Source organism: Nipponia nippon, unplaced genomic scaffold, assembly GCF_047370975.1.
Source record: "Nipponia nippon isolate SJK-2023a ecotype South Korea unplaced genomic scaffold, ASM4737097v1 scaffold_1, whole genome shotgun sequence".
Classification (NCBI taxonomy): domain Eukaryota; kingdom Metazoa; phylum Chordata; class Aves; order Pelecaniformes; family Threskiornithidae; genus Nipponia; species Nipponia nippon.
Genome location: NW_028262290.1, coordinates 165,331,495 through 165,475,673, shown reverse-complemented (window position 1 = coordinate 165,475,673; position 144,179 = coordinate 165,331,495).

The window sequence follows — 144,179 nt, the reverse complement described above, 5'->3', positions numbered from 1 at the left end:
AGGCAGAATGATAGATCTCATGGCTGAAGATCTTCTGCCAGCAGATGGGAAAACATAATGTTTGTAGGACAGTATTGAACAGATCAACAAATCTCTTTAGACAGAATCTGTACATGCTTCCTCCTCTCCATCACGGCTCCTAAAGAGTAACCTTATGGCCTCTCTGATCAGGGGAGGGAGAGTCCCTGGGTAATTGTTTTTGCCAGGTGAGTTAATTTGAACTGTAACATGAATTCTGTTTCATAAAATATGGATTTTTCATCATTTCACTGGTATAAACCAGTGTTTATACACTGGTTATTTTAAATTGACTTTGCTGGCCTAGGCATGAGAATCTACAGTGTCTCTGCTGAAATGCATAAGCTAACAAACTTAAGTGTGCAAAATGCACTGGGATCTTTCCAAAAAGTTTGCCAGAGCCCCTGTCTCTTCATCATCATGCACAGGAAGCATGGATAATTTTTCACATGATCCACAGCATGGAGAAACATGGGCTGGGCCTCCAGAAGTTCTAGGGTTGCTCACAAGTATGGATGCAGTAAAACAAATGCCATTGCACAATGAAGTTGATCTCATTTGATGAGAATTGTCTTGAGAGAATGAATGTGAATGTAGATAACCCAAGCTTATACTGTAGCATAAGGAGATAATAGGAGATTAAATGTTGTGGCTCTGGTTTTCTCCTTCAAAGGTGATCAAAGAGTATCATGAATCTGACTAAGACCAGTCTGTACACCACAAAGGCTAATTCTCCATGAGGGAATTAACAAATGAGCGTCATCCATTCCTGGGAAAGCACTGAAATGAAGAACTGGAGTTCAGGATCAAAGACACAGAACTGGAGATCAGGATTCATTCAAAGCAGTAGCCCCAAAAGACATTTGCATTCCAGTCCCTTTACGTCAGGATCCCATGAAAACCAGATGCAAAAATATTTCTGGCTTCTAACATCATAAAGAACTGAGTATTTAGCTCCCAGTCCCAAGAGAGTGTTATCAGCAGGGGATATCAGGGAATCAGATGAGGGTTTCATCCCTCAGCAGCAACCTCAGGCACCCGCACTGATGTTGGCGTGACAGGGCAGAACGAATCAGTATGCACAGAGGAATGTGTTTTCCCATCTGCAGAGCAGACACGGGGTTAGGAGAGAGGCAGCGAGTGAAGTGTTCACTCCACTAAATGCCAACTCATGGCTCTGGCAGACCAGCTGACCTCACTGCTTTGAGCCCACCCTTTGAACAATATTGTTTCTGCTGACAGCCCCCTGGCTCCGCTCCATCCCCAGGATCAGATGTCTGGAGGCTTTTATTTGCCACATGGATAGTACGTTGGCCCACAGGATCTTGAAAAGCACAGCATGAGGCTGTAATAAGAGTGAGGAAAGATCAGATGATGTGGGTAGTCTTCCACTTCAAGAAGCGTGAAAGTGACCGAGATCATCACATTCCTTAGACACCTTCTTTCCAGTAAAGAAAAACTAAACCAAGTCTGTGGTGGAAGTTTAATCAGTTCGGGCCAGACCCTCAGGAGGTACAACTCAGCATCATTCCCCTCATACCCATTGGACCATGCTGGCTGCCACTAGCAGAGAGATTGGCTCTGTGGGCTGCAGCGAAGGGTCATAGAATCATAGAATCATTAAGGTTGGAAAAGACCTCTGAGATCATTGAGTCCAACCGTTAACCTAACCGCCTGGTCCACCTCTAAACCATGTCCCTAAGCACCACATCCACATGTTTTTTGAACACTTCCAGGGACTGTGATTGCACCACTTTCCCAGGCAGTCTGTTCCAATGTCTAACCACTCTCTCCGTGAAGAAATTTTTCCTAATATCTAATCTGAACCTCCCCTGGCACAACTTGAGCCCATTTCATCTTGTCCTGTTGCTTGCTACTTGGAAGAAGAGGCCAACTCCCACTTCGCTACAACCTCCTTTCAGGTAGTTGTAGAAAGCGATAAGGTCTCCCCTCAGCCTCCTCTTTTCCAACTAAACAACCCCAGTTCCCTCAGCCGCTCCTCATAAGCCTTGTGCTCCAGACCCTTCACCAGCATCGCTGCCCTTCTCTGGACATGCTCCATCACCTCAATGTCCTTCTTGTAGTGAGGGGCCCAACACTGAACACAGTACTTGAGGTGCGGCCTCATCAGTGCCGAGTACAGGGGGACGATCACCTCCCTGGTCCTGCTGGCCACACTATTCCTGATACAAGCCAGGATGCCATTGGCCCTCTTGGCCACCTGGGTACACTGCTAGCTCATGTTCAGCCAGCTGTCCATCAGCACCCGCTAGGTCCTTTTCTGCCAGGCAGCTCTCCAGCCACTGTTCCCCAAGCCTGTAGCGTTGCATGGGATTGTTGTGACCCAAGTGCAGGACCTGGCACTGAGCCTTGTTGAACCTCACACAGTTGGCCTCGACCCATCGATCCAGCCTGTCCAGGTCCCTCTGCAGGGCCTTCCTACCTTCAGGCAGATCAACACTTCCACTCAACTTGGTGTCATCTGCAAACTATATGAGGGTGCACTCAAACCCCTCGTCAAGATCATCGATAAAGATATTGAACATGCTAACAATTCAAAAGTATAAACTCAGCCATCTTCCAGTGCTTGGGAGTACTCTCTGGCATTTTTAACATTTTATCTGGACGAAGGCTCTGGAGAGGATCGATCAAGGCTGAAGTGACATGATGAATCAATTGTAGGGAAGCAGGGAAGTCATCTGAGTGAAAGACCTGTGTTGGTGTGTTCAGGTACAAACAGTGTAACCTGGTAGTGCAAATGTGACATGGGAGCCATATGCCCATGCAAGCTATGTTTATATTATTGAGTTAAAAATGCCAGAGAGTATTCCCAAGCACTGGAAGATGGCTGAGTTTATATTTTTGAATTGTTAGCATGTTCCCTGGCACAGTTTTGTCCTGTGCCAACTGGCAGACTTCCAAAAAATTTCCTATGCACAATTTCAAGTTAGTATAAGCCAGGGACCACTCCCAATATGCAGTTTCAGATATGTACCACCACCATGTATTTGTAAGAGAGTTTAACTGGAAGGACATGGGCCATTCTCTGCCAGCTGGTATCACTGCCAGAAAATTATTTTTGAGTGCATATCATTATTTAAAAGTATGCTGTCATCTTGGGTAACTTGACTGTAGGTTGGGGATGACATTAGCTGAGGTAGAAATTATGTGGGGAGCCAGACTGGTTCTTCTAGGAACCTCAGTTGTCTACATGTCATCTGTCACTGTCTTCTGAAAGTCAGATCTTTTTTCCCTCCCTGTCGATGAGGAAGAGATGTCCAGAGGGGGTGTATAAAAGTGGGTGCATGCCTAAGAGAGGCACGATACTGTTCTCCATTACTTGTAGAGAGAACATGGGCATCAGTATTAGGAAGTCATCTCCACAAAGTGCCTCAAAGGTAAAGGGAAGAAAAATGGTCCTCCCTCTGTTTCTTCCTTCCTTGGGTTTCCCCCTTCAACCCACTGAAATCTTGGAGCAGATAGTATGATTTCCCAAGGAGTGTGAGCTGAAGTGGGTGACTGACATCTCCCACAGCCAAAGTGCATCCTAAATCTCAAAGTGAAAGTCAGTCAAAACTTATAGATGTTCAGGAGAGTTTATCTAAATTCCTAAAAGTATTTATGTTTGCTCACAAAAAAGCCGGTAGTCATTGGAGAGAGTGCTAAATCCCAGTGTGTTGCAACCTTTGCAGCATTTAACCATGGCAGTGTGACCCGAAGGAATTAAGTAGGGTAATTTATAATTTGAAAAAAATTTTTAGAGGGGCATGAATACTGCCTCCCAGAAATACTGCTAGAAACAACACTTCTGCATGTTAATCCATGTTGTAACTAAATGTGATAAGAGTTAATCTGATAAAATTGAAGTATTTGCATACTTGCAAATAAAATCAAAGAGAGTTTTCAATCGACATGCCATTTGGGTTAGGCACTGATGAGTTATCACATGGAAAACATTTGAAACATGTAGCTCTGTCTTAAAGTTTGGGGTCGCTGGGGAGAAAAAGAAAAAGCTAAAAAATGCTTGTACTTCTGAGGTTTAAACATTGTCTGAAGGCTACAGCTGAAGCATGAGAAAATAATACTAAAGGATAAAGCTTTGAATATCCAGGGAGTTGCAAGATTTCATGGTATTTCTAACTGCAAACAGGTTTCACTTATGCATCCATGTTTGGGAAACTGAGAGTGAAATACAGTAATTCTTGTCTGTATTACTGTTGCTGCAATTATTATTATTTTTACAGTAATGCTTTGAATGCATCATCGTAGAGCAGAACCCAGTCAGGCAAGGTGCTGTAAAAGGACAGAAGCAAGGGAAAGCACTTGCTCCAGAATCAACTTACTCTGTTCATTCAAATACATAACTGTCACGGGGAGAGGTGACATATAAATATAGTGGGGGAAAGAAACTGGGTAAAACTGGGCAAAACATTATGGTTTAGGATGGATAGGTAGACAGACAGACAGACAGAGAGATTCTGACAGATCAAAAGGATTGAGCACTGGGATGAGAAATCAAACATCCTATACATTCACTTCTCCCCTCTTTTGAAGGAGAGAATGAGAGAAATAAAGAAAGGTATGTCAGGAAGAGAGGAAGAGATGAAGGGATAATGAAAGGGTCAAATGCTTATAATGCATCCCCTTCCCCCTCCACTCAAAACACACTGAGGTGCTGGTGAGGCTATATATAATTTCCAGCTGTGTAAAGCCACAAACACTCATATGGTTTACAAATATTTGCCCAAGGAAAATATCATTGCAGGGCTATCCTTGTTTTGCCCTCATATTCAAATGAACTGCTACTTAAAAATAAACTTTTCTGGGACAAATCTTGGGCAGGACTTGTATTCAGAGTGAGCAACGCCCTTGGTCAGTGTTTTCTTCTTTTGCAGCCTGGTCAAGGTTGCTGTAAGTAGAAGATCTGCAGGCAGACGGATACTCAACAGGCAGCCAAGTCAACAACCAGCCCAAAATGACAGCCTTGCCTCTAGCGAGAACACAGGTTACTAACAACCTTCCCAGCCTTTTATCAGAAGATCTGGGGATCAACAGAACCAAAATGTTTCTGTCTGGCTGTTTCTGTAAAGGGATACTCGTGCCATGGAGCTCTTTCTGGGTGTATTCTGCACCCTTTATTGAGACACAACCTCTATGCATTGAAAAGTGCTGGTTGGATGTTTACCCTATGTAAAACCAGGTTGTGTCCACTTGGTTCAGATTAACATCTCTCCAGTGACATCCACAGCTAATGTCCCCAACTGGATGTAAAATAAGGAAGATGCCAGTGTAGATGCCTCATGGCTGGTGCAAGAAAAACATAGCTCTGCTGCAGACTGCTCAAGGAATACATGCTTGATCTCAGGAGGGGTTTATAGATGCCTTCCAGCAGGGCAATAGCTATCCTGAAAGGAGGTGTATACACTCAGAGGTATAAAAGGAACTGTAGGAGAATCCATATGTGGCTGTAACATGCATTTTATTTGTCTTACCCAAGAGTGAACAGAACTGAGACTGGAAAGATGCAATCAAGGCTTGATGGATTTTCATTTGCTTTCTACTCCCAGCCCCTGTCACAGTGAGTGTCTGTGGCAGAGCATGAGAGGAAGGGGAGGGAGGCATTTCTCAGTGCAACAGCTATTACATTAATGAGAGTTAGATGTGTGAATTGCTTTGTCCTCACCAGCAAGAGCTCTGGGTGATAATACTGAAGTGAGTATTAAATGCATTCATGGACAATTGCCATGGGTAGCTAACTGTTCTTGCAGAGTTTAATATCAGGAAAAACAAAAACCCCACCTATCTAGTTAAACTCCACTGGCTCAAGTGACCCTCTGTGCACTTTCTTCAGCCTGAATGAATTTAACAGGTGACAGCACCGGTGAGGGACAGGGATGGTTATGTCACCAGCAAGAGGAGGCTGCGGGACTGGTTTCTTGTGCAGCCTTATGCAGGTCACTTCATCTTCAGGAGTCTTCACTTTCAGAATTCCCTTAGTACCTGTACCAAGAAGTTATCGTCCAGATGGTTTAGGAATCTTCTGGACCTGCCTGTACCAGCTGTGTGGTATTCCCGGTTGACATCTGGTAAGTTGAAGTCCCCCATAAGGACAAGGGCAGATAAGTTAGAAGCATCCCTTAGTTCCTTAAAGAATAACTCATCAATGTCATCATCCTGGCTGGGTGGACTATAGTAGACTCCCACAACGACATCCGCTTTATTTGTCTGTCCCTTAATCCTTACCCAGAGGGTCTCAACTCTGCCATCGCCTACTGCTAGCTCCATGCATTCCAGCCCCTCCACTACATACAATGCCACCCTGCCACCTTGCCTGCCCTGCCTATCCCTCCTGAAGAGCCTGTAACCATCCATCGTGGCACACCAGTCACAGGACTCATCCCACCAGGTTTCACTTATGCCGAAGATGTCATATCTCTGGGACTGGGCAAAGGCTTCTCTTGCTTGTTCCTCATGCTGTGCGCATTTGTGTAGAAACACTTCAAGTGCGGTTCATTGTGCCATTACCTCGTGGAGCAGCCTGAGGAATCTCACTAGCATGCGGCTCCTCAAACTTTGGTGTGCCACCCCACTGCTCATCACTGACTAGCCTGGTATTGTCTCTTTCCCCCTTCCAATCTAGTTTAAAGCGCTATCAATCATCCCTGCTAGCTCCTGAGCAAAAACCCTTTTCCCCTTCTGAAATCTTGCAGGCTTTTCAGTTAGTACGTTGGTGAGATTCATCTGAACCACTTTGGATTTTGCTCCAGGATGAGTTGGTCTGTGTTTGTCATCTATGTTTACTTAGATGAATTCAGTGTTCTTGCCTCCCAGTTCCCCTTTGCTGAGGAAGGGTTGATAATGCTGCCTAATCTGTCAAAGAGAGTCCAGTCTCTCAACTGGTATGGGTAGCAGCAAGTGCTGTGGGAATCTTATTATCTTATTGTAAATAGTAACCCCTATAACATTATTTTGGAAAGCTCTATCTTTGTCAAATTAGGTCTCAAATTCTGATCAGGTTTTTTTGTGTTTACCTTTTTTTTTTTCCCCAGCAAGTCCGCCTGACTAGTCTTTCCAGATATTTATTTTTACATTTTTAAAACATTTCCAGGCAAAAGAAAAGACTGGAGTTTAACTGCACATCAGTAAATTATCCACTGAAAACTTCCACAAAATCAAACTAGGGTAAATTCTTCCCAGCCTTTGTATAAAGTCTTCTGGTATTGTCGATAACTACATTTGTTGAGATGAAACTATATGAGTCTTTCCATTAAATTTGGGATATATAGCACATGCTTTTTTTTATAAACTAAGAGAAGGAAGACATATCTGAAGAACTAGTGTCTGTAAGTAATGCAACTGAGGTCTCTGGGTACAACATTTAATTAACTTGCCTGCTGCATCAGTGATTGTAATGGGCCAAACGCAACACTGCTGCACACTGGGTTGCACAGGGGCCCACTGTTCAACAAGGATTTTTTTCTGATCCCTGAGTTTGACCTTGCAATTCTTTGGCTGCCTAAATGGTCTGTCCTTAAAGCAGCAAACAGGCTGGGCACTGCTTGGTTTGTACAAGAAAGAGCTTGGTTAATCTCGAATTGTCAAGGCCTATTCTTCATTCTATTGTTGGCAATGTGTCCACAAAGCAGGACATGCTGTCACAGAAGGAAATAAAGAGATGGATGAATGTCTTTGTGGAAGAGCCAGATGGTTAAGTGAGACATCTGGCCACAGAAAAACAAAAATTATGGCTAATGATCAAGTCAGGTACCAGCCAGAGTCAACAAAGTCCATACTGGCTAATTCCAAATGTAGTGTCTAAACTTAGCAGGGCACCCTGATGTGCATGTAAACCTCCAAACTCTTCCTCTCCTGGAAAATGTTTTCCCTTCTTTGATTTCATGCAGCAGACATCTACATTTCCAAAAGCAGCATTTGTGACATGTTTGAGAATTTAAATAGCAGAAAAAAAAAGGAGAGTATCTCATCTGATTATTCCAAAGTAATATCAGAAGCTCAAAACTTGTGATGGAGTTTTAGCTTCCATCCATTGTTACTCAACCCCTTTTGTTCATTTGATGGTATCCTTAACTCTTTCTGATAAAGGAGATTGATGCAAACATCCCGCCTCTCTGACAGACACCCAGGAAAGGATGCTTCTGAACTCATGGTTCATCCTGAGGGCAAAAATTTCAGTTGCATAAGGAGGTCGACACTGGAAAAGTTATATTTTTGTAGGCAAAATTGTATTTTTGTAATGGAAGAATGTCTCCTCTGTGTCACAATTTCTTCCTTTTTTTTAATTATAAAGAACATTATTGCATATAATTTTATTCAGAGAGACAGGTTTAGACGCTGTAAATGTTTGGAGAAAACTCTTCGCTCATTTAAATCTGATTTCCTGGCTCATTTAAATCTGATTTCCTCAACAGACACCAGTAAGTCCCATTTCATGACAAAAAGCCAAATCCTCTGTCAGCTGGACTTGACTATTGCTTTTGCTGGGAGAATGACACCCCTTTGCAGTGCAGTGACCTCAAGTGACATTAATGCACCTCATGCCAGTGCAACTTGTTCCCAAGTTTACGGAGATTGATCTCTCCTATTGCATAGTTCCAACCTCTGTCCTCTAATTCTCCATTTTCCTTTCAAGATTAAAAATTTCTTTGCCAGACCCTCCTCCATAAGACTGCATAAACCACCAGAAACTCAAACCCACCAGCAAACATGAGAACCCCAAGCTTGTCCTTTACCCTGCAAATGCACACGTTTTCTTTACCAATACCAGGAATCCCAAGGGTTCCCCCCACACTAATAAAGGTAAGTATGTACATAAACATTGGCAAGGACGGTGGGGGGGGGTGATGAGGTGTTAAGTGGAAATTTCTTTACTTAGCAGTGTTGATTTGTGAGTCTTAGGGGAAATATGCTAGGGGCCTCTGTGAAGAGGCTCTGGATTGATTTTACTCTTATCCCCTTGTGTCAACCAGAGCAGTAATAAATAAATAATAGTAATGATTATATTTTTGCTCTGTTATAGCACTATACATCTAGAGACTTCAGCATCTGTGAAAAGAATCATTGCCATCTCCATTTAAAAAAATTATCTATAGCTTCACAGCAAGCTACTGAGGATAGAGCCTAGGTCTCTGCATCCTGAAACACCGGACTCCAAGCAATGAGGGAGTGATTAAGACGAGGCTGCCTGCATTTAAATAAAACTTATCATGCATACTTCAGCTATTGAAACCCAGGCTGGCTGGAATGCTGGGGTTAGCCAGATTACATTTCATACATGCACGCCTGACAATTTCACTTACCTAATTCCTACATTCAAAGAAAAAAATATTCCAGTGCCTCTTTCGCACAACAAATGGATCCTATTAACTCAGAATAGCTTTGGTTTTAACTTTATAGTTTCAGGCTTCCTCGTAGTGTATTGTAGAGTTTATACCTCTGTTCTTCGTGGTGAAGTAAAAATATATGGCCAGGTTTTAGCTAGGGCATGCTGTTTCCTTTTGGGAAGAGGGTTATGTTTGTGCATTTGAAAAAGTATAAATATTTATGCACGCAGTTTCAGTGATTCAAATTGGCTAGCTCTCTGTTAGGTCAGAAGTTCAATTCAGAAATCATTTGAGGTTCAAGCTTTCATGCCTCGGGATCTGTTTGGTATGAAATAGACTGAAATTTTCCCTACGCTGGTCCCCACCCATATCCTGGTGGGATTGATCTGGTTCAGATGCTTCTCCACTGGCCTGGGTTCTGAACTCCTGAGAACGTGCTTTCATGTTTAGAAAAGATTAGCAAGGAGGTTGACTTGGGTCAAGTTAACAGTGATACAAGATTGTCCCTGTCCAATTCAAAGGCCATCTCAAATTAGTTTGCCCTCCTGGAGCCTGCATCCAGGGATGCAGTTGGAGATGAGTGGAAGTAAATGGAATTTACCCACATTTAATGCCACACAGATATTGTTTCTCTAAATGTCACACCATGGAGGTTGCAAAGGTAGGACAACTCTTCTGACTTCTTCACTTTTCACCTGCAAAGCAAGTGAATTTACTTGCTTTGTTTCACTGAAGAACAGGCTCACCCTGCACTCCTGAGTCAAAACTCTGTGGGGGATGTGGGGTAAAGACCACTGAAAACACAAAGCTAAACCAAGGTTTTCCTGTAGAAGTGATGCCTTTCTTGCCTTGGGATCTTCTCCGCCCTTCTCAGCAGCTCTTGCATTCCGCATTGGTGGGGTGTGCCCTCAGTTTGGGAAACTTTGGTAAGTGAAAGCCATTCACTGAGTTGCTGTGACTCCTGACAGACCAAGTGGGAAAGAATCAGGCCCTGAATCTACACAACCATTATTCAATTCTCTTTAACAAAGTGGAAGGTTAGCTAAACATTAGGATATGGAGGGACCCCAGCTGAGCTACTCCAAAAGGAGCTGATTTTTCAAAATACAGTGAATATCTGAGAAACAGACTTTTTGAAGTCTCTCGTCTTCAGATCCATAAATGGCCTGACAGTCCCAAACTTCTGAGCTACATTTTCTGCCTCATTTTTTTCAAGGTCAGTTACAAAACACTGAATTTGCCTTAAAAATATTGCTTCTATAGGTTGTAACACCCTCTTTTTACCTTCCCAGGATGGAATGCATCCGCACAACTTTTCATTTCCTTTTTTTTTAAGGAGCATATGTCAGATAAAAGCAGCTGAAATTAGAATAAACCATGCCACAAAATTACCTCTCCCTTTTCACCTCCTGCTTTGTTCATAAATTTCATTGCATGGAATGTTTTCAAGTTTCATTGCTTTCCTTCTGTATCAGAATGAAGATGGTTTTTCATAATTAGATAATTCCAAACAAATGGGAAAACGCTTCTTGTCCTGCTCTAGCAGATATTGGTTTCTTCCAAAGCATGGAAAAAGGCTGGATGGGAGGATGAGATGGATCATAAGTCAAAGGTCTGCGGAACAGACTGTGGGATCTCCTCTCTTAGTTCATTAAGCCTCACAAAACAATCTTTTCCTGAAAGCCATCAAGAGTAAAACTCCACCAGTTCCACTGTGGCCAGGCTTCCCCTTTTGATTTCCATGGATAACTCCATTCCTGTGGCTGGTGAGTTCTTCTGAAGAATAACAAATAATGGCTTCATCTGCACTAGTAAACTAAACAGAGCTAAGCTCTGGCTCAGGCATTTCTCTGGCTCTGAAGCCAGCTAAGCATGGTCTGACCACACTGAAATTATTAAACTTCCATCTGAATTGTCTATGGGGAAATGGTCCCTGGACGGTGCTAATTTCTGAAGCATGCCTGCTTGGGAGTGTGCTTGTTAGTCTGGGCCAAAACCATGCTGGGGACTGTTGCAGCAATTTACCTGTCTGAGGGATTGAATTCCAGTGCCTGGGAATGCTCCCTGGTGTTGATCTTTTTTTTTTTTTGTTGGCAAGATGTATCCAAAGTGTCCGCACAGCACAACAATGGGGGAGAAAATTCTTCTGCACCCAGGTTACGCCGCTCTGGTTTATTCTCTCATTTCACAGGTGATCTGTGGATGAACCAAGCAGTGAAGCCATTCAGAGAAAGCAGAAACGACCTGGCTGAGTCCTATCAGCAACTCCTCTCATCTTCTATGGCCAATGCCAACTCCTTTGATCAAAGACAACAAACTTTGCTTGCTAACCAGCTATCTCTGAGGGTTGATTTCTCTTGGACACTGGCTTCTGGGAGCCATGCAGCTCTCCCAGCTCTCTTCTCTGTTGCCCTGTGCCTTGGACTACCTTTTGAGCTGGAGCAAAGCATTTGCAACCCACCTCTGAAGCAGGAAAAGTGAATTGTAATTTTTTTTTTTAAATTATTATTCCCAGAGGAATGTCTGTGTTTTAGTCAGTTTTAGGTGTCAAGGCCAAGATTGGGCTCTGTTATGTTGGAATCTGGAAGACAGGAAGACTGACTTTGTCTGGTAAAGCTGCCTGTCGAAATAGATGGTGCAAAGACAGATGGAAGATTAAAGAAGAAAGGGATCTTCATCCCTTCCCCAAAACTCTTTCACATCCACCCAGCGATTCCTCCGTCTCTGACTTTTAACTGAAGGGCTGATATCAGAGGAACACGTGCTTCTCATTCGATCTGAGTGGAAAACAGAGAAGTAAGAAAAGATCCCAAAAAACCTTGTCCAGCCTGAGCGCTGGCAGGGTGCCAGGGAATGTGGGGAGGACCGGACTGTGGGGTTGGAGGAATGCAGGCCTTCCTATCTCTTTTCCCAAACATTCCCTTCTGCAGCAGACTAAATATTTTCACATGCTGCTGCTGGAACACCCAGGTTCATGGTCAAACAGAGGCGTAGCAAGCAGGAACGGCTTTGCGCTCCCAGGGTGATGGTCCTCATTACAGCCTGGCCGGGGGCCAACTGTCTGGCATGGGGTATCCAACATTTTTCAGGCCTTCATCTCCTTTTGTTTTTTTCCATTGCCCTACTCTATTTTCATTCTGTATGGCTTGGTAGCACTTGATTTCACCCCACTTTCAGTGGGTTTTGTTGTCCTCAGTGCATCTGGTAGGGAAGGAGCCTCTAGGAAGGTCATTGTGTGACCTTAGAAAAGCCTGTGACCCACGTATGCCAGGTTGCTTCATCTGTAACATGTGGCTGACCACAATTATTGCAACTCCAGGAGTTCAAGGTGGGTCACTGTCTGAGAATGGGCAGAATGAAGTTTGTATGGCAGCCCTCTGCCAAAGACTTCTTGACATGGTCCTGGGCAACTCACTTAACAACTCTTACCCACCTTGTGGGATTGAGATGAAAGTGGTTTCCTTATTTTATGGAGGATGTTCTAGGGCATATTTATTTATGACTGTGAAGTGCTTCAGTGTTATATGGAAAGAGGCAGAGAGATGTTGGGGAAGCCTGACTACAGCCTCTCTGTCTCTCTTTAGGCATGTAGGATAATGACCAGGACTGACCCTCAGTGATGATCTTTATCTCCTCATGTGGGATTCAGCTACGGTATTCATCCACATAAAGGCAGCTAGTTATATGTGGGCTGAGTACCTCTGACCTCATCATAATTGGTAGACACCTAGTTAATAAAGTTAAGCTGTACATCTCTCCCTAAAGCGAAGAGCTACATTTTGTCAGCTGAATTTGTCTCTAGACTCTGCTGAATAAATTTACTAGCTTTCCACTATCCATCCAAGATCCATAAGGAGTTTTGGTCTCTAGTGTAAGATCCAGTTGCCCAGACACAGATGTTTGGGACCATTTAAAATACCCTGGGCTATTCCATCTGGACTCCTGGTACTTGCCAGAGGGGAGGAGGTTTCCTAGAGAGCCTCTGTTGTATCTGCAAGCCCCATGTAGATGACTTCACTAATATAAAGTATTTCAAATTACATTAGGTACTAAAGTGTAGGAAACAGCGTCTCATCACTAAGGTATATGTAGTCACTTTCCTGTGGACACATTTAGGTGTATGTGTCTGTACAGTAACTGCAATGCAGTGTTAATAACAGAACCATAATGACCTGGATCTTTTTGGACAATGTATGCTCCATAAGAGTATGACCAAACTGTTTTGGAAATCCTTGGTTTTACATGCAGCATCTTTCAATACTTTGCATACCTTTCTTCAGGAGGCCCAGTAGGATGTGTCTTGGTGCCTAGAACAACTTCAGACACTTGCCTTTATGCAATAAACTGTCATCTGGAGGAAAATGCAGCTCCAGATTAAGACACTTTTATACTTCCACATATCAGTGTCTATGTTTAAACTAGATTTCTGAGCTCCCCTCCCTTTATCCAGTCCCCCAGTGGAGAGGTAGTCTTGTTTTGTTTGGAGGGCTTGGCACTCCTTGCACCTGGAACGGATGGCAGTGCAGTGCTCAGTAGTCCCTTATGACTGAAGATGATTGTTCCCAACTTTCAGCCAGACTTTTCCAAGTCTAGCCTGCCCTTCTCCCTCTCCCCAGGATATGCATTTGTCCCTTAATTTAGTGATGAAGAAAGGTTTCCAGAATCTTTCAGTAAGATATAAATTTTCCTAACACAAGTAACTCACTTCCCATAACAAAACTGAATTCCTGTTAGGAAGTGACCAGGGAATTCAGGTAGAAAGACTTTCCATCTAGTGAAACTTTGTCAACAAAGAGGTGTTACTGTGACTTTACATGTAACCTGGTAACTGTCACCTCTTTCAGGACTGTTGCATTGGCAGATTTCCACTGATTTGCTTCTGGGAAACCAACATATATTCAAAGCTATCCCAAGATATATCTGGATGGTGCTATATTATGCTATATATAACACAATCTGAGGCCATTATATCTTCCTCTGATGCACCAGGCATTGGCCATTCTCAGAGACAGAACATCCCATTAGATGGACTACTAGATAGCCAAATATGTTGATGATATATTTGAAGTCCTGAAGTCCATCGAGGTGGGACAACATCCCATGGTAATCATTGACATATGAGAGGAAAGTTTGAGTTTTAACAGCATGCTTTCTGTAATGGCCAGAGGGGACATTTGAAATCAGGGACATGTAGCACCTTCTTTTTCCACTGCCCTCCTGTGATATTTTCCTAACACTTGTGTATCAGGAAAGGAGACAAGTAAAATAAGAGCACATTTTGGGTTTCCAGGTATTCTTGTCATAGGGTCATTTTTGTTAGGATAGCTTTTTGAGGTGGGTTTCTTTACATTCCTGTAGCCTTTGTTTGTTGTAGCTCTGGAGACTATAAGCCTCAAAGAGACATCTCATTGCACACTAAATAGTCTGAATGATTTTCTCTATATTTCTCACAGCTCAGGAACTCATCCTGAAACTCAGAAAGCTTTGTGTGTGCCTGGCTGGAAACACCAGTACCAAACTAGGAAGGCAAATATTTCTGAATATTGTGAGCTTTGTCTTTGTGGTGCATGTTTGCATACATGCATGATTTATTTTCAGTTTTCCATGGAAAGGAGATCTCTCATACTAACCTTAAAGAAAAAGCAGTGCAGTGGGGTGTGATCATGAGCCGAAACATTTGAATTCTCTGCTTATTCTTATCATAGACATGTTATGAAGTGTTCAGAGAAACCTTAAAGACAAATCTACTTATCAGTTGAAGATGGGTTTGTAACCTAACATAAAGTACCTGTATTAGCTGAATCCAGATGGCACAGGAGGTGGGAGTTATAAGGATATAGTTATTTAAGTTCACACAAGAAAACAGATGACATGTCCAGGAGGGTCTATGTTGTTACGGCTAGCATTACTGTTAGATAAAACCTTTACCTTCTGTGTAACCTTTATAATTGTCCATGGTAACTAGACCCACCAGATTAGAGTCACCATTTGTCAATCTGATGGAGCACTAGTGGCTCCATCAGAAAGCACGTGGACATATAAGACCAAATTTTCCACAGAGGAGAGTCTAAAAATCCTTGAACAATTGTTGGAGCTCAAAAGTTGTCACACGCCATTACGTGCAATTCACCCCACACCCATTTTTCTTTCCACATTCACATTTTTTGCATTTTTTTCCTCCTATTTTCAATCTGTTTGCTATTTCCTCCGTGTTCCCGTTGTCAGAGCTGAGCTCTGGAAAAGGGGAACATTTCCCACTGGTTCTTCCTGTGCTTGCTCAGGACAGAAGCGTTCTGGCTTTGACTTCTCTTGGGAGGATATTTTATCTTAAGCAAATATTGAATTTCTGGGATTAATATATCAGCTGGTTAGGAAACAAAACAAGCCAGTTCCAAGAAGCATTTGCTTACTGATAGCAAGCAAGATAGAGTGTGTTGATTGGGTCTTGATGACTTCTAATTATAGAAGACCAAACTATAAATGTTAGTAATCTGGAAATTTGAAATCAGTACTTTAGCTGGTCCGCTAAGTCAATACAACTATAGTGATTTGCAGTAGCAAATGTCCTAGGCTCAGTCTACAGGGTTATTGAGGTACCTTACGCCTAGCTAACTGCATGGAATATTGAGCATGAGAATTAAAGTCAGGTACAGACACAGGTAGAATTTCATGGCCCTGAATGTGCCATCAAGTTGAACTTAAGTGAAATCCTGATGAAAAGATAACATTTCCGGACTAGGAATAGATGTTCTGTTTATAAAAGCTAAGGTTTTGTTCCTCATATTGCCACAGAGCTTTTTATAGCCTCTAACAAACTGTTTCACCTTTTTGAGAATGGTCTTCCCCATCCATGAAAAGAAGCAAGAAATATCTTCCTACCTTACATATTCATGCCATGAACAGGCTTATCATGACAGTGATCCTTGTATTCTTATTGCTGTTTTTGACCACCCGAATTTTCCTGGCTTCTAGTGTGAGTTAAGCCTGTAAAACTCCCTGGACTTAACAGATAGCAGCCACAATTCTTCTCGAGTTGCCTAATTAAAGTCAAGACGACTGGAAGAGTGTTTTCCTCTACAGCCATAATCTCTCTCACATTTTGTTCTGCTTTGATTGTATTGTACACAAGTGGCCTGTGAAAGTCTGTGCTGGGTCATATGACAGGCGACAGGCTTTGGCTATGGCTGTGGTTAGGGAGTGAACATAACTTGCAGCAGACCGCAGAGGTCCAAAAACCTTGCAAAAAGTCCTCTGCTCCCTTGTTTCAGTAAACCCTGCCTGTAACATCTGGGGAGTAGCTGAAGGGATCTCGTCAGTCAGTTGTGCCTGAACAGTGGGGCCGTGAAGCCCAAGTGAGACCACATCACTGCAGAGGTGGGAAGCACAGGTCTGGTTGAGTTGGGTCATAAAACAGGGACCACTCTGAGAGTCTCATGTGTAACACACAAGTTTTGATGATATTTCTGCACCAAAATGAAAAAAATGATATCTTGCCATGGAAAATCTAAAGCAGCATTATGGATGAGTTGGGATATTAAGCTCTGTGCAGAACTATCCCCTTTAGAAGGCTCAGAGAAGTTCAGAACTTTGCTCCGCCTTCCCCATTATTTTTCAGCATTTCACACCACCTTTACAAAGGTACCAACCTCTTATTAATTTTGTCCAGGTAGTCCCAAGTAGAGTAACTCAGAGGAAAATAATGACTGGACCCCTCTTTATTTTATTACTTTGATTTATTAAAGCAATACCCATTCTTCTTTTTTATGAGGAAATATTTAAATATTTGGAGGAAAAGGCTGGGAAATTGGAAGCTAAGAAGTTGACTGAATATGTGGAGCTTTGTTATAAGACATGATAATTGGTCAGTTTATGTTATCTCATGAATTTCTTTGCTTAGGACCCTCTCAGTTGTATTTAATTTGAGAACAGAAATCAATATTTGGCACATTGCAGCATCTAGACCATGCAGGCAGGCTTGATGTATGGCTGAAAATCTTTGGCACAAAAAGCTCCTCTAAAAATTGTGGATGTCTACAGTGTAATCGCCAAAGGTTGAGATGGTATATCTCATATATCTTGTTGTAGAAAATAGAAATATGTACTTTAGGATAAGGTTAGTTCAACTTCAGATAACAGCTTTAGGAATAGTGCCCTCAGCTGCAAGGACTGAATTGAATAGAACTCCCTTGGCTATAAAGGGAGCTTTGGATGACTGTCTCGGATGGTCATGTCTGCATTGTAGGGTCTCTGAAGTTAAGTGAAAGAAATGCTACTCTGAACTCTGTTTCAGCATTAATTTCCTTCATGCTAAAAGAAGTGTTTGGCATGAAAGCTTCTAAAGTCTTCTAATTTCCAGAAGATTTCCAACCTCAGAGCTGAGAGTGACAGCTAATGAGTGGATGACATTGGGGAAATCATATTCTTCACATTCCTCAACTGGTAAACCCAAACTGTTTCCTGGGCGGTATAAAACCCCGTGGCTGCACTGAAATACTATTCATTACACTAATTGTCACCTGTTAAGATTTTACTTCAAAGTTTCGCAGTGCACTTTGGTGAGCAGCTTCTTTTTGAAGTAAAGGCCTTATATACACAGAAAAGTTGTCATGCCATCATGGAGCAATTCTTCTTATTGGCTGAATGACTATAATTCCTTCCATGAGCTGTAAAGCTACACATATGGCTTTACTGCTTCAGAGTTATTTTAATAAGGATTCCCCTTAGGGCTGTCCAGACAGCAGATGGCATCGTACGTGAAAATTAAACTCCTGAACTGAGGCTCCAAAACTATTATGAGGCTTATAAAATACACCTGGAGGCTTTAGGTGAAGTGGGAAAGCCAGGAGGTTCTCAGTGCAGACAGAGATTGCTGAATGCACAGATAGAAAAGGTCCCTTTTTATTTCCCAGCACTAGTCCAATGACTGACTTGTCTCTGACTTCTTTTCACGAGTCCCAGGACAGAGCTAAACGCTCCCTCATTTCTTGAGCTGCCGGTGCTTTGTGCCATATAAATTTCAAGACAAACCAATCATTTTTTTGTTGTTGCTGCTTCAGTTCTGTTTTAGTTGCTGGAGGGCAGATGTGGAGTTGGTTAATAAACAAAACTTCTGTAGTGATATTGAAAGCTTGTCCTTCCACACAAAACCTAAAGTGTCTGGGAATAAGCAAATAAATACTAATCTGCCTGTATAGTTGTAAGCAGAAGGCGGGTAATCTCCGAGCCCATCAGCAGCAGCAGGTCTGCAATGTCCCACAACATGTTCTCATCCAGAAATCCTTTTCGACCAACCTCCGTGTCCGTCCACTTTTTTGCAGCTCGCTTGGTTGTGGTTTCTGGGTTAAGATAGTGGTTAAGTGTAAAGAGTGGGAGATGGGCAGGAGCAGATATTAGATTATCTGCCCAGGCCTTCAGATAGTTTGCAGTGGCTGTGACAGTAGATTCATGAAATGATCGACAATCAGTTGTTCTTTACATATTGCAGGAATAAACCTTAATATGAACAAAGGATATGTCCCAGAGTGCTGTGCATTGCAGTGAAACTCCTCTGAAAACTGTGAAAAAGAAAAAAGAAAAAAAAAGGGGAAAAAAGAAAGAAAATGCTGAAACCACCTATTACTCATCCTGCCTCCTTTGCATCTCTCATGCAAACCAACAAAACATTCATATGGTGATGGAGATGTAGAACTTAATTTTTGTACCACCATTTTTACAGCCCACTCTGGCCCCAAGTCCTACTACAAATGGTATGATGGAGCTTCTTCTTCAAAGTAACAGAAGTTGCTAATCCAGGGTGGGATTTAGCTCACAGATTAAAATTCCTAAATTGAGATGCCTATACATGAGAAAGTGCAAATCCACAATGTAGTTGCCTACGGCTGAACTCCTCACTAAACTCCTTAGAAGTTACTTTTTGGTTGATGGAAAGAATTAAATACTGTCAGTATGTGCACTAAGTATCTAAACTCTCATGGTACTCAATGGAGATCGAGTCTCAACAGTCAGACATCGCTATTGCTGCAGTATTTCTAGTAACCACAGCACACTGCAGAACATGGTATAACATAACTGCTTTGCAAGATAAGGAACCACTAATAGAGGCAGTAATGTACAGGGGTTCATTCTACCTAATTTTTAGGAGAAGAATTGGGATGTGTTATCCATAATTGCATGGCCATACGTACCTTAGGTTTCTGAGCTCTTCATAAAACCAGTGTTTATCTGGGACACTGGCTATCCATATCCATTGCATATCTATGTCCTTTGTTTAAACACAGAGGTGGCTAGTATCATGTAAGCCTTGCACGATATCCCTCCTGACCTCCATGTTTCCTCACCACAGGGGTGAGGACAGCCTATAAATCCTCTATCAGTCTGCCAGATATGACATCTGTGCGGGTGTCTTGGACCTTCTCAAATGGCATTAGGTGGTTGTATTTAGACAGGTGAATTGAGCCCCTACGTGTGTTTCGCAGTTGGTTGCTAGACTCTGTTGGCTATGTTGACTAGCCCTCCACTGGCTATAATGGGAGCCCAGACTCCAGCTCACTTGCAGACACCTACATGCAAAACCAGTATTTGTCTTGCTCTTTGAAATCAATCCCACACCTGGTGTGCCACACTACTGGAGCTGCTCCTACTCAGGTGAATCGAGCTCTTGCTTAACATCCTTATCAAAATATCTCCTGGAAACACGCGAAATGGAAATTACTCTCTCATAGATTGAATGTCAATTTGCGAAGTGCATAGGGGTACACTGGAAGGAACAATGTTATATAAAGAAAAGGATCACCCACATCCACAAAATTTTATAGTGGTCCTGAGGTGTCAAGACCTGTGCTAGCTGTTGAACAGAAGACGTGCTTTTAAAATGTTCCTGCCTAGTCTTGTGGGCAAGTAAAGATTCTCACTTACAAAAAGTAACTCTCCAAGTATTCAGAGAGCATCCTTTCTACAGGTTTTGTATATATAAGATTCAGCACACTGAGTCTTTGTAATGGATGTGATTTTCATGGAAAGTATTTTTTTCTTTCTTCAAGAGATTATTTCCAAAGACAGCTTCGAGAAGAAGGATAGTCCATTACAAATAGCTAAACAAAACTATCCAAGGTTTTCTTTCTCTCACCTAGTTTTGGGTAACTGCAACATAGTTATCTACCACTGAGCCAGGCACTCTGGGCTCCATTTATAGTCAACAAAGTAACTGCTTTTAGACATGATTCATCAGATCTGTTTTAGACTTCTATTTTAGAAGAGAATGAATCATGACCTCAATTCTATTGAACAGCTCTTCATTTAATCCAAAGGGAGCAAAGTTCAGCTTTCGTGGCTAGTTCAGCTGCAAAAGTCTTCCTGTATATTTGGTTAAATCAGTCCCATTTCCAATGTAGCGGCTTGGCCAGAACAGTCCCACAGTGTAGGTGCTTTTCCCAACATCCCCACAAAAATCTTCAGGACAGAAATTTATCCACTGTTTTGGAGTTCGGGGGGTGTGTGTGGTTTTGTCCACAAATGATTTCCTTCTGTGTGAGTCCAGGTGGATGTCAGTCTTGGAGGGTATCATAGATGTCTTTACTGTTTCCAAAGATAAATTGGGAACTGCAAGAGCTACCTGATGCATAGTACGGATAATAGCTGCAGCACGTGTGTCATGGGTGCAATGGGCATGACTCAGTTGGATGCATTTGAACAAACTAGAGCTCCGTGTGCTTGGCACCAGCTATCTTTACATTAACCTCCTCAGAAACTTATGTAGCTGCTGTGCCCATGTCAAAGAAAATTCACCGTGAATATCAATGAGGACTTAAGAGATGCTGACAGGTAGTCTTCTAGCCATAAATCCCACGGCTCAAGGACATATCTGTCTTTTGGACTAGGACCCATGGATCAGAGGAAATGTTGGCACAGGGCAATTACAGCAACAGTGCATAGTGGGGTGTAATGGCAGGAATGAGAGACCATTTCTTTTCATGGCTATGTTCAGTAATGCAGTGGTACTGACCGCAGAAAAGAGTTTCATAGAAAAAACAAAACCACATATCCATTCTTTTCTCACCATTTCTTCACTGTACAGGGAAATTTTTATTCCCTCTTTTAATTATCTCCAGCACAACCCTCCCAAGTGTACGGCAGTGCATTTGGGGTTTCTTCAATGAATAAACTGAGGTGACACACACAGACCAGATAGGGTAATGAAATCTGAGGGCATAAGATTGCAGTGCAGATATTTCAAAGGATGTGGTTTGCACAGAGACATTCACTCTGTTTTTCTTGGCAACTTTTTGCATTAGTCTTCTCCACACTCACTACAGCTTACTCTTTGTCTTTAATCCTTCAAATATGCCCAGGCTTGACAAGATAAAGGAGAGGTCATGACAAAAGTGCAGATTTCTACTTGAGCATAATTTTGAACTGCAAGTCTCCCAGGTGAAATAACCATATTCTCCCTGTATACATATACACACACACATCAAATATATATGTATATACATATATACATATATAAAATCAATTTTTATTCTACCATCATGGTACTGGATGAATCAACTGATTGACTGATAAATTGACACTGATATGAGCAGGTTCATGCTGTAACTCTGAAGAGGCTACAGTGATCTTACATGGTCCATATGTATCTAAAACTTTAACTGAGGCTAGTCAGTGTCTCCACTGATGTCAATCAAATGGCACATGTTCATAAGGGTTATATTTGGTGATGGGCTTAGTAGGAGTGTGACAATGAGGCCTTAAAATGCAACTGAAGGAAAAGGTTTTTTAAAAAAAAGTTCTCTCCTTGTTCTTTCCCTCTCCAAGCCAGACTACACAGGCTGGAGTTAAATTGATGCCTGCACTCTCTTCCTGGGACAGCTACAAGGGCTGTTGGTGGTTTGACATCCCTGTCCTGGAGAAGATAGGCCATAAACCAAAAAGTGATGAAACAAGTTTTTCCCACTTCACATTTGCCTCACTCATATTTTGGGATTAATGACTCCAGATAGGCTGAAACAGCTCCTGCAGTGAAAGAGTAAAGCCATGGTGTGTATCTCCTCTCCTTTAAAAACTTACCAACAAGGTATTTGTATTGGAAATATTGTCATTTCCTCAGATATATATGTCAATTTTGATCTTAGAAACATTATCATTGTGTTTCTCCAGTGCCACAAATTTACCTTATAATACCTGAAAGGATTGGCTGGGCAGTGTCAAGGTGATGGTGCAGGATGTAGACTCCATTTTCTCATAGGCCCCTGGTACAAGGTGGAGGATATGTCCGGGGAATATGGGATATGTGAGATGATCTGAGGAAAAGTCTGTGCTACAGTGCCACTGCTTTGTGATGCTTGGTTGCCAACTTTTTTCCTTTCTTTCCAATTTCTGTATTTGGTCCTGAATGTTAATAGCAGGGTATCAGGGAATTTATTGTGTTAATAGGAAACAGTGAACATTATACAAACCCACAAAAGCTTATAGCTGGAAACAGGAAAAAGAGAATTGTCTCTCTAGAATGGAAATCGGGTGAAAGGAATCCTCTGAGAGGTCACTTGCATTTTCATTTAAACGAAACCTTCCTTTCAGTTGCCTCCCTCATTAACATCATCTCAGGTGCTGGAAATACGTTTTATCATGTTTTTCTGCTCCTGTGTACTAGTGAAAATCTGCTGTCACTTCTGTGATATTATAGGTCATGCAGCCTATAGAGAGCAGCCCTGCAGAGAAGGACTTGGGGGCGCTGGTGGATGAAAAGCTGGATATGAGCTGGCAATGTGTGCTCACAGCCCAGAAAGCCAACCATATCCTGGGCTGCATCAAGCAGATGCAGGAGATGAGGAGAATTTTTAAAGGTATAAACCCCCACTAATTTAGAGTAAAACAAATATGAGCAAAACATCCATGTCACTTAAAAAAATATAGACCTTAATCTCTGCACCTCATTTTCTCTTTTGGTAAATATGGATAATGACCTCTCCCTAGGTAACAAAGGAATTGCAAAAGGAAGCATATTTAAGACTTAGGAGGTCCTGTGCTGATGAGAGTCAACGAAGCACCTTAGACAGACACAACCTGAATTCCACTTTTCTACTGGGTTTTATTGTCATGTGCAAGCTGTACAATTCCAATTCACTGGAGATATTTGTTTGAGGGCAAATAATGCAAGCACAGTCTATTTTGACTTTCCACTGGCAGAATTCAGAACAGAGATTTTTCCTTGACACATTTGCAGGACTTGCCAGGAGAAATTCCAATCCCCGGCATATTTTATGCAGCTAAATAAATACCATAACATGAATAAACATCATTAGTAATTGCTGATTGAGTTCAAGCCCCTCCAGTTTTGTAGGGGAAACGTTTTATTATAAACTTCTGTGAAGTCTAACCTCAGACTTGGTGACTGACTTGAAAAAGAGAGAATATTTTTTGGCAATGAAAATTGCTAACAAGTAAATACTTTTCCATCTTCTTTCCTAAGTATACCAAGACTTCACCAATAAAACATGGCTGCTGCTGGAGTGAAAAAACAGTAGCAACTCAGTAGCATTCTGCATTTTTATAGTGCCAACCACCTAATGGACCCAACATGAACAGAGCCTAGTCCTGTGCATCGTTCACCCTGCTGGAAGGGTTTTGCTGTCTTAGCTGTGCTGTAATGAATTTCCCTGTCCTTTATAGATTTGAGATGGCAAAAATGACTCCACTCTGCATGAAATGCAGGTCTTGTAAAGTCTTCCTTTTTAAAAGGGAAAGGATAAGAAAAGAAATATCTCAACATATAGTAGCCCAATAGTTAAGTATATGAAGTTGAACTATGAGACATCAAAACCTTCCTTTGTTTTTATTGAATTGAAACGGTCTTCCACATTTCAGATATGTACTCTAACCACCACACTGCTAGCTGGTTTTTATTGTGTCTTTTCCCCTTTATTTTTGAATATAAATTCCAGCCTAAAGCACTGTGACCTTTCCCAAGAAAGGCTCTGGCGAAACTGGCACACTAGAATCATAAAGAGCTGTTTGGAGTTCTGTTAAGTGGTGGGACATTGCCTTTCCAGAATTTATTAATCCGAATATTAAAACAGAAAGTGGCTCTTCCGCTAGTGTAAATGTTATGAACACTGGAAATTTAATTTCCATCCTATGGGAAATTTGGATATTTTAATATTTACAGCCCTTTAAAACAGGAATGAAAAATCCAAAGGATCAAAGCTTTAATAGAACACAGTTCTAAAAATTTAGGCTGACGATTTTGAGGCCAGATGAGCAGGGTCCTGTCACCTCCCTGAACTGCTGCAATGCCTCATGAGAGCTGAAGTTTCCTTGCTCCACTGTGAGCAGTAGCGTCTCTAGCTTCCAAAATACACCTTAGCTGCTGTTTGCCATTTTATTTCATGTCATCCTGAGCTACATGAAAGATTTATTTCTGAGAAAATAATGCTGAGCTAGATCCTTTCCCCCCCCCTTTTTTTTTTGGGTGAAAAAAAAAAACTAAACCAAACCAAACCAAACCAGGAAGCAAACATAATGTTACAACCAAATCCATTTCTGTAGCCATGATTTCTTTGGGAACATTTAGCTTTCCTAGTAAATCCCATATGTATTCTTGTGACCATGGACTTAATTATCTACATGTATATAAGCCAGTCTTCAACTGGTATATTTTGTTTGTCTCAGCCTTTTCTCAATGTTCCCTTCGTCTTTTGTTTTTAATTTTATGTGGTGTAAGAGAGAACATCATCTTGTCACATGAACAGTGCCTGTTTTACCCACAAGCTTAACCTAACCACAGATAAACTTATGCCATGTTGTAAAAGCTGCTGAAGTCCAATTCAAAGTCAGGCTCGGAGAAGAGGGGCCATCACAATTTTTCATAAACCATCATGTTACTTCATAGGTTTGTATTCATATGTCCTGTATGGAAAAAAAGTAGTTATTTATAGAGAGGTAGAATCAACTACCTCATTGCAAACTCCACTGCTACCATCAATGAAGCTATGCTGGAAAATTGCAGAACAAGGAGCAGTATTTAGAGGATTCCTCTTTACTCTGCTAAACCTCTCTGCCTCGTGCCTGTTGTCAAAGCCCCTTTGTCCCACAAATGCTTACACATGAGAAACACAGTGTCTATTCCCAACATGCTCTTCAAATTGTTGGCCACAGCCACCAAGGTGAAAGCAGCAGAGAGTCTGGAGTTCATCACTCTGACCTCAGTACAGAAGACAAGAAGAAGTGAGGACCATCCTCCTAATCTCTTAATTTCAGAAGCCCCTGTCGCCTCCAGGACCACTTGCAGAAGACATACCTTCTGAATTACAGCAGGCTAGCCCACATGCAATTGTACCATTAGGGAATGAATGCTCAAAGCCCTCAAAGAAAAATCTTTCTGTGTTGCCTCCCAGTTTGTTCCATGACCATTATAAACTCTGTGTTCCCGCTCATTGTGCCCCCACTTCAGGAGGCTCAGTACTTCCCAACGTGAAGAGAGGCATTTCAAAACTAATAGTGTAACTACTTTTCTTGACAGATTTTGCAGGCAGCAGTTGGTAAGCCTGCCAACACTGGACTAGCAATTGAACCAGAGCAACACTCTTATGTGTTCAGAAATGAATACGATGTGACATCTAGACTTGTTTTTCTTCTAGGGGTATCATGACAAATTATTCTGCTCTTGTTTATCTCAGCACAGCCTGCAAAGCCATGAAGATTATTCAAGTCATTCTGGATTTGCTGTGGGACAAAGAACGCAGGATGTGGCTAGACCCAGTGAACATATTTTTCAATCAGATTTCCATAAAATCTCCCCCCATCCCAGACACAGAGAAAGAAAATAATCATAATATTGAAATAGAGCTGGTTGTGAAACTTCCTTTTGTCCTGTGAGAACTTCAGGTTTCAAAAGTTTTCATGTCAAAACTTGACAATTTTTGCAGTCCAGTAATCTGTGAAAAATTCAGGATGGGTCATTTGAGATATTTTTGGTCTTTTAGATCCCTTTAAAAAATAAAATAAAAATAGAATAATAAGAATGTTAAAGCAAGAGCCATTTCAAAGCAAAATTAAAACATTTTCTTCAAAGAAGCTCAAAACTGTATACAACTTTCAACCCCCTTTTTTTCTTTTCTATTTTTTAATGGCAATTTTTTTAACAACCTGAAGGCTGCAGCTTGGTGAATTGGGGCTCTTTCTAGGAAAAAAGTCTTAGCAGAAAATTCTCAGCCAATTCTAATCCACAATTTCCGTCGTTCCTCATTTCCTGAACAAGCAAGTGTGAGGAGGAGGAAAGAGAGAGAAAAATGCACCAAGGGTTGCCAATGAAATGAAAAGTGCCAGTTTTAGGCTCTTTCTTTTTTTCTCCAGTGACCTAGTCTGCCCCTGAGAGCCCCTCACCCCACTCCCAGCTGCTTTGCAAGGGAAGGGGAATGGGAGATGCAAGGAGGGACTTTACATGTGGGACAGAAGCAGGTCTACTTGGGCATCTTATTGAGGAGGAGTTGTGGAACAGGGAATTAGTGACTCCCTGATCTACAAGAATTTAACAGGGACTTGAACCTCACCTGGCATCTGGATTATTGGCCAGAGCACAAGAGCAGCCATCCTCTGCATTTGCTGTTCACTCACCGATCATGTTTCTGGGATAGCATTATTTATATTGGAAACTGGTTGCCTCCCTTTTCCCCTCCTTGTTTTTACACATTTGTCCTATTCATAGCCAAATCTATTTAAAATGTCATCCCAAAACAGAGTAGAAACTTTATTATTAAACAGCTTTTGAGAAAATGTGAGACATATTGAAAAATCCAATTTCAGTGAATTTTCTCTAAAATACAGGTAAGATATCAGCTATTAAGGAAGCTGGATTCCTTCATAAAACTGTTAGGTTTCCACTCCTCAGGACCCCATCATGTATTCTGTCCCAGAATGGGGAACACAGGATTTCCAGACCACTTAGACACACTGTGGTGAAGATGGTTGTCTGTATCCTGGGAACTCGATCACAGTGAGAACTTTGTTACCCCAGCTGTCAATATTTCTGGATCCTTTTGCAAAATAGAGAGAATTTTCTCCAGTTAATCAAAGGCTCTTTAGGTGTCCAAACTATGTGTTCAACGCAGGAGCAGGCTGCCCATCCCATGGAGGTGGCTCAAGGTGCAACATGAGGAATCAGGAAGGAAATGACTCCACTGGCGGTGGGAGGGAACCCAGCCCACACACCGTCCAACAGAAGTTCAATTTTTCCAGGTTTCTTTCCCTGGAAAGCTCAATTCAGAGGCTATTTGAAAAACAGTATTTGTGTTCATGTTCAGTTTAAACTTGGTTTTTAACCAAATGCTGGAAATTTTCTACATTGGAGCAATGTCATCATAGGCAACATCTTACTCTCTTGCTCAAATATTTTTTCCTATTGAGAAGATGGCAGAAATGATATCATCAAAGAATAAAACCAGGGACTTCAATAATTAGTTAACTAAATCTACTCCCCGACAATTAATATGCCATAGAAATCATTCAGTAGCAGGTTTTAAAGAAGAAAATGCCTGTACATCAATTTCTGCTTGTTTTATGAGTTCAGATCTAACACTAAGACAGTCCTTGTGCACAGTAAGACAATGACTGAATCTGCCCACGTGATAATAACGGAAGGTGAAACCCACATAATTGCACCTGAGTGAAAGTTAGGAATGTGGGCTAATGCCAACAGGGAGGAACTTGCATCTCCAGATCATGATTCAAACCCTGTTAGATAAAGCAGTTTCAGGGAGAGGAGCAACTGCTGAGATCTCAGCTGTGCTATCAGGGTCATGCTCCTTACCTTGGCCCTTCGGTTTGGACTACAGAGAATTTGTCCTGCAGACATATATTAATAGATCTTTTTTCTCCAAATTTCTGACCAAATCAAGGGAAAGTACAGAAGTTTGAAAGACTTAATTTCACCCGAATTTTTAAAAATATTTTTATCAAATACTCTTAAGAATATTTGAATACAAACCTAGTGTTTTCCAGTCTCTGCTCCATTGTGGATGGAGGGTGCCCACACCACTATAAGTCCGTTTGATGCAACACCACATAGGGACGGTCTGAATCCAGAAGTTGAAAACTTTAAGTTAGCAATTTACCCCAAGTGGGCTGCTTTGTGATGGCTGATCTCTTCCATCAGATAACTGCAAGATTCTTTAAGGTAATGAAACCCTCAGTGAAAGGAATTCAAGCTGCCTTGCCTTTTCTGTAGGGCAGGAGCCTCACAAAGCACTTAGCTCATCCTGACTCAGGACTTAAGCCTGGAAGGAGGCAAAACCTGTGGGCTGTTAGGATGAAAGAAACTGGAAACGGCCTCTCACTGTCAGATTTCACTCATTCGTGTTAACCCAAGGTTTCCCCAAAGGTTGCAGAACAAATTCCTTCTGTGCAGGAAGTGCTCCGGCTGCAAAGTGCTAATCCAGAAGTTCAAAGCCTGTGTGAGGAAATATAATGCTTCCTCCAGAGACTTTTCAGAGGAGAGTGGTTGACCACAAGAAAATAAAGGCTCCTGCAGCTGATCATAAGCCTGTGTGAGAGGGCTGTTGAGGAGGCACCTAGGAATGACTGCCATTCTAGTTTATGAATCAGCAGGGAGGGAGCAGCCCAGGCCAGTTTTTGGGAGATGCCTGGGTTGTCTGCCGCCTCTCAGACCACGGGAATCCTGCAGGGAAACAAAGGGGAGACAGAGGAGTCTGGGGACTGTTGGAATTCAAGGCACTATAGATCATGATGAAGGCTGGATTGACACAAATGCCGTGTAGGCATGACGGTGCCTGCTGTGAGCAGAGACCTGAGCTCTAGTCCAACAGTGCTATGTCATGTAAAGGTAAGGCACTTTGATTTTCTTCCTCTTCTTGGTATTTAAAGACAGAAAGATCTTGTGGGCATGAGTTGCCTTGATCTATTTCTGTATAATGCCTATTTCAATGAAACTGAATTTCCTCTGGATTTTCTCACATGAGTGGGAAGCCATATGGATCCAAACCTACAGCTCATCCCATTAACAGAACTTCAGCGTTCATTCATAGCTCCAATACCTTCAGAGGCATTTCCTCTAAGCACCACCACCCTTCCTAGCACACACAGAGCTCAGGACTGAGAATTCAGATGTAACTTAAGTTCCTTAAAACAAAAAAAAAAAATAACACACCTAGATGTGTTCACTCAATTTTGTATCTCTTCTGAACTGAGATTTTTCTTGGGTAACTGGTACCACATCAGAGTGCTGTTGTGTTTGAAAGCATTGGACAATATGTAACATCAGAATAGAATCATAGTAAAAAATGTCAGGATGAGACTTTGAGAAATAACATACCTCATCATTTTTTTCCTCCTTCCAGTATAGGATCAACCCTACCTACAACATGCTGGATATTGTTTTCTAACCCACTAAAACCTTCTGTTCATAGAAGTTTCCCAACAAACTTTGACATGTCTACATTGGACAGCTGAATCCAGCCCTTGGCTGTTTAAGAAGTATGGTAATATTGTTCAGGAATATTTTGACTTCACTTTTTTGGGCTAGAAAAGGTGAATGTGTTGAAATGGAACATTTTCTTAGGAATGTAAAGGTCCTGGTGAAGCTTTCTTCATGGAAGGTTTTTCCAGCTGAATTTCTGAGCACAGTGGAAGTACGAGATTTCCCCCAAGAACAGACATTTCTTGCCTGTCAGGGATCTCGGTCATTTTCTGTGTAAGTAAGTCATCCCTGCTCAGGCTCTTCCTCTGCCTAATTCAGATTAATTACTTGAAATTGAATCTCTTGTGACTTGGGTGAATATTTTACCTGCCCCATCCTGTTGCCTCCTTTTGGTAATTCTCCTGTGTTACTTTGTACTGTTTCTTCTCCTGTTTTAACTTTCCTAAATAGAGTCTTGGTTTAAACTCAATATGGACTGAACATCAAAGGAATGCCCTTCCCTTTCCTAAATAATGTACTGAGCTTTAATACAACATGAACAAGGCTGATAACATGTGGCTTTTGGAACATGAGTCACAACACCTCCAAAACAATTTGTGATGTCGCCTTTGGGATTACACAGGTTGGTCATGTGTTGGGTTGAAGTCTGGACTGAAACTCTTTCAGCTCACTTGAAATCAACTTTCCGAATGTATTTACTCAGAGTGAGATCCACGAAGTGCAAACGCCCCAGGGCTAATGGTGCATGGAAAATAGAAAACACAACTCCTACTCGTTTGCTGTGATAAATGATCACCCCTGAATCCTAATGGCCGTGGCAGTCTATCAACGTGTTCAGCTCCTACCCAGCACCAGGTGAATGGTGGTGGTGGGTGAGTGTGGAGCTCAAATTATATTGCTGATCTTGGCAGGGCCTGGATAATTTAACAAACCTGATTAGATACTAAATAAATATTGGCTTTGCAATATGCTTACCAGTGTTTAACTTGGATAAAAGAGGCCGCAAATACTGTTGCACTGGGTGATCTGGCAACAGGCACAAACACTTTAAAAGATCCATTCAGACTGTGACAAAAGTGTTTGAGAAGGAAATTTTGGTGGAATCATGTTTTGCCCTAATGAAAACACTCTGCTCTGCAGTTACTGAAGAAAATCAGCTAGCTCTTCCCCTCATTACTTCAATTTACTTGTTACTGTAGGTAAACTGGTTACTGAAGGTAAACTGGTTTTGTGAAAAAATGAAGTGCCCCAACAGACTCTGGACGACAGGTTAACAGCTATGGACAATTTCACAATGATGCGGAGAATTTCATGAACCCACTTACATCACAGAGTGTGCTGGAGCAGGGAAGTGTAAAATTTAAGATATCGTCAGAAATGAGACTTAGGAGACTTGCCAGCTGCAGTCCCTTTGTGTGAGTACCAGCATCCTGCAGATGAGCTCACTTATTTTAATACCATATTCATTGGCTCTGGTAAAGTTTTCAATGCTGAAGATAAGACTCATCGCATCTGGCTACATGCATACAGTTATTTAGCATCATTTGAGGTGCCTGTAATTTATCTCAGATGTGGGAGTGGCAGACAGGATAGAAGATGTAAGGGAGAACCAATACTTTTTGGAGCAGTAAATAGAAGAAAGGTACTTTAACGTATTAAAGATACCTTAAGGCATTTAAAATGTCCCATCTTTAGGCAACTGAATCCTGCTCTGTGTGTCTCCACTTGAGCTGGGTGTTTATTACAGTCTACTAACATTTAGCCAATATTGCAACAAAGCCTAAGAGCACTTTGTTAGAACCACATTTGGGTAAACTCGGGACCAATTGGAGAAAGTCTAGGGAGGAATTACTGGAAAGATCAGAAGTTAAGAAAAAGTGATGAGGTCAGACCAAAGGAGACAGGGTTTTTAATCTAGAGAGTCTGAGGGAACAGGCAAAAGTTTTTTGCACAGAAGAAGAAAAAAATGCTTTCCAGATCCATAGGCAGATCAGACATGAAGTCCTGAAAATCAAATTCAGCCAGTGTAAGTGGGCTTAGAAATAATGATAAAATTATTATTAGTAGTAGTAGTATTAATCATAATAAGTAATAAAATGCCCACACAGCACCCACACAACAATAAAGGTAAGAAAGGTCTGGAACTGACTAGCTGGAGAGAAGGAGGTAGTGTCTCTTTGTTGGCATACTTAGAAGCGAGCTGGACAGTCAAGGAAAGTATCATTGGAAACCTCTTGTAAGGACTCCTCCAGCTCTGTTAATATGTGATTCTCTGTCCCCTGGCAGACAGCACAGGACTGCTCTTTACAAGTATAAATCAGCATTGTTCAATTATATCAACAGAATTGTGCTAATATACTTCCACCATAGGAAGTTTGTTCTCAGGATTATCTATATAATGACAGACAAGACAAAATAGCTAATGTGCATTTTTTAACTATACCTAGGTGCTTTCACTTACAAGTTTCTATTTCCTTACTCAATGAAGAGGTGTTGTCTTTTCTTCCCATTTTCTCAAGGGCCCACAAAAAGTGAGTAAACCAGATCTTCTACTGGCATCAACCAGCATGGCCATCCTGCCTTACAGAAAAGAGTCTGGACTTCTCTCAGAAGAAGCACTTGCTCACCAAGACTTTAACATGATTAATATTTCTATTTAAATCACCTTTTCCCTATTCTAGATTTTGAACTTGTGGCAATGCTTTTTTGGAGCTTCTTTGAGCCATCCACCATGTCAGTATAAATCACAATGAATTTGAGTGGAACTACATCCAGTTAGACCAGCAAAACTTTTACCACACTACCCTGCCCAATCAATTTTAATTCCAGCTATCCACAAGGGGAAGGTCAATCAACAAACCTGTGCATCAAAGTACTTGTTGTTTCAAACCTCCCCCAAATTTATGTTCCCACAGGGCTGTGCGACGTAGCACATTATCCCTGCTCCCAGTAGTGAGCAAACCAGACCCACAGCACCCTGGGTGCTTGTCAGCATTTAATCCTGCCAAACTAAAATCTCACTCTGGTTAATTAGGTGCTGCTCCAGGTGTTTGGTAACCATTTTCTTAAGCTAGCCCCTGCAAGATCAAGAAATGAAGGGGGAGGTTCCTCCCCTCCCTCATCTCATCTCCAAACTCCTCTAGTTTATTAGCTCTAGTCCACAAGGAGCAACCAAGTACAAGCTGAAGAGATGTATGTGCTTCCACTCCCTGTGGCACCATAAATTATATGGGGTAAAGCATTACCTAATTCATTTAACTTGTCATGTTTTACTCCCCTCAGAGGAAAACTCAATGATTTTAAGAGCAAATGTTTGGGGCTGTGATGGTGGAGGTTTTGTGTTAAACTGGGAAAAAAAGTAAGTGGGATTGAAGGGAGAGCTGGCCGTCAGGTAGGTCCCAGAAACTTGAGGTTCAGTAGTTTCTGTCTTACCCTGGAGAAGACCTACATGGATGTTGTGGCTGACAGTACCTGATTTATGCCAAATGGGGTCACATGTAATGTTACTGTTCATATCTCCACTGACTACTTCTTGTAAGTAATTGTATGTACAACTGTATGTTTGTGTCCCCATCCTCACCCAGGCATTAGGCATTCTTTAGCAATTTTTTTTTTCCTTTAATCATCAAAAAAAAAGTCTTATTTTGTCATATTCAGCTTCCTAAGGGTCCAAGTTGATAAAGCAACTGAGCTAGCACTTTTCATATAATGTAGTTATGTTGGCTTCCTATTTTTGCAAATGAAGTACTTTTCTTGCAGGCCTCACTTCCTTTGTTTTCACTATATGCATATGTATATTTTTCACGTTAAATGTGTGTAAACACATAGAGTTGTATAAGTGGAAGCCTAGTTCAAGATTGAGCTAAAATGCCCTTCCAATACTTTCCTCTGAAACTGAGGTAGACAGAACCTCAGGTAAGACACCTTCCACTCTGTCTTGTGCAATCATGAGTGGTAGATTATAGAAATTTTGGTGGACATTTGCTTCTGTAACCCAGCAGCTATCATGTGGTGAGAAGTCCCCATCCATAGTGGGTACAGATTACAGATCCATAAGTGAATACATGAGTTCATGTTGATGGGACTCACACCTTTACTTCTGAAGTCTAGCTCAGCGTCACACTGGTAGTCCTCATTGTGCACTCTCCTTTACCGTATGCACCAATCTTAACCCTTGGTTAGATTTGAAGCAAACTTTATAGTTTGCTTCAAATACAATGGTCTTGACCTTCTCCTGGAGTAAATTTGTGTAAATTAACTTCTGTGGAGTTATACTAAATCATGCTATCTTCTGAAATGTCTCCTGTTGTTTCAAAATTATGGGATATTGGTTCACACTAGAGATATCATGGAGGCCTCCAGATGTAAGTGTTGCCTTCTTGATAAGGGATGTAGAAATGCTGAAAACTGAATTTTGGCTTTGGAGACAGGGATTGAACTCTTCAGAGGATTTTTGCAGTTCTCATTTTCTTATATTTTCAATTAATTGTTTTTTCTTTAAAAAGAAACAAAAACCAGGTAGTGTCATACTTGTCATAAGAAATGATGTTGGAAGACTGTGTGTAAAAGCAAGTATTGGCGTTGAAGATAGTGTTATTAAAAGTGACATTGCAGCAAAAGAAATCAATCTGTAGCAAGCCTCTGTATCTCAGGGAACCATGAGTAACGAATGCATCTGCAGCTCATCACTCAGCCAGCATAACATATGTTTAAAAATCGATCTCAGTATAGACGTATATATGCTCTAGTCCTCTTTACACTTCCTACCATCAAAGAAAATCTAATCTTTTCAAGCAAAGGAGTCCAGGCATTGTCTGGGAAGATGCTGGGGAGTCATGTTAAGCATTTAGAAGGATGGGAAGCAGTTCATTGTATTATAAAAGAGGAATTAAAAATAGGACTTGTAATCTTTCTTAGAGGAGGCCAATACACAATGGGTCACTCCTGTTATGGGAGACATACTTGCCGTTTTGGACTTCAAACTAAGCCGTTGGAGGCCTGCTCCATGAGTTGTAAATCTTGCCCTCCAAAAGGCAGGTATAGAGGAGAAACCATAATATAGGAATGCTATTGTGTTACAGAAATAAACCTTCCACATTAGAACAATTTTTACCACCTGACGTCCTCCTCATCTGCAAAACCCTTTTCTCTATCTTACATTGCTGACCAACCATTTTACTTCATCACACCGTGGTAATGCCTAGGGTTTCATGATCACGTGAAGTCTTCGTTTGCAAAGATCTTCTTTGTAGTCCTTCAGAAGTTGTAACACAGCTGACAGACTTTCTGTAAAACTCTCAAAACCAGAAGCTCGTACACAGACCCTAAACTTCCCAGCATCTAGCTGTGGGTGGACTCCTCTTCCCCCCCAGCTTCTCAGTTGCACACAATCTCACTTGTGCCTGACCTTTCTTTTCAGGATGCCCAGGGGAAAACCTGTGAAAAAGAAAGGCCCAAAGGGTGCGATGTATTTTTATTTGTGCATAATTCATGACCCTGTTCCCATGGGCTCTGCTACAGCACAAAATAAGGCTTTCCCACTGACAGTGAAAATCCAGTAGAAGTCTTAAACCAGTTACAAGACACCAGGCTTTCCTGGCACTCTCCTACACTTGATGGCACCTCTGCATTGAGGTAGAATGAACCATCCTACATAAGATAACACAGTGTGTGGGGCTGGAGTAACTCGAGAGCCTGTATTTTCTCATTTGTCATGAAACTTCCTCCTCTACCCTCATTTCCCTATCCTGCAGCCAGCACTTGATTTTTATTGCTGGGCTGGTTGTCATGGAAACAACCTAAAAAGAGGTAAGGTAATGTTGCAAGGCTAAATATAAGCAAAGCATTGAAAGAACTTAGGGTTAAGACTCCCTTGTGGCTGCTGTCAGAGCTCATGTAGCACTGCTGCTGAAATGGGACCCAGGGAGGGTGTTCAGCTGCAGAAGGCTGCAGGAGGCCACCATGATTTACAGTTATGGGGACAAACAACTAGAAAATGGTTTACCTGCCTTTAGAGAACTTCCAGTCCAATAGGCACAAGGTGGGTGGCAAGGTCCCACGGAAAAGAAGAAATTTTTATTTTGTATTTGTTTGTTACAGGTGAAAGTAGAACCCATGTTCACTGTTCAATGGGATGGTCTCTCAGAATGGTTTGCAGCACAACCTCATCATTGCCAATACCAATCACATTGTGCTTCCTAATGCTACAGAGTAAGACCTTTACAACAGAAAAATGAAAATACATGCCTGTGGAAGAGAGCAGGAAGGAGAGTCCACAGGACTCTTGTCCCAGGCAATATGTGAAGGAGAAGTGTCATGATGGTCCTGTGGGGCTTTTCCTTTCCCCTCTGGATACAGAATGTCCTAAATGAAAATAAACATGAGGGATTAGGATGATAATGATGCAAAAAGCCCTTCCCTGAAAGGTTTTAGCCAAACTGGATACAGAATGTCCTAAATGAAAATAAACATGAGGGATTAGGATGATAATGATGCAAAAAGCCCTTCCCTGAAAGGTTTTAAGCAGCAAATGAGGGTGAATCCTGGAATGAGAATTTAGCTCATGGCAAAGGGGTGTGACAGCAGAACATGGCTCCATCAATGAAGATGAATCTGCAGATGCTCTCAGGCATTAAGTGGAGGTGAATTTTTCTAAGATGTCCCAGAAGAGGGCAATCATGTACACACAATCTAGCACAAGGCAGCAGCTCACTTCTGCTTGGGCTGTTTGCCATCTTGAAGAACCGAACAATTTCCAAGGCATTCAGTTGAAACCTCCCTTTGGCTCTGAAATGTCAGAGTGTTTGAACAAGTCCATAGCTGGTGTTGGTGGTGGCCACTTCTGAAGGTAAAGGTATAATTTTTTTTAGATCTTTTTAAATATGGTCCAAGACTCACTCATATCATGCTGTTTATGTTAAAATTCTCCTGGTGAAGTCATCTTAACATGCTAGTGATGCTCAGTGAAGTATCTGTGTTGCCTAGTGGAGTTGGTATTTAAACCCTGCTCTGGAGGGGACTGCAGATACCATGACTAGCCAAATACATAGGAAGAACCCTAGTTCCGGGAAAAAAAAAATAAGTGTCTTGATGCAGGACAATTGCCACACTTGTGATTTCAAGATTCCCTAAGGTTATGTCTACACTGATGTATAGCACAGGCCAGATGTGTCCAGCTGTTCTGCTTTGTTCAAGAAGTTTTCTGGGCTTACTTGTGTAAACTATTAAAATCACGAGCCTGACTATTGGAAGATGAAGGTTAATGGTCTGGCTTGTCTCTGTGTCTTCCCAGGACAGAGAAGTTAGGGTGCCAGCAGCCAGAAATAAGGAAGAAGGAAGTACAGAATGGTTGGCAAAGGTTTTCTCTTTTCGAGGCCTGTATCCTCAAGGAGAACAAGGTGGAGTAGGGTTTATCTCTTTACTTGGTAACTCTGCAGAGCTACCAGAGTTGCAGGGGGTGCATTTGTGTGTGCCTGTGTGTGTCTGCACTGTAGACAGTTGTTACGTGCTGTCCTAACTCAATGTAAATTTCCAGGTGGATGGGTCTTTACATCTTTCATAAGTCTTTCAGATGAAGACGACGTCTTAAAAATTGGGCTCCAGGGAACAGAATGTGTTTTCTGAGAGACCTGAAATATTTTGGTGCTAAGGTGCTGGGTGTTCTGTGCGTGTTCAGGGGATCTTCTCCAGTATCCCAGTGAAAGACTCACCAGGCATCATCTGTCTCACTTACCAAATTACTCCCCTTCTCAAGCAGCAGAGCTGTTGCCCTGGAGCACAGGTGCTAGGGAGAAAGAGCTCATTTACATCCTGTGTTTTTCCAGCACTTCTTGCTCCAGTCTCTGCTCCCTGGGATCAAATCTTCATTGGCATTGCAATACCTAGCAGTTAGGTAGTTTCATGATGTAACCAAATCCCTGTTGGAGCAGAAGCTTTAAACCCTCACTTCAGGGAGTGTGGGATTATTGGAAGGATCTTCAGATTTCTGCTTCATTGTAGGAATTATGTACTATGAGGCCATAGAAAGCCACTGGTTGGCATCCTCCCTGGAGAGATGAATTCATGACCCCACCACTGTTTTTCTCTTCAGACCGGGTGCTTACATCAGTCATACCTCCTTCTAGCAGCTGGCCAGGTTTTCATTTAGGCACACTGTTTTGTGTTGAAGGAAATGGACCATAAGACTAAGAAAGGCATCCTTGACTATTTTGAGTGCCGTATTACTTCAGTTGCAGCCAGCCCTCTGAGGAGATCTCAGTTTGTGGACAGCACCGGGTTCAAGCAGTCAAATGAAATGCAGCAGCCCACAACATGAGAAGCTGAGAAGAAGCTCTGAGGGTATTAACGGTGTCTCAGTGGTGGACTTAGTCACCTAAAAAACAGCAGGGCCATCGGCTGTAGGAGCTAAAACTCAAGCATTCTTGAGGGCTGCATTCATCAGGACTGTAAGCAGCTATCCTGGCTTGGGAGCTGGATCTCAGGGGTCAGCTCTTCTGGTCAGAGCCACACACAGTGTCAAAAGTATTGTCTTTTCCCCAGTTAGGCAAGTTGCCTAGAGTGTGCCCTTCATTTATCCCGTAATAACCTCGCAACATTAGCAAGTGTCTCCATGGGCATCTGAGGACATTTAGCACTTCTCAGAGGGGACTGAGATTTTGCCAGGCCTGGCCCTAAAGCTTTATTTTTCTACCAGAAACCCTTTTTGTAAATGGTTTGTGGAAGCTGTCAGTAACCCTGATGGGCTGAAGGTTGTTAGCAATTTGGTTTAACAGCTCCTTGTGGTTATTTTTTTCCTCTGTCCCTTAATTAAAGTGGAAAACAGAAATTCCTGTCAGCATGTGTTCATCTCCTTCTGAAATCTGCCAACAACATCACATGGCATTCATCATGTCTTGCAGATCGGTGGATCCCTGAGGCCTTTCCCAGATGCTCTTTTTGGTGAAGGATGGTACAGGCGCTTCTGCAAGTCCCCTCCTTATGAAGATCTACAGGACACTGTGGTAGCAATTAGGAAAGAAATCGTGGGAAGAAAGATCTTCTGAGGTCACAGCAGGATTTATAAGTGTATTTTTTTTCTCAGGCTCAAAATAGATAATTTCTATAAACTCTGCAAAACAACTAATGTGAGGTCTTGTGACCATTAGATAGCTCTCAGGAGATATCTGTCTCTGCTATGAACCTGCTGAGCGGTCTTCAGTGACTCATTTTGCATCCCTGGGCCTCTGTTTCACCATCTATAAATTAAGGGTAATGGTAACGATTTCCTTTCCAGTGTTTTGAGAAGTGTTTACAATACAGTTCAATACACAAGACCATCGGCAACTGCTGTGATTCTCTCCCCTCTACAAATGCATAACTTCATGCTTTTCATTTAGTGTGTCTGCACCAAAGTGTGGAAAACAATATGGTCTGTGTAGTGCTTTTCAGAAGGGAAAGAGGGGGAAGAAAAAAGAAAATGAGAGGTCCAAGAGATGACATTTGGAGTTGCCCAGCTGTGTTTCTAATGTGTCTCAGATGCTGGTCAGGTTCCAGATGCAGAAGTTCCATCCAACCCTATCTGGAAGGGAAAAAAGCCACTGTCAATAAACACATTTGGGGTACTTTTCTCTTAATGAATTTGGAGAGAACCTCTTATTTATTTTTTCAGGGAAGTTTTGAAGCAAGCCAGCTACAGGCTGCAGCTGGGGTCGGGTGTGTGCATGCCAGATCTTTAATGGAAAAGCTTTCTCTGGGAGCTTTGTGTAAGCTGGAAGACCTCTTCTGTACATGCTGTGTAGACCCAGCTATTACATTCTCTGAGTTAGGAGAGCACAACATGAGTCAAATGACGGGTGAGAGGCTGGCACAAAAGCTTATGTGCTAAAGGAATGGCCATGCTCTGAGGTTGCAGAGACGAGTCACACCATCCGTGAAGAAGACGACTTCTCTGTGAGGGCAGCTGTGGTCTATGTCCATTTTTGTGAACATGCTTGCCAAGTGTGGTGGGTGGCATCCTGAAGAGTGAGAGAAGATGAAGCATGGTACGAGGACATGAAATGCAAACTTGACTGTGGGAGCTTGAACTGGGGAGCTGATGTAGGTGAGGCTTACATAGGATGACTCTTATGCAATTGTCAGATTTGGATTATCCCAGTTCAGACCCTCTTAGGGCTGCTCCAATTTATGGACTGGCACTGTGATCTAGAGGACAGTCATTCAAGGGAAACCTTTGAAAAACAGTGTCATCAGAGCCTTCCCTGGCATTGACTTTATTTTGGGGCTTAGACCTTGGCTGTGATAAAGCCAATGAGGGGTTTTACTATTGGCTTCAGAGAGGTTAGGCCATAGCATCTCTCCTTCTTGAGGAAGTTTCCAAGCTACAACACAAAACAGAACAGTAATGCAACGGAGCTGCTGTTTTCTATAATTGCCTTCATTGCTGACGTTCTATTTTTCCTCAGTCAATCAACTCCTGCCTTAATTACACTTTAGAGAGTCTATGGACACCAGTATTTGGAGGGCTGATTCCCAGAAACATTTACAAACCTGCCTTGTTTTTAAATGGACTGAATTGTGTTGCCTGTTAAAATAAATGCACCTGTCAAATCCCTTTCTTCAACAGCCTTGCCTTACACCTCGCCTTGACAGTGTAATAATGTCTGTAAAAACAACCTAAAGGCAACTTTCTACCTACAGCCACTCCTCAGTCCTCAAATGAATGGCAAGAAGGAGGTGGGGGAGTGAGAAATAATAAGCCTGCACTCTGGGATAGTGTCACAGGGCTCAGAGCCTTTGGCATCACTCACAAAGCCTGGTGGGACTAGGAGAACTGTATGCACTTGAGAAAATGCTGTGGGAAAAGAAGCTAAGAGGAACTGATGGAAATATTCCATGCGGATTATTAAGGGGAGGGGAGAAGCAGTGTGCTCTGTTGCTGTTGTGAGGTTTGGGGCTCTGGGATGGATGGGCTGCTTGGCACCTGATGGATCCCCTCAGCGATGTGCTCTGCCTAGAATTTGGATGTCTGTCTGGTCCAGAAGATGTGGTTTACGGCTTCTCAGCAATTCAGGCAACACTGAGCTTTCATATGCTGGGATGAAGGGAGGGGACCAGGCAGCTCCTGACATGGAAAAGAGAGTTTGAAAACAGATGTTGGACAGAGCTGGCAGGAGGGCCCAAGAATCTCAGCCTTTCTACTCCTGTAGAGAGAGGTTCCTGGAGAGTCATGCCCACACTCTCCAGTTGCTCCATCCATGGCAGCAACAACCAGGCTCCTTCTGAGGGCTTGCATGTAGGCAAGGGAGGCAGTGGAGCACAGCCATTTTGCTGTTCCCCTGATACTCCCTGCCACTTTATCAAGAACCTCACTCTACATGCCAGGAAAGCATGGATGCTACAGGGAACACAATCTTTACTTGTACTTGTAGATAGGGCAAACCAGAAATCAAGCTAGAGTATGGTTACCCCAAGCATAAATGAACAAATTATGGAAAGAGACAGAGGAACCATCCCTTGGACTGGTGTTACAAACTCATTTTCCCAGACTTTTGGGACCTGTTGATTTTCCAGCTTGCTGATGACCCTTCTCTTCTCTGTCTTGCTATTTGTTTGCATTGCTCTGTGGGAGAGAAAGGTAGATGTCTAAATGTCTTAATAAATACCTCACAATGTTTGAGTACCACTGTGACTTTGTGTCAGCATATGTAGGGTCCACATGCTTTGGAATGGGAGTCTCCACTCCCTGTTTCATGGAGGTGCTTTGTATTGATTGTAAGAGTCTGTGGAGCTCTCCAGTGTTATCATGGCTTCATGGCACCAGATGCCATACAAAATGAGAGGAGGAGGGATCAGAGGAGGAGGGATCAGTGTCTTCATGTGTAGGGAGGCTTAATACAGGAGGAGAGGGATACAGATACACCTACAGATAGCAGAGTGAGGGGTTTACTTAACTTCCAGAATCTTTGGGGACATTTATGGCAGAGCCATGCTTTGAACTTGCATGCCTTCATGTGTAAGCAGCTGCTTTAAGTGCAAGACTTGAAACAGGGAAGTTGGGAGGTTGGAGAGCATGTCATTAGACCATAGTAAAAGAGTGAGTATCTCACGTATTAAAGTGCTAACATGGGGGATTTTTACTTTGATTATTTTCTGGAGTCACCAGTGCTGCTGTACCTTGGAGGGTGCCTTGGTTCACAGCACACATAACAGACCAGTGAGGTTGTGCTACATGTTCTTCTGTGCCTCATCCATGCAGTGCATGAGTTACTACAGTCCCTCTCCTTCCCCCTTCACGCTTTACCCCTGGCCTTGCAGGGGAGGTCAGACTGCAGCAGGGTCTTCCCCATACAGGGTTCATGCCAAGGACAAGCCTACTGGGAATCTCAGAAGAATGGGATGATCAGTGGAAGGTATCAGCCCTGCAGTGGTTGTGGGTATTTCCCACATCCCTTGCTATCACATCAACAGAGAACAGGAGGGCTCACTTGCAGGGAGGTCTCCTTGCTGGATGGTCTGTGCACCAGGACTGTCCCACGCTCATGCTGCCTGTATGCTGCTGCACATTGGCCTTATGGCTCCCCAACAGCCTCATTTCAACCTTGCTTCAGAGGCACCCAATGCTGAAGGGCCTCTCAGAAGGTTCAAGACTGGCCTGGGGCAGGGTGACAATAGCAGTAACCAGTTGTCCTGTAGCCCTCTCCTTCAGTAAATTCTCAAGAGCTTTATGTGGGAGATCTGAGTCTTATCTTTACAACAGTGATGGAGAAACCATGGAACAGAGAGATGACGTGAGTTGTCCAAGCTAATTTAGCAAGCTGGTAGCAAAGACAGAAAAAAAGTCTATTTTCTCCTGCATCCCAGTCAGATGGAGCTGAGTGCTTAAATCCCTTGTTATCATCTTCTTTCTAATGCAGCTGTAATGTAAAGGAAGAAGGGCAGAGCTCTGGGGAGTCAACGTGAATTGTACCCCCCCACCCTAGGATCAGATTTACTCTGGGACTCTCCTCTCCAGCTATCAGCTTCTGGATTTGAAGCTTTCTCTTGCGTCCCTTCAAGAAAGAGGCCAAAAGGATTGTCACTTGCACATCTCCTGATGCAGCCAAAGAGTTAAATCACTTCCCATCACCGAGGGGGATACAGAAACAACTTTTCCTACTGCATCCGCAGCTGCCAACAGAACTCAGTGACAGCTTTATAAATCACACCTGAAGCAAATAAAAATGCTGTGTTCAAAACGAGCCCTTATCTCTTCTTGTTTGCGTTTGCCTATTTTGTTTCTAAAGGTCACGGGTGGAAGCAGAAGGAGCCGTCATGGGGTGATGTATGTTGCCTTTGGCACCGGGTGACTAATTTGCTGTTAGGGCACAGTAACAAGAAAGTGAATGGCAGAAGTGGAGGTGGAGAGAATGAAGAGAAGAGGCGAGAAAAGTTATGAAGCAAGCACACATGTTAAAGAAAAGTGAAAGGGCAAAAAAAGAGATGTATTTGCATAGCCTCCAAAACTCATGCAGCTGTTGAGGAAAAATGGGAAGGACAGATGAAAAACAAGGATTTCAGCCAGCTCCTGTTTTATTTTTTGGTAAATTATAGAGAATCACTTTCTTTTGTGTCCAGGAAGGGAAGGTTCCCTTTTACCTGGTACCTCTCAAATGTCATCTTAATCTAGTTTGGACGCTCACTGCACACCTTATCAGGGGTCATCATAATAAAAATGCCATATTTACTCATGTAATCACTGTCCTTTCAGCCTGGAAAGGAGGTGGGAAGTGGGAGGGGAGCTATTACAGTGCAGCAGCCATTACACTTTCTAATAGGGTAATAAGAGAGTTCAGACCAGAGAATTTCCCTCAACATCTGTTCAATGCCTCTAAAAACTTCTGTCTGGGCTGGGTCATCACTTTTGGAAGGGCATCGGATGATGCAAAACCCAGTGCCCCCTGCGGAAATTGTTTTAGTGGTTAATAACCCAGATTTTAAAAAATCAGGGATTTAGTTGAACCTGAATGTGCTGAACTTTAGCTCTGTGTCATTGGATCTTGTTATGTCTCCTGATAAACTACAGCATCTGCCTGTGGTTGGACAACAGTAACACAGGGCAAAATCTCAGAAACCAGCTCCCTCCTAACTTGTCTGAAATGGAAACGATGACATTTACAGTTCTTAGCAGTGATTTGCCTAAAAAGAGGCCTACTTCATTAAAAAAAAAATCTTCAGGCAAATCAGTGAAAATGGATTTTGTCCTGATGCAAGCAAACTGTTCCCCTCTGAGCCTGGTACCTTACAAGCACAGACTCGGAGAGCACATCAGTTGCCTTGCACTGCAAGAAATGCCTCATACACAATGATTTGTATTTTCTGAGATCTGTGCCCTCTGTGGCAAAGATCCTTTTCCCTATTCAAAGAAAAAGCACAAACAATTTGCCTAAGGTTCCCTGGCAAGTCCTGGTGTTGTAGCAATCAAGCAAGCATAAGCAAAACCATTTTAACGTATGTCAAATTGGGCACCACAAACCTTAGTCACCTGAGAAAATTTAAGCCAATTCTTGTCCAGCTCAGGAACTCAAAGCGCTTTGAAAACACGAAGGAATTAAGCCACATGTCCTGTCTGAGGTAGGTGAAGTATTTTTATCCCCATTTTATGGCTGGGTAAACGCAGACAGCGAGAGGTTAAGTGACTTGTTCAGTGTCACAGTCAGTTGGGGAATGGAAGAGGTGAAGCAACAGGCAGAGGCTGATCTGGGGCGTGCACGTGTGCGCGCGCGCGTGTGCATGTGTGTTTATGCATACTTGCTCAAGAGTTTCTTTCCCTATAAAGCATGTAACTCCATTTCACTGAGTGCTCGTTTAAAGCACATGCCTTGTGCAGGGGGTGGGAACAGAGCCTGTGGATGAAAGAATCAAGATGAGGTCAAACAGGAACACAAGGACAAGTTGGCACAATAGTAGCTGGATAAAAGGATTAAGGAGTCGGCTGGGTTGTAGAAACAGGAAACACTGTCTCTTTCTGAAGCGACTGGAATTAGTTCAAAGTGCCCTGCATGGGATGTAAAAGCCCTGGGCTTTGAGGGGAGCAGGCAGGCCCAACATACATGTTTAGATGTGATCCAGCAGAGCTAGAAGCAGGATATCAGTAATTCGGGCCAAGACTCTAAAACTAAGGAGCTGAAATTCAGTTCCTTGCTTCTTTTGAAGGAGGTTGTAGCGAGGTGGGAGTCGGTCTCTTCTCCCTAGTAAAAAGTGACAGGACGAGAGGAAATGGCCTCAAGCTGTGCCAGGGGAGGTTTAGGTTGGATATTAGGAAAAACTTCTTCACTGAAAGGGTAGTCAGGCACTGGAACAGGCTGCCCAGGGAAGTGGTTGAGTCTCCATGCCTGGAGGTATTTAAAAGAAGGGTAGACGTGGTGCTCAAGTGCTAGGTTAACGACTGGACTCGATGATCTTAAGGGTCTTTTCCAACCTTAACGATTCTATGATTCTATGACTCTATGACTTGAGCAAGCAACTGACAATGGGAATCATCTGCTTTCTGTTAGAAGTCTAAAATGGGCATGAATGAGCTGCTTACCCATGGCCAAAGGTCACTGGAGGTGCCAAAAAACATGAGAGTTTCATATGGGTCTGTCAGATATGACACAAGACTTACAGGGAATCCAGCCCTCTGGAGCAGTAGCTGGAGGTCATGGTGACACTCCATGGCTTATCAAATGGTACTAGATGCCTATTTAGGCACCTGAATCCTTCTTTTTACTGTGTGAAGGCCACACAGGTCAGTGTCTCCCTGTGAACTGGAGCTGACCATGTGCATTTGAGATGTCCTGGCTTCCAGCTGCTGATCCACATGATCATGGATCCTTTGTCATTTCTGCCAGCTCCATGTCAATGTGTTGACTGTTTTTTTCCACACTAGGCACCTCTATTTAGACAAATGAATTAAACCTCTAATCAGGACAGCCAATGTATCCCAAATAATGGTTCAGGTCACCCTACACACCTACATTTGGTCTATATTGACTTTCGATTGACTTCTAAACAACTACATGGGGAATGTAGCAACACAGAGGGACCTACATCCAGCTGTCTAAATTTGCAAGCTAAACGGCACTTACAAAATTAGATGAGTTGAATCCTACATTTACACACTTTAGTGCTCTATTAGCTTTTCCAAACTTTGAAAAGGGCTTGTGGTAAATACAGCAAAAAATAGTGGTGACTTGCATTCTCCATTCAGCATCTGAGTAGTTGCAGGTGCTCTAGCATTTGCTTCAGGAAGATGGATTAACTCAGACAACAGTTAAAACAAGTCAATGGAGCAAGATCATTGTCTGGGCTCAGGAAGGGATTAAAGAAGGGACGACCATTAGCCTGGACAGATAACCCAGTACCCTAGTACAGGAGGACATGGAAAGCCTACTCTGCCTATAGAGATTTACTATTTAAGTCTCATACTGCTCTGAAATGTTCACCAAAATAAGCTGTTCTCATTAAAGTATATTCAGTCAGTGGAACAAAAGCTATTTAAATACTTCCTACACCAGAAAGGAAACTGAATTATTAAATGCTTTCAATCAGACAAAGCAAGCAGAATGAACACATAAGTTAGGAGCAGTGCTGAATAGCCCCTTGTTAACATGTCAGGATAAAACAGCCCCTGGCGAGGGTGGAGATTTACAAAGCGGGCTGTAGGGAAAGAGGCCCAAAGGTGATGTCGGTTCTCCTCCATCTCTTATTCCTCCTGTTAACCCTTCTCTCTGTCAGCACCATGAGGCCAGAAATAGCACCAGCATCATGCAAAGTGAGTGCAGAATAGGGTATGGGAAAAGAGACCGAAACTCCTTTTTGTGGCTGTTGGGTGTAGGTTGTCTTTGGAGATAACTGGTGTTTGTGCATCGCTGGGTGGCTGGGATGTCCCTGACATGTCTGGAGCTATGGCAAGGTGTGTGCCCACCTGCTGTGGCTCCAGGGAGGAGCCACACACCTCTCCTTACATGACTTAACATACAGAAAGTATCTTCTGTATCTACACTTACATGAATAAAGGGGAAAATCTGAAATAATTTTTCGGGTGCTTTAGATACCATGTGTTTAAAATTTTGGTTTTAAATATTTTGACACCTAATTAAAAACAAAAACCCACCAGCTGGCTTAGGTATGGAATAAAATCACTTCTTTCATTTTCAGCTTAAGAATTATTTTTAAGGTAGTGCATTTTTTTCAGCAAGAAGAAAAAAAAAAACGTAACTCATTTTTAAGTCAACTTTAAATAGTATCCCACTCTTTATTGCACTTCCTTTGCCCCACACCCCTCACTCCAGTTCTATAAGCTTGGTTTGTACTTGAAAAAAACCCACCACTCCCACTCTGCCACCCCAAATGTAACAGAACATAAAAGAAAAAAATAATTTTGCGCAGATTTAGGTGAGACTAAACCTTTCTTTTCTGGGGTAATCTCAGAGTCAGTGTCAGGCTCCCTTCTGAGGAGCAAATCTGAGCATACAGAAGACAGAGGAGTGAAAAGGCAGATGCAGACTGCAGCATGGATGGGGCCAATCTCTAGCAATGGGTGGCTGATGTGGATGCTGATACCTGGGGGATGTGATCCAGTCTGTGTCTGTATGTCCGTGTGCTGGGTGTCACTGCCTTGGGAAGATCATTAAAGCAGCACAGAGATAACCAGAGGAATAAAAACTATCAGAAGTTAGGGAACAAAGATCAAACAGGGTATCCATACCAGACTGAATCTCAGTTGCAACTCCAAGATCACTGGTTTATATTTAAGAAAAACTGAGATTCTTGTGATCATGGAACGTGTTATGGAGGCAAACGGATGCTTGGAAATCCCTTCAACAACACAAAAGGTAACCAAGGAACACTAGAATTGAAAGCAGGAACCACAATGAAATGAATACACTGAAGGTTTACATTTCGCCTGGGCCATTGTGTTTTGGAGTTATGATCTTTACTGGATAATTGAGGGTAGAAGGAAAGATACTATTGCACCAGGCTAAGTTTCCAAAAGGCCCATATCCAGCTCTTGCCTCTACTCTAGAGGTTGTGATGTGGTTCAGAATCCTGTCTGGAAAAAAAGATATGCTGATTTCAGTTCTCTTCTTCCACACTTTCTTTATATGGCATACTCATTGTAGGTAGAAATTATTTTTACATAACATCCAAGATGCCTATTCAGTTGGGACTTTAATTTACATGAATTATGAATCATACTGCACATAGGTGTCATTTGACTTATGGTCCATGGTTTTCACTCCTCTCTTCTGTTTGATTGCTTTTTCAAAGCTATCATCAACTACATGAACCTGCAAATCCCAAACCTGACTTCAGCCTTCAGCCTCCGACAATGATATCAGTTTACTGTTATGGAGACAGTGACATCATGAGGGTGTCCGGCAGATGAAAAATTACAGGTGATGCAAAAGCAATGGGAATCACACACACTTCTCTGAAACACAGATCCTGATTGATTTTCCATGCTCGTTCTGAACTAAACAGAAATCATGCATTATAGAAGAAATAACTAATTTTGGATATAGAGGGAATAATTGGGTTTGTGTGTTTTCTGCATGTCTGCCAACTCAGCCATAGGGCAAGATAATTTTTTCTTAAACCAAGAGTCCAGGGAGAGCAAGAGAAAGCTTCAGCAGGTGATTGACTGAGTATGTGGTGAGCGATACTCACTGGAAATACCATCTCTCCTTGGCTGTAGAAGAATCTTAGGAGCTTGTTTCAGTTGTCAGAGTGTGGATAGCAGCAGCCAGTTGGGTTCCTTCAGGTGTCTTTGACATGCACGAATCACTGACAGACCTGACACAGGGCCAATGGGAGACCTTCAGGAGCTGGTGACCAGCCAGGCTATCTGAGGACATCTCAAATGGCCTTATGTGTGAGCAACTGAATCAGGCCCCTGATGACTCATCTGAGATCCCACAAAAGAACTGTGGCAGTAAGCCCTGGTCTCTGCTCTGTTAGATGATAAACAACATCTCTGCTCACAGCTCTGTAATTCCTGCCAACCTTGGAGGAGTACCTCTGAACCTTCCTCTTTGGCAGAGTCCATATCCTCATCTGCAGGAATATGGTTCAGAAGAAAAAAAAAAGAGGTCTGAAAGAGTTCGCAAAGCTCATAATCCATACCTCACCCAGGGCCAGAATCAAATATATAAATTTTACCCTAGAAAATATTTATGTAACTTGTATTTAAATCTCTCATAACAAAGGCTCCATGCCTTCTCTAAAGTGGCATATCCTTCCACCGTATTACTGCTGCCACTAGAAAGTTTTCCCAAAGACAAGATTCATGTTGCCTCTCTGTAAACTTGTGTTGTTTAAACATCTACAGAAGAACTTGTCCATCCTGGGCTGCCTTTGCAGTTAATCAAGACAAACAGTCATTGTTAAACTAAGGTTCACAGGACCCATTTTAAATGTCCATGTCAGGATAACATACTCTGCTTCTGTGACTATCTTCAGTAGCACAAAGAAATCCTGACCCAGTTATTTCATTATTTCTCTGGAAGAAGTATTCTTCTGTTTTCCCCACTCAGTGTACATGGCCTATCCACTTCCTCTTTGCAGAAACATGTTTAAGATAATTCTTTGATTTGCTCTCCAAGGATTATTTCCTTCAATCTTCGATCACCTCATTTTTTCTAAATCTCTGATCATTTTTGCCACCCACCCCCCTTCTCAATTGATCTCAAAACCATGTTAGAAACAAACATCATGATAAAAATTAGCTAAAAAAGGTGGGTTAGAGAGGTAGAAGAAGGACATATAATCTAATAACAAAGCCACATAATCATGAATTTTGTAGATTTGGCCTAAATCTTGCCTGTTGGCTTATCCATATAGGTCACCTTCATTTAAGAAAGATTTTGCTTTTTTCAGAAACACATTTATCCCTTGACTTTTCCACAGAGGCTGCCAAGGAGATGACTAGTAGCTCTAAAAGAGCAGTAGTGGTTTGGACATGACAGGCATCCACCTAGGAGGGACCACCAGCTTGTCTTTATGGAAGCCATCAACCCTAGATACCTCTGGGAACCGACCTTCTGATGTCGTTGGCCTTTGCCACCTTGGAACCACTGACCCATAAGAGTTGATGAGACTTAAGACCCATTTGCTAAATATTGAGTTTGTATTGGTTTTGCCTGATCCTCCCCATTGGGATTCCTAATTGAATTACTTGCTCCGTGTGTAGCACCAAGGCAGTAATTACAGAAGATCTTGCGTTCGGCTGTGCTTCTGCTGAGGCTGAGCAAATAGGATTAGAATTCTTCCTCCCAAATCGGCAGTGCAAATTAAATGTTTATTCTTTCATGTAGGGAAAATGTCAGCTGTTTCAAATTACCTGCAAAAGATCTCAAATGATTGGGAATCATGAAAGATAAAAGTCCAACTTCTGACTGAAAATGTTCTGTAGGTTTGGGTTTTTTTCCCACCCTTTTTCTCTCTTTGGATTGAAATCAACCCATTAACTAAATACATTTATGTAAATCTTTGTTTTTCTTCTTCCTTTTTTTCATTTGTTAAAGTCAGCAAGGTGCTCTAGTCAGAACTGATCATTTTACTTTTATAGCCTGTAAAATTCCAGGCTTAAAAGGATACTGTCAAGTCAAATTTGACTCCAAATTAAGTTTTGGGCTGGGAGTCAAGAGACATGAATTCTAATCCCAGTGACCTGCTGTGTGACCTGCTTCACCTCAGTGTGCCTCTAGGTAAAATAGAGATACAATGCTCCTTTCTGCAATGACCTGTATCTCCCGTGATGGTCTCACACTTCCAGGCACCACAAGACAGTTTTGCCCCCTTAAAGAAGAATGACATGGAAAGAAAGGTTATTTAGTAGTCAAAGAAACAGGCTGCAGAGCCACTTTTAGCATTATGGGGCCAAAGTTGTCTCTATTGCAACTTTGCTGACGCCAAATGGTGCTGAACATAGTCCAATGTGTACACTCCACTTCCTGACAGACGTCAGTGGTGAAACACAGCCAGTTAGAAAATGCAACCCAAAAAAAATCAATCTCTGTGCTCCACCTGCCCAGACAAGTTCACTCACATCCTTATCTGTGCTAGTCCCAGCCCTGACCTCACACAGTTTTGGAAGTCACTGGTGAGGCTGTGGGAAGGAAGCCAGCTTTCTGAACCCTGCAAAATTTGACCTCTTTTTTGCACCATCCTGCACCTTATCTGCTTCTCAAGGGTTATTCCAGAAGGGACACATGGAATATTTTATTGCACGATGCTGGCAAAGTAGCAGGTATCTTCTAGAGCAACTCCTTTGTGTTCAGGACTCTGCCAAAGCAAACACTTCTCCCCTTCTCCTCCCATAAATGCAGCCTTTCTCCTGCTCTGTAAACCCCCCCCCCCCCCCACGCAATAAGACCAATTGTCAAAATAAAGGAACATCTGTGAGTGGTGTGCGGAGCATGGAGCAGAAGAGAGGCCGCGACCCTACCTGAGGTTGGTCTCTGGCTGCAGGGACTGTGGGAATCAATAGTACATCTGATCTAAGCTTGACCACTGCCAGGCTGTGTCCCTCTAGGCTGAAATGGCCATATATGAATGAATTTCTGCTCACTCAAGCAATAGAAATACCCACCTTGTATCTACCTGTAGATTGAGGAAATTTTGCACAAACCAGTGTTTACCTCAGACTTGAATTTGGCTTTCCAAGTACACCCTTACCTGGCCAGTGATGGTGGATGGTATCCCTGGTGGAGGAATGCTAAGGTAGAAAAGGGTCTCTCCCCCTCTCAAGTCAGGACCACTCTGGTGATGGGCCTTTCAGGATGCCTGCTATATACATGCACCAGCCCCAGTGACAGATGGTGACTGACTTACTCTTCCTACTCAAACAGACCATTGCTTTGCCCATCTGCAGAGAGGGGAAGACTTCACATCCCCCATTGCTGAAGCCATCACCTCTGTTCTGTTTCAGATGGAAGTAACAGGCCATTTATTTTGAGGTAGAAGAGATGAATGTGACTATTGGGATTGGGGGAGGGAACTTTCTGAGAGACAACTCGTTTCAGTGCATTCCTTCCTGCTCCTTTTCAATGCAGCCCATGATGATGTTTAACCCCCTGCAATGTCTTACACACCCAAACCAGCTGTGGACTGCCCACCCAAAGGGGAAATCCACACAGGTTTTGCATCTAATCGGTGGTACTGCTGACCTATGCTGCACCCCAATGCTCTGAAAACCCCTGACAGATATGGCTTGGGGCCAAGCAACGGCTTGAATGGTGGTGATTTTACAAGCCCTTCCTTGTGTGGCTATTTTCATGCCCCCTTCCTCACTCTGGGAAACACTAGGGGACAGCCATAAATTTGTGATACATCATCGCTTGCACTCTAGGCTGAATGCAATATTCCCTCAGCGAGGCTTCATTAAGAGGAAATTCATGCCTTAAACACCTTGCAGCCTGCATTTTTGACAAGTCATCACATTTTTGTGTGCCCTGCTTTATTTTAAAGCCCCTCTAGTAATGACATTCCTGAACAGGGGCTGCTTTGCAGCTTGCAAAGGGGGAGCCTTTGTCATCTGGGAGCAGTGGAGAAGGAAAAATGTGATGCAGGCTATGTATTACAATGCAGGGGAACAACCTGTTGTGTAATTTTGTTTTCTTGCACACCCATACTGCTGTCCCTTTTTGGCACGCAGGTCAAGATAGAAGGAAACTCCATGTCTTAAATCAGCAAGGAAATTATCACACATGAGCAGGGCATGCTGAAACTTGCATAATAGCACGGAGTATTGCTTTATCTATACAAGCCCCTGTGAGGAAGCCGTCTTCAAACTTCAGAGCCCACCCTGCATTGGCATCTTTTTCATTGCAGTGTTGTCCCTGCCCAACCAACCTTGCTCATAGGTACCAGAGGTGAATCCCTCCAGTCTTGTACTCTTCAGGATCACCTGGGAGAGATTTCCATGACTGTTGTGCTATTATTTTTTTTTTGTCTATTTGCAAGTGCCTAGCTCTCAGCCCTTGGCCCACAGAAAAGTTGTGGCAGAGAGTGATTAATAGCTTTAACCATGGACAGAAAACAGATTCCAGGGGTTCTCCTCAGAATTAAAACAGCACAAATCAGGACAGAATGAGGGATCTTTTAAAAGAAATATACTTTTCTTTGAGAGATTAAGTAGATGGGACAGTGTTTTCTAGCTTGAATGACTAAGGAGAACTACCCAAATCCATGTGTAGACATCAGAACAGAATGATCTGTCCTTGTGGAGATCCTGGGGTCTTCACTGACTACTGGGTTGATAAGTGATTTTGATTTTGGTTTTACCTCTATTAAACTCTCACACCATTAAAATGAAACAAATACAAGGCCTCCTAACCCCCAAATAGCCACCATCCCCTAACAATGCCTTTACCCAATACATCAGCAAATCTCCAGGGAGAAGAGCTGAAGTTCCTATCACCTCTGAAAGCAGAGAAATCTGTTGTATCCTGAAGGTTTAGATGAGGTATGGAGCTAGTTGTAATGATTTAAGATAACAATTTCCATCCAATTAATTTAACCAATATATCTCTTACAGTGATAACCTAATGGGTTATGTGAGTGTAAAGTCAAGCAGATATGCTTAAACTAGTTTCATTAGTAACTTAAACTAATCCTGTTGATGCTGGACTGAAGAAAACCAAGATGCGCTGATAACTCCTGATGTAGTTGTGCTACAAGTTAGGAACCTAGAGCTGGAGAGCTGTGATGAACATCTGCAGACTGTCACCTCTTCAATTGTAACTGCTAATTTCAGAGATCATCTGTCTAACACCCTCAAGCTGCATGTCCCCCTCTTTCTGCTGAATTCCCTCTTTAAAATCATTTAATAACAGGACAATTATATGGTACATTGTGAAGTCTGCCATGTCAGTGCTTTGGTGAACCAAGTTTAGGTGAATCTTCACCTTCAGTCCATCTCCTGTCCTATCCGAGCAAAAGAGGGCTATGAACCAGTGTAACCAAGATGTACTCAGCACACAGAACATCACAAGTTGAGAAAAAACATTTTTCATCATCATAGATTACCCCTGAGAAGCCCACTCCTACACAGAGCAGGTTCACTGAAATCTGAGTTCACAGAGTCCATGAGATTCACACTGTGTAAGAGGTTTCCTGTCATTCAAGTTGAAGTCGGCAAATGGTCTGATGGTCAGATAAGACTCAAGCCAACTTGGGCCTGGGGAAGTGGCAGGGAATGCACAGAAATTAAAAGTAAGAACTAAGGATGAAGCCTGTGAGACATAAGTGGGACTACAGGTGGCCTCAGTAAACTACTATCTACTAACTATCGATATACTTTTTGCAAGCTGTCTGTTTTATAAACACGGCAGTTTCCAGCCACAAACCAAACAACCAGTGCCAAGATTGGACATTGCAGAAAAGTCTCAGTGGGTCACTTCTAACTCTTTGGTTTGTACCACCAGTGAAGATCCTGCAACTTGGACCTTGTTAATGATGTGCAAGAAGGAATTCACTGTGTTCCCATAGAATAGAAAAGGCTGAAGATAGTGTGCTCTCTGGGTTGATAATGTAATCACAGGCTCCATGGCTGGATGTCAACTGAACTGAGAAACAAGACTGAAACCCTTCAGATGTAGTGACTTCTTGTCACCAACAATGGTTTCAGTTCCCCATGTTCTCAGATCAGGATGACAGAATGTAACCATGCATACCTACAGCAGTGAGTTTCACCATAAGGAGGTGGAACTCAAATACACAATCAAGATAATGTGGCTTAAAACTGTCATCTGTTACATGGTTGTGTGAGCATGCTCTTTGTCCGCCCCAACTGCAAGGTCAAAGCTCACCTCTTTCCCATTAAGAGTTAGCTAAGCCAGAGCACATCATACGTCTGAAGACTATGCACACAGACAGGTACTATAGCTCAGCCATTGGCTGTGTACTCATTAGGCCACTGGACTTAATCACGGGTTCTCTCCCTGACCAAAGCAAATAAATATCTTTCTATTCTTCACGAATTTATATCTGCCCATATATTATGACTACTGCTATTAACATCATTGCTACTATAAGAAACCTAATATCTAAATTGTAAATTCCACCTTTCCCTCGTGGTTTATTATTCATTTGACAGTGAAACCTGGGCTGAAAATTTGCAGTTTTTCAAGGTAGATTTCAGTCTGAAGAGACCTTACAGCCGAAATGGCCCTTTGTTTTTCTTCTGTGAGATGCAAGAGGACAATTCACCCTGATTTTGCAACTGGAAAATATATTCAGCTATAATTCAGTTAAATACATTGTACAAGAAGATTTTGCTGTGATATGTGGTCACTGAAATGAGAGAGTCTGGAAGAAAGACCTACCGATTCGAAGCATAGGTAATGCACTGCTGCTGCCTGTGCAATCTCTGCAGTATCCTTTCTTTCTGGTCCTGAGCAAGGCATAAACCATGAAAAAAGCGAAGACTCTAGCGTTGAAGTCCCACGTTGCACATGGGCTACAAGGGAGGGAGGATTCATGGATCTAACCTCACATCCTCAGACTTGGAACCACCTGTGGAGCTGTCAGGCCCAGATTCTAAGGAGTATTTAGACATCAAGGTCTCCTGGAGGCCAGGGGGAGTCAGGAGCTTAAGTTGCTTAAAAAATCTGGGTCTTGATCTCCCTCTGACAATGCTTTCCAAAGGCTAATGGTCTCAAGAAGACTATTTATTATGAATAAAAAAGATTGGCAAAGACTAGAAAAGAAAACAGTTGTCAGGAACAAGAATATCTCTTTCTATTGTAGTTTAAAAGCACACATGTGCTAAGAAGGGGGAAAGAAATCCACCTGAAAATGCCAGCTTCAAACTAAATGGGATTACAGAAAAACTTTCCCCAAGGGAGGAATTGCAATGGTCAGACTGACTCTCTGCTGAAATATTTGGAAGTGGTCTCTGCAAGGAGGCCGACAGGAGCAGAAAGAGGCAAAGGCATAGGGTAGATTAGGTGCCTCGTCTAAGGTGTGCAGGGAGGGAAAGTACACTCAAAGGCTGACTCCATACCTTTTGATTCCTCAAGATCTGTCCAAGTTGATAACCTACTTCTCTGAAGACATGTTTGGGGGTAAATATCTAAAGGCTGCCTGAAATAGTTTATCTTCCCTTTGAAGACATTTTGATGTTTGCTTTTCTTCCACTCCATGGATTTCTTCATTTTCTGTCCCTTCTCTTTGCCTACAGTCAAGAGGATGGAATAAATTAGCAAGCAGCATGTGAACCTCAGCTCTTGTTAGTTACACCTAAATACTACTAAGCCTATTAAGTTTATTCCTGGAACTGTCCTGCGCTACCGCCCCCAATAACTTTTCTGTTCAGTAGATTTCATTTCCTTTGTTCTTACTTAATTTACTTGCAGCCAGGGGCTCCAGCAACCGCCCCATTAGCTTGCTGCTAATTAGCTGGCACTAACAGCCTCTCGTTATTCGGGAGGCTTGGAGAATGTTTGCTCGTAGTCACATGGTGGGACAGCCTTTTAATAACAACCATCCTGTCTAATTCTGCCTTTCCCCTGGTTCCTCATATGGGTATCCAAGCTGAGTCCACCGGCACTGCTGGGGGGTATTTTTATAACAGATGGAAAAGAAGAGGAAGCTACTTTGTGACACTCTTTTCTCTGGAGATTGTTCCTCCCCCACTGTGTCTGTGGAGGGTCAGGGATGATGCAAGATGTGACTGTAACACCTGTCACTGCAGAAGGAAAGGAGAAGCAAATGCCTCCCTCCCTCCCTCCTGTCCCTGCTGCAGCAGGAGGTCCATGATGCCCCCCATGCTAAGCATAAAACTCATCCTGTTATCTTCCACCGTATGCTCCTCACCAAGGTCCTTGATTTGGGTATTCACACCATGGTGCTACTCTTTTCTGCTCTGGGATGTTAACCGTAATTGCCAGAGGGCTGGCAGATGGGTGTCCCAGTGCTGGGGAGGATAACTCACCTCTGGCTGGCGGGTTTCCCAGTCGCCTCCTCTCACCTGTGTCTGGGCTGGGGAGCGGACTTCAGGGTGCCACCACACCCCGCGGTGTGACAGATGTCATTCTATCACACAATCTGGAGCGTGAACTTTGGGTCTCAAGCTTCCAGAGACTGCAGAGGTTAGGATACACACCAGCAGGTTGCGAAGAGCTGCAAACCTTGGAGCATCTGCCCCACTTGCCAATAGATCAGGTGGTGTTTTTCCTGGCAAGCAGAGAGGTCTGGTGATCCAGGGAACCCAGTAATCCTCCCCACACTCTCCACCAAACACCAAAGATGCAACTTTTGGCACTTGCTGGTCACCAGGTGCCTCTCTTCCATCTGAGCAAAACAGGAAATTAGTCAAGCAGGGAAATACACACTCACATGAGGAATTGCCCTTGTAGGGCTTGAGAAGAGACTGCCTCAGAGGTGTTTGTTATTCCTGGGCAAGGAGGAAGCATCTGGATGTCATTCCCTGAGGTGACATGGCTGCGGGCTGTCAGCATGGGGACAGGTGGAAAAAGCTGGTGCCTTCTGACACCTTGTTTACTCAAACCCTTCTGGCTCATGACAATTCCTCTGAATCCATTTCTCAATCATCTGGAATGAATGTCCAGTGCCTGGGGTGCAGCACTTCTCAGAGACCTGAAAGAGGGTGCCAGAGGTGCAACTTTTTGATGCAAGCACTGGCATCTTCCTCTGTGAGGTGCCAGGATCCTTCTGGGAGACACCAGTCTCTCTCTGAGGAGGAACAACACAGCATTTTTTAAGGTCGGCTCTTCAGTGCATCAGACAGAGGAAGGCAGCAGCTCTGGGCTCTGGCTAGCACCACACAAGCGTGCCCCTTTCACCATGACTTGGCTCTCCTGCATGTCTTTCACATCTGCCCTGTGCTGCTAGCCTCTGGCAAGGCAAGCTGCGTGCAGAGGGAGGAATGACATCTACTCCAGCATCACCTTGGGCCTGCCATGAAATTCAGTTCACAATCAGCCTCACAAATCCTACACCCTTGGGCTGAGGGACTTCTACAGCTTCCAGAAGGGGAGAAGCAGCATATGCTTCTTGCCTGAGCAGAGCCCTGAGTTGTGGGTGTTTAAGGGTTGCACCAGTGATGACAGCAGAAAATTGTGGTGGTGTGTGTTTTTGAAAATGCCCTTCTTCTCCCACCTTCTCCTCTCGGAGAAGTTAAAGAATTTTGATGTGTTCCTGGCTCTTCCCCAGCCTCTCTGCAGAATCCAAGTCAAAGTGGGAGGCTGCTCAGTGTGCCTATTTATCATTTCAATGACGGCTGCACCCCCCAGCTGCCAAGAAGGGAGGAAAAGGCAAAGCGTGGCTGTGTTTCCTGCGATACAGTTATTATCATCTCTCCATGACCTTGATCAGGAAGGCATAGGAAAGGAGGGGGAGCACAGCTGCAGGACAGTGAAATAAGCTTTGCTGCCTGGCAGATGCTGTGCTGTTGTATCCACTGCAGAAGTAGGTGGGGAGGAAGGAGCCTGGGAGCCCCTGTTGTGGGCAGCAGCGCACAGATCCTCCTTGTGCTGCTTAAGGCAATGCAGAGGGGGGCTACAGTCCAAAATCACCTTTGCTGACTTGCACAGAGGATGCATCTGAGCATTGCTGGCTCCCAGTGAGCATCACAAAAGCAGAGCAGCCCAACAGGAGGGCACTGTGCCTGGCCGGCATTGCTTTAAAGCCCAGGAGGGGTCACTTTGGTGCTGCATGCTCCTGTCCATCAAAGATACCTGCTACTCCGTGTCACGTAGACAGGCTTAGTTCCAAAGCCTCTTCCTTTCTATTGTGACTTTTCATCCGTAAGATTTGGTGGGTCTGGTTTATTTATTTTTTAGCAGAATAGGGCCTTTTTTTCTTCCTTTTCTTGCAGGATAAAATGTTTGTTTAGTCATAGCCACACTGGACTATTGCTTCAAAGAACATTTGTGGCTGAGATTTAGCTATTAGAAAAAGCATAAGATTTAGTGTCAACACGTGTATGTGCATTTATATGTGTGTATATCCATAGAATCATCAAATCGTTTAGGTTGGAAAAGACCTTCAAGATCATCAGGTCCAGGTGTTAACCTAGCACTGCCAAGTCCACCTCTAAACCATGTCCCTAAGCACTACATTCCTAATATCCAACCTAAACCTGCCCTGGTGCAGCTTGAGGCCATTTCCTCTCATCGTATCACTTTTTACTTGGGAGAAGAGACCGACTCCCACCTGGCTACAGCCTCCTTTCAGGTGGTTGTAGAGAGAAATAAGGTCTCCCCTCAGCCTCCTTTTCTCCAAACTAAACAACCCCAGCTCCCTCAGCCGCTCCTAAGACTTGTTCTCTAGAACCTTCACCAGCTTCGTTGCCCTTTTATGGCCATGCTCCAGCACCTCAATGTCCTCCTTGTAGTGAGGGGCCCAACACTGAACACAGGATTCGAGGTGTGGCCTCACCAGTGCTGAGTATGGAGGGACAATCACTGCCCTGGTCCTGCTGCCCACACTATTCCTCATACAAGCCAGGATGCCATTGGCCTTCTTGGCCACCTGAGCACATTGCTGTCTCATGTTCATCTGGCTGTCGACCAACACCCCCAGGTCCTTTTCTGCCAGGCAGCTCTCCAGCCACTCCTCCCCCAGCCTGTAGCGTTGCATGGGGTTGTTATGACCCAAGTGCAGGACCCAGCACTGAGCCTTGTTGAACCTCATACAATTGGCCCCAGCCCATTCATCCGGCCTGTCCAGATCCCTCTGCAGAGCCTTCCTACCTTCAGGCAGATCAACACTTCCACCCAACTTGGTGTCATCTGCAAACTTACTGAGGGTGTATATATACATATACGTGCGTGTGTACACATATATATTCAGGGAGGTGGTAGAGCCCCTGTACTGGGCACTGGTGAGGCTGCACCTCGAGTAGTGTGTTCAGTTTTGGGCCCCTCACTACAAGAAGGACATCAAGGTGCTGGAGCGTGGCCAGAGGAGGGCAACGAAGTTGGTGAAGGGTCTGGAGCACAAGTCTTACGAGGAGTGGCTGAGGGAGCCTGGCTTGTTTAGTCTGGGGTAGAGGAGGCTGAGGGGAGACCTTATTGCTCTCTACAACTACCTGAAGGGAGGTTGTAGCGAGGTGGGGGTTGGTCTCTTCTCCCTAGTAAAAAGTGACAGGACGAGAGGAAACGGCCTCAAGCTGCGCCAGGGGAAGTTTAGGTTGGATATTAGGAAAAACTTCTTCACCTAAAGTGTAGTCAGTCATTGGACCAGGCTTCCCAGGGAAGTGGTTGATTCTCCATCCCTGGAGGTATTTAAAAGACGGGTAGATGTGGTGCTTGAGGACATGGTTTAGAGGTTGACTTGGCAGTGATACGTTAACGGTTGGACTCGATGATCTTAAGGGTCTTTTCCAACCTTAACGATTCTATGATTCTATGATTCTATATACATATACTGTTATATGTGTGTGCACCCAGTTCCCACAGAATGTTTTATATTTGCAGTTATATTTAGTGTACATGTAATTATGTATGTATGTATATGTTTGCATGCATGTGCACATGCATGTATGTAAGTAAATAAATTAATATATGTAGGCAGAAGGAAGGGGGCACATGTGACATAATGGAATGACATAATATCCCTTTAAATAGTTCATGGTCCCCCTGTTTCCCTCATGCCCTCTGACTCCCTCTATATTAATAATATATGACATAATTCTGGCCGGAGCCAGCTAACACTTCCCCATACAGGACACAGCCCCAGCATTGGAGTCTCTGCTATGGACATAACTGCCCTTTTTGTGGGGCGAGAAAGAGAGGTCAGCTCTGCAGGTGTAAGAATTGCCATGCCACTTGTCCTCAAGGTGACAGAATGGACCCTGAGCCCTATCATTCGCCAGTACAGACACCCTTAAGGAACCATTGAAGTCCAGTTGATCCTTTGCCTGCTGTGAGGAGATGGCAATCCTGGTTACTAACACCCTTCCTGAACTTTTGGGTTCAGTTTGTGGTCTGAGCTCTGCAAGAGACAAAGCAGAGTAACTGTAAGTTGCAGTGTACTCAAGCATTAGTGTGTGATAAGTGTGTCCTGCATCCTAGAACTTATATTCATCTTCAGTATAGCACCTGGGATGCTCAGGAGAGGACTACGTATCTCTTCTCCAAGACATAAGATAATAAACTATCTAAACTGCACAAGGTAGAATCTTGCATGAGGGTTATATTTCACCTCAAGCCTAAAATGGACAGACAACTTTCTATAAGTGAAGACCTGGTTTAGGTTAGATTCTCAAGTCCACATTCAGAGAAAACAAGCAACCTGGTTTCCATCTGAGCTGAAATCAACGCAAGCTGCTAGGCAGTTTAGGCACTGGCACTAAACCTTGTTGTTCTTCCACTGCCTAAATGTGGATGTAGGACAGGACACTTAAGAGGTATTTTTGTTTCTTATTTTTTTAACAGATGGCAAGAAAGACTAAAATTAAAAAGAGAAAAGCATTGCTTTAGTATTGGTCTCCAAGTATTTAAGAGCATGCCAGGGTTGGCAACATGATGGGAGATGCCTGCGGTGTGTTGGGACATGAGAAGGGAGAGAGACTAAGAGTAAAAACTGGGGAAGGTGCAAGGCAGCAGCAGCTTGATATTTGCTCTGTGACTGCAAGAACCCAGCTGGGATGACTGACAGTTCACAGCCATGCACAAACATGGACACCTGAGTCTGGCTGTGAATAAACAAAAGCAGATGATCTCTGCTAAATATGCTTAACTGGACCAGTATTTCAAGACAACTCATGCAGTCCAGTCTTAGAGCACTAATCTGAGCTCAGAAAGCACTACTGCTGAGGGACTGCAGAGTTAACTGTTCCATGATCCATTTTCCCTCCTAATGAAATGGAGTTAATGCTAATTCTTGTGCTGGAAAAGCATGAGGACAGTGGAGAGAACTCCTCTTAGGAGGAGTCGGCATGAGCGGGAAACTTCGCCCTGAACTACAGGCAGGGCAGGGTTTCCAGCTTGTAACTGATAGACCGGAGTCTAGATGAGGATGTTTATCCAAGAATTAGCATGTGTAAATCTCCTCAACCCCTGTTTATCTGCCCTTTTTGCTCAAAGCCATGTGTTCCTTCCTGCTTGTCTAACAGTCCAATTCCTGAAGCCTGGAGACTGCTGGGATCTGACAGACGAGTCTCACACAGACATCTGTGGCAGGAGTGGAAAGACCACAAGTGCCAGCTGAATTTATACCATGCAGGTACATATTTAGCCTGATCCCCTGCTTTTGTCCAGTAGAGAAGGTCAAAGAGTAGATGCAGATTTGAAAGGGAAATATTTTATTTGCGTGAACTCCAAAACTTTAATCAAACATGGCTGCCTTCCTACAACACTGTGATTTGCACTTTTGGTTTATTTGTGGGGTCTTTTGCCACCATGTGACAGCAGGGCAACCTCAGTCATCATTGCCTGGAAACATCTGTGGTGGGATTTACTTGAATTTTAAACATCTTAACCTGAGCCAATTACCCTGGGTTGCTTTTCATGATTAAAGGATGGATGAAGGCATTTTAAGGAAAAATCTTCTCCCCTTCTTTAGGAGGAGATGAGGACAGCAGGTCCTAGACTGCTGTCTCTCTTGTGATTGATCACCTCAGACAGTGATGTCTGCAATGGAGATGGTTGTATCTGCTGGCTTGAATACCACCCACGTTGTTGCTGATTTTTCCTGTAATTAAGATTTCAAATCCTGCAAGCAGTTTCTGAAGTCTGTTAATAACTGCTCCAGGCAAGGTTCATCAAAATCCCTGAGGAATTAAAATTATTGGTTAACTATCTGAATAGAGAGGAAGGACACCTACAGTTAAGTCCTACAGAGAGCAGGGAATGTATAAATAAGATGTGAACTCCTCACCAAGGGATGTTTTGGATACTCAAAGTTGGCATGGGCTCAGAAGTGAACTGGATGAGTTCATAGAAGTAGCATCCATAGGGAGTTATTAAGCAGAAAGACAGCCACTGTATTTCAGGAAGTACTTGAGCTGTAAATTCCTGGAGGTAGGGAGAATATTTGAAGAATTATCACTACGTGCTTTGTCTATCCTTAGACTCTTTCCGAGGCGTCTGAATTTGGAAACAGTACCGGCCATTTATGGAAACAAGATACCGGGCTGGATGGGTTTGTGGTTCGAACTCATACAGGCATTCTTATGTCCCTGGCCACTAGCAGCAGATGGGCTTATGGAAAGGAAGGACAGGCTGCTGTTTTAATAAATAAGTCCATGAAAATTTCGGAGTCCATAAAGGGAGTGAGTTTAACATTAAACAAGTTCAAAAGAATTGAGATGAGTACAACGTGGAACTGTTAACTTGTGGGAGTTTTATGTTTGTTTGTTTTTTTCTTTTTTCTCCAGTTATAAGCTTCACACATGAGTATTGCTTCCAAATGTTGGATATTTCCCAAAGCAAGAGGATCACACCTCTCCTTTGGGCGTGAGAATAATGGGTGTGGAGAGTAAGAGCATGTCTTGAATAATCCCAGAATAATGGAAAATGATGAAGACAGGGCTTGGGGTGTCTTCTGCCACTTAAGGTAAGGCTACAGGGTGAGCTCAGTGATCATTAGCCATCAGAGAGCCCACACCTTACCTCCCTAAGGCTTCATCAGTTCCTCTGCTGAAAGTCCCTTATCAGCCCTGCAAGTTCTTCTGCCATGAGGTTTTCCTGGCAGATGGTACAGTCATAAAAATTATGTTTAGACTTCTCAGCTAAGCAAGCTGGATGGGGGGTGCATGTGTAAGATGGACCTCAAGGATTCCTAGATGTGTTTCTCTGAGGCAGATGTTCAGCTGGTGCAAATTGGGACAGCTGCCTCACAGTTGTTCCCTTGGTGCAGTGGCACTTTGACTGAGAGCCCAGGGAGCTCCTGCTCCTCCCTACACACCAGAGGATAAGGCAGAAGGCGTAGTTATTTAGTTACCATATATATTCTTATTAATGACTTTACTGTTTGGGTACGAGAACGCGCAGAGGTGGGATGGAGATATCATTTATACATGTTTCCTAAAACTCATCTGTCTTTTCACATTTATCCCCAAATGCTCTTCTTCCGTATTTAAACCCAAACAAGGCGGATTTCACTTCAGAAATTGGCTGTGGTTCAGCAGTCACTTCTGTTTAGAATTAATTTCTTTACATCGTGCAAACAGCTTGTGTTACACAGTCCATATGCCTCGAATTCTCAGTTCAGATACTCTATTTGACTTTCCCATCACCTTGATCTGCAAAGCAAGTATATGTCTCAGAAGCAGCTCAGTTTGTTCAGCAATGGAGCAGTACAGCGTTAACAGGGTAAATTATTACAAATATTTCTCTTACCGGGCAGAAAGAACTGAGCTGCTATTTGTAATTATAGCCATCATCAAATGACATTTATATTCAACATACAATGTAGGCATATTTGAAACAGACATTGTGTTAAATAGAGAAATAATCAATAAGTAGAGAGTTTGAGGATCAACTTATTATCCAAATAGAGTAAATCTGATACTTTGTACCCTACCTATCTCTGTGGACTGTGAAGTACACCAAAGGTGTCTAGCTTATTTGTAGTTATCTACGTCGTAACCAGCTAAACTGACAGAACACATCCCAGCCTTGTACCCAGCCGTTACAGTCACTTCTTATTCCCGTATCCTGGAGGGGCTGACTTTCTGCAATATAATCTAAGAATCTGCGAGAAAGATGTTAGTATTTCATATTCTCTTTGAATCTTTCCGTGATCTTCATGGGCATGGTGATCCAATGATTTAAGCTATCTGTTAGCTGCATATCTCAACTGATAAGTGAATTGAATTTATACAAAATCTAATGGACTTCCAAATGTAAACCATTACTTTCTGGGGAAAATGACAAATACAGAGAGAGAAGGAAAACTAGAAACATTCCCCAGGCAAGATACTGGTAAAGAATAAGCCTTCTACATGCCTCAGTTTTTATGATGCGTGCATTGTGTGTGCTCATGTCTTTGCCAACTCGAATGGACAGAGCTAGGCAATATTTCAACGGTTTTTCAAAGCTGGATTAAAGTCATATTTTGCTAAACTCCTGTAACAAATTTTGACCTTTCCAAGAATATCTTGGATGTCAGTCTATGGCTCATAATTTCAAGGTGGCAGCAGGAAAGGAACCCAGATCTTATTGTTTACAAACTGCTTCAACATAAGCTAGGAACAGTCTTCATTAGATGGTTTCAAGAAAGGTTCATGGCATACATTTGGACCATGTTTATTCAATATACTAGAGGTTCAACTGACACACAAAACTAATGGACAATGAATAAAAATATCGTTTTAGTGGAAGTCCATTCTAGATTCTGGCTGTCTGATTAAAGGAAAGGCTCTGTCCTCAATGGACTTATGTGCTTAACAAATCACAGAAGTGCTCCCACTGACCAGGTCATGTTTGACTACACTGTGAATTCAAATCTTTTTCATAGAATCATAGAATTGTCATCTAGGTTGGAAAAGACCTTCAAGATCATCGAGTCCAACCGTTAACCTAACACTGTCAAGTCCACCACTAAACTATGTCCCTAAGAACCTCATCTACCCGGCTTTTAAATACCTCCAGGGAAGGGGACTCAGCCACTTCCCTGGGCAGCCTGGTCCAGTGCTGACAGCCCTTTCCGTGAAGAAATTTTTCCCAATATCCAACTTAAACCTGCCCTGGCACAACTTGAGGCCATTTCCTCTCGTCCTGTCACTTGTTACTAGGGAGAAGAGACCGACCCCCAGCTCGCTACAACCTCCTTTCAGGTAGTTGTAGAGAGCAATAAGGTCTCCCCTCAGCCTCCTTTTCTCCAGACTAAACCCCAGCTCCCTCAGCTGCTCCTTGCAAGACTTGTTCTCTAGACTCTTCACCAACTTTGTTGCCCTTCTTTGGACACGCTCCAGCACCTCAATGTCCTTCTTGTAGTGAGGGGACCTTTTTCCTGGGTCTGACCAAAATGCTGCTTTCAGGTGACCAAGATATATCTGAAGACCCAGTCCTTCAAGCAAGGGAACCAGTGTTGTCTGACATGACTTGTAGCCATAGGGCTCCTTGATTTATAAGTGGCTACAGATGCTCGAGTATATTAGTGACAGCAGCTTCCTGCATCACCTACTTTTGGAAAGGACTTCAGACTTGGATGCTCATTGACTTAATAGCAAATTATTATTTGAAGAAAGACAGGAGGCAGGATTGAGCTTTCTTTGGGAAATCATTTGTGTCAGCATCATTTGGACACTGGTCCCAAAGTGTGGAAAAGTGCCACGAGAAAAGCAGTCTCAGTGAACATGCGTAGGCCAGGGAAATTAATTTTATTAAGTAAGAAGATAGCCACACTCCCCAGGAGCTATCTCAAAGGCATTTCCTCCAATTGTTTAGTCCTTTGCTTTTAGCATCACGCATTCTCCCTTCCCCTCCTACCAGAGTGTTTGCTGGGAACCGTCCAAAGGCTGGAGGCATTTTTCATGGAAGTGGCACATAAAAGGCAGCGTGCCACAGTATTCACTGCATGTCAACAGATCTCTCTTTCAAATACTTTGTAAACAGCTTGCTTTGGTGACTGTCAGGTCAGTGAGGTTTTTTTGTTGTTTTTCCAAGTATTTATTATCTTGTCCTTTTCCTTTTCCATGTCTCATGATGCTTCATAGTACTTTGACATTTATTAGCCATGTGAAGCACATTTTGGAGGGATCATTTAATCGTTTCTGACCTCTTCTCCTTCCTCTCTGGGTGGATATCCTGCACATCTACTGCTCTTCGTTGTTGTCTGTAGTCACTCTTGCCCAGATTTCACTCATTGCTCAGCTCTGCTTCTGATCAGAAGAGGACCACCTCCTTATTTGTAAAACAATCTCAGCTGAGAATCAGGGCACTATAGGACACATGATGAGAGAGAGTCCATGTGCTGAAAAACTCAGTATTCAAACAGGCTAAGAAGGTGTTTTCACAGTTATTAAGTGAAGCTAAGATGCAAAATGTTATAGGGTGTGATCCCACAGTTGAAAGACATCATACACTGAAATCATAGAAACAGACTTTGTGTGTGCTCTTAGCTTCTCTCTGGTGGTGGCTTATGATAAACACATCAGGCTTGACAACACCATCGGCCTGAAAATGCAGTACTGGGCTGTTACCGTGACTCACCTGATGAAAATGAATTTGTTAAGTTGAATTCAGTAGCTGATTTGATCCTCTGGCCATTTTCAAAATGTGGGAAACATTTCACCTACTTCCACCTGCCAGAAGTTCCAGCTGTATCTGAACAGTCTGTAGAGGAAAAATAATCATGTATGACAAAGCTCAATTTGTCTGAATTGCTTTAAACGTCCATTTAAGAGCAAGATGAATTACGCCCTGTTTGTCTCACTGACCTTAACAGAGCTCCTGGACCAGTGATCAGAGGGTGTAGGTCCCAGGTGAGGGTGGCTTGTGCATTTCAGGCCTGTTAGTGTACTCAGGGCCCTGACAGAGGTGAACATTTTAGATACACAGGGTCCCCCACCCTATATGATTGTTGTACTGGAAAATGTTAGTAAAACTGCAACTAGTACCTAGATCTGCGATTTATTGTGAAATCTCAGCTATCAGCTCTGTCAAGTGTGATATCTGCTGAATGACTTCCACAAAGGTTGCAAAAATTTAGTGGTCACTATGTTTATTTGTTATCTTGAAAAATGACACCACTCTAATGGATATCATTAAATAAAAAATAGTCTGGGAACAGAGTTTGCTTTTCACCCAGTTAAATCTATTTAGAGCTGCTATGCACAAAACCACCAGTGAAATCCTAGGAGAGATACAGTACAATGTTATATTGCCTACTCAGCCGAAGCCACAATTATTACTGCATTTTTGATTTCCAAGATATTGTCTGTTTTCAAGGAAAATGTTGATAAATCAGAATATTTTAATGTAGAGCTTAGTGCATTTAGTTTCTCAAAAGAAAATAAAGGGATAACATGGTTACAGTTTTTAAGTGCATGCAAATACCTGCAAATCAGTCAGTCAGACTAAACTCTGCGTATGTAAAAGGTATAAGTCGCCATGGTCAGTACTGTTGATGAAATAAGAGTGAAGTTTGCTTCTTCCTAACACAAATATCTAAATCAGATCACATGAATCACTATCTAAAACAGCCCCCATAACAGGGGAAATTAAAGCCTGGGCTGGAGTGTTGCTGAAGGTAGAAGGTTATTATCCTACACTGATAATGATGCTTGATTAAATAGTTGATATTTTTGACAGATATGCTTACCATTAGCCCCATTCAGATTATTACAAAAATGACACTGTTACTGAAATAGAAATCAAGGAGCAAAGTTAGTGTTCTTTGTTAATCAAAGGAAAGAAGCACTTATACAAGGCAAAACCTTGTTGGGAATTTTCAGACTTTCCACTTTCTTGGCCTGCAAAACAAGGTAAGTAACATACTCAAAATGTCATAAGAGTAAAATTCAACAAACTATAACCTTTTAATGCCTAAACTACTGGATTTAGGTATTCAGTGATAGCAGTTAAGAGACATCTATCTCACAATACCCATTTTCATTAGCTGAACACCATGTCATATGTATTTACATCACTTCCACATTAACATCACCATTTAGGTCACTATGACCTTAAAACACATCAAAATTCTCCTTGTCTAAACAGCCTTGGCTCAGAAATGACTTAGGAAGTTTTCCTCATCACACAGTGCCAGAACATCCTCAGTACCCCACCTCAACACATGCCAGACCAACAAATTAGCACATCCGATAGCTTTCCTGCCTTGTTACCCAATTAACGAAAACCAGATGCCTTCTCCTGTGTCAAATGCAAATTGTTTCCCACATCCCATTATGCCAACAAGCATCACTTCCAAGCCGCTGGGCTCCCGGGGGACCAATTCCTTTCATTTGTACTGATACAGTTGCCCAAAGCCTTAAAGGGGTTGAGCAGAGAAGTTAGTTACTTGATAGTCTGGTCCTGAAGAAGATGGTGAGGTTGACCCTGACTATCATGGTGAACAGAGCCATGATGCCATTGTCTTCCTTACCAGCCAGGCAGCTTTGCTGTACTGCATTTTTAGGGCACAAAAAAATGAGAAAAAAAACAAAATTAAAGGAAAACCCAGCCCCCTTGGCTATGCTTCAGCACCTGACTCACTCATTAGGTGAGCTCTTCCCTTAAAATCTGATTCCTATGAAGGCTTTTTATCCAGTTCCTTTCAGGAGAAGGCTTTAGGCTCTTTGTCAAACTCCTTTTTTTTGTTTGTTTATTTTTCTTTTTTTCTTTTTTTGACGGAGAGCAGCAGGGCCTACTGTTTCTGTCCTAAGTAGTGTTTCTTGAAAGTTTTTTATGAGAATTGTTTTACACATAAAAAATAATTTAAAAATAAAAGATCCAGTCTTATAAAACACTGTATGGTGTGCATTTTTTATGCCAACTTTTAGCTTAGTAAGTCCTCTAAAGATCATTTCTTAGATGGGGAGGGGAAGTACATGCAACTGATCTCTGCTTCAGGCATCTGGGTCTGTTAGAGAACCCAGAACTAAACCTTAATTCAAGTGACACATACATTAGACACACACAGAATTTATACACATGCTTAAAATCCCCCTATCCCAAACCTAATCATTTAAGACATCGTCTGCCATACCTTTAATAACTTGTATTTTAAATACCTCTTTAGGAAAGCCTGATAATGACCACACCTTTTCTTTTTCCAAACACTTTCCTTACACAACCTCCATGAAAAATGCCAAATTAGTACTAGTTGTGTTTGGGAAGTAGTTAGCCAGAGCCAGAAATGTCAATGAAGTGGAAAAGAAGTGACTGTTTTCATGGCTTGCATGTATTTAAGATTGTGGATATGCATTTTTAGTTAAAAGACACCTTTGGGATATATTAGTCTAAACAGAAAAAATAACAATATAAGGAGAGTCAGCAAAAAATAAAATTACGGCAGACCAGCAATCTGGAAGACATTTCAAAGAATCACAGAAAAGGAGGACTGGAAAGAAACTCAAGAAGTCATCTAGTTTAAGGCTGGATTAAGCATTCCTGATGTGAGTTTTTTTTTAGCCTTCTACAACTGCCAATAACAAGTACTCTTCCCTTCCCCACTGCCAAGCAATTTCAATTCTTCTCTTGTTCTGCCACTAAGATAATGAGCCCTGTGTCTCACCTTAGTTTTGAGAGGTGCCTTCCAAGCCTGTGACCTCTGCTGTCCTTACCAAACAGAGAAATTTGTCCCTCTGCTTTCCATAGGAGCAACAGCCATCATTGCAGACTGTTGTCATTATTCTTTTTTTCTAGACTATTTTTTTAGGTCACGTTAACTAGACCATTAGCTTTTGGAGATTACAGTGGACAGAGATAGATATAGTGCTCTGTATCAATGCTCAACAGTGTCTTGAGGACTACTCAAGTTTGCTTCTGAGCTTTATTCCCTTCTTTCACATATACATTATTTGTGCTGTGCCCAAGTAATGTATAAAATCAAAGGGTAACATATCCATAATAATCTGGTTTTAAAATTTTCGTTGGGCACAGAGTAGGTCTAGTTGGATGAAGTTATAGGGTATCTGCTAGATGAGTTAATAGAAATATCTGAGAATTAGATGTCTCAGTCTGAGCCAGACACCCATGGCTCGCTCTCTATAGTCATCCAAGAGGAACAAGAACACAGAGTGATGCATATGACTTATTTAGATGTGTGCTTTAGGATGATACTAATTTTCCCCCAGATTTTCCTTCAGAAACCCTGAAGCCCACCTTACACATCTAAGAATTCATCATCTGATATTCTTTCCTCTTGCCTTTTATCTTATTTTTTGGAATTAAGTTTTTGGGCTACAATTGTCTGTTATTTTAACAGAACATAGTCCTGATTTTGCTTGATACTGTGCCTAGAATGCTGATCAGTAGCAGCTAAGATTCATAGTACAGATAGCATAATTAATTTTGCAAGCTGGATCTAATTGTGGTTCCAGTGTCCACTGGCTAAGAACCCTTCATTAGATAACGTTAATAACACTGCTGTTGGTTTGAATTAATAGATTTTCATAGCACTGCAAGTTGCAAGGTTAAGGCACAAGCTGTGAGGCTTCTTCTCAGCTTGGATACAAGCCTTGGGTTTGGAGGGGCGTTATCTGTGTTTCTCTACCAGAAAGACCATCTTGCCTGGGGTAATATACAGAGATATCTTTGCTAACTTCAGGAATTTAACAGGTTAAGACACGTAATTCAGTTCAAAGTTTGGCTTCTATCATCCCTTCAGGTACTCTAGTGTATCCCACTTAGCTCCCACCTCCTGATCAAGAAAGGCAAGGGCCTCCTGTAGATCCTGTGTCCCCTCTGCCAGCTCTGTCTGGGTGCCACAAATACTATAGGGTATCTCAATTTTCAGTAGACCTTACTTTGATAACTGAATCTCACCTAATAGGTCTTAAAATGCAAGCTGAATTATGCCCTGTCAAAAATATCAGTGTCTATGTATAACCTAGGCTTCTAGCTCCCAGTACACCTGTGGAGATCTAATCAGTTGGTGGAGTTTAGAGAGTGATTTCTCTTACCCTACAGCAGACAGCCACTGGCTTAGCTCTATGTAAGCTCCATTACTGTACTGGCTGGTTTCCCAAAAATCCTTTCCCAAGACACTGGCTTTACCTTACCCAGTATTCAACATCTTCAGTATGGGTACAAGCTAAGTACCCTATCTTCCCTTACAGTTAAAAGAGAGAAATAGACAATTTTAAGACACAAACTGTCCCTCTTTATTTTAGACTTCTGCTTTGGGATGAAGAGTCACTGACCGCATGCTGACTTTAATGGGACACCTGATGATTGGCTCATATGGACATGTCTACACTAAACATGAGATTTATGGAGTGTGGGGAGATGGCTGCGGCTCTGGATGTCTTACACCCCCTCAGCATGCTCTTGGGTGGAGACAGCATGTGCTGATGCTAGGAAGCAGCTGACGTTTAGCACTTCAGTTCCTAGCCACAAAACTGGTGTGCAGTACCTGTTACCCTGGAAGGTCTTGTGTCACCCCATGTTCCCTGCTGCACGGTGCAGGCTTTTGTAACCTATTTCATGAGTTGTCTTTGTGCAAAATATCCCTGCGGTGGAATAGCACTGCTCTCTAAGAAAGTCTTTGGCTTGTAATGTTGAAAGATATTTGGGTTTTGCAATGGTGCTCAAAGGCTGCCAAAAGGATGATTTGAATGTGGAGAAGTTTTTCTTTGTTTTTTGGTTCTTTGTTTGCTTAAGGTGGTTGTTTTTGGAAACATAGGCTTTGAGGAAAAAACTGCCTGGAATTCAGTCACAAACAGGAAAACCGGAGTGGGGAAAGTGAGAAGTTGTTCACGTGGATGTTAGAAATGCTGCCATCAGAGACCATTCCTGGGGAATTAAAAATGACCACAAGATATGGGAGCCAGTTCAGCTTGGGAAGCTAACACTCCCTTCAGAACCTTTCAAACATAAAAACAGAGCCTGAAACCCAAGAGTGCTCCAGACTGTTGGTTGAAAACCTGTCTTGGAGGAGCAGTATGGCCACGGGATGGCGCAATGTGCCAGGACTCAGGAAGCCAGGTCTGTACTCCCTGAGGTGTGACTAGCCAGCAGCAGCCTAGGAGCCATGAACAGATGTGGGTGCTCTGGTTTCCCTTTCTGGAAGACAAGGATAATATAACAATGTCCTATCTAAAAGACACAGAAATTGAAGCAAGCTCCTTCTACTAAACTCCGTGGCTTTGAGTGCCTCAGCCCCATCCTGAGAACCTCTTGCAGGTTTGACCCATGCTACAAGTCCCTGAAGGCAAAACAGTTTTGTCACCAAAATGATGCCACTCTTCATGGTACTAACAACACAAAAGCTTCAGGGTGGTCGGTCAAAGAGATATTGATATGGTTTTTATGCCAGAGGTGAAAGAGAAAGAGGTCTGCCATGGAGCATGCATGGACTGCGCACAGGTCACACTATGCACAGCTGGGCTCTACCCCACATATCTGCAGGCCAATTCCAAGACCTCTTCCAGGCTTTAAGCTGTATGCTGGGGATAGCTGGTTGGCATGGGTAGGGTCATCCAGCTACCTAAATGTGGGTCTCTGTGACAGAGGAAAGGACAGTGGATTAGACTGGCTGCTGGGAACCCTCTAAGAGCTTACCTACAAGGTTTGCTTTCCACTTCAGCATCACCCAGAGCATCTCTGTGCCACTGACATCTGTTTGTTTTGCTTGTTTGATTCACAAGTGGCTCAAAAGAAGGGAGGAAGAAAGGGTTCATCTCAGTGTATAAGAGTACAGTGCCTTGCTCACGGCTAAAGCACTAAGGTCTAATCTTGACTTATGCTCCAGTGTAATAGAGATAAATTGGTAGGATGCAGTTCTTTTTTAAGAAGCATGCCTGAAGTTTGCAAGTCTGCCTGACCTCCTGCAGGTAATGAAGACAGCTAATAGAAAACCTGAGGCTCCTGATCTTCTCTTCCTCTGCTCTTTGAGCCCGGTGCAAGATGATGAGCAAAGCAGAAATGAAAATGATAAAAGATCAGGTGTTGGTGCATGGCAAGGCCTGAATGGTAAAGGAAGACCACATAAGGCTCCCTCTGCCTGGAAAGGCATATATCTTCTGCTTGCTCCTCTAGCCTGCTTTGACAGCAGTTGAAAGCTGAAGATGATGAATATGCAGGAGGACAAACTGCCGTGCTAAACAGATTCCCATAGCGCGTGACAGGATTTTGCCTGTGAGGAGAATGGAGGGCTGAATCAGTGGCAAGAGATAAACTTGTCAACTTTGCTGCTGATAGGCAAGAAGGTCACCTCACCCAAGGGAAGTTTAAATAAACAAGTGGTGTCCAGGGCTACAGCAAGATCAACAGTTACTCATAGACTGTTCTTCCAAAAAGAACATCGTAAAAGCAGGTTCAGCTAAGGCAGTCACCAGAGAGCAAAAACTAAGAGCTCCCTTCAGATGTGAAAAGTCTCACAGATTTTGTATGAGAGTCTCCATAATTGGCTTCTGCACCTCCTGCAATTAGAGGGCAGCCACCCTTACGCTGTAAGCGCTGATGCATTGGGTCACCCCTAACCTTGACCCACAGACTGACCACATCCAGGACACCTACCTGGGAAGCTGGAGAAGGGTGAGAGCACTATGCTGTAATAATAAGAAATGGGAAGAACTCCTTGGGGATCTTCTGCCCAGGAAAGCCCCGTGACTTGACACACTCTGCAGCCCCCTAACTATGCTGCTGCCCCATTGGATGAGCCAGTGTGGGTCCTCCCCCATCAGATCACCCAAAATGTCAGGCGTTTCTCCATACCCTGGGAAAAGAGAGCTGTGCCTGGTGAGTCTCCTGCTGTCAGCCCAGCACAGAAGCACAGGGAGACAGGTAGTCTGGAGCAGTGTTGCTGAGCAATGAGCTGTAAGGAAAGCCTACTAAGTCCTGTCAAGTGAGGCTAAGACAGTTGACGTTGATGGTAAAGAGATATGAACTCATGCTGGAATTGGGAAAAAAACATTTTAACAAACTCATAGGTTAATGAGACTTTTTTTCTTTTTTTTTTTAAGCACCTGGGAATGGTGAATCTCAGTGTTGTATGTTTGATAACTACATCTAAACACATAAACTTAACCATGACTGAGAATGTCCCTTGGTACAAAAACATGCCCTTGGCAAACTGTGGGGAGTTAGTGTGACTCAGAGACCGTTTGTAGGAGGTAGTTGACATGTGGCTGCTCTGTTTTGGGAGACAAGTTGTTCCATGCCAGGTGGTTTCTGGGCCACAAAATGGTCACACACATTTGCCTGGATCTGTGGTAGAGGGAAGCTCTCAGAGTTCTCAGTTCAGTGTAAGGACAGCATAAGAGGCCCCGAGTGTGGCAGAGAAGCAGGAGATGTTAGTTATAAGAAGACTCGACACTGTTTCACATATTGTACAAGCAAGAGAGGAAAAGAGGATGCAGATAAAACTAGGAAGCAGGACCAGAGATAAAATTGTATTTGAAGGTAGCTACTAAGGGTTTACTGTTGAAACGGAAGGATGCATCAAGCTGGGACATGTTGGCATCTGTGCTGGCTTTAGTGGTATTCACACTTTCATTCAGGACAGGGGTGGTGGAAGAAGGAAGGATCTTATTATATTTGCGGATTACACGAAGCTGTTCTGGACTGCAAGGTATGTTCCAAAACAGGATTAAAATTCAAATGACCTTGGTACATTGGAGAATGGCTTGTAAAAAACAGAACAAAACAAAACAAAACAAAACACCCAGTGGGCTGTAATTCAGGGGAACTTCTTTTTTTCCTTTTCAATTCCATTTGAAGCGAAGGGAAACACTAACTTCATTGCAAAATGCAGAAATTTAAATGCAGATGACAAGTTCAAAACCAACAAAAGGAGGTGGTTTCTCATAGCTGGGTATGAATATGGATTCACTATTGTGGGTAGTGAAAGTGTGTAACTCCCTTACACTGGCTGCTTTAGACAGAGAAAGTTTTCATGAGTTCATGGGGAAGCTAAACAAATCAGTGGAAGAGAAAACCAATAAAATGTACAAAATGCACAGAAATCATGTCCAGCTTAGGAAGTCCCAAAGGCAGAAATTGTTATAGACTGTGAGAGTACTTGATGGAAGCATTGCCATACGCTCACTGCATTCTTACATTCATTTGGTATTTGCAACTTTATGAAATAGGATATTGCGTTAGGTGGATGTTTGGTCTGACCCATTTGGCTGTTTTTATGTCCTAAATCCCCAACAGGCTTTGGGCCTTGGAGCAAGATCTTCAGCCTGTCAGTTAATTTAGTCTAGCCCACCTGCAGCCCACAGCACCCAGCAGGAGACAGGTCCATTTATAAGCTGACAAGTTTCAAACAGGAATTTTTTAGCAGCTGTTAACTCAAATGGTAGGAGAAGGTCAGATAGATGATTTCAGCAATGAATGAACACAATTTTTATGAAGAACCTGGAGTTCATCTGCCTGCATCTTTTTGTCCTTCTTCTCCTCTGGCAGCTCAGCACCTTGTCTCCAACCCAGGACATTTGAGTGGTAGGTCGGGTGCAGCCCTTACTCAAGTGTATTAGGAACAGAGAATTGTATGTTCTTCCACATCTAGCTGTGGGGAAATAGCACATAAACCCCCACAATGGATACTTGCCATCCTATATCCTAAGTTCTTTTCAAGGAAAGGGCATCCAAATATTGAGGAAACTCAACACTGACAGCAGAAAAATCCTGCCACCATTGTCCAGCAGAGGTTTCTGGCCTTATGGAAGGAAGACAAAACACATTGGTCATAGTCCATTTTGCTAGTCTAAATCCTGGAAGTTAATGCAGTAAACTAAGGACTGGACAACCATTTCTTTCTGTTGTCTCTGCTGCAGGGATGGGAAGGACTGTGAGGACATCATAGACTAGCACAGGAATATTAAAGAGATAAATACTGATTGTGCCCTCATGGGATGGAAATCATATTCTCCTTCTCCATGGGTACAGCACCCAGCAATGAGCTCTCCTTCCAAAGATGAAGTCAAATGACCTGCCCAAAGTCACATGGTGGCAGTGCCAAGAGTGGCACCTGGCTCTCCTAGAGACGTTGTGTTTTGCGGCTACAGATCTGCCAGTAAAAATTTACCCTTATCCCATTCTGTCCATTTTTTTCACGCTTTTTTTCATCACTCTGTCCCTTCTGTCATTTCCTTCTCTCTTCTGAAGACGGGCATCATCTCAAGAGGAAGTCCTTTGGGAAGTCAAAATAACAGGCAAGCAAGCCTGCTTAGACACACTTGACCAAGAAAGCAGAGGCTTCCCTAGCTTTTCAGCAAGCCTTCCATTGGCTTCATTTTCAGGATTAGCTTTGGCAGCTGCAATGCTTCTGTTCTTCATAAATCAGGCAGAGAGCTATAACAGACCTAGGCTGGCCACGTGTCCTCAGCCATCAGCTGAATGCAATAAGCACCACTGGAAACACAAATCCTGACCTTCAGATGCCAATGATAACTATTCAGGGAGGAAAAAAAACAAGAAGGGAGATGTATCAGGAGAAAAACCATTTTCTTATCACTTCTTCTGGGCTGTGTAATGCTGCGCTGGAGCTGAAATCAATAGCTCTCCACCAGTTCATGTCGGATGGGGATCTGACCATACCAAACACATCTTGCTTATTATGTCTCATTTGAGGCTCAGATGGAGACCTTGCAGTTGCTCCAAGAGAGTGGGAAAGAAACTGTGTACCCTCCTACCCTTAGAGGCAGGCTGAGCTTTTTGGTGGTGTTAATCTCGGCTGGCAATGAATCTGTCAGTAGCACATAACTTACCAGCGGTGTAAAATAGAGACAGCGTGAGCCAGAAGGGCTGAGAGGAGCTGGGCATCAGCCCCTCTGGGTTTGCTTTTCTTTCTCTCATTGCCTTTTAGGCAGTTGGTTCTGGGGACGATGTGTTCATGTGTCTTAGCACACTAGGACGTCTTTGTAATAAGGGCTATAATGCTATAATGCCTGTGCAAGTGTTAGTATGCAAAGTCTTTAATAAAGGGATTCTACTAAGGCCTCTGGAATGAATCAGAGATGCACTGAGCTTTCACCACCTAAAAGAAGAGCTTTCTCATGATGTGAGCTGGCCATGATGTTCTGCATCTCCTACCTCTTTTTGTCAGGTACAGCTGTTAAACAGCTGTCCTATTGGTCCCTGGACTTGGCCATATATTTGAAGTGGTTAAAGGGAACATTCTCATTTTCTTCTAAATGTTCTGGGGATGAAAGATTATGACTAAATGCTGTAATTATAAGTTATAAATATTACTTGCAGTATAACTGTAATATTATGATTATTTTTATATGGGAGAAGGAGGAGAGAGATTAACCCCCCCTAACCAGACTTCTGTCTGGTAGTTTGTGAGAAACCAGAAAGCACAATCTCAAATTGCAGAGCTGAAGGGCAGGACCCAGGCGTGATGCTGTCTGCCCAGCAGAAGGAGCTCTAGACTATCAGAAGGGCATCTGCCGCTCCAGCACCACTGAATGAGCTACTCCACCAGATGCTGGTATTTCAGCTTTCTGCTTCTTGCCCAGAGCAGCAGCAGCTTTGAGACCCATTGAGCTGCTGCTATCAAAGAGGGTATGTGTACTTGTGGAAAATGTAGGTCATTTGCTCAGGTGCTCAGGCCATCATATCCTGTCAGATAAAGATGGAAAGAGAGAAGGTTACCTAAAAATAATAGAGCAAATGTGGATTGAGACCAGCATCTTCTAAGGTTGTGAAATGGGCTGTGTCCCTAGCATATGTCCCATGCAGAGCTCTGGGGTTCATAGTATAGAGTGCATAGGGTGGCATGTAGACCTTCAAGTCCCATTCTTGATGCCTGTTCCACCAGAGCCCAAAGAACATCTCATACATTTTCTCACATCCTAAATGCAAGGAGTGCTGCCAACATCCAGAGCCTGCAGGAGTTAAAATCCAGTGTGATATGTCCGGACAAGAGAGCAGAAGAGACTGAAAGAGTTGCTTATGGCTGAGGGTCCTGCTGTAAGCAGCAGTTTGTTAGCTAGAAGGTCCAAGATAAACTCAAGAGATTCATACCAGGGAGAACCACTGCTAAAGCTGCCTGAGGACCTGCAAAAGTCAGGGGGCAGCTGATGTGAAATAGGAGATGCTACACAGTTTCTGTAAGTGTGAGAAAAATGATGTGAGAGAAACCATGAGAAAAATCAGCAGGTTCTGAATGTCTGCCTGTAATCAACTCTGTGCAAAAATCCCATTCCCTTTGCAGTGAATTTTGCATGCTCAGGTGCTGGGCAGTGTATTTGTTATTCCATAGTCACTATGCAGCTCACCTAGACTGAAAGAACAGGCTTATTGTTCTCTGATAACTAAAAACATTTAAGCAAGCATACTTGCTGCTGGAGATTATTGGATGGCTTAGGAATGCATAATGGGCTTTAGACTCTCTTCTCTCTTTTCCAACTCTCTTTTTAAACAGCTTAAACAGGAAGAATTATCTGAGAGGATAAAAAAAAATTATGTTTTTCCTCCCTCTTGCAGATTAAATAAAATCTTGGAAATACATGTCCCATTTATTTAATTGGAAAAATTGTTATTACAATTTTCAGCTCAATCTTAGGGCATATTATTATAATGAAATCCTGGTATTTCTGTAAAAATAATAATGGCATTGTAGCAAAATTCACAAATTATTAAAAAAAGGAATACAGTGGGTGATGAAAAAAGAATTTTGAGATTTCTTTTTTCAATTCCCTCTTAAAGCAGTATTTCTGGTGTATGACCAGCTGTTGTTATTCTTTCTATTCATACAGTCATAGAGCTTCTGAGCATCCTGCCAGTCTAGAACCCTATTGCTTTAGATGCTCTATTAGCATCATTTAAAAACATTATTGTTTCCCCAAATACTATTTCGTCTGTGCAAAGTGACATAGACCCTCTTTGTCTTGTTTCATGTATGCAGGCTGTATACAGGTGAGGGGTCTGTTTCTCTAAAATGATAAGAGAAACAGGGACATTAAAATAATAAAATCACTGAAAATAATAATGTTCCCCATCTCCCTAGTTCTCTACAGGCATGAATTTCCTACTCTGCTTCCTACCACATGGTAGAAAGCCACTTGCATAAAGGAAGAAAAAAGAGACAGAATTTGTTCTTGCTAGGATCCCATTCTAGCATCCTTTAAACAAATATTTTGACTTGGTGTAGGGGTGGGTTGCAAATCTGCCTTTACAAGGGCTCAGTTGCTCCAGCTTTAGTTTTATGATACTGAGATAGAAGCTGAAGGTATAACATGGCCAAAACATGTTCCTCTAGATCGGTCATTACAATGCTGTAAGAATTAAAATCCCCCAAGGAGCACATACTTCACCCATGATGTATGCCAGAGAGAAATTTCAGGAGCCCTCTGTGACTTGAACTAGAGTAAATTAAATTCATTGGGTACCTTTGCTCCTAGGAGACAGCAAGTTGCTTTTTTTAAGCTTAAGGTGGTAGTAAAGACAGGATCAGTTCATCTCTCCCTGAAACGTGGCCACTTCTGCAGTGGAAGTTATCATACTGCTAGCAGTGTTATAAAACCCTTACCTATGAATGAAAGATATGCCCATGCCTGGTGGCTAGATGTGCATTTGAAAAGTTTATGTAGTCTGACTTTGCCAAAATCTAAGGGGAAAAATGGTGAAATTAGAAAAACTTGAGCAAGTAGTCTGATGAAATTCTTCCCAAATTAGATCATGCCTGCCCTCCAGTCTCCGAAGGAGCTAAACCCAACCCAATCAGTAGGCCAGTACTGAGAGTCCCCAATCCTAACCATTAATTTAGAAAACTCCAAAAAGGGACAGTCAACAAACTGTAATAATTAGTAAACTTCTCATCTGGTCTAGAAGACTTTGGATTTTAACTTTGTAGTACCTATTATTCTCATTTTGGAAACTGGGAAGCTGAATAATATTGCCTTAATCACAGTTCTGGACCTCAGCTGTGGCCTTTGAGCCATTTTTGGATGGTGCTAGTTTCTTGTTTTGTCTGTACAGCACCCTGAGCGGTTCATGACTGGGGCTCTGAAGAAATAATACAATATATATTTTTTTATTTTTACTGTTATGTGCGTTATTGGCATTATTATTGGGCTGAACTTATTCTTGTTTGAAGAAGCCTTTGAAAACCTCCGGCAAAAGGTTCCACTGGGACCTGCTGACATTCGAGTGTTTTGCATCAAATTCCAAAATGGCAAAGAGTTGTTATGAGCTGAAAGGGAGAGAGGGAATCTCCAAAGGAGCCTGCAGACCCTGCTGACTCTCTGAATCTACGTAAGTCAGGGAATTGAGTGATAAAACAAACATCCCAGGTTATGGGGGTGTGAAGTTTGCTTAATGGAACAGAAACAGTAGCACCCCCGGGCGAGGGGGGAACGCCTGCGAGTTGCTTTCCAAGCAGGGGAATACTCAGGAGGTATGGGAGCTGGAAGGCAACTGGCTGATATATGTGGGCTGCCCTCTGATTTCCCTTTCTCCTGGGCCAACTCTTTCCTGGCTGGCTGCAGGATATCTCACCGCAATCCCTTTTTTTTTGTCTGGCCAAAGCTAAGCAAGGCTAATCTGAACAAGGAGTTTCATTGGAGACCTCCAAGGGACACCTATCTGCCGGAGAAAACTGTTCTGGTGATGCAAGAAATGGCAAATTTCCCTCTGAGTCAGAGCTGGATTGTTCCAGCCGGCCGGGAGGAGGGAGGTTGGAGCTACAGAGCAGATAGCAACAGAGACACTAGGGCATTTCCTATCCAACCAGGTTTCAGATTCAAGAAGGCTGCCAATGCCTTGTCCAACCTATATCCCAAAATGTACATCTGATGTCAGTGTAACCTGACTATCGTCATGCAAGACTCCTGCTGTGTCATCTCAGCAGGGTGGTATATATAAAACCCTGAGTAATTTCACTCCGAGCAACTGGTAGGGCTGAATATTTAAGGTCAGATTCTTCTCACCTAACTTCAGACTCTAAATTAAGGCAGTTAATTGCTCTCTCCCTAGAAACAGTAAAAAGAGTGAGAAAACTCCAGATTGCAATGCCATTCTGCGATTTTCATTGACCCTAGGAGCCTGTATAGTGCTGTTTGATAACCTCATTTTCTCTATTCCAAGTCTAAAGTTAGGAGACATGAGTTAAGACACCTAAGTCCATACATAATTCCAGTTCTGTGATTGACCCTATTGACTCAGAGAAAGCTCTTGTGTTTGAACTAAGTCACATTATCCATTTGCTCTTTTCTGGGGAACCACAGTCTGATTGTTCATTTTTTGTCCTCAGCTATATATTTTTGGGAGGGTGCAAGAAACTATAGTGTTTGGGGCTGTCAATGATGGATAATCTGTATACACTGCTGGATTAAACTGTGCCCCAGTCATGTGTGATTGCAGGGAACCAGAGCAGAAAACCCACTGGAGTCACAAGTACGGCACAAAAACCTCCCAGATACAATTCTCATGTAAGAAAATGTTTAAGTGGCTTGCTGAATCATGGCCTCAGAGTGCTGTACTTTGTCACTCAAAAGGGATACATTTCTGTAGCAGATAAAATTAACCTGACTTCCCTGGCTGCTACACCAGCAGGAACATTGACTAATGCCAGCCAGCAACAAAATTCAGGATTTGGAGCAACACCTCTCTAGCCTCTTCACAGAGCATTAATTGATTTCCCAAGTATTGTGGATTTTGCTAAGAGGCCTGGGAGTGTAGGAAGAAAGGGACACAGCAAGGGGACAGATATAGAATCATAGAATCACAGCATAGTTTGGGTTGGAAGGGACATTTAAAGGTCATTAGTCCAACTGCCCTGCAGTAAGCAGGGACATCTTCAGCGAGATCAGGTTGCTCAGAGCCTCATCCAATGTGACCTTGAATGTTTCCAGGGATGGGGCGTCTACCACCTCTCTGGGCAACCTGTGCCAGTGTTTCTCCACCCTCCTTGTAAAAAATTTCTTCCATATACCTAGTCTAAATCTACCCTCTTTTAGTTTAAAACCATCACCTATTGCAACAGGCCCTATGAAAAAGTCTGTCCCATCTTTCTTATAAGCCCCCTTTGAGTTCTGAAAGGACGCAATAAGGTCTCCCCAGAGTCTTCTCTTCTCCAGGCTGAACAACCGCAATTCTCTCAGCCTTTCTTCATAGCAGAGGTGTTCCATCCCTCTGATCATTTCTGTGGCCCTCCTCTGGAGCCACCCCAACAGGTCCATGTCTTTCCTGTGCTGAGAGCTCCAGAGCTGGACACAGGGCTCCAGGTGGGGTCTCACCAGACCGGAGTAGAGGGGCAGAATCACCTCCCTCAACCTGCTGTTCATGCTTCTTCTCATGCAGCCATACGTGATGGAAAGGCAGATTTAGGATGCCTTTTGCTGGACTAGACTGAGAATCATTGGCTGGACTGCAATGAGATTTACACTTAAGATCTAATTCCGTTTACCAGGCTTTGCAGACTCAAACTGAAGGATGCACCACAAAACCAAATACGAACAAGTACAACCAAGAGAGCTTCACGGTTATTCATGAAGCTACACCCATCCAACCAGCTGAAGACTAGCTCCAGAGGACTGAAAACCCGAGACACCACTCGTTTCTAGTGTCTGTCCTCGTAGGTGGTGCACAGCAAGAATTCCACTAGATGCTGTGTATAAATAAAAATAGGTCATGTTTGAGGCTGTTGTGTTGAGCAGAAGTCCAACCTGTGAATCCACAAGCAAGTTCCAGCTCAGTGACAGCCTCCTGTATGTCTCTGGCACAACTCTTTCACTTTTGCTGGCAATTTCTATTTCCAGATTGCATGAAGAAGCCTGGGTTAAAAGAACTAGGTTATTCCTCTGATGTAACATAGATACATCCACCAGTCTGGGTTCCCACTAGGGTTGTAGCTGAAGGGCTTTTTTGGAATTACCAACAAGGATCTTACATTGGCAAATCTCTGTCTTACAACCTATTCTGCACAACACATGTCTCAAGGATGTAGCTGAAAAAAAAAAAAAGGCTAATGTAAAGATGATGTCCAGGATATAAATCATAGAATATATTTTCCTTTTTTTTTCCTTTCTGCTTTATGATGAAAGTCTACTGTTAAATAGATTCATACAATAATTGCTTGTATAGTAATGTAAAAAATGAGGTGCGTAGAGGTAGAAATGGTATCTAGCCCAAGCTAAAGGATATTTCAGCTTCTTTGTCAGTTCTATCAAGGCTCCTAAAGTTGGCAGGGAGGAGAAAGACAGGGAGGAATCAACACACATAATCCATGGGAAATTCCCAACCCACTACAGAGATCATATAATTTCCACCATGTAAGAAACAATACTCACTCATTTTCCCCACATATATCCTTACTGTTCTGTATGTCCTGAACCCTCAGAACCTTAATCTATTCTTATTCCAGCAGCAAGCCAAATGCCTTGCTGCACGAGAACAGCAAGAAGGTTCTCTAGACAATGTTGGGAAGCAACCATTTCTGAGGCAAGCTCAGCTGCACCGTAGTGTCCTTCTCTCACCCAAATGGAGACCGACCACCTGGCTCCCATGGAACCGTGTTAAATGGTCCTGGAGAGCAATGGTCCGTGTCCCCTGAGGAGAGCACATTAATCAGGAATCTCTTCTTCACTGTTTGGACCCAAAGTCTGACTGGGAAAACAAATTATTATTTTGACAACACCACATGGTTTTCTCAGTATTGTGGCCCAAAGGACAACAAGTCTTGGGAATCATTCCTTTAGACACCATGGTGCATCACTTGGTCTCCAAAGCTCTGCCAGACCAAGAGTTTCCAAACTATAGAGTCACCATGGGTTCCCAGAGGACAGGACCAGTAAATCTTTTCTATATGGCTGCAGTTCCCAAGTTTTACTGTGTGTTACAGGGAATCCACAGGCTCAAAGTCTCCAGGGTATGTGAGTTCAGAATCTGAAACCTACCCAGAAGACTGGTAGACAGTATAACTAAGTCCATCTCCCATTCCCATTGCTTTTCTTGAGCCCTGTTAGCGCACCCCAGAGTGAGGTGCGTGCATGTGCGTGGGGCAAGCATTGCAAAGGGAGAACTCAATTCAGCATCTATTTCCTTGGGGAACTCTTAATGAGTCAAGTAAGGGGGTGAATAACTGCTTTAAAACACAGGGGATGCTCACCTTGGAGAAAGGGGAAGAAAAACATTAGAACATGGCCAAGGCAGATTATGTCAAACAAAACATTCCCAAGACAATCCCCAATTTGCTTTAAATTCCAATTAAAACTGGAGAAGGGAGAGATGGAAAGGAAGAAAGGTAAAAAAAAAAAGAGGAATGCTGCTGATGTCTGTTTTCCAGTTTGGTATTGACCAGGGGGAAAAAAAAAAAAGCCACCACCCAGACCTTTTTTCTGATTAATAAAAATGTGATGGAAATTTCATATGTCGTCTCGGCTCCTAAACACTTCTCAGCCACATCTGGTACTGCGAGCTCCTTCCAGCCTGTTTATGTTCACAATGAGAACATTTTTTCCAGCCCTGTCAACAATTATTGTTTCCCCTATGGGGAGGTCAGAGGTTGTCCCTCACTTCGGTCATTAAAAAAGCCTTGGCTTTGAAGTGCCTCCCTGGTCATCATTTGTTGGTGCCTGTCTGAGCTGCAGAAAAGAATGAGAACAAACACGGAGGGGACCTGGACCTTGATTGCTTCTCTTCAAGCAGCAGATGAGAAGAGGTGGTGTATGGGAAAAGGTTGCTGCTGTGAGGGAGTCGAGCCAAGGGTTCCCCAAGGGTGAGCAGGAGGGTGGATGCACATCTCACTGTGGGGGGCCACGGTGGCTTGTAGCCCTCCTGGCAATGAAGAGGGTGCAGCAGAAATGAGTCAGTGCCTTTGCTTCTGAGATTTTGGCTCCCCTTCATGCCTCCTTTTGATGTCAGTTTGTTTGCAGAGAGGAGGTATTTTTATGGGCTCTCTTCGAACTTGTACAACTTCCCATTGGAAGCCAGGGGATGAGGGGTGGAGGGGGAGAACAAAACCCAACCAAGCCCTCGTGGCCCAAAGCCCAAACCACAGGAGCCGCAGGTGAGCCAGATAGCATGTTCTCAGAAAATGAAGGGAAATCAGCCACATTCTTTCTTTAGGCAACAAAAGGCAGCTTCAGCAGCACAGCCAGCCCCTGTCCAAGCTCCCTCTGACTTTGTGGGGGCAGGTGGCGGCCCCAGAAACTGGTCATTCTGCTGATTTGACATACCGGTGCTGGTGAGGCCCCACAGCCCTGAGCAAGGTGGGGTTTAGAGTACATGAGCAACGCATTTGGTTCAGTGTCTCTCTCCCCCCCCCTCCCAAAGTTAGTGTTCAGCTTTCACCCTGGACTGGTAAGGGCAGTCGGTCCTGAGCCAGTCCTTACCCCAGTTTTAGAGAGGAACGAAGCAAGGTGCAGTGACACATCCAAGGCCTCAGTGAAGATCAGTATCAAAGCCAAGAATCAGCATCAAACTCACCTCACCCCATCTGCTGCATTAGCGCAACAGTTGTCTTCTCTCTATTTATTCCCCTACTGCCTTCCAACCCCTTGTCATTCCTGTCTCCTCTTTTTCCCTTTCTCTACATGCTTAGCCAAGGCATGTCTCTGCTGGCTTGCCTCCCCTACTGCTACCCTTCCTCTCCTGCTGAAATCTCTAGGATTTCAGAATTAGTACTGTCTGTTCCTAACCCATTCACAATACAGCTGCTCCTAAGGAGAAGAAATGCCCTTTTCTGGATCAGGTCTCTTCAGCTCTGCCCAGCTATTCCTCATTTTTATGTCTTATCATGTCAAAAATCAAGTTTATTATTTCTCAGAATTAATTTTGAGATCTATGATATTTCCAGTCTTTTATGTTCCTTATGAATTCATTTATTGTTGGGGGGGTGAAATCTTAAATTTTTTACAACCAAAATTCAGATAAAAATTATTAATTTTCTCCAATCAATCTGACACATTAAAAAAATCCACTAAAGAATCCTTTGTGTACCTTAGCCTTAAGTATCCGTTCTGTGAAACATAAGGGTTCTTTAACTTATTTAGAATTGGTCTTCCAAAACTGAAAAAACCACTCCCTTCCTAATCTTTCTGCTTTCAAGAATGCTACACAAAGTGCTCACACCTAACAGTAGATTCACTATCCATGCTTTGTGTGCTTGAAGAATCAAAGAAAAAAAACCTTTGCTGTTGCTATGGCCATTAACACTTCATTTGGAATTTTTCTTGCTTAAGAATAGTTCCATAAAGGGATATTAAACAGTTCCACAAAGAAACTAGTATCACTATTTGAGTTATTAAAAAAAGAGATATTTGCAATGAATTTGATTTTTGCCCATGGTATGTCAGAGCAGTGCAAAGTAGCTGTTTTGTATTAGTAAACCTATTTTACCCCATTTCCACTGAACTTGGCATTCAAAGCTGTTAGCAAAAACACAGGACAGGTAAAGAAGGGGAGATCCTGAAAGAGTTAGGACGGGAACTCCTGTTCCAGAGTACATTTAAGGAGGCAGCAAGGCTCTGCTTCTTGTTTATGACTTATATTTATGTTTATGGTTATGACATAGATGCCCCATCCTTGGAAACATTCAAGGCCAGGCTGGATGGGGCTCTGAGCAGCCTGATCTGGTTGTAGATGTCCCTGCCAATTGCAAGGGGGTTGGACTAGATGACCTTTAAAGGTCCCTTCCGTCCCAAAGCATTCTATGATTCTATGATTCTATGACTTCATTCCTTCCTTCCTACCAGCCAGCCATGCACCTATCCAAGGAGGGAAACCTTCTTGTCTGACAATTGCAGACAAATGAGAACTGCCACATGGCAAGAGCTCTGCCAGAATCCTTTCTGAAAACTGCCACATGACAAGCAAGATTTGCTTAGATTACAAGCAATCTTCTTAAATCTTCGTGCAGCATCGTACACAGTGGAGTCGCAGGAATTACTGCAACAGAAATATCTGATCTGTGGTGTGCCTGCCTGAGTGGCTGCCCTTGTTTTAGTTTCCCACTGTCTCTTGTGACATGAAAAGCAAGAACACTATGAAAACTAGAAGAAGAATTGAGTTAGAATGAAAAGATTGGACAAATTTATGGAGGGTTGGTTGGCGGGTCGGTGGAAGGAACACAGGGAAGGGCTATTCTGTGCTCAGCAGCTCCTCACATCCTTCCAGTCCTGAGCACTGATGGAGGTGAGGCACTCATCTTTCTTACTCTGATCTTGTGCATTCCTGAGTTCACCCAAATGCTATGCTACACCCAGATCATGTCAGTCCATCAGTCATGCAGTCAACAGGGAAGGCCACGTGTGTTTCCACAGGGCTGCTGGGACTTGCGCTGAAGATATTGCATGCACAGACAGAAGTAAGTGATGGAGTGAGGGTGGAGTTTATCTGACTTAATGCATATATCCGGAGTGCTGCAGCCTCCACTAGAGTTAGTCACCCCAGCTCCCCTTGCCAGTACATGGAGGTGTAATGAATGCAGTCTAGGGCAGGTTCATTGGCCTCTGGGCAGGTGCTTAAAAAAGGTCAAGAAGACATGTGCCTTAGAAGTGCCTGTTTCTCTCTGCTGACTATAGAGTCTGGGGTGACTGACTCAACTGGAGTCTTCTGTGGTGTACACAGGGGATTAAATGAAATCCCAGAATGAAAAGGGATCCCTGAACTTAAAATGTACCTCAGTCTTGCAGTTTTTAACTTATCTTTTCAATAACCAGATAAAAGTACATCACCATTTACTGTTGGAAGAACTATGTCCTCATATCCTGATTGATAATGAAAAATAGCCTTCTGCTGACTCTCTTCCAGCTCCAGATCTGGCCTCTTCAATGGTTAGAAAACATCATGGTACAGATGTAAGCAACCATCGATGGTTATACCCACACACTCTGCCAGCCTTAGCCAGATGGAGGTGCTCTGATTCCTAGAAGGGAGCTGGAAGGCCCTTATCAGAGTTGTACCTGGCTGCACAAAGAGAGGAGTGTGTGAGACCAAATTCCATTGGCTGGAAAGAAAAAGGGCTCAAGTTCCTTGACAATGCCCAGGAGATGAGTGGGGAAAGGGAGCCAAAGCTAACTTGACCTTCGAGTATGCAAAGGCATGAAAACAAATGCAAATTTGGCATCGGGCAAAACTGCTCAGTCATGCCTCTTGGAGGGCACAGCTCTGCACCCAGTGCATTATAAGTTAAAATCAAGGAAAGCTTTTGTCCAGAGGTCAATGCTTTGTCTGTTTTCTTCTTATCTCTGCTAGCTGTTCAAAGAAAGCCCTATTTGCTGCAATTCTCTCCTTTCTTTCTTCTCTCCAAGTTATCTGTACACACGACAGGTATTCCTCAGTAACAAACATAAAATCAGTTGCAGATTATTCCAATTTTTAAATTAGCATGAAGGACAGTCCAGGCTGCTGCAAAGATCATGGTAACTGTTTATTCAGGTGAGGTATCTTGCTTTTCATTTCTCAGACTTCTACTAGATTAAATGAGCTGCTTCTTTTTAGGGCTTTGCAGAGCTTCTCACTGCAATGCCTATCCTTAGATCCCTGGGTGGGAAGAGATTGTGATTTTTTTTGTGTAAAAGGAAAGGAATCTGTGGCCCAGCAGGATGTTAATGATAAGTTTCTATTTTATACAGAACAGCCAGCGAATGAGAAGTTAATTAGCGCTATCTCCATCCTGTTCCCACCTCCAGGTAGCCAAGCAACCCTGGCATCTCTTTACCTTCCTATATTTAGAGTAGGTAGGAGCACGGATGTCGTCAATCTGAGAAATGATACTCTGATGATAATACTCTGTGTTTACTTACCTGTCTGTTGGTCTACCTACCCACCTACTCTTCCACCCTCTGAATGTCTCACAGTGATTAATGATTTTCCATGGCTCCATTTTTAGTTTAGTCATTGGCTGTGTCTATTCTGCTAATTAAATAGGAGCAGAGAACAAAGTTCGGCCATGAGGCCAGGAAGCACAGAATGGCCACATCTACATTACATAGCACTTGGTTATAAGTCTCCTTTGGTTCACATTTTGCTTGTGAACTTAAGTCATCCTTTTTGTTCTGCAAGTGCTTTATTTATTCGAAGGGTCTGATATAGTATGAAGGCTTTGCTAAAGTCCAACAGTAGAGTCGTCACACGAAAAAAAATGGACAAACATGCTTCCCTTCCTTTGGGGTGTGACAAGAGGGCAAAGGAGGGTGTTTGAAGATGCAAAGCTTTCTAGGCTAGCACTGGAACACTGTAGGATGTCGTCTTGCTCATTTTGCTTATGGTCCCCAGCGCTTGCTGTCCTGAGCTGTGTCTGGACCTTGTCTAGGAGAGGGCTATGGACCAAAACAGCACCAAGTGGGTGTTTGAGCTTGTTTTCTAACTCCTGTCATCATAGACATGGTTATCAGGGTCCTAATTTTCAGAAGATGGGTGTGCAGTATTGTATTAAAAACTGCTCCCATTACAAGTCTCTTAGGCTCCAAATAGAGGAGGATGCTTCTCCCTAACCCCTGGCTAGACCTGTCACTACCCGTAAGTATTAGGCAGAAACAAAACTCCTTCAAGGAAGCTTTTCTTTTTGCAACACAAAATACTTCTTACCCATCAGTAACAGGCAAATAAAGCATATGCTTTTAGTAAGCACTGAAGACGCTGAGCCTTCACAATTCTTGAATTTAAGCAGCTAAAGTGTCTCCAAGCACTCCTCTCTGTGTTCCTCTGATGTCTCACAATCCTCTGGGAGCAGTCAGTCTCAAGCAAACGCTTGAGTCTTTGCAGCCTGCTTTGCTCCCAGCTTGAGCAGCAACCGGGACAGCTGGCTCCTAACCTCTGCCCTTCAAGCAGGTGTTTACTTCTGCACAGTTAAAGCTGATTCACAGCTAGCAGAGCAAAGAGGAGCTTGTTTATCACCTTCAGCCATAATATAAACTAACCTTTTTCCCCTGGGATTGAACATCATCCTGTTTCATCCTTGGGGTTTGTGTGAGGAGCACTTGATCACTGTTTAATCATACATGGAATTGGCTTTCGCAACACGGGATACAGGGAAGTGAACATATTTGTCTCTCTAGATTGTGCGTCATGTTTTTTTGGCTCACTGGAGGAGGAAGAGTAGCAAATGGCTTGTTGATGTCATCCCTGCGCTGTATCTCATAGTTTACACCACCTGCCACACTCTACCCTAAAGCCGTCTTCATTTCAGCACAGTGAAAAGATTTCATACTTAGAAAATCCCGTTTTTTCAGTGTAAGTTGCCGGCAGGTGAAATCAAGCAGGCAATGTCATCCTTCAGAAGCTGAGCATCTGGAAGAGTTTCAAGCCCCTTCTATCCCACATATAGATATGGGGGAAGGAAGGGAAAAAGGGCCTTGCAGAAGAGGATTGTTCCCTTTAATATGTTAGTTTTGCCCTTAACCATCTCATTCACTGAAAATCCTTGACAGCAGACAGGTGGGAAATTAGGAGACAGTGGAGAAACTAACGGAATTTGCCTTCATTTGATTCCACATAGCATGTTACTCTAATTAGCAGAGATAGGAATTAAAGTAATCACTTGATAAGATCATGTCATTGGGCTCTGGTGGAATTTTCTGCCTTATCTGGCATGTAATCTTATGCAGTTTGATTTTAGCAAGAGATCAGGAATTAGGAAACATAATGAGATTGTATAGTCTAGACTAAACAAGCCAGAGACCATGGGCAGATGCAAGGGAGGGGAGAAGGGATTGGGGCAGGGAGTGTTCAATATGTACTGCACCTCAGCTTGCAGGATCTGCAAACCTGATGTTATTCACAGCAAGGTTCTCATAACCCAGTACATATGGTTGAGTTTGAGTCCTGGAGCTGCAGACTTTATCCCTCTCAGCTACAGGACTGGGCTAAGTTCAGTTTCAGCTCTGACATTACCCAAACTCAATGCTGATATTTGGGGCTTTGGTTCAAACTATCCCCTGGGACAATTCAGAGCCTGAGCCCCGTTTCCTACTTTATAGTTTGAATCAGTTGAGGGAGAGGTGATTCTCATTTAATGCCTTACTCTCTGCCAGGGTCCTTTTGACATTTAAGAGGCTTGATTCACTATTTTGGCATTTCTGTGATGTGCTGAAGTCATTCTCCTGATCTCAGTGGCACCAGAATGAGTTAAACCAGTGTGTAATTGTATGGCCCTGTTTGTCTCCGTATCTCTGCCTATATACCATACCTTACAGGTAGGTGTAATACTTCTGTTAGTGTAATGTCAGTCATGTCAAAGCTATTGGGTAGTTAAACGCCAGACGAGCCTTGCCACATGGATTATATAAGAGAGAAGGTGAGGGTTTGAAGGTAACTCCCTGACCACCAAGCTTCCCCAAGATGCCCTCCACATATGATTCCACCTACAAATTCAGAATGATTCATTGTCCAGTTACCTAAGCGCTTGGATGTTCTGTCCTTCTCTTATCAATGGCCTCTTTCTCCCTTCCAACTCTTTTTTTCCATGCCAGAATTATTGTATGACTTTGGTAACTTATCTTGTTCCTCGAAGTTCAGCCACAATATTTCTCCTTGCTGCTTTTACTTTGCTAGGCTGAATAAGCCAAAGCCCCATAAGTTTTCTTTGGTAAGAGAAGCTCTCCAATCCCTCAGTTACAGCAGGAGCTACTCTCTCCAGCTCTTCCTGCCCTAACTTAGATTTACCTAACATGACCTGGTCCAGTCTGTAAATCATCTGCAGTCTCAATGTGATTCAAGAGCTGTTGCAGTTTCTAAAACAGGATTGGCCATTGCTTTTCACAGGAAGGGACTTTTCTGACAGCCACAGGGACCCTGAAGACTAATCCTTCTGCCCGGGACAAGATATTTATGGAAGAACTCATTCTCAGTTAATTATGCCAACATAACAAGATTAGATGAGTTGGCCAAGGTCATACTGTGAATCACTGGCAAGGTCAATAATGGAACATAAAAGTCCCGATTTGTTGTTGGTGGGTTTTTTGGGGGGTGGTTGGGTGTTTTGGTTCGGTTTGTTTTTTTTCCCTTCAGTGTTTTACATACTTTTATGGCTCATCAACACTGTGCCTGGAGCCATCCAGAATCCCTAAGGGCATGCCTGTCCAGTCAAAACATGCAATTCCTCTGCCCATGTTCCAAACCAGTTGGCCATGAACCCACGTCTATCCACAGGATCTGTGCTAAAAAGCCAGAGGATACTTAATAAAACCTTCAGCACAGCTGAAGTGTCTACACAGCCTGTCTACACAGGATCTGGAGGTGGGATGGAGCCTGCTCACACCTGTTTTCAAAATGCCATGCCAACATAACCTACATTTGCAACCAAAACACAATCCCCAATTCTTGCCACTGGTCTCCTGTCTTGGCTGTTAGAAATTAAATTGGACCTGTTCCTATGTAAGCCTCTCATCCCTCTCTCTCCCTGTCTTTTTCTTTTTCTTTTTTTTCCCCAATGCTTAATGAATATTTTTTACCCTGCTTAGTATGTGTTGAAATTAGTGTTTTATAGGAAACCAGATTGTTTTCTGTTCCCAGTTGCAAATAGACATCTAAAGAGTTTCCTGATTTCAGAGGCTGTTTTATATGAGAAATAATGAGGGTTTTTTCTCCCTCCTCACTTCTTTTTTCCCCCCTTTCTGCTCACCTTGGCAAAAACTGTGAAATCTGGGGAAGATAGGAGGGTCCATCAGGAGGAAGTTCTCCTGCCAGCAGCTGGCCTTATTTCAAGGAGAGCTTGCATGTCAGAGGAATTAAGGAGGGATCAAAATATCTGGAGGTGGATTTATGGCATCAGCATCTCCCCAATCCAGAGAGACAAGTAGATGCAGCTCATCCACCCAAGTGAGGTGATCTCAAAGACATCTCTGTGGGTCCATATTGGGAGACACTGTGAAGAACATTTTTCCTGGCTTGTTTGAAATCATCATCTGGACAAAAATCTTGCTGTTTCCTTCAAGAAGGAAAGATTTGTATCTCTTGTGGTTTCTAGTGCTCATGCCTTTTCTGGCAGTCATCGAGGTCCAGATTTTTCACAATGACATGTGAGAACTATTGGGTAGAAGTGAATAGCCTGAAACTTTGGGACTAATTTGATCTCTTTAGTGTGAGAACGTACGTATCTACAAATATATATGTAAATGTTCAGAGGGAGGTCCATCTGCAAGGCTACCTTCTGGCATTGCTCCAGACAACCCTGCAATCGCTTCTCTTCTGCCCAAGAAAGGAAGCTGGGAGTGAGAAGTGTGAACATGAGGGATAGGAAGAGATTTTAGGTGGATGCTCAGAACAGACACCCACATGCCTCAGCTCTTTTCCTGACTGCTCAGCAGAAATAGAAAGACCAAAGACGTGACCTGTTCTGCAGACATTGGCAGCAGGGTAAAATCTTCTGCTCAGGAGCAAAACTCATGTGTCCAGGTTTCCACACCTCCATTCAGCTCACAGCGGTTCATTAGCTCTATGCTAAGAATGAGAAAGAAAAAAAAAAAGATCTTTTTTTTCCTTGATGGTGATGATTGCTTTCCTTTGGGTAATATCTTCAGTCCATGTATAAACACAAGAAGAAAGGAAAGATAAGACATCAGTCCAAGCTTTGATCTAGACTTCCCAAGGGCCTCGAATGAAGGATAAGACATCAGTTCAAGCTTTGATCTAGACCTCCCAAAGGCCTTGGCCATACATTTCCTATCTGACCTTAAGTGAGTCATTTAATCTTCACACACTAACTTCTCACAGTAAAATATTGCGCTAAAATGATTTTCTACTCCTCCTCTTCCTTGTTGTGTCTAATTTAGTTGGAGTGGATGAAAAATATTCATCCTCGGCAAGCCAAAATATTTCACTAATTCCAGATCCACTGCCAAATTATTATTTGCTTGAGAAGCTCTGAACCAAAAATCTGGAGTTTTTTTAGAATATATTCAACACACATCTGTCATGGTTGATTTAATTTCAGTAGATGTCCTCTCTATCAGAAGGAGTGGCTGCCATCTCCTCAGGACACTTCTAACCCTCTCCAAACCAAACGGATATTTTTGGAACTGGTTGAAATATTTCCGTGACATGACATGGGTGAAAGTTTCCATTATTTCAAAGATATTGTTTAATTTTGAATTTTTTTCCATTTTATTGTACAAAACATCATACAGATAAAAGCATGAATTTAAAGAGAGAAAAATAAGAATACAAAAGCTTCTGGGGTTGAATCTGGATTTTTCTTTTTTTTTTAACTTTTTATCTTGCTAGAGTCAAATGTATTCGTGTCCACCAAAATCTTTTCCTCTGCAGTTTAATGAAATTCATAACAGAGTAAAAGACTTGTCACTTGTCACCTGGCTCTGCTAAAGACAACCTAGTTGTATATACAACGCAATGTAAGGAAACTCTGAATCCAGCAGCCGGCTGTTAATATATGATGACTACAGCCTTTCTGAAGAGAAGGCAGGGATACCATTTCAACCATTTCTTTTGCTGGGGGTATTGCAGGATTTGGGGAGGACAGATCTGAAACATTTCAGATGACAAACTCTTGCTCTTCTAATTAGAAAAAAATAGTTTCTTCCTCAAACCCATTTCTTTTCATACATAAGAAAACCCAGCTTCTGATTTCTTTGACAGATACTTGCTGATGTAAATCACCACTCTGAAAACATTCCTGTCACCAGTTCATAAGTTTTACTAGGTTTTACTAACTAGTAAATTTAAATTTCAAATATTTATTGTAGCTTTAATTCAAATTTTGATGTCATTCAAAGCAAGGAGAAATACTTCTTCTTCAGGTTATTTTGCTTTAAAATAATATAAAAAAATCAAGAGTGTTTATTAAGCTATTAGCACTATTCTTCTTGCTGCTGCTATTAGCTGATTATTTATTCATTTATTTTCCACACAGATTCCTGTGAAATAAGGACTTAAGTTTTGTTTTTAACAGTGTGACAAAATGAAAACAGCATCTTATGGAAAATATCTTACCAACTGAACCAAAACTCATATGTCAGTATTTTAGAAGTGCAGAGCTGCCCCAAATTGTATGCAATAATATTTGTACTTCTTGTCCAGACAGGTGGTAAGCAATATATCTTTTGGGATATGCTTGCCTTCAGCTATCATCACATAGTGCATTAGTTGCCTTAAATCATGTATAATTTGGCAGAAGCTATTGATATGTGTCAGCAAGCAATTCATTCTGCTTCAGTGTTGCCTGATCAGGAAAGATGCTTTCCTAGAGCTAACAAACTCAGCTTTTTGAGGGGTGAATATTACTGTCCCTTCAGACCTGAGAGCAATGTCTGGAAAATGTAGTAGACAAACTGTTATTCCTAATTGTTTCTTTCAAGAGCATTTTCCTTGCACAGGAGAGTGTCCAGGTCAGTTGAAATTTTGCTTAGTTCCCAAATTAATCCAGTTTTAAATGGTTAGCATGAAGGAGATGTTACAGTAATCAGTGCAGACTGTGAACCCATTGGCAAGGAGAGGATGTCACTGAAATATGTGACCTTGTCAGGCCTGGGCACAAAAAAAAAAAAAAAAAAAAAAAAAGAGAAATATCAACAGGGTGCCTTGCAACCCGACTCTAAAGGCACAGGAATACTGCAAGGTGACCACTGCTGGGGTGCAGAAGGTGTGACATAGGGAACGGCAACTGCAGAAATGATGATATTAACCAAACTCCTTTGTGCAACGTGAGAAATAAGCATCAATAAATCCTCTATGTTTGATGACCTGTTTCATATGAAAAACCTCCTTGCCTGTAAATTGCATAGAGTTCAATTTATTTATATGGGAATATGAAGAGATACATAGACATCGGGAGAGATGTGCTTATGAATGTAAGGATGTTTCAGAAACCTTTGTCACAAGGTCACCCCATGAACTGAATCCTGAACTAATGAATTCAAGCTTATCCTATTTTTATAATTTCCTTTACTGCATTCATCACTGCCTGAAGGTCCTGGCTGTGATGAAAATGTCAGTCTGCTGAGGGCAGGTAAGAGCCCATTTGCACTGTTAGGCATTAGCAGCCTGAAGGTCCAGAGGAGACGGTAGGAGACAGGGAATCAATAACCACCTGCTTCAGAGAAAATAATGTTTTAAAAAATCCTCTTGGAGTTAAGGACAGAGCGGAGAGGGAACAATTCACTGATCTTTACTGAAAGTCATCTTTCATTTCTTTTTCACCACTCCTTAAAATTTACATGAAAGGTGTTATTTTTTCACTGAGACCTTTTTTTCTCACTACTGTTATTTCCCTTGTGAAAAGTCATCTTTTGGTGTGCTAGCAAGTCAAGGCAGGAAAGGAAAGGAGAACCCAGTGGGCAAACTGGGCAACTCCTTGGGTGCCTGAAGACTGCAGCCTGTTATGACTATCCATTAAAAATGCTTGTCCTTCAGCTCAAGTGCTGGCAGCCTGTATTTCTGCCGCTGACATTCCTCCCACCAAGTCTGGGCCACCTGCAGACACTGGGGGAGATGCTCTCTGTATTACATGAAGGCAAATCAGATTAAGCCAACCTGGGCTATTCTGCCTAAGAAATGAAGTTTCAGAGGGGAGAGGGAGTACTCAGAGACCCAGCTGCTCTCCATTAAGGCTCTCTGCAAACTCTGGCAGTCAAGAGATTTGCCTTTCAAGCCATTCACTGAAGCTGTAAAGGCAAGAAGGATTTTTTTCCCCCTCTTTCTCTTAAATAACAACAGAGATTTGAGCCTGCCCTCTGTCTCTGAGAGCAAGGACTCCAAGCACAGGTTCAGGTTACCTTAATGTGGCCCTTTAATATGGAGAAAATTCCCCCCTTCTAGCTGAGCACAAGTTCCCAGCTGAACAGACATCTCCTGCCTGTACATCTGCATGGAGGGAAATGACAAAATGTTCCAATTTTTCTAAAATGTCAACTTAAAAAAACACACGCGTGCAAGCCCAAATAGAAAACAGACGCACTGTGGCAGCCTGGGAGATATAAATTTAAGGTTTGGAGCTGTCTTCACATCCCTCACTACCACTTTTATGGTCCTGCTTTCACTGGAGCACACCTGAGGCCTGCTGGCAAGACATTCCTTTTGAGTGTGGGTGACTCCCCAGTTGAAAACAAGCCATGAAAAAGCCTACTATGTCTGAGGAAAAAAAAGGTAAACAAAAAAAGAGACACTCTGTGGTGTTGAATCAGATCGTGCCAACTTAATCCACTTCGGCTCATGTTCAGCCACGGAAGGTCTGACCCATTATCTTTAGAAACAAGAACATATAGAAAACATATCTCCTGTAGTTTCTGGTTGTGCTGCTGTTCAATCTTCCCACTCTGTGACAGGAAGAACAGATTAGGCATGGACAACTCCAAGTGTCCTACTGACACCCTGCCACTAGACTCACCCATTATCCTTGCTGTTGTTTATTGTTCTTATCCGTACTCACTTTATTTGCTTTCCATTTCTTTCCTTTCCCATTACACATTTCCTCATGGATCAAAGGCAAAACTCACTGGTGGAAAGGAACTTGAGTTCAGGTCAACATATCTGGTGCATTCATTCATAAGAATTCACCATTTAGTAACATTTTTCAATAATTATTGCCTTGGATCAAAATTGAAGACTCTGATATAAGACTTGCCCTGTCCCCATAATTTCTTGAGTCATGGAATTGTTTTGTTTCATTTCTACTGATGGATTTTAAAAAAGTAAGCAGCAACATTAAAAAACCATAAACACCAAGAGAAAGGAAAATGGGGAAAGAAATTAAACATTAATAGGATTTGAGATACCTCAACAGAGGTAGGGTGCCAAAATACTCCCTGGAGACAGATCCCATGTGCCCTCAAGCCTTACATGTCTAAGGACCGTGCCTTCCTGAACACACATCATGCATTAAATCAACAAAGTTCCAAGACCTGGTTACCAATAATCCTCTCGGTAATCCCACAAAAACGCCAGAAAGACTGTGAGTGATAATGCTGGAGTCTCTGGTAGGCTGCTCTGCAGTTTTTGAATCTGAATGTGGTATCCACCAAAAGCAATATGAGAATAAGCCTTTGCTCATCTTCCACCACTGCCTTTGGAAACTCATCGTCAAAGAGGAACGTCGAGATGGGGAACCCATTGGGACTCAGAAATGGACTGGAAAGTTTGTCTTGGCACTAAAGTTATCCTGAGGTCTGATAAACAGGGCTCATAAATACTACAAGAATTTCAAAAATAAATCAGTATAAACTATAAATACATTGTATCAGTCAGTCTTTCCATGCACTCCGTTTGTGATGCATGAAGGAAAAGGGCAGGTTAAAATACTGTTTTTTCTCTCCTTTCAGCTCCAAGTTTCCTGATATATCCTTTACCATAATGCCTTGGATATTAAGTGCAAACTGAAAGACAATGGATTTTTATTACTTAATTCCTCCTTCCCTTTATTTTTTTTTCTCTTTTCCTATTATTTTTTCTCTCTACAGCTCCCAGTCCCATCCTGACTCCCCTTTCAGCTGCCTCTCATTTCTCTGATAAAACACTTGTTGGGATTTCTAGAGATATTTTTCACTGCCTTCTAGTAACTGAAACTCTCATTAAATGTTCAGGCCCATTCCCCTTTCAGGTGCATGGCACATTGCCATGCATTTCGGGAAACGGCTACCGAGCTCACATACGTTTTGTGATAACATGCTGGAAAGGCCAGAGCAGTGAAAGCTGGAGATCTTCACAGCTTGTGCTATGTGTCAGCTGCCCAGATAGCACATGAAAAACAAATGACAGGTCACCGACAGGACTCTGGCTCCATCCGAGTTGTGAGTAATGGTGCCTCATTAATTCTCTTAATTCAAATATTTAATTATTCATAATACACTGATAGTGCTTTCCTCCAGGGTTTTTGTTATCCATCTTTTCAACTCCACTTAGGATTCCCACCAGCTGCTGGAACAGCAAAGCTGAGACAATGTTATAGTCTCACCTTGTACCTCTCCATTCATATACATATACATATACATATACATATACATATACATATACATATACATATACATATACATATACATATACATATACACATACACATACACATACACATACACATACACATACACATACACATACACATACACATACACATACACATACACATTTATATCAAAAACTATGTGTTCCCTGTTCAAGGTCTGCAGTTACAGAAGATACAAAATTTCCCTAATAAATAGTTCCTTAGCATCCTTCTTTAAATAAAACAGATAAAACTATCCCATAGGAGGCATCAGTGACCAAAAGTCACTACATCTGAAACAACTGAATAGAGGAGGCAAATCCAGCTTTTTGCTCTGAAATGTCAGCAAATTTCAGTTTGTTTGTTTATAGCAAGTAATGAAGAGGAAAACACTATCCTTAAAATGAAATAGTTGGAGTGAAAGGAATAATTTGTTAATAAAAGATAGGAATTACCAGCAAAGTGTCAAAAGGATGAAATCTGTGACCTATACTCTTCAGTATATTACTAAATAATCTGGAGGAGGTAAGAAATAAATCAATGGACTTTTCCAGTGATAGAAGAAACTCTTCAAGATAGGAAACACTAAAAGACATACAAAGAATTTTAAAAAAAAGAAACAAAAAACCTAAAAGAAACAAAAACCTAAACCACCTATTTTAAATATCCATAGAAGCTGATGGATTCTAGTAGCTTTTACCATTCAGGAAAATGATCTTTGTGGAGAAATCTGCAAGCTAAGTTGTCTCACAGGCCAGTGACTGTCAGAAAAGGCAACAAGGTTGTTAGGAATAGTTAGGAAAAGACTAGATGACAAAACAGAACAACCTGGTTATGCTCCTGTAAGGATGGATAGTGTCTCTGTCTTTTGAATACTTGAATACATCTCTTCACCCACTCTCAGAAATGTATAATGGAATTAAAAATGTTATGGGTATGGAGTAGTTTCTATATGCGAAGAGAATAAACAGAATTGTTGTCTTCTGCCTGGAAAACAGGTTTGTGAGAAGCATATTGCAGAGATCACAGAATCACAGTATTGTAGAAAAGGTGACTGTGGAATTAGTCATTCCCATAGTAGATGTGCTGTGGCACACCTAATCAAGAAGAAAATCTTAAACAAACAAAAGGATATATTGCTGCAACACACTTCAGCATCCAAAAATATTTGTGGATTCAAAACTCTATCAGATATATTTATGGAAGCAAAACTCATCAAGAACCTTTGGATGCAAAGATACAGCTACAAATGGTGGTTCCTGTAGCTCCTTCAGCAACAATTCACAGAAGCTCTGTGTGCACGTGTGTGGGCATCCATGCGTGTAAGGAAGGGGTGTCCTGGGGGAAGCATCAATCCGTGTGTGTCCTGTTCTTTATACTCTTTCCTGAACTGTTTGCTGCATGTCACTGATGCGAACAGGACAACAGACTACAAGAATTCAGTCAGACTCAGAATGAGTCTCATTTTTCATGATATAAGTAAATTGGATGTCTTTTTCTAGATTTTTAGCATACACTTTATTTTAATTTTAGCTTTCTATCTTAATTTATCGTGAGTATTCATGTTCAATACCTCCTATTTTTCCATGCCAGAGGTAAATAAGCTTCCTACCCATGCATGCTTACGTAAAAATAACAGAGGCATGACAGGAACCATCATGATGATCTTTCACCTGGTCTTTATCCTTACAGAAGACCCAGTGACCTGCAACCAAGTTCCTCTCTCCATTGTCCTTCTGGGCAGTGTGACCTAACCAGGACTAACTGTATACCATTCATCTGGAGTTTCCACTTAGCACCTGTATATCTCGCACAATATATATCATGACTCTGCTGAATATATATTCAGCAACCTTCTGCCAGTGAGAATCAGCTCAAAGTCATGGCAGAACATTATCTCAGGGTCTGTTTGGGACCCACTTAAACATCCATAATGGGACAAACCAGCACTTTTTTATAAAGAGAAAGAAACCCCATATTCCCCGTGTCTCTTGATACGTCTCAAGCTATTTATGCACTATTTGGCTTCAGCATGGAAAAATAAAGGTTGATTTTATAGAGGGCTTTTGTGGCCTTATAAAATGAAATAAGAATGTTATAGAATTCATTGCATCTGGACTGCTGGATATATTATGGTTGCCATCTGTTCTTTTAACATTGTTGGTTATTTTTGTGAGCCTAGCGGAATTCTATACAAAAGAAACTGGAGAGTTTAATGTTTTTATTACTATCTTAGTTAAAAAATGGATAAACTAGACACATTTGATGACATCTCTGATGCCCAGCATCTTCTGAAGTGTTGCAGCTCAGGTTAGTGAGAGAAAAAAGCAGATAGTAAAACGAACAAAAGAAAGGATGGTCAGCAATATCTAGATTAGCTCTCAGGATGAATGTGCATTCCACCTGTCTCTATTAACTGTGTAGCATGTGCTTTAGGTATTTTTATTAACAGACATTTCTGTCAGTCAACAGTGAGGACTTTACTAGAACTGAAAGAAGAAAAATGCTTTAAGGCAGGAGAGTTTCTAAGAGGTAGAGTATCCCTCTATTCTGCTTGGAAATAGAACCAAACTGCTCCTCACCCAAGCTCTAAGAACAAACAAAGAGAACAATGAAACATAATGTAGAGGTGGAGCTCCTCAGAGCTGGTGGTGGAGTATCGTTGTGGAGGGCACATCTGTTCCTGCTACCGTCCTGACTCCCTTCTCCCTCAAACTGGAGCTCTTTTTTGAAAAAATGATGTGAATGTCTGAAAACCTTCCCTTCCTGCTCTGAGTAGGTATTTTCTCTTGTTGATTGTCTCTCTCGATTCATGGATAATCATTCCCTTCTTGTGCTTTCCTTTCTGCCCCAGCCTGCTTCCTTAGACAATTTTTCTTAGTTTCTGGGTCTGTCTTGGCCATTGCATTCTCTTCTTGAAAGATGATTTCCTTTTTGTCTACTTCAGGGTACAGTCTCTTCCTATCCAGCTCATCCAAAGCAGAAACAGAGGAAAAGGAATGGTGGAAGGTGAAAGTTGCTTTCACTGCATGTTGTCACTATTTCCTTCTAGAAAAAAAGAGTCTTATCTGCAATTCTTCTGCAACGGGATGCTTCTGTATACTCAGCATAAAACCTCTGGTATTATTACAGCCACAGCTCAGCTAGCAGAACTAGGACTGACCTATGGATATCTGGTACTAAAAACTTCATCTAATAAGTTCTGGAACACAAACAACTAGCAATACTCTCAGAACCAGTATATGGATCACTTGAGACTCCCCTAGGAGCATTAGTGGATGCAAATTCTTCTTGGGAGCATGAGTGGAGTACAATGACACAAACTTTTCTTTGCTCCTAACCATTTAAACAGAAGTTTTTGTCCTGAAGGATGAACAGACCAGATTTTTTATACTATTGCATCTTAGGGTTTTTTCTGGGCCATTGATGGAAGTCACTTATCTTCCAAACATTGCACAGGGGAGAATTTTGGCTCTATTGTTGCAGTTGTCTTGGGATTCCTGTTTCCCTTACCCATGATTAATTTCCTTAATCTTCTGGACTATTTCTGCTCCGATACTTGAACTGATTCTCTCCTATATGGTCTTGCCTTTTTTTGTTTTCTTCTGCTCATCTCACTGGTCTGTTGATCATGCAGAGGAGAGGCCCCTGATGTCAACAAAGCACTATATTCCTGCCTACAGTTCTTGTATTTTACAAGAGTTATGAAGAAAGAAGAGAGGACTTTGGAAAATAATTTATTCACTTAGAGCCTAATCTACTCAGTCTATGAAAGAAGATTGACAGCTGACTTGATTATAATGCCTATGCACCTTTACAGGCTCACAGTATTGGCTAACAATGCATTCCACAGTCTAGGTGGAAAAAAGACAAAATGAAAACCATTTGTAGAAGCTTAAGCCAGACAAGTTCAAATGGGAAACAAACTACACATTTTCAAAGGAAGCTTGCCAACAGAGAAATCCCCTGAAAGAGGGGGTAAATTTCCCAGCATTTGTCATGTGATTCAAATTGCAGATTAAGGTACATTGAGATGTCTGTCTGTATGTGAGCTGTATCTGTATGTGGGTCTAAATTCCTACTATAGTGAATGCAGATTTTTGGAAAGATTCAGTTGCTTACAAATGCATACCTAATGTCTTTTTAGGTGCTGTGAGGTATTCTACCTGCTGTCCAGATGCCTGCTTGAGAAAGGCATTCATATCCTGAACCTCCCGTGTCAGAGCTGCCAGCTCTTGTAGATGTCCGTGATACTCAGAGGCTTCTCATATGACATTAGACCATTAGACAGTAATTGGAGTCAAAAAGTCATTGTTCTGGCCGAATCATTCTCCTTTAGGTGGGAAGAGATGCTTTCTAAACTCCACTGATTATAGTGATTAGGGACTTGACCCAGTTGCACCTCGTCCTATCTGAGGTGTTCTAAGATAACCCTCCTGGCTACCAGCTGCATCTTCATTAGGGCATGGGTCTCCTGTGAATCACACATTAGAGGTGGGTCTGTGCAAATGCCTTGGCTATGCTAGGTTACCTCAAATGGGATAAAGCATCTGTGTTTAGGCAATAAATTATTTCTGTAGCCAATGCAGGTGATTGAGCCTAGAGGGCTATTCACCTACTTACATGTGAACCATTCCTTTCTGGAGCAGCATCTGGAAACCAGGCAAGATACCCCACAGTGACTAAAATAAAACTAGACACCTCTATTTATTTTCCTACAGTTACAGGAAGTTGTGGGATGGGAACAGTGTCTTTTAACTAAGGGAACTCTGAGAAAGCTCACCTGATTGAAATATATGCAGATGTCTTATTAAGGTTTTGCAGGAAAGGGCTCAAGAAAAGAATTATTCAAGTACCAAAAAAATTACAAAGGAGAGAATAAATTCCTGGGATGTGAGGAAGCTATAACAGTTTACATCTGTAGGTGGTCTTAATCTCAAGTCCCAAAGGTGACATTAGATCACTCTGTCTCTCTCAGGTCATCAGTTTTCATCCATTCACCCTGTAACAAGCCCAAAAAGTTTTGTTGGACTGAAGGATTTCAGTCCTCATCAAACAAAGCCACATTTCAAGGCAGGGACAGGAAAGTTCAGTCTGGTACAGGGAACTGGTAGGTGAGTTATGCACAGTTGTGCCATCAGGTAAAATATGGTTCATATACCAAAGAAAGCTGAAATCAGTCCAAAAAAAGAGGAAAATAATTTCCAGTCCAAGGTAAATGGTGTGGTTGCAAACATCATGGCATACACCATCAAAACTATATTTGCCTCTAGCCCTTGTGAAGTTTGATGCTTCATTGAAAGAAAGAAAAGGAATCCCAAATACCTTCACAATGCTTCTGCACCCTTGGTTTCAGAAGGATATGACATTTTACAGCCACACATTGCAGAACATTTTCTCTGGCTTCTAGAGGAAAAAAGCCATTCCCAATTGACAAAAAAAAGGTCAAAATATAACTTCATGCTGATGAGATTTGCCAGTGACTGCCTTTCAAAATGGCATGAATTATGTGAGTTTCATCCATTACTGTTCTCAGTCCAACATTCAAGTCTTCTGCTTCCAGTTGCTCAGCAAGAAACCAATGAAAACCAATCACAATGATGTAAAAAAAAAAAATCACAAACTTTGAAATTTGACATTATCCATATTCTTTTGCTATCTACTATATCTTTTCCTTCTTTGTTAATAATGGGAAACTGTAGAAGTTACTTTTAATCTAGTGAAAATAATGTTACTGTGGACTCTGCAGTTAACAGCAAGACAAATTGCTCTAGAGGACAATTCACATAAAGATCTGCACTAATGCTGAGTGCATTGGTCCCACTAAGCCACTGTCAGGAGGAGCAAATCTCTCCGACTGCAGGAGCCTCCAGATGGTAGCTCCAAACAATAGTAAAGCGTAGCTCTCCCTATCTTTTGTAAGCAGATGGGAGAAATCTGTGTTCTGATGTGAAAGCAATGTTGCTGAGATTTCCGTGATGCTGTGCTTAAGTTAATAACCCCTGGTGAGAAGGACTTGGCTATATGTCAGTCCCATGCTGCTTAGTTGAGAGCTGGCCCCTTTTCCAGAAAGTGTGAAGTTCAGGTAGAAAAAGCATGTGACTTCCCGCAAAACACTATGGCAAAATGCCCAAAACTCATGTTCTCCCCAAAGTCTGAGGAGAAAAGAGGTGGACTTCATCTCACCTAACTTTAACCATCTCAGAGTTAGGCATCTACTCAGAGCAAATCACCAAGTCTCCTTCTACAATCAGTGGACAGTGAGGGATACTTCCAGGTTATGAGTCATCCTGTCCTGGCAGAGGTATCCAAAATAGCTGGAAGGAGATGCCTCTCTCTCACTTCATTGACTATTAAGGAAACCTAGATGACTGCTTTGGACCACAGGCATACATTTCTGGTGGTTAAAGTTACACAGGATAAATCCAGCTCTCACTTCAAAGCTTTCAATAAATTTGTCTTTCTTTTCATCACATTAGAGAACCAATTAGGAACTTCTCCACAAAATTTGGCTTAGAAAACATGTAAGTGTTATTGAAATACATCTCCTGACAAGAAACAAACAAGCAAGAAATGAAATAGAGAATCTCTGTAGCTCTGAAGATGTGTGAAAATATATCAAGCAAGAGTGTAGCGTTCGTTACATATCAAGGTTATACCGGCGGATCTCCAGCCGACCTGGGCTGGGGAAGGAACAGTCAGCACACACAGTGTGGGTGTTCAGCTTCAATGTTTATTGCGCAGTATTTTACCTTTATACTCCCAGCAGTAGGCGTGTCATGTTATACGGGGCGGAGACAAGGGAGGGTCAACCCTTAACTCTTTCCGTACAGCACGTGATCTTCCGGTCGCCAGCCCTTATCTTTACTACACAAGAGCATGTTGCAAAATTTTTTGTTTTGTCTTGTTTTGTTTTTCTTAGGAATTGTATTGCATTGTGATGTTACATATTTAAGTCACAGTTTAGTTTGGTGCTTTGGAGTAGCTAATATATTTCAGAGGTACTATACTGTAAGCATATAGTCATGCATAAAGGCTGTTTCCATTTTGCATGTCAAATGGTTTGATTATTGAATTCTTATCACTCTTCTCCACCTGGAACTGAAAGAATCAAATGTCTAGATGATGGTAGCAAATTTCCTCTTTAAAAGGTTTTGTTCTTTCAACAGAAAAAAATCCAACTCTTTGCCAAAAAGAAAAGTGCACGAGAGGTTCATGTTTTCTGAGAATATTGCGTCTATTCTATGGTCTTTACTTTGGCATAGGACATTTCTTCCCAGATAATGAAATATTTTAATCTATCTCTTGTATTCTGCACTCCTGCTATGACAGGAGCAGGTGCCTTCCCTTATTAGCTTCAAGGATTCTGCATATTCATTGCCTCCTAGTTCTATGGATGTTGCCACGACAAAGTCATTGCTGATGAGGGACAGGCCAAGACTATTCCATATTACTCAGCTGTAACTTGAGATAGAAACTAACTTGCAGTTTAAAATAACTAAGTTTGGCTTGTAGGGATAAGATTCACTTGTCTAAATGTAGGGTTTTAGTGGCAGTTGACACATCCTGATATATTCCATTTGATGGTCCTTAATGTTCAAAATGTCTTGTAGGTCCTGTGTCCAATCTGTAAGCCCGATGTGGACCTCTTAGAAACCCATATATCTCCAATGTTGTAAGACACACATGGTTAGGTAACTAAATTGCCTCATAGCAGCTCATGTGAGCAAGGAGTCTCAGGTTGCACGATATTCACTGCAATCTAGTCAGTAGGATCAACTGAATTGAAAGAACATTTTAGTTCATGAAATGTAGGTATTTAGTTTTTCGTGAACTGAATCATTCTAAGTAACTATCTGAGGTTTATGCCCATTCTCGTTCTTGTTGGGGTACCTGTATTTTAGGTCTTGTACCGTGGAGTACCTAATTGGACGGTTTGAATATCACCTTCATAATATCTGGGTACACAGAAGAGGACAATCCAGGTGCTCCTTCTGACCTACTCTTTGGTTCCCAGATGCACTGCCTCCATATTCATCAGTCTTCATGTCCTTTCTCTGAAGTCTGAGGAAGTCTTGCATTTTTCTAGAGATAAGTGTTTCCTCCTGTGTCATGTTGGTCATGGTACCTTTACCAGGATCCTCTAGGAATGCGACTTAAGATACTCTTTTAAGACTTGGAATACTGTTGGTACTCATTGCTCACCCCATCTCTCTTCATAAAGTGTTTTATTACTTTGAGTTTGGGATGTTCACTACTGCATCTAAAGAATGTTATAGGGTAATGTGGCCAGTTGTGAATGAGTAGTATGAAGTAGGTGCCTTTTTGACCACTGAGGACTATTCTCTATTCTATGACTAAAGGGACTATTCTTGAAGATGCAGAGAATTCCTTCGAGTGCCATTTTCTGATCTATTTAAAACTATTCAGTGTCACAGGGAAGTCTAATAGGAAAATTGAGAGCAAACCAGAGTCCATATCTCATTCTTCTGCTGTCAGTGTCCAAATATTATACTACACCGCCCTTCCAGTAAGATCATAGACCTGCATAAGACTGCTTCATCAGGGAAACCTGTCCTCCTCCTAGTATGCATGCTTAGTCTGCTATAGCAGCCTTCTGTGACACAACTGTTACATAATTAAGTTAATCAACCCTTTCTTCATCTTTGGATTTCTTCCAAGAGTGACAGCCATGGTGAATCAAAAGTGGCCCAGAGATGAGGTTGTAGATTAAGGGCTAAATGAAAACATTGCACTATATTTAATGAATACATTGTGAAAAACCTAGACCAGACATGAAATTATACAGCTTAAAGAAGGAAAAAAATTCTACTTATTACCCACAACTCACTGCAGAATAAATTGGCAGTTTCTCCTATATGCAATTTCTACTTCCACCCACTAGATGGAAGCAAACATTAATTTATGTGATCATGCCAGCTGTGCACTGTATATTTAATGTCTGAATGCCAACGTGTGTGGTCTTGTGGGTTTGACTTACCTTTTTAGTACTGTTTAATGAGGGAAATGCATAACTTTGAGCAAATCAATTCTCGGACATCATAAAAGGTGCAGATTGGCTAAGGACCAAGGGACCACTTCAGTACAAAATGGGAAGGAGTGGAAACCTGCAGTATCTTTTCCTATAGACTAAATCGAATGTATATGTTTGTTCATGGTGCTTTTTATTTTTAAGCCTTGACTAAGCGTCTAATGTTTTTTGAATCTGCAGTGAAAATATTTGAAATCTGGATTTCTTGATGTTCATTCACTAACACCCTGCCTTCACTTTCTGACCAGCAGGCCAAGAATAAAATCGTGTGTCATGGAAGGCTGCGGCATCAAAGAGAAACAATTTCTGAAGTTTTATTGGCTATACATGTGTCAGCTTTCCAAGAACTGTCTATTAAGTGAACTACGCTTTCTGTTGCAGCAGTGAGAAATATGAATCTTGCTAGTCACTGTTTGCTGGAAATGGTCGATAAATGAAAGCATCAACGTAGTTGCTCCTGAGTCACTATGGCTTGCAAAAAATTCAAGTGCAGCTCCCTTGTGGGGCATGTATCATGTGGTAGATAATGAGGTGATGCTTGCATAAGAGCTTCTTCATAATCCAAATGCCCAATGTGGGGAGGGAGTTGATGGGCAGAGGCAGCTGAAACCCTAACTGAGATGTTTTCCTGGAATCCGGCTTCTCAGCCAACCCAGTCCCATCCTGTAGTGGAGGGGATCCTTAGTGCATCTTTAGTGTTTGTCACTGTGATCAACTTTTTTAGGTGTGCCTCCCTCAGTTCTTAGGAGTACATAACAAGTTATGACTCTGCTGGCCTCAGACTTTCCAGGTGCCTTGGAGAGTACTGGTAAATCCCTGTGGAAGATATATATTTCTCCTGCTGGTTGTAAGGCAACCTAGGATGACTAAGTTTGGACGTAGGCATTTAAGTATGTAAATTTAGGGGATATATGTGTCACAGCTGTTCACTGCCTGATCACCAATGTGTAGGAAGCAAATTAAATTTTGCTGTTTCACTTTGCTTCTAATATTTTGGCAATAAAGTAGGAGCTTCACAAGTACCTATCCATTTCAGTGATGTTCTAATGACTCAGCACTAGATTAAATATTTTAACCTGCATACAGAGAAGTGGAAATAAGAGATCCTATTTACTCCTATTTCACATTTGCTCTTTAGTTTATTGTATTTGCTGCTTAGTTTGACAGAGGTGCAATTCAGTTGCCTTAAATCATCAAAAAATTATTGATTTCAGAATCAGATACAAAGTCCTGTGCTGTAACAACAAAAAGAACATGGCAAAGACTGTGCAAGTAAGAAAGGAAGGAAGAACTGAAGGATGGAAGGAGGGAAGGAGGGAAGGAGGGAAGGAAGGAAGGAAGGAAGGAAGGAAGGAAGGAAGGAAGGAAGGAAGGAAGGAAGGAAGGAAGGAAGGAAGGAAGGAAGGAAGGAAAGTTGGTTCTCTGGTAGTCCTTTCCATCTCATAGTGCTGGAGATATGAAAGAGCTTTACAGAGGCAATCATCATTTCATGATCCTTGTTTTACAGATGGGGAAAACGAAGCACAGTTGATGTGCCTGCTTCAGGGGGCCTCTAGCATCTAGCAGGCTGGAACTAGAGCAGGGAATAAAACAAGGTTATTTGAGCCCCTTTCAAGTACCTTATAAACTAAAAACAATACTCTTGGTGGGCTGATTACAGACTGCTTTGTGCTCTTTGTACAGAAGGAATAAACACATGGTTTGTCCCTGCTCATGTTTTGTTTCACCAAAAAAGAATATGACTAAGCTACAGGATTTTTTGGGAAACAATTCCTCATCAACACAAAATTTTGGGAGAAGAAGAAGAAGAAAGCTGCATTCACCAGCACAAAAAAGAAAATGTCTACCAGAAAACTTAAAAATCTGGGATCTCAGCACAGTATCAGGGAGATAAGCTCAGGCCCATGCCTTAACATTTAACTGCTGAAGTGAACTCACTTGCCTTCTAATAATGAAACTTTGCCTAGCTAGACATGTTTCATTAGCTAGAAAGGGAAACAAATTTTTTTGTCTCTGCCTACTTGAACTTGCAAAACAAATGAAGGCATGTAACAAGGCATTACTGAAAATACATGGCACATGGAGTAAAAGGAGAACTTGGCAAGAATAATCATGCATCCAAGACTGCTCTGGGATTAAAAAAACTATTGCAAAGAACAAAACTATTTGCAGTGCAGCAAAGCAAGTCTGTTTGTTGCAAGATGGTTTTATGAGTAGACAGAGCAATGTTGTGGAGTTTATAGAATCATAGAATCATAGAATTGTTAAGGTTGGAAAAGACCCTTAAGATCATCAAGTCCAACTGTTAACCCAGCACTGCCAAGTCCACCACTATACCATGTCCTCGAGCACCATGTCTACCCGTCTTTTAAATACCTCCAGGGATGGAGAATCAACCACTTCCCTGGGCAGCCTGGTCCAATACCCTTTCGGTGAAGAAGTTTTTCCTAATATCCAACCTAAACTTCCCCTGGTGCAGCTTGAGGCCATTTCCTCTCGTTCTATCACTTGTTACTAGGGAGAAGAGACTGACCCCCACCTCACTACAACCTCCCTTCAGGTAGTTGTAGAGGGTGATAAGGTCTCTCCTCAGCCTCCTCTTCTCCAGACTAAAAAACCCCAGCTCCCTCAGCCACTCCTCATAAGACTTGTTCTCTAGAACCTTCACCAACTTCGTTGCCCTTCTTTGGACACACTCTAGTACCTCAATGTCCTTCTTGTAGGGAGGGGCCTAAAACTGAACACAGTACTCGAGGTGCGGCCTCACCAGTGCCAAGTACAGGGGCACTATCACCTCCCTGGTCCTGCTGGCCACAGTAGTCCTGATACAAGCCAGGATGTCATTGGCCCTCTTTGCCAATTGCATGGAAATTTGGTGAATTTAGAGTCTTTTCTGTCAAATTTCCTCCTCTTCCTCCTCACACCTTTGCAATTCCTAAGACTGCCTCTTTTCTGTTTATTAGAAGGGTAATTATCACAATTTATTGCTGTATGGGACTCCTGAATGTTGCACGACTTCCCCCTCCCTGCCTTCTTCTCCCTGCAGAGGCATGGACTGATGTATTGGACTGAATGACCTCAGGCTCTTACTGGGCAATGCACCACTTTGTGGTGCATCTTTGCATATGTTTCTAATGTTTATGACTTAATTGCAGTTTTTCATGAGTTCAACAAGTGTTCAGTGCTTGAATTCATGTGACGGTGGGAAATTAATTTTTCTTTGAGTAAAAAAGAAAGTTCTTAGACCTCATGATCTAGATTAAAGACTGCCGAGGTGATTTCAGTGCAGCAAGGACCAGATCTAACAGAGAAATGCGAAGAAAGCTCCTGGTGGATGGTAACCACTCAACATTCACATCATCCAACACGTTACATCACCTAATGATCAGGTAACATGAGAGCAGCTCTCCAGCCCCATAGTTCTCCCCTCTCATTCATGTCAGCCACAAACACATCCTGAAAGCACAGGGAGTTGGAAAGAATATTATTGTCACCTTAAATGTATTTACTTTAGAGTTTCCTGATATTTAAAACTTCAAAATTGCTAAAGTCTTCTTGTCAGTGACACTGACTTCCAGGCACATCATCATTAAAAAAAGAAAAAAAAAGAAAAAAACCCCGACATTTCTTCAGTGCAGGCGCCCCTTACTTTAATGAGAAGAGCAATGCAAAGGGCACCTAACGTAAACCAAAGAAAGAAGACCACTTCTTTTTAATTAAAACTGCACAAACCACAGAGCAGCTTTGCCCAGGGCATGTAAGTGACAGCAGAGAGTGGTCATTAGTCCTAACGAAAGAGCTGCCAGGAAGCGCACAGACCCCTAAGTGAGAGAGCTTTAGCTTGTCATGGTGAAAGCACATTTATTACAGCTAACGAATCTTGGCCAGGGTCTATAAAACAGTGGTATCTGACTGAAGAAGCCCCAAATGCCTTCTGCAGCGGTAACCTTGTCATGTGCATTGACAGAGGCCAGAGCAGTTCTGCGGGACTCTCAGGAGGTTACGGGGTCTCTGGGCTGCTCCTTTAATTAGCCCTCAGATAGCTCAGGAGAATTTCCTGCTGCAGTTCACAGTGGGACAGGGCAAAGGCCTCTGAAACAGCCCTGCAAAGAGGAGGCAATGTTTATGCAAAGAGCTGACCCCCATAATCGCTGTGTTGACTCCAGTACGTGGGCTGGGAGTCCAAAAGGAACACAGCAGTGCCCATGGCTATTTATAAGTGAGAGCAGGGGGTGAGAAAAGGGATGGGAGGGGATGGGGGAAGCAATGCCATGAGTGTGCAAACGGAGTGCACACTATGAGGCTGGTAGAGATTTTTTTTTTCTCTCGGTGCTTACTTCAAAATGCACAGGAATGGCTGAACGTGCCTTGAGCAGAGTGATACAGGACCTGCATTTATCCCATCATCCCCTTCCAGCCTGCAGCCTGCTCAGCTGCACTGCGCAGTATCTGCACATCCCTCAACACTGTTGCCCTCTTGCTATTCCTGCTGAAGTGGAATAACCGCTTGGTGGGTTTTGCATCCAACCACCACACTTCCGAAGAGCCTTGCAGCAACTTCAGTTTATGCTGGAGGCTGCAAAAACTCCAGAATGGTTGCAAGATCAAAGAAGAGCAAATTTAAGCTGGAAGTCTTTGATTTGTTTCTTTCTCCACTGAGGCCACGCTCGCCCCTCACATAGGCTCAGAGGAGGCAAGGGTGAGCCTTTCACTCGGTTATCATCGTGCAAAGGTCTTGCGGTGCTTGGTGCTGCACGAAGAAATGACATGGCATGTGCCTTACTCTATTAGCTGTATTAGCTGGGGCAGACCAGACAGACACAGCAAGCATGTGTAGACCATTTTTACAGATCTTAAGGTGAGACCCACAGGAGATGGTCTGTCAAAATTGTGCCTAGACTCTATTGCAGATTTGTGGACGTATTTTCTGGTAACTTGGCAAAGTAGAGTATTCATTGGACAATCATAAACTTTATTAGCTCTGTGGATCATCTTAAGTGCTCTCCTGCCAAGTCATCAGGATTTAAAATCTAAAGAAAAGAGCTGATATTTGCTTTATATACTCATTTTCCAACGAGAAAGCCTTTACAGCTATTAGGTAAAGAAAATACACATTCTGAATGACTACGAAAACTGATAAAGTCCCCTCTTGTGCAGAAAGATCAACAAAATGAGTAAGATGCTACTTGTACCCTGCTTTGAGAGGTTGCAGAGGACAGCACTAGATAATTGATAAATTTGACCAGTTTGAGGTGGGGGGGGATGGGGTGGGCTGTGTTCTCTGTGAAGCTGAAAGCACTCCTCATCCTCTAGGAAGTTAACTCGAAAGATGATTTACATTAATTTGTTTTACATTGCATCTGCACTGTTCTGGAAATATACCCCTTTTAACAGCCCCTCAGAAACTTCCCAGATTTTTCTGACTCAATCATTTGCAATGGGCTAACCACAGGCTTCATGTGTGTTGGACTCCATCTCCACTGACCTACTGAGATTACGGGTTCTCTTTCCCCAGAAGCTGAGAAAAGGGAAAAAGATCATTGCCCTCTTGACAGATAGGATGTTGGGCTAGACTGACCTTTCCTCTGACCCAGGACAGCTGTTCCTGCATTCATTTGCAGAACCAGGGGGTTTTAACAACAGCTGTAGCAGCTACCAGTTTTAGCTCTGGAGGTTTCCAAGTACGATTTCTGCAGCTTGGGATGGCAAGGTAGTTATCATCCCAGCCTGTCTTGGGATACATTTAAGCCGAAGACTACCCTTCAGACAGCATTTTAAAAGATAAATCAATGAGTTCACAGGAATTCTTGTCCACCTAAAAATTTAATTGGATAATTCAGGGTTTGATGAAGACTTCTGCATGTAAATGGTGAACTGGGGCTTCTTTTTTGGCAGATCTTTACACAAGAAACGACAACTCTTGGGGTAATGAGATTATATTTTATAATCTGTGAGGTAAAATGCATTTAAAAAGTTGTTCTTAATAGTATTTTATAATGTTTCATTCTTGGAAGGAAAGGATGTGAAAATAAAATATAGTGTTTTCTTCAGTTCTCATTTAGTTGCCATTGCAGTGTGATGCCTCAGGCTTGCTCCAGTGACTTCATTTGTCACCAAAAGACTTTGGAGAAAGTGTTTGCAGACTCATTGTGGAAATCCATTGAGATTGCTCGTGGTTTCCAGTGGGCTATGGTTTCCCCTCCCACTTCTATTCTGCTGCTTACTCTCAGTGGAGCAAGTTCTGCAGCCAGCACAAAGCTGTTACGCATATCACATTTACCCATTCATTGCCCGTATGCAGCCAGTGGTATTTATCATGAACAGCAGCATAGTCTAATAGGCAAGGCATGTCTTGGGGTTACAGGAGAGTCGTGACCTTTTTCCAGCTCTATCTCAAACCTTTTGGATAATCTTAGGTTGACTACCTTTCTGCACATCCATCTACCACCTCTAAATAAGGAAGAGTGGTTAGTCACCTCCTTTGGAACACATCGTTTATGTATTGAAGTTGCTAAATACTATTAGAACTAGAGTAACTCTGCTTATTTCATGGAAACATAATCTTTTGACTTAGATTGTAGGTTATAGCTTGGAATTTAAATGATGAGAAGGATCATCTCTTGGTCCTACCATTTATTCCCTAACTCTGTCTACACTACCTATTAAAAGTGATCCTGAGGCAACTTCAAGATTTGTCCTCCTTCCATAATGAAGGCCCAAGCATGTCTGGACTGTGCTATCCATATTACTTGGTGTCCTAGGGGAGCCAGCTATTCCCAGACAGGCTGTGAAGGGAGGCATTTGGACAGCTGATAGGTGAGATATGGGATGGGCCATGCTGAAAGCTGCTGTAGAGACTCTTGCTTTACAGAAGTATAAACACAGACCCTTTTTGCCAGCAAACTGAATATTTCAACATCCTGCGTGGCTGGCCAGTCAAGTGTTGGGCAGGAAGGAGGAAGGAAATGGAGGTAGGTGATGAGCAAAGAAACTCTGGATTCTACTGAAACTCAAGCAAATCTACAACTAGGATCTTAGATGAAAGACTCTTATGGTGTTTTTCATATGATCTGAGCACTGGTATTGCCTTTGAGGAAGAGCTGAATGGGTGTGGTGTACTTTCAGAAAGTGCTTTTTTACTTTCAGAAAGAAACTTTTTATGGTGAGAACAATCATTCACTGGAACAACCTTCCCAGGGAGGATGTAGAGTCCCCAACACTGGAGGATTTCAAGATGTGACTGGACAAGTTGCTAGATAGTCTCATCTAGGCTCCCTTTCCCACAACAGGTTGGACCAGACGAACGCTCAAGGTCCCTTCCAACCTGGGCTGTTATATGAATCTATACTTCACTGACATATTGAAATAGCATTTAAGAATCAACATTAGGCAATAAAGATGGACAAGGTTTCTATCTCTCTCTCCCCATCTCAATGAATGTGGAGTCCTCTCCACATTCCCCTTGTTTTTAGACTCAGACTGTAGGCTTTTTGTGGCAGGGATTACATTTTTATGATGTGCAAAATGCTGTAAATTAAGACCATCATTTTCTTGGTGATGCATGCAGACAGTGATGAAAACATTTAAGCATCAGCAGGCAAACCAATAGCTTCACTATACTGGAAAACCCTTTCCACTGCGAGAGTGTACAGCTGTGTGTGTGATGTGTGTCTGTGTAGATGTGCAATGTGGGTGTCTGCATGTGCGTATGTTCCTTCTTTCTTTCTGTGTGCCTGGCCTAGCTCCGTTGACTTTATGCACATAACAAACTCTGCAGATCTGGTCCCTAACATATTATTCCCAGCTTTCATGAGCAAGTGCGACCTGTGTGGTCCAACTACAGCATAAAAGAATACCTTGAGGGGATAGTAACAATGCTGCTGATGTCAGAATGCCGCATTGTTCTGCACGGGGATTTCTCAGGCCACATCCCTGTGATCCAAAAGTGAAAAATCAGGGTTAACCTTTGAGAGGACCACTGTGTTTTGGTAAAGCAAAATGTGGGCTGTGACACATAAAAACACCACTTCATTAGTTCTTTCATTTTAAAAGCTCAGATCCCATTTTCATGTCTTTGGGTTTATACTGACATACTATTGAATTTGGAATTCCCTAGACCCATTTTAAAGGCTTGCTTTGCCTCTATAAACCCACATCTGTTTTGGCTGGAAGTTCTCTGGTCTTGGCATGGGCTTCAATTACCAACTTGCCACCTATATAGTCTGAACATATAAAGCTTTGAGGTTGTTGCTGCTGGAGGGTGGATTTCATTTTTTTGTCTGTTTGTTTTCACGGAGTATCCCAGCATTCTCTTAACTCTTTTCCTTTTCCTTCTTCACTATCTCTCAAAAACCCATAGCCCTCCCCAACGATTCGACATGATCCTAATCCCTTTTTGGATTGGCTGTGCTGCTGTTGCCATGTTAACAAAACCAGAATTTCCTCTCTCAGGTCTTCCAGTTTATAACAGCAGCTATCATAATTTCCGACTGATTTCAAGCTCCAGTTGACAGCCAACTGCTGGTTTATGTTGCCAATAATATGTGTCAATCATAAGGAAGCAAATGAATTTTCTTCTGCAGAGAATCTCATATGACTAAGAGACTAACCCTCAATATTTTATATGGAATAACAACTTCCAGTTGTTTTGTTTTCTCTTGTAACAATTACAGTGGGTGCTGCTATGAGAAAGAGTGATGTTCTCAAAATTTTTTTTATGTGCTAGAACAATGAGCCAAGAGCAATGGGATTTCACTAAAACCCAGTAACGCCTCAAGAAGGAGAGAGAGTAATACGATCAATCTGATTTAGTGCACGTTTGTATGAGTGGGGTGATCTTCATAACATCCAATCAATCACTCCATACTTCAAATGGTCAAGAAGCATCATGGTGAGTGTGTATTTCTCTTCTGAATTCCTCCTGCTGTCACTCCAGGGACAAAATGCCTGCTGCCAGTTCATGAGAACATCATTTTTAGCAACATACATCCCTGATCTTTCAAAGACTTAAGTACATGGGTGGTTTTATAAACATGATATTGTATCTTAATTTTTGTGGAACTGTTTGTTCTTCACATGCTTAAGTATTTCCTGTTTCATGGGCTAATGGCTGGTTCTTTGGTGGAATACATCAGTGATGAATTAGGAAATCTGCCATCATTTCTTAGTTCTGAAACTTATTTCCTGAATAATTTCTCTGGGTCACCTACACCCTGATTGTAAAGCATATAGGCAGCTAATTCCCTGGGAAATAATTGATGGTTAGATGTCTGTAAACTTCTGATAAAGCAGAGACTTATTTGCCTGTCCCAACAAAGCAATAATGTTTGGTGAAATATGGGTTTGTGCGGGCAAATGCATTGTGCTGGTCCTCCACCAGCAGTTCATCTACACAGTCAGCATTAGGATGACTGGCGATTGAGCACTGTTTTAAAGGCAACTTGAATTAAAACATCCTGCCTATAGCTTTGACTTGTTTGCTGATTTTGCAACAGATCATTCTAGGAAGGACCTGAATCCAGTTTATGCGTCTAGTGTCAATGTCGCAATATTGCTGCTGGTGTGGAGTTGGTAGCAGGTGGCATCTGCCTCCTTCAGCAAGCCCTAGAGCTTACTGCAGGTATGCAACGGGCTTGAGTCTGGACGTCTGGAGGATACGGGTATCAAAGTGGAACAGGTTCTCCCCACCAAAGGCAGTCTGAGATTTCTTCCATGCTTCAGATCCTTTTCCCCACACACTACATGGCATGAACTGCCTTTTCCTATCTACACATACATGAAGCATAGTGTGCAGGGTCCTAACCTCATACGAGGCCCCTAGACACTAACATAATGCCATTCAGTAAAAGGAAAGTTTTCTTCGATCCATGAATCAGTGGTTTTGGGGTTTTTTTTTTTGAACTGGTGTAAAATTTTGTCAGCCACAGTATCGCATCCTAGGGATTCCAATGGCTTAGCCTCATGCTGTGTGGAGCACTGTTTCCATGTGTTTGTTTTTAACCACCCATTAATTTTGTTACATTATAGTTCTTCTATTGGAAGAAACTATTATTACTTGCTCATTTTCTCCTTTGAACTTATGATTTTATATCCTTCGATCACATCCATCATCAAGCATTTCTATTCCTTTCTGATTTCTTAGTGTCTTCTTCATTATTTGTAAAAACTATTCCATATGTTTAATCATCATACGACACTTTGTACATTTTCTCTTACTACCAGACCCCTTGCAGAAAGGGGAACCAGAATAGAAGTATAACCTGGGGACTCTCTGGTAAGATCATGTTTTCCCTTCTCCCCTGAGGAACCCAAAACCTCCTCTTCTCCTAGTTTTGTTCTTTTCTCCCCATAACTTGCCTCAAGTTATTAGGCAATACAAGCTTCTTACAAACTGTGCTGTGACACAGCCTTCTTAATGAAGCAACAGGAAGTGCAGATATGGCCAGTGCCTTCAAGCCAGGTTCTTAAGTTCGTTCACTCCAGAATCAGTTCAAAGTCACACCCCTGCTGCCAGTGGTGATATGCATTGCTCCCGATTGACAGAACTCCGTTCAGGACTTGGACCCTTTCACAACTGCTGCTGACAAGTCACATAGTAATATTTCAGTTTTTCATCTGCCAAGTGGATGAAGTCCAAGGTAGACTTCGTTTACTCGCCATTTTCTGTCCTTTTTAGGTGTTCCAAGGTATAAAACACATGGGGTTTTTTTTGTTTTGGTATTGCCCCCATCTACATCAAATGTATCTGGTTGAAACTGTGTGGGTGCCAGTGCTTTCCATTAAATCCTTCACATGCTGAATCACCAAAGCAAATTCCTTCTGCTAGATAACATCACGCCCATCAGAGTGTCCTCAGGTTCCCATGTGCCGATTGAATGGACTATCCCAGAGTGCACTAATTTACATGGATTTTTCTTATGATGCTTCCTATTTCATTCCTTTGCTGTGGGCTGGGGACTGGGAGCACATAGACAACTAGGCAGGAGAGGAGTCCTACGGTACCAGCTGTCTGGATTTCTAACAGTTCAAGCATGGAGAACAGTAGGTGGAGTTAAGGTCCTGGTTTGGACCATGCATCTAGAAGAAATTCAAGGAGGGGAAGAGAGCCCTGGTTAGAGAGGGATTTATGGTAGATGCGTAGAAAAGATAAGGATCATAACATTGAAGTCCTGCTTTGGGTGGGTGTATTAAGCATCATGGGATAAGGGACTTACTTCAGAAGGTGGGCTTGGAGGTAGAAGGGGAGAGGAGGTGAGAGGTGTGGGGAGATGAGGTCTGGCCAGCCAGGCAGTGAGTCCAGCAAGAGTTAACTACTCAGCCAGTCCCTGGTACAGCATTTGGTGCCTCGCTGCCCCTCCTCTCAGCTTGCTGCCTTCCACACTCTACAAACTCCAGTCTACATCTTCATTATCAGCCTCTGGTGATGACAGTTTGCACAGCAATGTTTTCCACTGCAGGGCTGCGTAGCTTGAGGTATATCAGTGGTGCTGCTTCCCTTCACAAAGGGCTCCTATCTTGCCTTTTCTCAGAAGCTCTCCATTAGGGCAAGGGCAAGGCCCAGGCAACAAGGCTTTCAGCTTGGTTTGGAAAACAAAACACACACGCACACAACATGAAAAACAGACCCACCCATTTTTAAAAGCCTGTTGTTTTGCAGGTATTGCCAAAAAAATCCAAGAAAGATTTGTATGCTGTAATTAGAAATGCAATCATCATAAGATAAAACGTGTCTGTATGTGTATATTTATATATAAAACAATCCAGCACTTAGCCAGAGATAAATGGGACATTATTACTTTTGCTTTTCTTTAAAGCAAGCTATTCTAACAGGAAAAAGTGTCTGCAATTGCCATTTCTTCCTGGAACTGGAGTGCTTGGAGAGATCCACTGGCTGGACAGTGATGGCTACAGCTCAGACCCACCTTGCTCCACCTGCCAAGAGCTGACTTCAGGCCTCTGTGCTTCCTTCACCGTAGCAGCTGATGACCTCGCTGATACCTACAGTGAGTCAACACCCCTCCCTGCTCTGCATGAGGTGTGAGTGATGCCATGGGGCTGCAGGGGAACGTACAACATGACTGTGAGCTTAAGCCTTAGCAACTGGAATATCGTCCTAATAGAGTAAATAAAAGCAAAATCAAAGGGAAAAAAACCAAACAAACCCACACTTGTGCTTTTCTGCTCTTTATAGTCCTAGGATTTTGAAGCATGAAGGCAGGAGTGATTATATGGGTTGTTGAAAAAAAGGGTATTTTTTCACACAGTTTTTACCCTCAAGAAACAGATGCATCTTACTTTGGAGACAATCTCAGGGAGAAAAAAACCCGCAACCTATTTCAGATGTGCTCATTGGCATCCAGGAAACAGGGCTAGTGAGCTAACATGGTGTCTGATTTGCAGGTAGGGAACAGTGCTACATATCAAAGCTCATGTCTGCCAAGATTATTAGACATCTGCCTCCTGTTATCACATTGAATATTTGCAGGGTTGTGAGCTTTATGTGATTTAAGGACATACAATGTGCATGTGACAGGGATAAGCTTTTTAGAGTCCTGGGAGGGGAAAAACAACCATTGCTGTCCTTGGTGTAGCTGTGGGCCTCCTAGATTGCTGATCATGGGTGCTCTTAGTAAGAAATATCCCAAAAATGCTGCTGCCTCACCCCTTGCTTTGGACTGAGGTGTTCTTGGTAGGGGATACAGTGGCTATTTTCTGCTGCTGAGGCCACTTCTAACTTGGATGGATTGGCTGCTGTCTCATATGCCCTTCCATGGAAGATGAAATATCATTGAATGCCTCAAAGTGCAGAAGTCTCCATACCCTGTGAAAGGATGGGCAAGACCCACAGAAAGTGTAAATCAACATAAGTGGACCAAAAGAGTCAGAGTCACTTCTGCTGTGTATGTCAGCATAGCCAGAGCAAACCCAGCTTCTCAATGGGCGTAAATCTTTTCAACTCCATTACAATCAAGAGGGTAGATGATCATCAGAGGAAATATGTATGGCTTCATCAGAGAGAATAGGGCAGCTTTCAGTAAGGGTCAGCTGTCTAGGTTCCCGGTTGTGGTAAATTGACACTGTTCAGCTGATGCTTGGAGATGTCCTGTCACCCTAGATGTTGATTTGACTCTGCATCATGGCTATTTTTGCACTCTTATTAACTAAAGAAAATAATAAAGTTTACTATTTAGACCCCTGTCATCACAAGACCCCAAAGTGATAAACCACAAACTCTTCCCCATACAGCTCTAACACCGTCCTTCCTTCGTGGTCGTGAGGCCGTTGCCTTCTTGCTGATCTCCCACAGCTGTTTCTCCTGTGCCCTTGACCACTGACACTGGCTGCTGTAGTGCATCCCCAGACATTTATTTACTCTTTGCTTCCTCCCATGATCGCATCTGAGGCCCCTGTTCCCCTGCTCACTCCTGCCACCACCCCCTGTGAAGCCCAACCATCTGCTGTGTGTGTTGACAGACCTGCCTTCATGCATGGCATCAGTTCTTCAGGTTGACTAGCTTTCAGCTGCAAAAACTGGTGTCTCAATGAACCGATGCTATTCCTTGGCATCTTCCCTCTGTGTGATACAAAGAAAACCTGTAGCATTAAACGAATACATTAAACACAATCGTTTTCATAGCCCAATCTCTCCCCATCCCTGTGGCTGACCATTACTTCAGACATCTACTTGGTGCTGTAAGCCTTTAAGCAAAAGTGTTGAATGCTTTCAGGGTTCAGTACAAATACTCAGAGCTCCAGCCAAGGTCTGCTGGCCAGATTTATGAGGTAAAGACAAGAAAATGTTTCAGCAAAAATGGCAGATTGACTATGTCTTCACTCCTAGCTGAAATGTAAGCGTTTGAGTGGCTTTAAGCACACCAAGCCTCTTGACCTGTGTGCTGGCTGTCAGCCCAGATATATCTCGGGCTCAGAGGCTGCATCTACAATATATAGGACTGCCTGTACAGCACTCCCAAGGGCCTTCTTAAGGTCACATTCTTTGATCCACCACACAGACTAACCTCTGCAGGGCCCTCCAAGAAGTCTGAAGATCACTCATGCTGCTGTGCTAGACTGTTTATGTACACATACAGAAAACAGACCTCAGGAGTACCATCACATGTAATTTGGAGGACAGTAAACCCAGAGTGACTCTCTTCAGTCAGTGTCCTGAATCTGCTAACACAAATGTCCTCCTAAACTCTCCCCTGAGGTGTCAATCAGACCATGGGCTGAGCCTGAATCTTTCCACACATGTCCACCCACCAATGGGCAGAAGGGACTCATCACCCATGGAGGTGAAGATGGGAAGACGATATCTCTGGATCAAGAAAATGTTCAGCACATTCACATAGTTACAAGCCTTCTTGCATTCCTATTCCTAAGGGGAGATTGCTGAGAAGATAACGCCAGGCTCTTTACTGAGGCATACATCTGAAGAATTAGAGACAATGGTTTCAAATTGAAACAGGGAAGGTTATGGCTCAGTACAACGAGAAAAAAAAGCCTACCACAGTATAAGGATAATTAAGCACTGAAATAAGTTGCCTATAGGGGTGTTAAACTCTCCATCCTCAGAGATTTTGGAGACCTGACTGGACAAAGCCCTGAACAACTAGCTCTGAATTTTAGACAGAACTGGTCTGAGATTTAGACTGAACACAAGGAAAAACAATTTCATGATGAGGGTGGTGAAACACTGGAACGGGTTGCCCAGAGAAGTGGTAGATGTCCCATCCTTGGAAACATTCAAGGACAGGTTAGATGGGGCTCTGAGCAACCTGGTCTAGTTGAAGATGTCCCTGCCCATTGCAGGAGGGTTGGACTAGATGACCTTTAAAAGTCCCTTCAATCCCAAAGCATTCTATGATTCTATGAGTTTGGTGATGACCCTGCTCTGAGCAGGAGTTTGGACTAGACACCCCCTCAAGGTGGTCTCCAGCACAGATGAGTCTATGACCCGCGATACATCACCAGCCAGGATGTACCCAATGGTGCCTCGCATGGCAGCTGAATCCTAGCCTAAATCCCTGCAGACTAAAGTGGGAACTCAGACATTAAGTTCATGCACAAACTCCTCTGTTAGAAACTTGCATTTAGGTCTGTGGCTTTGTAGCTAAATCCCTCCCTTTGTTTCTAACCATCCTGCTTTCTGAGATTGCTCCAGAGGCTGTAGTTCAGCCCCAGTATACTGAACTTGACAAGCAGTTTTGCCTGCAATGCTATGTATCCTTAGACTCAAGGCCCCTGCTTTCAATACCAGGAGAAGCATCTTTCCTAGTATCACACTGAACTCACTGACCTTTTTTATACTCTCCAACCCAAATTAACATAAATGGAGAAAATTGCGAGTGGAATTGGGGTCAAGGACAATGGGAGTTAAATGTTTTTTATTATTATTCTATAGTATATATAAATGCAAAAATATCCCCATTTATATATGCTAATTTGCTTGTGCATTTATTTCTTTCAGATGTATACAGAGAGACCAAGAACAACCTGGGTAAGTATGAGCATGAATTTGCACAAAGGATTTATTTCTGTATTCCATTTTATAAAAAAATTTAATAAACTGCCAGTGGATTAAGGAGATATATAATGGATGGCTGTTAGCTGGTTAGATTAAGCACAGAATTTTAGAACTGTAGCTTTTGTTACTTTTGTATATTTTTTGTTATTTTTGTTATCTGTATGAAACTTTCAGTGAATGGTACATACTAAACAAAAATTAAACACAATTTTCAATTGAGCAAGACTGCCCACAGCTGGGAAATCCCTTTCCTAACTGCATTTAGGTAACCTGCTACTTTGGGGACATTATTATCTCTGGAGTAAGACTTTGGTGTGCTTAAGTCTCACAAGAAAGTGTTAGCAAGAAAATGGAGTAGTCATCCTTGATTCCAGACAGCTGATGTGGGAAACGCCGTTACTTGGTACAGTCAAGATAACTTCATATTAAGCAAGTCAGGGCAGTTCAAGCATGTCCATCTAGTTCCTGCTCTGTGGATATTTCTAGGACAGTCTCAGTTGTACATATTCTCAGCTCTTGTGCTGTAAATAGAGGACTTACTCAGGTGAGGACTTGACTGATTTTTGGGAGCTAGCAGGTAAAATTCAATCCTGAGTAGAAAGCACTGCAAAACTTGCAAACCAGTTTGTTTGCAGATGTATTCCCGGTGATCCTAAGTGATAGCACAACTGAGGCCAGCAGATGTAATCAGCTAAGATCACAGCTTTCCAGGAGGGTCAACAGAGTCAGAAACTATAAAAGATTTGCTTCAGTCTGCATTGCAGGCGTTTGAGCAAGATCCAGTAATTTCAGGAGGGGATTCTCTGGTCTAAGTTATGCCAGCAATCGGATGTGTGACCACAATTGCCCCTTCCAACCCTAGTAAAATAAACAACAACTAATGATAATATTTAAGGAAGTCTTAACAAAAGGAAATTGAATCAAAGGATTTTTTTTCTCTTGCTTTTGCTTTTTTTTTTTTCATTTTTCTTAACCCCAAATTGGTAATGAGAGAGCGGCAGCCGAGGAACGCACATTATGTTCATTGCAAACAGAAGTCAGAAAAGGCACTAATCAGCTCCGGAGAGGAAGCCAACCACTTCAGAGGGCTTCTTCAGACAGCCACCTTCTGCAAAGGAAGGGGGCTGCTCTGTTTCTCATTCAGTGAATTGCAGCTTTGACACTTCAATGGATTTATGCTTGAGGTTCTTTCAAAAGCTTTTATAGCCTCTTTAGCTTGCTACTATAACTTTCTTGAGGAGGTGAATGCGAGGAGATTAATAGATTTAGTTTTCAGTGCCCCAGTTTTGCCCTCATTGAAATCAGTAACACAAGTCCCCAGTAATTTAAACAAACCATGGGCAGAACTTGAGCCTTTCTGAAGAATCAAGGCTCAATACTTTTCAGCAAGTGATCTAAAATGACAAGATGCTAACGCAAAGAAACCTTTTTGACAGACCCAGTAATTTCCAAAGCTAAAAGCAAACAGTACTGCAGCTTGAGCTTATGCTTTTAAAGCAGAATATATAACTCAACTGCTTGATATGTCAGCACATAGACCTGTAATGCATTCACAGTATGTAAGGAGAGAGTTCATTGATCATAGCACCAAAGGCTGAGCCCTGTGTTCTTAAACCGAGTGCAAGAGTCAACAGAAATGGAACAATTTTTCTTGATAATTTGAGTGTCACTAACCCGGTTATTATTAGACTAAAAATCTGGTTATTCAAGCCAGGGTCATTAGTACTGGAAACGAAAGCGTGAAATTCAGAGGTCAGAAACGTCACCAGACAGAACACTGACAGTAAAAATATGCAGAATGGTTTGATATGACCAGTTGCTAGTGAAGTTTTTTGGAGAAATGGGGACGTAATCCAAAAGCATTTGCTCGGCTGAACTCAGGAAGGTGGTGTGGTTGGTGCAGGGTCTGGGCACAACATTGACCTTATTTTGCAGTCCCCTGCTTTCAAAAATGAGTCAGATGCTAAAAAAAATAAAGATCAATAGAAAAATCATAAAATCACTAGTGAACAACAACATCCCTTTTATTTGACTTTTGATTTTAGAGACTTTAGGAAATCACATTTTCAAGTGTTTCCTTACTCCTGCAAGGAAGAAATAAAATCTTTGAAAGAAATAACAGTCTGAGAGTGTCACACAATCACATGACTCCTGTAGCCAGGAGTTCAGGAAATAAAGCACTAAATATGGGAGCCTGTACCAAAAAAAACCACACAAGAGTCACCACAACCACTGGACTCACACTGGCACGTATGTCATGGTAGAAGAATATTTTACAACTCCTAAGCAGAGGAAAAAACAAAACAAAATAATCAAAAAAGCTTTGTTCTTCTGGGCAGTTCTGGTTCACCAAAAGCTAGGACTTTAGTTAACCTCTTCTAGTTAAAAAGCACAGTTATTTCCCTTGTATGCCTATGAAAACTCCTTTCACTTGTAACCCAAGGAGCAAGATATCATTTGCACATAACCTTCGCATTGTAATTTACAGCAAAGACCTTGGTTGGCTGCCAGTCTAATAATCCCAAACCCTGCAGAATGAAATGAAGACATTAATATTATTTTTATTAAGCTGGTAATAAGGCAGAATGAAGCAGAGTTTAAAGCAAATGCAGGTGGAGGAGATTTTATGCCAAAGCATTAAGCAGATTTCTTGAGCATGGCCAATCCCAGCTCCAGGCAAGACACTTGGGAGGTGCAAGCAAAATTCCTTACTTTTAGGTGTTAGTCTTGAGATATACACGGCCTACCCATTTTCGCTGCAGTCAATGAGAGTTAAGTCCAGCTGCACCTTGAAAAGATTAGTTTCATGACTCTTTACCTATAAGCTCCCTCCATGCCCTGTGCTGTTCCTGAGGAAACTCCCTGAATTTTAATGCCTTTGACTTCATGATGCTCATCACAAAAATGCCAACACAGACAGAAATACCAGATCTAACAAATTTTAAGTCCCCGTGAGGTGACTAGCCATTAGCTTTTGAGACAGCCTAGGTATCTCACCTATGTTTCACCTGGCCTTCCACAGCTGCACTGCTTGCTTGGCCTCATGTTATATCTGTCATTTCTTTGCAGACATCTTCAATACACTGGGAGAACTCAAAGGTTATTAGATTATTTTTCTGGGCACCTGAATCCCACTTTTGTTTTGTTGTCTGGGCATGAAATGTAATGGAACTCCTCTTGCCTAATGCTATGTATCTGGATTCAGAATACAGATTAAGAAAGCTTAATTTAGATGTCCAGGTGTAGGAGGTTTCCACTTCTGCATTGGATGTCTAGACTCAGAGCTTGTAGGTGGCAGTCCGGCACATGAATACAGCTAGTGCCATTTGAGATGACAAAGTACAGGTCTCCTCTAGATCCCACATCAAGTGTGCCAGACCTGTGTGGATGTCTGGGATATCCCTACAGTACATTCGGTGGCACCTGGTACCTGGTTTTGTGCAACTGAGTCCTGACACTACTCAGTACGATCAGAGGATTCATTTCACCCTAAAGCTGATACCTACACTTGGATGAGTGACTTCTTCTCTTGTCATTTCTGAGGCATTTATAGTTACACAACAGGATGTGACACAGGAGCTACAGAAGATGCATGCCTCTTCTGAAGCAGCAGCTGAAGACCAGGTTGGATACCCTACCCTGCCTGAAAGGGAACCTATTGATTATAATGAGCTCAGACAACTAGAGAACACAGAGAGACACATACATGTGCCTGAATAGGGATCGGAGACCCATTTCTTAAATTATCAATGAAGAATGTCTCACACCATGTGCCTAAATCCTTTATGCATCAAGACAAAGAGTAGGATTCATTGTAGATATCTTCACCTGGACCAGTCACCCATACTCCTTCCTGTAGTCAGTGCAGATATGCCTGCTATAGTCAACTGAGTCTACAGTATAATTCATCCTAAAGGAAATTAAAACTGGTCAGATGAAACGAGGTCCTCAAAAGTGCTCCCGTTTCCTTTAACACAACACAAAGGGAACAAAGGCTGTCCAGTTCAGCTGAAGAGGTCTTCATTTCTATGGAAAAATTAGGAATCCAATTCTGACTTATTTTTAGGTTGTAGGTACCATTTACAAAATGGAAACCACATCCCCAGCAGAAAGATAAAATTTCACAAACATCATAAACAATAAACCCACTTTCCACATCTGTAGCTCTGTCACCATCCCCACTCAGCCGAAAAGGTTGGAACACACAAGCTTTTACCCACTTTTGGACTTTAAATCAAAGGTCTAATCTGAAATGAAATGCCTCCTGGGGTTAGCATTTCAGTTGTTGTGGACTGTGGTCCACAAAAGAGTGAAATACCAGCAGCATGTGCAGATACTCGAATCCTGAAGGACCATCTGTTTCTCAACATGTGGGTAAAGCAGAAGCAGTTTTCAGCCTATCTGCAGAGCAAGTCCTCAGCTCACAACTCTCAGGCAAGAGCAGCAATGTTTAAACTGCTGATTTGGGACAGTAAGGGCTTTCTCATCTGTTACACGGCAAGTGAAACCATAAGCAATATGCACCTCTCTTCTATCATGGGTAATTCATATATTTTTCATGGTATTAATATAACCCCTCTCGGTCTCCAAGAAGAGCCTTGATGTACTTTTCAGTGCCCTCCCTCTGTTTTAGGGAGCAAAAGGAGTTAGGATGGCGGAGTGGTTCCCTGAGCTGCTCCACAGACCTCTTTGGTGTACTTGCTTAGAAAATCAAATGCTCCCCTATCTGTGCATGCCCTGACACGCTGACGCCTCCTTTTGGGTTATCTGCAGGTCATGAGAACCATAACGTGTATTTAAAACCCAGCAGGTCTGCTGAAAAGCTCAGGGTAAGGAGTTAGCAAAGGGAAATTGTCACAGTCCCCTAATCTCCACTTACAATGTTGATTTGAGCTACTATTTCCACTGCTCCAGAAGTGCAATTGTCAGTGTGGTACCAGGTCATGGTATTTATATCACATGCCACACACTTCATGTGTCATGGAAACAGGCTACAAAATCTACTCACCAGCCCTCCTTCCTTTTTTTTCTCCCCTTCTTCTTCCCCCCCTCCTCGCCTTCTCCTTCTGGTTTCTCTCGACTCCTTTTAGCTCAGAACAGTTTTAAATAGAAACACCCTCAGCACAGCACATTGCCTTGCCATGATAAACTGTTTCAGAGGTCGGAGAAGGAGCTTGCCAAATCAATGGCCATTTTTTGCAGGGAATGCTTCAGGCCAGAGAAGGATGCCTATGTCTGTGAACAGACTGACCACATTTAATTTGGAAAATTCATTCTAGGAAGCATATGAGGCAGCACCATTGGGCAGGCACTAGCTGCAAGCCACAAGAAAAAGGCTGTAGCCTCTCAGGTTGAGAGATTACGTACCCATGGCTACTTCTGTTAGCTCAATACAACCAAAGTTCCACTGTGCTTGGTGGACAAGAGAACCTATGCCCTGACCTACAAAGCAAGAAATGAAGAACCAGGAGATTCACCCAGACAGGCAATGAGATTTTCTTAAAACTTAACGTTGTTACACAAAAAGTAACTTTGCAACCATTTTAGCACACACTTTGATCAACTAAGTATTCAATGGAGCAGAAATAACAGAGGGGATAGAAAGCTGATTGCAAAGCCAGCATCTCCAAGTTAGGTTAGGTTAAAGCATGGGGGCGGTTCTCTTTATAGTCCCTCCATCCCATTTACAGTGAACTTATCTGAATCAAAATAAAACTTTAGAGCATAGTAATAATAAAAAAGCAAACCAAGAAGGTTTCAAAAAATACAAAGATTTCAAAAAATCTCTGCTGAAAATTTTGAAACCTAGGTGGGCAAGCACTGAAGGAATAATTAACAGTACTAAGCTGCAAGCATTTAATTAGGTAACTACTCTCCCTGCTTTCTTGCTATAATGAAAGGGTCAGGTCCCTCCAGATGGTGCAGTAGAAAATGATGGCAAATTAGGTGAGTGTCTGCATCCTCCTCAGGAACTTATAACTCATCATTAACTAGAAAAGGAGATTAAAAGCTTAGTTTTATAAACATTCATGTTAGAGGAGTGCCTAGATTGAGGAAGACGCTCACATGAATGTTTGCAATGACTGTACCTGTCAAGTGACATTGTCCTATTTTGCAACATTTTTTCGTCAGTTTTTCTGACTGGAAGAGAAAGAAGAGTAAGAATCACTATTCCTTTCAGATCATGCTGATTTGAATGATCTAGATTTTCAGCAGTTGTAGTAAAATTTTTTTACTATTTTCAATTACCAATAGTTTCCACTGAGTTCTCTTTGAGTGCATTGCTACATGACTATATATAAAAATGTATATATTTTCCTGGCTTGATTAAAGCTGGAAAAAAACTGCTTGGGGACTAAAAAATCACAGATCACCAGCAACCTTATTTCTAAACAAGAAAAAAATGTTTTATTTAGTCATTTTAAATTTGGAGAGGATATTGGATTTTGGTGAAGTCTTCTAACTAGTTCTTGCTTGGAGTGAGACTAAATACAAAAATAAATGCTGACATTGATGCAGAATAGTCCTGTCAGTATCCCTCTCTTAATGCAGAAGAGATACTACTTGAAATCCAATGAGATTTTGTTCCCATGAAATTTCCAGCTTGATTTTCCAGGCTTCTACCAATCCAGGTAGGTTCAATCAGGTGTTCTGGCTCTGGGATGCCTGTTGTAAGTGAACCCGGGAGGTTCTGTTTGTGGATCCACCAGGAGTATACAAGATAATGATAAATGCATTCATGTTTTCTCATACTCAAGATGAATCCACTTGCTACTTGCTGAAACCATGGAGGAGAAAGGTCCAAAATCACAGGTTCCTCTTTGCCATTCCCAATCTGGTGGGCAGCAAGTGAAGACTGAAAGAATAGAGGATATTTCCAAGAGATGCAAGATTGCTAATGGCCTGCGGAGACCTAAAATGGTCCCTGAGGCACAGAATTGGTCCCCAACATGGGTATAAAAGGTCATATGGTGTCCCCATCCCTGCTCACACCATGGTGGAAAGTCCACCAGGACTTTTTAGGTGGTGAATTGGCCAGCAAGTAAAACATCATGTTTTGTTTTCAGATAAAGACAGTTTAAAAAAATCCTTTGTTCATCTAAACATTTGGTTTGGCAAAGTTTGAAAATTTTTCTTTTTTATTCCTCATGAGCAATTAGAAGTTTGCCTGCAACTGCAGGGAAGGGTGGAAGACTGCTCTTGAAAATGAAGTCATCAAGAATGTACATCAAATCAATATAACCATTGTATATGCATGTACAAGCAGAGAAGACGGAGAAGGAGAAGCAGTCATGAGTAATAAAAATGAGGAAAAAATCATACAGAAACTATAAGGTGTTCTCACTTAAAAGAATTTTGACATCTGCAGGTTTGCATAGACTTTATAACTATAAATAGTTCCCAAATGGTGGGAAAAACAAATAGGGATGCTTTATTAAATATCAGTTCTCTGAGCCTGTTTGAGCCAGAATTTTGCCCCAACACTATACAAAAATGGCAAATATCTAAGAAAAAAAAATCTTTAATTTCTCACTGTCAAACGTTTCAAATTTGCCCATTCTCAAATGTGCAAAAATCAGCTGTTAGCTGCAATTTTCTAATGCATTTTCCTCTAGCTAGGAAATGAAGTGACCGAGCTTCTAGTCTTAGTTCTGCCACTGACCTCTCCTGACAGCTGGAGAAGTTGTATCAGTGCCATCTTCTTATTTCTTGCACATACACATGCATCCATGCATGTAGATGTATGTATGATTTTTTTTTCCCCATTTTTTATGGATCTCTTAGCGAAAACTTTTTATACCCCTGCTGTATTTTTTACTTATTTTTAAAATTATCCACTCTTTCTGGTGCCCAGTGTGTTTTGTTAACCTCTCTGTAAGGATACTTCTTAGAAAGAATCGTTATTTGACTTGTGGTTGTATCCTGGCTTGGGACCTACCTCCTTCAAGGAGGTTAAAAATGCTAAGACCTTTTTCCAGGCAAAAAATACATGCAAGGGACAGATAAAATTTTATGTAGCAAAACATAAATAAACTTTCCCCTTTCTGCCTGAGCAAGAGCTACAACACATGGATTCATGTTCTCGCTGGGTTTTTGTTAGAGAAGGCAGTGAGAATGTGTGCATGTGTTTCTGTATGTTCCAGGAAAGCTTGGTTATGGATGATCTACTACGAATATGCAGATGTTTATTGTCACTGTCTTTTCATTAGGTTTCTTCCTCTCTTTTCCACTCCATTCTCCTTTCCAATAAAGAAAAAAAAAAAAAGGAAAAGCCATAAGAATTAAAACTCCTCTTGTCTCCTGGTTTCATTCCCTTTACTTGTTCCTTTCGTGCTGGATTTTGGAAACATCATAGTCATGACTGGGAGAGAATCAAAGCACTCTGTGTTTGTTGATTTTCACACAGCAACGCAAAGGAGACCGCAATGGTCTGAGGTGGAGGGAGGAGGAGAGGGATGGCAGGGGAAGCGATGGTGCTGTATAACTGCCCTGAGCTGTGAGGTAGCATGGGAGGTATCAAAATAACCTGCAAGGTATTGAAAAACAGGGGATGAGAAAGGTAGGAAGGATTCAGGAAAGGCCAGAAGGAGAGTTTTCAGCTGGAAAAACCTCTGATCTTATTCTGTGGGCTCAAGCTCTAGCTGGAGGCGTTGTATCTGAAAGTCTTTTTTTTTCCTTTTCTATGTAGTGCTCTATTTGCTTTGAAGCGAATCCCAAAAAATACTTGCTCAGTAGGCTGAATACCATTGGAAATTCTGAGCGAGGAAACAAACAGATCCACAAAGACATGGAAAAAAAAAAAAAAGAAAGACAAAATACAAAGAGAAAATGTCTGAGCTATGTTTGGATTCACTTGGTTTATCTTCTTTCTCTTTCTGCTTCTGTGTTTGCCTTCTTTATGCCTGTTAGCTGTGATCTATTTATATTCCAGACTTCGCGTGATGTTACTATGCTTTGTAAACTTTCTGTATTGTATTTTCTGAAGCAACTGAGTTCAAAGTGAAATAATTAAATTCCTTATGTGCTTGACTGTGGACTAGATTTGATATACCATGATACAGAAAGCATTCTCTCCTCCTCCCACTTGTGTAGCAAAGAGATAGTAGGCTTCTACTGGTGCATTTTAAACCAGGTTCTGTGTTGTCCCAGTAAGAATACAGACTCTTTGCTAGCCTTGAGCACAAGCAAATTGAAATGAAATACCTCAGAGCTTAAATTGATGCTGCACATCATGAACCGATCAGTTTGCCTCCAGTATTCTCATTATGATCTTCCTTCTCTCCAGATAATACCTGTTCCATGAATATCCTAAGACTGAGCTATGCAGTTTGGTGCTGTGAACCTCGAAGATGGCTAAGAGAGAGAAAATTAAACAGAGGAAGAGATGCAGACATAAACAGGCCATGGTCCCTAGCAGAATACCAGAAGCAGTTCTAGGTTTACCATAAGCGACTTGCAGCCATATATATAATGATAGTCAAAGAGCAAGGAAGAGTGAGAAATGGTCTGTGCACTGGTGTCTCTCTCTTAAAATTTGAAAAAATAAGAAAACAAGAGAACATCATAAATAAAAATGCTCCCTTTCGAGAGTGCTTTTATTTGACCCTGACTGAGGAGAATCCAAATTTACAATGTTATGGGTGCAGATCTTACACTAAAGCTGCCATGAAGCTGCAGCCAACTCTGCAGTATCAGACCTAATGTTGGGTTTGGATATTGCGGATAACATCCAAGCAATCTGGATATAAATGAAGTGGACTAGAGTCAGATCGGGTGTCTTGGCACTGATGTCCTTATCATCCTGGGAGGGTCTGTCAGTTCAGGAAAAGCATCATTGAAGGCAGTGTATGCCCAGAGCAGTCTTGTCCGTAGTTTCCTGCATCTTTGAAATTTGTGAGGCAAACCCAGTGCAAATTCTTGTGCAGCAGTACCCTGGGCCAGATCAAAGAGCCAATCTGGGTCAACACTATTTTTCTTTCGGGGCTAGTTTCAGCCTCTTCTCTTATTCCACCTCGCAGATACATAAATGTTTGGGCTGGCAGAAGGGAGTGGGAGCAGCCGTTGGTGGGGGGAGACAGAATCGCTTCTTTCTGCAGTAAAATGCCAACTTGCAGTGGGTTACAGAGCACGTAAAGCTATATTCTGCATTAAAAGGCACTGCCAAAGCTGAGCTGGCCTGCTTAGGGCCAGTCAGGTGTCTCTGTAGCCAGGCTATGGTTTATTCACAAAAAATGAGGAGGCTTGAGTGTATACTTAAAACCTTTCTCCAAACATCCGGCATTAGAAAAGTATGTATGAGTCCTGCCCACAGAGATTCAGCAAACCATATTTTCCACGAATGTATTTGATCGCAAATATGAGAAACGTATGGGGATCTGATGCTTCTATTTTCCTGGTAGGGGGGAAAAAAACGCAGAACGCATATATCAAATAATCAGAATAATTACAAAATAAATACAAAACAGCCAGTTGGCAAGCACAGTCATTCAAGAGATATTTCCAACTAATACTGTCCAGGACCACTAGCTTAATGTTGTGTATTAAAAAGAAACCAAAAAAAAAGAGCACAAGCACTCGTGTGACCTACTGTGGTTGTCTTGCTGAAGAGAATGGCTTCACATTTGCTTTGAATTATTCTGTGCATGGTCTGAAAGGTCGTTTCTTTTTTTTTTTTTTTCTCTTTTCCTCTTTTTTTTGCATTGTTATTCTATGTGTTTCATATTGTTTTATGTTTCTCTCTCAGAATGCTTAATCCTTCTCTGTATCCTCAGTCCTATTACAGCATTACAGTAATGGGCTGTTGAATGCACCTCTTTTTGTTCAATTTATAGCTAGTCAACAAATGTTTCTCTCCCCACTACTTATGATAAAGCAGCATGTTCCGTAGCAGGGAATAATGGATGAAATCCAGTGTTATATGCCTTACAGCTGAAGGGGGCACACCCTGTCTGCAGAGACTTTTACTCCTCGACAGCTCTCACATCTTCTCATTTAAATTTCATCTTAGAAGCAGTTAATAAAATACAGTAACTTTTGTTATATGCTTTATATACATTAATAAAATTTCGTATTATACAGCCTGAACAGCTGCTTGCAGACATTCACATAAAGATGCCATTAGCTGCACCGTGCTGAATTTCAGACCCACATCTCTTTACATACTTGGTTCCCTTAACTAAGGGAATATTCCTACTACTCTCTAGATTTTAAAGATGATGAGATTTGGGTACTTCATGGAACTGATTTAGATTGTACCACTCCGGGCAGATTGAGACATAAATCCCAGTTCTCAAGCTTTCCAGTCCCTTCCTCCATTCACTGAACCATGTGGCTTCCTTCCCAATTCCTTCCCAATTAGTCAAAGTGCTTAAGAACATAAAGATGGGAATAATTATCCTTTGTAGTCCACTGTCCTTCCAATAGTGGACTGCAATAACTTATTTCAGGGAAAGCGTGTAAAAAATAAGGAAAGCAGAGAGCTCATTTCTTTCAGATATCCACTCATGCCACATGATACATTTCTACAGTCAATAGCAATATTTCCCTTGCTATTGGATGTCTTTCCTTAAACGATGCACATCTTAACCCCAAGAAAAGGACTTAATGCAAAAATTTGGGGTAAAACTCCAGGGTTACCTTCTGACAATTTGCTGTGGTTTTACAGTTCATGAATATAAAGATAGGTCATTGGTTTTAACTGTAAGAGTCCCTTGTTGCGACTTCTCTCAGAAAACATTTTCCGACAAGGGACAATAATCTGCATGAAAATAACAAAAGGAGCTATTTATGAATAAAGTTGATTTTTGAACTCTTGCTCCCATCTCAGAAAGCTGTATTAGGTGTATTTCAGCTCTAGATGCAGAAGTCCACATGTGGGTGTCTACCTATGTACTAGGAGCTCAGTTCAGTTGCTCAAAGATAAGTATCTAGTGTCATTTTGGATGCCAGCTCCAGAAGGGCACAGGACCACAGGACCTGGTGTCTTATCTACCAACCCCATACAGACATGCTATAGAGTATTCTAACGGCACTAGGCACCTAAGTTTAGGAAGGAAATCCTGACTGTAGTGGTATCAGCAAACCTGGGGATCATAGGATCCAGATAATTCATTTTGGTTTGGTACCTTGTTGAATCAAGATGTTCTTTCACCATGAAAACTCAGCTTAGGAGTAACTGCTCAGTTGTCAAAGCTAGTTTTAAGGAACTGGTATGTGAAGATAAAATATTAAACTGTTTGGAGGGTATTTTCTACATTTGAATAAAGGAAATATGATTGCTGCTCAGAATTTCTGATCTCCAGCTTCTTTAGAGGCATAACAGTACATACTTACATACAGAGGTCTGGCTGGTACAGAATTTAAAACATTTTGTTACAGATCCAGGCGTGCATGCTCTAGCTTTGCACAGGACTTGCTCCAAAGATTTCCCCAGCTAACTCAGCTATAAATGAGTGGCTGACCCTTTGAACTGGGTAGTCAAAGGTGGTCAGAAACTCCCAGAGATGTTGACTAGCATTGAGAACACTTCGTATGCCTTCTCCCTGCTAACGCATCCTGGTAGTCAGGCACGGATGCTGGGATTTTGTCTAACTGCGCAGGATGAAAGCCAAATCACTAGTTATGCAGTGAAAACTAAACCATGGTAAGCCATGGTATAAGTTAAGAGAAAGAAACAAGCCATCCTATTTTTTTCTACCACATTCAAGATTTCAGTAGGTCTTTAGGGAGGTTAAAAAAAATGTGCTTTTGGGGAGGGCAATTTCTGAGAAATCTGATGCTATTAGAATCAAAGAATCATGGAAAAGCTGTTTGGAAGACACAACCAGAGGCATCCTAGTCCAAACTCCCAGCTGGGGCAGGACTACAGCCAACCATAGATCAGGTCAGCCATGGCTTTGCCTAGCCATGGCTTGCAAACCTCCAAGGACATGTATGTCAGACCTTCTCTGGATAGCCTGCTCCAGTGCTACACTACACTGAAATGATTTTATTCTTAATGTCCAGACTAAACCTCTCAAACCAAAACCATTCCCCCTTGTATCATGTAGCATGATTAAGAAGAGTTTTGATGTATCATTTTTTTTCTAGCTGCCACTCAAACAGCTGTAGGAAGCTATTTGTTTCTTTAGTCTCCACCCAACATGCAAGCCTAGCTCCATTGAAGTCCTTTCATAGGATACGTGCTGATAGCATATTGGGAGCCCCGTAAGGTACCCCTCCAAATCCATCCTGAACTCTGTACACAAAACTGAGTGCAGTACTACAGATGCAGCCTCAACAGCACTGAGTACAGAATAATTGCTTCTCTTGGTAGCCTGGGCATGCACTTTCTAATGTGCTACATTATTATGTGGTTTGCCTTATTTACAGTGGGAGTGAACTGGTGGCACTCAGCTTTATTCCTACTTGTTCAACTTGGCACTCACCGTTACTCCCAGATCCTTCTTCTCCAGGCTAATATTTAGCCTGTCACTTTCCAGTCTATAAACATGCATGGCAGTAATTCAGTTTGACATTTCCAAAATCAGATATGTTTCTAATTGAATATGAAGCTAGACTCTCAGATTGCATTTATTCCTATCTCTTTCTTACAACACCAGGGAGCTCAGTCACTTTTTGGCCCTCCAGGCCCCCACGGATTTCACTGTGGAAAGTCAATACTCACAAGGAATATTTGTTGCAGAAAAATGTGGACTAGGGCAGTGTGTCTAACTCCTGCTGAGAATCCCTCTGCATCATTTTTGCCTTGCAACAGCATTTAAAAAAAAAAAAAAAAAAAAAAAAGAAAGAGTCGTCTTCCTTCCCAAATGCCTCAGTCTTTTATGACGGAAGTCTTGCTTAAGTGTTTTTGAAAATTTGATCCTAGATTCATATAAACCTGAGATCAGCCCTGAAGTAATTCCATGGCAGAGTGAAGGAAGAAATAATAGGACTTTGCTGTTCAGAAGGATGGGGGGGGAAGAAGAGGACAATTAAATGGGAATTATTTTGCTCTGTGGTTAGTCACAGGGGACTGATCTGATTACGTAACCTAACTTAAACATTGACCTTTATGTTGTTAGCGTAAAAAACAAACATATTAAACATGGCCTTGGGTTCCTGTACAAGATACCACAAATTGAGGAAGAGAAGGAGAGAGATTGAATATTCTGGGGCCAAAGGAAAGACCTGATTGATAAATGAGGCTCTGGGGAGGGCAGTGTTAAGATTTCCTGTCTTTTCTGAAGACCTCAGTGTTTCTACCTGAAAAAAAAAAAAAAAAAAGAAAAGAAAAGGGAGGTTTCTCATATATGTGTGATTGGTGCATACAGGTTTCTCTTTTTCCCATTTTTTGCTTTGAAAAAGGGGGAAAAAAAAATCCCCCTCAGATTTTTATCAGGCATCCTGCCAGATTTCTGTCATCACTAGGAAAATGGTTCCTTCAGCAGACACATCTGGGCAACTTCACGCCCATTCCTCATGTAAGCTGTCAAATCCTGTCCCAGATAGCAATGAGAATGGTTCACCACTCCTAGAGGAAAAAAAGTAAGATTTACTTTTACTTAATTGGAAAGTGGGTGTATTAGGAGGTGAACAGACAACATCTTCAATGGCCCATCTATTTGTAAGCTCTGGTGTCTCTTCCTTATTGTCCCATCTCCTGTCCAAACTCCCTTTTCTTGTTTTGTTTGTTCTGTGCCTGGAATCACTTAAAAAAAAAAATAAATATATATATATATATAAACTTCACAGATTTCTTGAACTCTTTGCATAATTAAAGGTTCTATGTCTAGATTGAGAAGCAAGGAGACGCATGTATAAGTACATATTATATAATGTGTATGTATATGTATACAAACATGTATGTGTTGTGTATATACATATACACTGCGGTGTATAGCTTAATAATATGTGTGTCTAGTGTGTGTAAACTGTGTTTGTGTAGCTATAAGAGATGAGATACAATGACTATCAGTGTGCATGGGCATATATTGGTTTATTTACAGATAGCTCCAGCCTGCTTGAAGAGGGGTTGTCTCCTAATTACACAGCCTCTGGCCAGGGCCAGGAGATTTAATATGACACAGATGGCCCCTATCTGCCTCTTCACTCTGTGGGAAGTGATCCATCTCAGCCCACCAGCCCTCCTTCCCATCCCTGCTTTCCCCTGACCATGAGATACAGGAGTCACAGCCCCTCTTGGCCCTTGCTCTGCCCTCGTGGTCCCTGGCTCCCTGCCTGGATGGTCAGGAGGAGCTCTCAACTTGTGCTTGGCCAGGTATGCTGCGAGGCAGCAGAGAGGTCCCTTCTTCTCTCCCCTCCTGCTCAGTGTGTGTCCAGAACTTGCTGTGAGCTATGTCCCATCAGCTAGATGTTTGGCAAGGCTTGCTTTGAGCAGTACTGTAGGCCCTAATTGAAAGTGCATGTTGCTTTACAACCCCTTTTATTGGCATTTACTTTCCCTGTGGAATAGCAGGATAGTAATAACATACAGTGTATTACCATTACACAGCAAAATGGATTTCCACTTACCATTAATTTTTTCTGTCTTGTTTTTAAAGAAAAGCAAAGAAATTACCAGCATGTTTAAAATGTATATTAAAACAATATATTTCATCTTTGTAACCAAACTACCCAAAGTGCACACACTCTGCTTTCAAAAGGGTAGCATTAAGTACCAGATCTCTATGAAAAATCCTGCTGACAGGGGCCATATGTCCAGCTGCTGCAAACTAGCAAAGCTCTGTTGAAGTCAGTAAAGCCATAGCAGCTTATGCCAGTTAAAGATTTGGCCTTTGGACTTCCCTTTGCTGATTCCAGAGTGATTAACAGGAAAAGAAGGGAAATCTCCACAGGCCTGAAATGGCTCCCATACGTATAAGCGTTCCACCTGTGATCCTCCCCATCACAAAATCAGGCAAAGACACACAAACATACAGCAGACATCTGGCTATCATGGATCCAGAAGAAGTCTCTTGCCCAAATCAGAGAGCAGAACGATAAGATAGCTTTTTGGAGGAACCTGTGGATATCATCTGGTCTGGTCCCTGGCTCAAAACCAGGCCAACTAAAATCAGGGTGCTCAGGACTGTGCTCAGTTAGGTTTTGAATGAGATTAGATATCTCCTCTGTGTAATCTGTTCTTTACATGGTTAAAACTGAAGTGGCTTCATTGTCTTGATCTGAATCCACTGAGGAGCCAATTCCTCTGGATCCTCCAGGTTCCTTTGCATTTACATGTGAAAGAGAATCACACTGGATTTTGTGATTGGGGTGGCAATAGGTTCTGCGATGGAGATACAGCACAGGGCTGTAGCTGAGGAAGGCAGCTTCCAGAAGAGCTCTGCCAAGCAGCATCTACACAGTAGTGTGGAGTTACAGCCTTCTGCAAAACTGTTATAAGCAGGCTTAGTTAAGGGAGATGTGTGAAGCAGGATTGACTCTTGCCCCATGCATTCCAAACGATACCCAACAGACCTGACTGTGATGATTTTCAACAGCTGAAGATCCCATCCCTGTTAATTTACTAGAAAGATGGTAAGCATTGTTTCCAGAATTCACCTGGTTGATTGCAGTTTTGTTGTGCTAACTAACACCAAACAGAAGCTGACCTATTACCTTTAGTATGGACACATCAACCTATACCAGGTGAGGAACCCATCCATTTCAGGCACTTTGGGCTGAAAAGAAAAATGAGCACTAACTTCTCTGACCCCGCCATCTCTTCTTGATGCTATCAAAGACACCACTGTTTATAATGTTTTGGTTTGATTTTTTTTTTTAGTTGGATGGTGTTAAATAATTCAGATGACAACCATTCTGTAACGTCTCCAGGCTCTTCCCTTAAAAGTGCTCAGCATCTGAATAACAGCTTTGTCTCACAGCATCCTTCTGAATGAGGAACATTGTAGTTTGGCTTGGTACCTACATTTTTATGAAGGCCATCCAGACTTTCCCATGTCACAAACCATATCAAGTTGCAGATGCCTTCCTCAGACCTTTCTCCTGAGTAGGAGGGAAAGTGAGCTGGAGGAAATGTTTCAGGCAAAATGGTGCTAACCTCTTGGAAGAGGTTAGCAAAATGGATTATTTACATAGATAGCGTGGACATTATGTACCATTCTCATAGCGTACAGCAACATAAATCACATGGAGGAATGGCATAAACATTTTGTAAAAATAACTGTGTGTGTTGTGCATTGAAAGCACAGAACATGTCAAAAAGTTTTGGAACTGTTTTGTTGAGAAGATCTAGCAATCATTCCTTGGAGATGCACTTGAAATTCAGTATGAATGACTTTCTGATGGGGCACTTAGTAAAGGCTTTGGAGGTATATACGTGCTGAAATCCACAATCAGCTGAAGGCAGTATACATGGAGTTGTACACCCTGTCTCTTCTCTTGGGTTAGCATGTTCTGTCCACCTTTTTCCCTCCTTGTCTCCTGGGCACTCAGAGGTACCAGAAAAAGCACAGCTTTTAGCTGCATTTAGCTTTTTCTGCACCACACAACTGTGAAACCCTTCCCATACCTAGGAAATGCATGCTCTTAATCTGAACAGTCCAAAGCAGCAGTTTTTCCATGGCATGAGTCTTCAATTTTTCTTAGTCCTTTGCAATGAGAGTTTATCTCCCTGGGTTATGTGTAGCCCTGCCCACAGGAACCTGGATGATGGGTCTGGTCCTGGTACGTGACCTGCAGTGGGTCTCTGTCCCTGCCACCCCATTTATCTCTTTTATCTATTTAAATTATAAGTAATTTCGTAAAAGTGGTTGATTCGTGACAGTGACTGGGGCTGTAAATGCTTTAGTGCTGTTCTTGAGGAAAATGAGGATTCCCCACTGGGGGAATGAGTTTGCCACAGGCAGGAATGGGAAAAGTCTTCCAGGATCCTTCTGAAGCAGAAGGAAAAGGCTCCAAATCCTTCTCATGGGCAGCCTGTGCCCTTGCTTTATTGAAACATATCTGGAAGCAAAGATGTACCAAACTTACTCAAATCTTCATTAGTTTTGGAGAACTGACTGTATGTTTCTTGAATACAAGCAAGGGACAAACAGGCATGGTAGATGCTTGCTCTCTTCTCTTCGCTCACCTGAAAAGCTCTCTTGACGAAGCCTAAGAGAGGAAATGAGCCACTGGCTTTCATGAGTTGCAGGTTTTTATTATTCCCTCAAACCCAGAGCAAGAAAAGAAACCTTGGAAAGACCACATCTGTGTACCATGATTATCCAGCATGCCTTACCTCAGGCTGAGCCCAAAGGATTAATTGAGCCCTAGATAATTTGGAAGAAGCTTCCTGACAAAATCCATGCTGAGGTTTCCTCCTCACATCATTTTAAGAACTGCTGCCTCCTTATACATTAAATTGAGGCAAGTCATTGGGGACAATTTGAAAGCCCAGTGAAACCTGTGGGAGTCTTTGCATGGGTCTTTAGATTGGACCATAATCCTTTCCTGGACAGAGCTTTGTCATGAAGCTGGGAATTAATATGCATTTTTGAAGTGTTTCAGAATATCACCAATAAAAAAGACATATCACAGCAGCCTTTCAGATAAGCTATACCACTGTGTCCCAGGTTGACAGAGCTCCTAAAAGCCCTTCCTGAATATTTCTTAGCAGTTATAACTGGGACTATTGCCCTTGTAAGTTATTTTCCCCATCATCATTACAGTGCACTCGGGGTCCATAAAGCCATATTGCAATAAATAATATATGTAGTACTATGGAAAAATAAAATAACAAAAATACCCCCAAAAAAACTAGGACATAAAAAATACAAGAGGAAGAAAAGAATTCAACCATTGAAAAAGAAAAGAAGTTTGAAATGAGGGGCAAGTGAGTTTAAAAACCCATTATATGAAAAGAGTTCCTTAAACTTGAATATTAGGTGTATCTGTAATATGGATGGACAACTGGATGGATAGACGAATAGGTCCGCTTCTAGTGCTTAGAAATATGAACTGAAACTTTCAAATCAGAGCACTTAGTAAATCTTCCATCATGCCATTTGTTGTCACTGTGCAGGTCTCAATAAGCAGTTCCTAGCAATGGAAAACACAGTTTAACAGAGAATAACTTTACATCCAGAAGTCTGAGCACAAAGGATATAAATCACTGCTGGGAGGCAGAAAAACCTAAAAATGGTATCAAAAGCCACCAAAATGGTACACAAAAATAATAATATTCTGATTCCTTCTTCTAAGGTACAAGAGGGGTGTGAGAAGTTTAATTCTTCCTCTCTCAGACTCAGAGATTTCAAAGAAGAAAAATAATTTTGTGCCACTAGTAATCTTGTCCAGAAGCTTCCAGCTATTGAGGGAGCCGCTTAGGAAGCTTTACTTCACCATCCCATCACTAAATTTCGGTATACTACTTTTTTTTTTTTTTTTTTTTTCAAATATATACTTTCTTGGAGTATTGCTTGACATTGGAGGCAGATGAGAAAACTTCCAAAGAAAGTGAATGGACATTTTTCTATGTTTGCGAAAGCTTGTATAAATGGCTTTTTAAGTTAAAGGAAGTTACAGTGACAGCATATGATGTAAGGGAGAAATAATTTCTGAAGGTAGCAGAGAAAATATAAAGTAGGACAATTTTAACTTTAGCTGACAAGTATCTGAGGCTGGAGCTAAGACTTTTGTACAAGCTGAGGTCTTCTGAACTCTTTTGAATGAGAGTGGAGGATGCTTTTGCATGCACTGATCAAGATTTAGTGCCTGTATGGTATGTTCCCAAAGTCTGCAAATAGGAAAGTCTGACAGTTAATCAGAGGCCAAAGTCAGTAAGAGACAGTTCATAGAATCATAGAATCACAGAATCACAGAATGCGTTGGGACGGAAGGGACCTTTAAAGGTCATCTAGTCCATCCCCCCTGCAATGGGCAGGGACACCTACAACTAGATCCGGTTGCTCAGAGCCTCATCCAGCCTGGCCTTGAATGTTTCCAAGGATGGGGCATCTACCACCTCTCTGGGCAACACGTTCCAGTGTTTCACTACCCTCATTGTAAAAAATTTCTTCCTTATATCCAGTCTGAATATACCCTCCTTTAGTTTAAAACCATTCCCCCTTGTCCTATCGCTACTGGCCCTACTAAAAAGTCTGTCCCCATATTTCTTATAAGCCCCCTTTAAGTACTGGAAGGCTGCTGACTGGAAGGTCACCCTACAGCCTTCTCTTCTCCAGGTTAAACAACCCCAGCTCTTTCAGCCTTTCCTCATAAGAGAGTTGCTCCATCCCTCTGATCATTTTTGTGGCCCTGCTCTGGACCCTCTCAAACAGGTCCATGTCCTTCTTGTACTGAGGACCCCAGAGCTGGATGCAATACTCCAGGTGGGGTCTCACCAGAGCAGAGTAGAGGGGCAGAATCCCCTCCCTCACCCTGCTGGCCACACTTCTTTTGATGCAGTCCAGGATACTGTTG